The sequence below is a fragment of the Melozone crissalis genome, unplaced genomic scaffold (genome assembly GCF_028551555.1).
Source record: "Melozone crissalis strain CALT ecotype California unplaced genomic scaffold, PUWL_Pcris_2 ptg000008l_1, whole genome shotgun sequence".
NCBI classification, from domain to species: Eukaryota; Metazoa; Chordata; class Aves; order Passeriformes; family Passerellidae; genus Melozone; species Melozone crissalis.
Genome location: NW_026535786.1, coordinates 13,117,249 through 13,229,697, shown reverse-complemented (window position 1 = coordinate 13,229,697; position 112,449 = coordinate 13,117,249). Strand labels below are relative to the sequence as shown.

Sequence of the window (112,449 nt, the reverse complement as noted above, 5' to 3'; positions counted from 1 at the left end):
TAACCTAGTTTTGACTGCTTGTAACTAATGTGGATGGACTTACTCCTGGTGTTTGCCATTCTGCAGCCCTGTAGGCTCTCCAGATCGTACTGAGGCTCGCCATGACTGAGCTAAGGTTTTACCACTTCTGAGAAGGAACCCTGAAGATGCCAGGATTTCTTAGAAGCCTTGCCCTTTTTGTTTTTTCTTTGGTAAAGTAGAGAATTTTAGAGAGAGTAGAGAATTTTACTTACCCAGTTTAATTGAATCTTTTGCCCTAGATCATTTTTTGACCGGAGAGGGGGTATCAAACTCTGAGATAGGCAATTTTTACTTGGGAATTAGCAAGGAAATGGTTCAAACTTTCACTCAATATCCGGTTATTGTCCCAGAATCTGTGTCTCTTCAACACCCAGGTCCCCCTGCCCCCATTTTAAACTATCGTGTGAGAATTCTGTATCCCCAGCATTAGCCAAAGTAACCATTCTGGATTCTGCAAGTCTCCCCTACCACTACAAAAGCTTTTTCTTCTGCTCAGGATACACTTCTCCACTCCCAGCTTTTTACAAAGTCTCCATGGCAAGCTAAGGAAATCTAAATGATCAATTTTCATTATTGTTTTCTTCATCATGCACCCCCCCCCCTATTTTTTTTCCTTATTTAGTTTGAATGGGGTTTTTTTCAAAGAAAAGCATGAGCTTACTTGTTTAGCCCACCGGAAGTGTCTTTACTTTGGTGTCAGACATGGCAGAAAATGACACAGGGAAGTCTCCTGGTTTTGTGGAGAAGACAGCCCTTCCTGTCATGTCCAAGGAGCTGCTCCTGCAGCAGACATATGCCACTGGAACAAGAGGCAGAAAGATACTTGCACGCCGAGGATTTTGGAGTGTACAACCAGAATAAGGTCAAGAACATGTGCTCCTTTTTTGAGAACACCCTACTGTCAATGGAGAATCGAGTCACTCTCTAACAGCCACCTAGGTGAGGGCTGCCCATATGTCAGTGTGACTCTGCATCTACTTCCCGTTAGGGGAAGAGCATTTCAGACTTCGCTCAGCACTCGTCATGAGCCTCGTCTCCTGTTTTGCCAGGAGCAGGAGGGGGCAGGGAGAGCGGCGTGGCCGCGCAGCCGGAGCCGCACCGTGTCAGCCAGACGTGCACGGTGCAGCGGGCAGGGCTGGCGGCACACAACCAGGCGGGGGAGAGACACAGAAGATAGGGGGTTGCTCAGCCCCCTGGAAATCAGAACGGCTGATCTCTATCTCTGTGTGCTGCGCTGGTTTGTTTGCTTTAAAAAACATCACATACTTGGTACTGACACCTATAGCTAAGGTTACTCGATATTTTCCATCACAAGTCTGTTTTCAGTTACTCAGAACTTTGCCAGACATCAGATACTCAGATTCGAATTTTCCATGTTTATTTTCACTTTTTTTCCCCCTGAAGATGGAGGCACTTAGTAAGGCGTAAAAAACAAATGCTATTTTGCAATTATAAAAATTTGACTTTTACACCAGTCTCTTAACATAGAATTCTGTATATAATGAGTAACAAAAGCTGCAAGCAACACACGAAAGTTAAGAATGCTTATTAGTTACCATTTTTAGGTTCTCATTTCCCTAAAGTGCCTTAGAGATGCCTCTTTTCATGAAACAAATAGTTGGATCCAGCCAGGGAAGGAGCCAGCGGTCTCAAAGGGGATGCAACAACACCCCACTGGTTTGAGCTGCCTGGACTGCAGTTCTGCCATACCTATTTTTGCCTCCTGTATCAAAGCTGGTGCGTGCTGGCAAAAAAATCACTAACACCGACTCACATCTCTTGAGCTCATTTAGCAGAAACACTGCAAAAACAGGCTGGGACAGAAGTCTCCTTCATCTCCTACCTCCAGCTGGATCTGGGAGAGGTGTTTCCAGCGCTGCACCCAGCATCAACTGTGCTCCAGGGAACACTGCTAATTAGCCTGGAGGTTGCATTCCCCGTTTGGCTGGGCGAGAACAGCACTGCTGCTGAGCAGAGCTGATGGACTCGGGCTGGCTGGAGAGGAGGGGACTCAAATCTCGATGGTGATACCTACCAAGTCACCATGGGCTCCAAACCGGGCAGGGGTTTGCAGAGCTGCCACAGACACACGTGTCTGGAGGAGGTTTCCTCTCATCTCGGGCAGACCAGGTACTTTGGGGTTGTGCCCCCGGTGCAGAAAGCGAGGATCACATGTGCTCTGGGATGGACCGTGCAGGGACATGTCTTGCTTTGTGCCATCCTTGTGCACGCTTCTCGAACTTAGAGCTTTGTGACACTTGGACTCAGACGGCAACTTTCTTCCTAAAAACGATACGCTTGGGACTAATGCACAAATGAGACGCTGAGATGCTCCACAGCCCCAGTTTGAATGGCTGTGGGTTTCTTCCCTCCCTCAGCTACGCTGGGGTGAGAATTTGCTTGCGAGGGCAAGCAGGAGCCCGCAGCCTCGCCATGCCGGGGACCCGGCCGAGGGTTCCTCGGGAGCCCACGTGCGGCCGGCGGCCAGGAGCCCGCCCGGGTTGTGCCTTGTGCCGTGTGTGGTGTGCCCCGTGCCCGGCGCATCCCCGGGCTCCCATCCTCCCGCCGCGCTGCCCCGGGGGGCGGCGGGGCCCGCGCGGCCCCACCCCGCATCCCATAATAGTTCACAAAGGCGACTCCATCCCATAATAGCCACCCACGGGAAACACACCATGGCAACCACCCCCCCACCCCACCCCCGCGCCATCCCATAATACCCTGCCGGCTTTATTGGTCCCGACTGAGGGGGGCAGGGGGGGCCGGGGCCGGGGCACCGCGGGGAGGTCCCAGCGGGCAGGTCCCGGCGGGCACAGCCAGGAAGCCTGGCTGGGGCTGCAGCCTCCCCCCGGCGTCCCGCAGCGCCCCCTCCTCCTTCCTGCTGCATCCCATAATACTTCCCAGGGAGGCAGCCCCGCCGCAAGGTAGAGCCATCCCATAATAGTGGCCCGGTCACACCGCGCCGGGAATGGTGCCATCCCATAATACTCTCGCCCCACGCCGGGGCTGCGGCGGGCCCTGCCATCCCATAATAGCCGGCCGCTTCCCCCCCCCCCCCCCCCCCCCGCTGCTTCTGGGGCATCCTCCCCATCCCATAATACTCCCCCCGGCGGCACGAGCGCCCGCCATCCCATAATACGCCCTGCCACCCACCTGCCCCCCGCCGGTCGCGGGAGGCCTCGCCATCCCATAATAGTCGCGGCTCGCCCTTCCCCCCCCCCGCAGAAGGGCTCGCCATCCCATAATACTCGCGGCCCGCCATGCCATAAAGCCGCGGCTGAGGCCTGACCCCGGGGGCCAGAGCTCGCCTGCCCCGCCCGGCCCGGCCCGGCCCGGCCCGGTCCAGTCCAGTCCAGTCCAGTCCCCTCCCCTCCCCTGCACCTCCCCGCTCCTGTCTGCCCCCGCTGCCTCGCCCCAGCCTCGCCGCCGTGCTCCTCTTTGGCTTCCCCCTCACCTGGCAGCCCGGCAGCCGCCTTGGCCACGCGCCTTCCCAGCGCCTTGTCCCGGTGCCCCCAACCCGTGCTGGGCCCCTCGCCGCAGTGGTGCCTTCCTCACTCAGCCCTCGGTGTCCGCCCCCAGCCCAGGCACTGCCCGCCGGCCTGGCCACCATCGAGTCAGCAGAAAAGCACAAAGCTGGAGCAAGTGCCGTGCCGTGCCATGACACCCCTGACACGGTGGGTGCATGTCTGGTTCGGATGGAGCCCCTGTGGCCGAGGGGCCCAGGGCCACGCTGGCATGGCCTTTGTGACCGCTGAGCCCTGACCTAGTTTGCCAGGTGCTGTGCTGCTGTTGGAAAGGCCTCCCACTCCTTGCCCACGGCCACTGCGTGCCGCGTTGGGGTCAGCTCCCTATCCACTCACATCCGCATTATCACACGCCTGGTATGGAAGATAACTCCACATCTTGCCATCCGCTCATATTGAGTGTATTTGTTTTATTTCTGAAGGCAGTTTTTACTGCTGTCTTTGGGTTTTGCTTTCAGCCCCATCCCTGTGCCCCAACTGGATTTAGTGTTGTGGGCTGCAGGGAGGGTTTTGGAGCTGCTCTGTTCTTCTCCTGGGTTCTTTCACTACCTGCCATTACAAGTACAGCTCAGCACTCGCAACGTTTACTTCTTGTTAAAGCCAGCACATGTGTCCTGATAGCTAAGAGAAGAAAAGGAAGTGTAAGCCCCAGAAGCTGAAATAATGACATGTTAAAGGCTAATACACAGAAAAGAACCAAAAAACTGTAATTCCCCACACTCTGAACGGCAGCTACAAATTATAGACTTTGTGGATTAAAAGGTGGGCTGGGAAGTAGTAATGCACGGTGACAAGAGAGTGAGGTGTTTCCTTGTTGGATGGGATGCAGTAAAGATGCCTGCATCCCTTCAGTCAGATCCAGGCAGAACATTCCAAGGGATGAGGTCTTAGAGCAGCAGCAGCAGCAGCAGCAAGTTCAGATGCTGCTGCACGGAAAGGCAGGAAGCATTCTCTTTTCCCTGTGAGAAACCCACGGCTGCTGCTGCTTCCATTGGGGAAGGTGCTCCATCGGGCCTCGCCCCGGTGAAACCAGAGAAGGAGTCTGCCAGGAGCACGCCCGTGGCTGCGTGCCCACCGGCGGCCCCAGCGGTGGCCACCGGCACCGGCACTACTGCCGAGGTGTGGTCCCTTTGTCTGTCGGCTTTCAGGCAGCAAATGCAGGAGCCCCCTTTGCAAACTGTGTTTTACAGGGAGTCCCCTGTGGCAGATCTGTTTTACAGGGAAAGCGTCTGGAGCATGAGGCAGTCGAGGATGGAGTCTGCAGATTGCTGCCCGTTTTATTCTGCCTGTCATACGTTTTGTTTGCAGATGATCCTTTGGCATCTGTAAGAAACAACGGAGCAAACACATGCAGCACTCCACTGCGTTGGAGAGGGAGCTCTGGACTCAGAGAATGGAAGCCCTGAGTCCTTCTGACAATTCTTCCCACTCGCTGTTTTTAACATTTCTGTGCACTTGGGCACAGATTAAGCTGGTCTCCAGCCTGCCTCCTTGGGAAGATTCCTGTTTTTTCCTTCTTTTACCTGGAGAGTAGCTGAAGGGCCAAGTGAGGTCATGCCAGTTTGAGTTAACATAGAGCTCTAGTTTGCAGTGTATGGTCCATACCACACCCTTTGCATGTGATGTATTTAAAGCAACTTTACATCTGTTTAGTAAAACATCAGGAATGCCTAATGCAGAGAATAAACTTAAACTGCTCCATGCCTGGCTTTTAATTGGATAAATCTGTGGTTTGGGCACACACTTGCTTAGTGGAAATCCGTCACATTTTGGGTGCTCCCGTCCCCTGGCTGTTCACTACTGACCTCCTGCAGTAGATGTTGCTCCTCTCTTGGCTCTGGAAACAGAGCAGATGTGCCTGCTCAGTGCCTGCTGCAGAGGGAAATCCAGCTTTTCATGGCACAACAGCTGCAGGCTGTTCTGACTGCAGTGGCCGTGTACAGACCCTGCTGGAGCATCCCACTTGTCAGGGCCTGCCTGCCCTGCCAGCAGCCATTTCCTCCTCTCCTCCTGTTCTCCTCAGCCACCATGTCAGGTGCTGTGCCGTGCAGCCTTTCCCGTCTTGCACCTCTCACAGGCAGCCAGGGTGACTGCTGCAGCCTGGCTGCTGCCCCAGGGAGCAGGAGCTGCATTTCTGCAGGAGCCACAGTTGCCACCCAGCGTCTGTGAGCTGCAAGCGGGCACAGGAACGGCATCGGCGTCCCGGGCAGCGAGCCATGCCAGCCTGCAGGCTCTCACTTTGATTGCACTCAGGGAACAGGTGCCTCATCCTTTAAGAATACACCAGATTTAATTATACCACTTCAAAATGTTCTGTCTTAGCTGAGGCTTTGAACGTGTCCACATTAGCTGTTTATGGAGGTGTGACAAGACTGTTTTAAAATGGATTGATTTACACTGGTGACATTGCTAACAGACCAACCACGTTAGGAAAAGCTCCAGCTTTTGCCTTTGACCTTCTCTCTTTCCACAGAAATATTTTAGGCTTTGTGTGTGAATTTGTTTCCAGCTATCAGGCCTCATTTCCCCATCTGCCTCACAATTCAGACAAAGCTTCTGAGAAGCCCTGATCTATGGCAAAGCAAGTCCTGTATTCCTGCCTCATTCTGAAGCTGCTAGGAACAGCAATGTGATTGATCCCCAAGTGGCAAGTTCAAAGTGCAGGTTTTAGCAAGGACAAATTTACCAGCAGAGATGGAATTAGATAGACTGGGCATTCCCACTGTAAACCATTCAGTTGCTTGTAATTTTTATGATTGGAGCTGAAATGTTCCATTCTGGCTGTCTGCCTACATCTGATTTTTTTTATAATTTTTGTTTTCTTTTTAAATATGGCTTCAGCCTGTACATTAAGTCTGCTCAGGGAGAAATAAAAAAAGGCAGAGCAAAACATTTTGGATTTGAGTGTTAAAGTGTATGTTAAAAAGAACAGTCTTTTTGCCCAACTGCTTTGGAGGAGGAGGCTGAAGCCTATGAAGGAGAGCTGTCCTTACGTCAGAGCTACACTACTCACTATCCCCATAAAAATCCATGCCAAATTTTGATCAATGATAAGCCTTTTTAAAAAAAATCCATTTCACACATGCTCTGTAGGGACATTTGAGATTTTCTCTGTGTAGTTCTTCCAAGATCTGCTGTCAACACTGTGTCACAAAGGTGGGATAAGGTTGCGTGAGTGCCAGCCATCTTGTGTAGGGACCCAGCCACTGGTGACTGCTCTAGGGGGAAGGAGGAGCAGCTGAGTGAAAGGAGAACAGCAAGGCCCTAGGGGAAGGGAAACATGGAGAATAGATGAGGGCCAGCAGCTTTATGATACTGTCTGTTGTGAGCATAAAGACAGAAGGAGTTACTGGAAAACAAAGGGATGGAAGTGGGAGAAAAGAACCTTGACTGGCTGAATAATGTGACTAGATGGAAAATTAGAGTACATGGGATTATAAAAGTCACGAGTGATTGCTGTAGTGGAAGCAGGGCCTAGAGAGAGGGAAGACTATTTGAAAAAGCAAGCAGCTAGTCTTGGGAGCTGTGGAGAGAGCAGCAGTGTTGGAGCCAGTGAAACGAGGAGAAAAAGAGGAGCTAAAAATGGTAGGAGGGGTGTAACAACGCTGGATGTGGAGATAGGAAAGAACAAGCTGTGCCAGACTCATTAAGGAACCAAAGAGCAGGAAGAGCATTCAGATAACCGAACAAGGAGACTTGAGGCAGGGGGGTGGGTGAAGAGTGGCCAAACAAGCACTATTGTCCATCTTGTTCCAGGGGCACAAGCAAACCTTTAGGTTCCTGTATCTCCTCATTGTTGAGTCATGATTCAGGAATCCCGGGGCTGGCAGCACTTCTATCCTGAAATGTTAAAGGAGAGAAAGAAAAAGAATAAAAAGACAGAGGGGATTCTACAACAGTTTCCAAGCTGTCATTCTCCACATGAAAAAACCACAAATCAGTTAGTCCTAAAAAAGATCTGATTCCTTCACCAGCCCATACATGACATCCTGAGACCATCTTAGGGCCAAAAGAGCATCCCTCCTGGTCCCCACATCCTCATTTGCTCCCTTTGCAGACTCCTTGGTAATGTCACAGAGATTGGACCAAATGAATGAGGACTGTCTATTTTAAAGTCTGTGCCTAACAAATCCTGGCTTTTTTTTTTTTTTTTTTTTTTTTTTTTGGCAGGGTTGGGGGAGAGGTTGAGTAAGCAGCCCTGATAGAAAGCTCTTTTTATATAAAATGGATAAGGTGCTCCCAGCATCTGTGCTCTACCTTTTCCTAATTCCTATGTGCTCTGCTCACTTCCACCTAAAGTTTCCATACCTGCCCTTCACACTTACTTGCTGCCCAGGCTGCTGGGGGTTTCACCAGGGTTGCTGATGGACAGGAGACAGGGATGCCAGATCTGGATGTGGTCCATCCAAAATTTGTTGAAGGCTTAGTGATTCTTCTCCTTTACCCATCTTTTTCAAAATCTGTGAAGCCACAGAGGGTGAAGTGGGACAGGCTGAGAGTGACTGAGCCCTGTGAGGTGTGCCATTCCCAGAGGTTTGTCTGTCTCTCCAACAACACCTGGTATGTTTGCTGACAGATGCAATCACCTAGACTTGAAGCAGAAATAAAAATGACATTAAGAAACTTCCCAGAGCAGCAGCTAGGGACAATGTCAGATGTTAAAGTTGCTCTTCAAGTCTTGTGCTACCATATTTTTAAAAACAATTCTTTAGTCAACAGCCAAGTATACTCCACCAGATACCCAAAACAAGGACATTGCACCTCACCAACAAAGTTTCCAGTTTACCCTGCCCTAGTTGCATGTGCGGGCAAGTGGAATCTCTCTTTTTGTAATTTGACCCCTTTTATGGATGCTCAAGCTTTTTTCTTCCCCTTTCCCTGTCCCTCCCCTCCTCCCCCCTGCCTTCTCTCCCTCAGAGAAGCTGTGAGAGCAACAAAATATAAGAAAGAGATGCCCACTTTCCTTGACTGGCTTGCTCTTCAAAATTATACCCTGGAAATAATTCCCTAGTCTGTCTGGGAAAGGAACTTGAGATGGATTTGATGCAGGCGTGGTGCAGGACAAGGAGTATCTGCTGCACCCAGGAGCTACACAAGATCAGCAGGCTGTGAGCTCCAAATGGCTGCAGGTTCAGACACAAGCAAGGCCCCATCAGCTTCCAAAAGCATCCATCACTATGGCATGAGTCCAAGGAGATGAGACAAAAGGCCATTCTGGACCTTTGCCGTGGCATCCAAGCACAGAGCCCTTGCTATGAAGATCCTGTGTTCTTGGTAGGGTCACTGTGCTGTCGATTTCTCAAAACACTCCTCTGGTAAAGAGCACAAGCGTTGCTGCTGGCTGATATTTAGAATCGAACGAGACGGGCAGATCTGAACCAGTGACATGAGCGTCCTCTCCAATAGGTCTCAGAGCCTTTCCCATTTCTTTCAGGCTTTGTTGCAGCCTGATGTCTCATAGGCAGCCTTGGCAATTGGAAACATAAAGAAGGACAACTGCCCTCTGCAGTGCTCTGCTGCTTGCAGGAGCTTGGCATGGGGAAGAGCTGTCTGTCAGACTCCGAGATCCACACCCACCACCCTGCTCGCCCTGACAGGCAGGAAAAGCAGCACAAAACTCAGGCAGATCAAACCATCAGCACTGAGGAAGTTGTTTCTCAGGATCACAATACCACCCCTATGCAAAACACAAGCCAGTAGGAAACACTTTATTAAATTATTTTTTATTTTCTTAAGTTGGTGAAGGCTACCCCCTATAGAGGGCTGTGGAAGTCAACCCAAGGACAGAAATAAAAGTGGTGAAAAAGGCAGGCACAATCAGCTTCATGCCGTGTTTTGGTGTCCTTGGGAAATTGCTCTCCCAGCTGAATTACATTTTTGGTGGAGAGTCCCTCAGGTTTTTGCAAGAGTAGTTTTTCTTAGTACTTTCAGATTGCCTGTCCAGAAAATGGCATGAGAAGGACAGCATGGAGGGAACAGAGAGCACAAGGTCAGGTTGGAAGAAAGTGAAACAGAGAATTGTATCTATGACAGGGCCCTCCAAAGCTTCAAAAATAGCTCGAGTGATGAGCCTGACCATTTCCCTTTGAAGCACTGATGTCACCCTGCCTGTGGCAATGATCCACTTACCAGACTGACGATATATTGCTACTGGCAGTTACTCTGAAACTAAAGTCAATAAATACCATTTCTAAATTAAGTAGCCAGAGAATTTTCCTATTGCTTCTCCTATATTTAATTCTTCCTTGTCCAGTAAGTCACGGTGTCTCACCCATTGCCATAATTTTCCCTCACCATTTAGAAAACCAGATGAATACCAGTGACAGGACTTTAGCATCACACAGCGACAATCTAAAAGCGGCATTCTTATAGGAAAGCAGAAATGATCCTGTCCTGGCACATAACTACAACCATGAGAAAGTACAAAGTGCAGAATGACAGAATGGCCTACGCCGCTTTTTGTCTGCCTTACCCCTTTACTTTCTAAATTTCTCAATCACATTACCTCTGACTAAGATGGCATTTTCCCCTTGATTACAGCTCTTTCACTAGGTAATAAACTTCATGTAACCAGCTTCAGATCCACTGATGTTTTTCTCTCACTGTGTTTCTTCCTGAACAATTCCCCACATCACTTCCCCCCTCTGGAGGGAGGTCCTTTTGGAGCACCAAGTGTGCTCCGTGGTGGTTCAGGTTACATTCCAGATGTGCAAATAAGGTGACGTGGTCAAGAAGACAACCTCCACTTCCCAGGCCAACAACAAATGCCTTGCCACCTTTTGCAACATGACCCCAAACAAACTGGTTTGTGGCAGCGCAGGTCCTTTCCCTGCCTACAAATTCTCACCAATAATTTTGGCAAGTGTTGATCAGGCATCGTTACTGCAAAATTTCTCCCACACGTTTTCCAGTTGCAGGTCTCCCTTAGCATGTGTGCCACCCCCTGGCTCTGTATCCTGGGCACACAGTGCTGCTTTCACCAGCTGTACTGCAGGGACTGCTGTCCCTCAGCTGTAGCAGCATGTTTCCCCAACACTTCTCTCTCTCTCTCTCTTTTTTTTTTTTTTTTTAACCTCCCTGTCGCCTCTGAATAGGCTGTAACTGGGGACTCAAGCACGCTGAAATTATGCAAATCGTCCCACCGGGTTTTTTGTAATGCTAATTATATCAAATGCATGCTCATCAATGAGAATGTCTAATTCCCCTTGCTCATTATCTAGATGTCGCACACTGATATAGAAGCATCTGAAAAAATTAATCTCCTCATAACACAGTATTTGTGAACCCCTTGCCACCACCTTCACAGCTCCTGCCTTTGCCCCAGGACCCCCAGGTGATACTGGGCACGAGCACATGCACCAAATGGTCCCCAAAATCACCACTCCTTTGCTCCTTCCTATAGAGGAAGGAAGTCTTATCATGAGGCTTTGGTGTTTGATTCACAGAATTGCTTAGGTCTTGTATTTGTGACTTAAATCAACAGGAGTGACGCGGTGGATATGTGCTATATAGCCCTCCAGAAAGTGGTATCTGAAGTAGTTCAGAACATACATTTTAGCTACTAAGTTTCCTGCCTATAAAATTGTAATAATACCTTATCAGCTAATGGGCCTCCTGAGAATGACATTGATTCAAATTTATAAAGCCATTGGAAGTGGGGAGGGTAAACACTACAGAAAAGCAGGAGAAGATCAGGAGCCCTGTTTGCAGAATGGAGTTCACATATGTGTGGTAGACAGCTGATGGATTTGTATACAGCATAGAAAAAACCAAAAACCAGGGGAAAATGTAAAATGCCATTTTTTTTCTCTCTGTGACTTTTTTCCTGTCTTTTTTTTGCATCTGTCTTGATGTTCTTCCTACATGGTGAACGAAGAAGGGGATTTGAGGGGAAAACAATCTGTCATTGTGTAAGGAAGGACAACGTGGCACCTATGCACAAGGAGTCCGGGAGGGGAAAAGTCAGTCTGGCGTTCCTCGACTCAAAGCGCAGGGCTGCGGCACCTTCTGTGTCACTGTGCTTGCATTTACCGAAGCGCTCCCTAAACGTGGGAGTTCAACATTTGCCTGGTTCTGATCAGGTAAAAACCCTCAGGAAGACCCTGACCCGTGCCACGGGCTAGATGACTTCCAGAAGTTTTTTTCATTCTGCTCTTAACACCTTACGGGGATGTTACTATCCTGACAACAAAATTAAGTCCTTTTCTCCCCTTGCTTCCCAGAGAAGAAGCACTCACACATTTACCTACCTCAGTTTTACAGCTTCTTGCCTTTATTAACATAATTTTTCTTTACAAATTGCTTTTCTTCCGAAAGCTGAGAGGAGCTGCTTTGCCCCGGTGCATCTGGGAGGGGGCCGGTGCTGAGGGAGCGGCGGTGCCGGGTCCGTGTGCCCGGAGCCCCTCGGGGGTCCCGGGTCCCGCCGCTCGGGCCCGAGGCGCCGCCGGGGGCCGCTGTTGGCCGCGGAGAGCGCGGGGCGGGCGGGGAGCGGGGCGGGAGCGGAGCCTCCTCCGGCCGCCTCAGCACCGCCTCCCTTCCCCTCCCCCCTTTTTTTCTTTCTTCTACTTTTTTTCCTCCTTCTTTTCTTAATTTTTCATTTTTTTTATTATTTTTCTTTTTTTTTCTTTTTTTTTCTTTTCTTTTTTTTCCACATAGTGTTAGAAAACCTCTTTTATCATCACCTGGAGGTGAAAAGTTTGATCCTCTCCCTCCACCCCCTGCCCTCCTTGGGGGAAAAGTTTTTCCTCGTTCCTTTGTGTTTCAGGGGTTCAAGTGGAGGGTTGGCTGCTTCGGGGGACAGCGTATGCAGTGCAGGGAGGTTTTACAACCACCTTGTCACTGTCACTGTCTGAAACAGGTAAAAGCAGTGACAGCTATGCCTGACTTTAGTATTTGCAGACTCCCAGATAACCTCAGACAAAATCACCAGCACAGCAGGTTCTTCAGTGACATTACATTGTTTCTTATTTTGCTTGGGAGCCCTCACTGATCGCGATCTCGCTGCTCAAGATGCTGTGCAAACCAATCAAACAAAAAAAACCTCGATCCATGCCTAAAGATCTCTCTGCGTATAAGAGCAGAGACAGTGGAAATGCGGGAAACAATAAGGAAACCCTGAGCCGGTTTTGGTCAGCAGGATGTGCAGCAGCATCGGCGCAGTGGCAGCCTGGCCTCTGCCGAGATGCTGTTAGCACTGCAGAACACACGAGTTTTCAATAAAGGCTTCAAAAGCAACACAAAAAATGTGAGGCTCTCGCTGCACTCAGCCACAGGATCAAGGACTCTGCCGCTGAAAGGCAAGCAGGGTATGCAAAGTGTAATCCGAGCAAGAACAACTCCGGGAGGGAAAGATAATGAAAAAATGCCTGGGATGACAGATCAGCATCTAAAACACAAGGTCAGGGAACCATGCAATTATTTAGGTTGGAAGGACCTCTGGAGGACATCCGTTTCAACTCCCAGCAATAGCGGGGGGAGTGGAAGGCAGGGGGTACCTCCCAAGCTCAAAGCAGCCACAGCTGAAGTTGCTCAGGGCATTTGTAATACAAAATACATGTTTTGTTGTAGGGATACATCTCGTGGTGGGAGGCACACAGCCAGTACACGGTGGAAGGAACAAAAACAGTAATAAAAGCAAAAAACAATTTGAAGATAAGGTCTGGCTTGTTCTGGGACTTCTGAAACATCTTTTCAAGCTGACTCACAGAACTCAGAGTATCAGAGGGTTTCTAGAAAGTATAAAATACATTTTAATATTAATAGTCATGATTAATAGTCATAATAGTCATACAATACTTTTATATATCATCCAAGTAGGGAACCATTTTCAGAAGCACAGGACATATCCATTCTGGAAGTCAAAGGAGTTGAAATCCTAATGTATTTGTCCATTTTTGCAGATGCTGTCTGATCCATACAGAATAAGTGTTCTGTGTGCCTTTGCCATCCCTCTGACCTTTCACTTGTTTAGTCTTACTTGATTGGGAGACATTTGTTTAATGTTCACATCTGCAAATGGCATGAAGTACAGGGAAGTAGTGAATGGCACCTTTTACCTCTGACATACTTGCAAGAATTCAAGAACTATCATAGTAGGATGTAGAGGGTCACCTACACAGGTTGAAAAGACTTTGCCAAGCTTATTCCCAAATATTCCCATTTAACTTTCCCCTCTTGAATACCACTGCTTCATGTAGCTCCTGTTCTAAACACAAGCTTTCAGGTGGTTCTGTTCTGTATTTTTGGACATACCCTAGAACTTTCAGATTTGTTTGTCTGTTTTTTTTTTTTATACACTGACTAAAAAAGAAGCCATAAAGGAAGATAAGGGTGAATGACTCATTTCACTAAAAGACAGCACATACATGTGCTATTCCTTATCGCCATGTGACGGAATAAAAAACTCCTGAAGCTTACAAAGCAAAAATGCGGAAGCAGAAACTTAGCTAACACCAATTCTCTCTGTCAAACATGAAAAATATCCCAAATCCCCTCTAGAATCCAAAGCAAATTCATTTGACTAGAATCCTCAAAACCAAAACAAAACTAATGCAAGCTGAAAAAGACTGAAGACCCAAAGGACAAAACACAGCTATCTATATGTAACAATTAAGCAAAGCCTTCAGAACCCCAAAGTCAGGAACTTTTCTGCTGCATGTAACATGACCAGCAGCCCTCTTTATTGTTAAACTGGTTGATGAGATTCATTAGGAGATCAGCTTTGCAGTTATTTATAATTTAGTCAAAATATTTGAGCTAAAATTTCCTCTGCTGGAGGTGGAATATTTATGAAATGTTCCAGGTAAAAATAGTTCCACTGTTTTCAGGAATGAAGCTACAATTAAAGATCCTGTTTTCTGATGTGCTTTTAGAGAAGTTGTGTGCTGTGGAGGATACTGTAACTTCAGCAGAGGAGCGGCCTCTTCCGAAGGAGTGGCATCTGCCAGCTGACATTTCATTCATACTTGGCAAGCCTGCCAAGAGAAGGCAGAGCCAGACTCTGCTCCTGGTGGCCCTGAGAAAGCACAACAGCCATGACTTGCAACAATCCTGGTGAGCATGAGGAAAAGCCTTTCCCCAGGGCATGTTTCAGCACTGCTGTGGGTACCTCAGCAAGCTGAGGAGTCACCATCCTTGGAGGTGCTCAGAAGACACCTGGACAAGGCTCTGAGAAAACTGAGCTGCCTCGGGGTCCCACATTCTCTCTGCTCCTGGGTTTGGCTGTATGAGCTTGGGGACAGGCCAGAGGCAGTGGAGCTGAGGGCAGCCCCTTCCCTCTGATGACTTTGGGGAGAGTTTCCAGAAATCTCTGCTGGAGCCTCAGCCAGGACTGACCCCTGCCCCAGGAGAATGCTTTTAGGCTGGTGCACTTGCCCTTGGCTCCTGTCTGAGGAGTCTGGCCTGTGCCTGACCACGCAATCTGTGGGTCTAGACCCATGGATAGGCTTCCTGGCCTGACCCAAGACCTGCCCTGTCATGATGGACTTGTCAGACAATCTCTGGACTGTGGCTCACCTTGGTTCCTGCCTCCAGACCCGATCCTGATGCTGACTTGACTTCTTACTTTGACCTTGGACCTGCCTCATCACCACAAGCTTGTGTGATGATCTGGATTCTCAGCTGAACCCGGCTATCTGCCTATACCTGCCTTTGTCCCCTTGCTCAGATGCTTTCCCTTGCTGGCTAAGCCTCTTCCTCTGCCTGCCTTGTTACATGCCTGGATCTCAGCTCTTCTATTCCTTTAGGGAGCTGCCAGCCCTCACCGCCCCCAGCAACCTGCTGTGAGCAAGCAGTCTTGGTAGAGACCTCCAGAGGTCCCTTCCCACTCAAATCTTTCTGTGAACTTATAACAGCACTCTAACCAAGTTAAAAGAAAAGAAACAAGGAACTTCTCTGGGCAGGGAAGAAAATTTAGCTGTGAAGGCATTGTGTTGATGCTTAGGTGCATGGTGCATTAGACTAGGGAAAGGAGAAAGGACCAGAGGGACAGGGACAAGGAAAAGGGTCTAGAAAAGAGGAAGGTGATAGAAGGTTTGAAAATGGACAGCAGTGCATCTGTTGTAATATCACTCCATTATCCCATAAATCCCAGGACAAAAGGGTAGCAGAAGAGATGCACACAGCTCTGTTTCCTCTGCAGCTACACTGTGTCACTGTGTCACATTCATGGCAGTCCCGAGTCTTTAAAATAGGAACATCTACTGCCCTACAAGCCCTCTTCCACCTCTCTCCCTGCATCTCTTGGGCACCATTAAGTGTTCTTCATCTGCAAATGGATTTCAAGGCTGCTCTGCTGGTGATGCATGGGCTGAGCAAGGGGACAGAGCTGGCTCACGCAGGGTGAATGTGTCACAGGCAGGAGGGGCCACAAGGGTGTCTCTGTGGAGAGGCTCATCATCTCCTACAGTCTTCTTGAAGACCTGCTTCTGCAGTCATCTCTCATAAAAGAGAGAGTCTTCAAGGGAGACTGCAAAAATGGATTTAAAACATTGTATCTCCTAACACCAACCTGTGATATATTACAATACATTTATTCCCACAGCAGTCATGAGGTAGGAACTTGAAACCAGATTTATTGCTTATTGAGAAGTCCAAAACCTATAAACCCTAGCACTCTGGACTACATTTCTTGTCACTTTCCCTGGCCTTTCCTTTAACATTAGGAAAAACAAAACCAAACTACTATAATGGATCCACTCCAGAATAGCCTGAGACCTGCTGGAAGCCACAGAGAGGCTGTTTTGCAGTGCAATGGGAAAGGCAACCCTTGGCCATCAGCAGGAGTGAAAAACTGGGGCTTTTGGCACTGCCTGTGTACAGCTGGATCTCGCTTCTGGGGAGATTTATAGGGTTTTCACACACAGTGCAGCCTGAAAAAGCATGTACAAACAGTGCAAGCAAATACATCTCACTGCAGCCTCATTCTGCGACATCATTCCTTTTCAACAGTGAAAATCACTCAGAACCGAAATCAACTGTCCTATTTAGGGGCCAACAACAAAAGAGTGCAAAGCACTAAAATCAGCATGAGCTTCTGACATGATGACAATATTGGTATCCTCTCTTTTTTTCTGGGGCCATTGGGAATGTAGTTTTTAAAAGTATGCTAGTGTTTCCTGAGCCATTTTGCTTTAGGTAAATGTATAGCCATTGTGCCATGTGTGTGTACAGCTGCATATTTGACATACCTCCCTGAAAATTGTTTTGCTAAGGTCTGTGATTTTCTGTATAATTAGGAACCTATTTTCTGCAAGATTACTGAAAACTCAGCTATTCTCCTTGACCTCAACAAAGCTTGCTAAACGCTTCAGTTCTTTTGGAAAATTAAGATACTCATCTAGGTGTCCTGTGCTGGACCTATGACTCACATTGAAACATCTGGTCAAAGGTTTTCCTCAGCCACTGCTAGTAAATTCACTTTCTCAGCAGTGAGTACCGTATCTGTGTTCTGTTGCTCCCCAGAACTGCCTCAGGCTACAGTCCAGCCAGGAGCTACTCAGTCAGGATGGACTTGCTATAGGAATTCATGCTGGCCAGACCTAGACACACTAAGTTTGTTTCAAATCCTTGTTCCCCACTGTGTTTCCTGTACCAAAAGAGTCAGGTATGACCATGTCACGAAGGCACCTCTGTTTATTCAAAACAACCTTTCATCCTTCAGCTTTGCACCATCACATTCACCCACAGACAGTCTGCTGTGCTCCCTCAAGCAGTTTGCTGTATCCCACAGGCTTGCTGTCCTTATTGCATGTGTGACTCTGCAATGGAATGGCTTTCCTGGGCTTAAATTTCCGAGTCCTCAATAGGGCCATTCAGGAACACTGCAGTAGGAAGCGACGGTGAGGATTCATGGGGACGGATAAAGTTTTCAGATGGGAACAGTTTTACTTTACACACAGCGTGGTCCCGGGGCGACTTACTCTCCACAATCCGATGCTTAAGCGTTCCCATCTCCGAGTCCCAGGCTTGTCCCCGCCGCAATTTCTTGAAGGTGTTTCGGAAGCCCTCGGTGCTGAAGTAGTAGATCAGGGGGTCCAGCATGCAGTTCATGCTGGCAAACATCATGGTTATAATTAACGCTTGGCGCACCGAGGCCTGCGTTTGTGCCTCCACCTTCATCACCCGGGCCTTTATCATCCCATAAACCGCCAGGGTGGTGTTGTAGGGCACGAAGCAGATGATGAAGATGACCAGATTGACCAAGAGGAGACGCACGGTCTTCCGCTGTCGCAGGGTCTTCGTCTGGCTGGGCTGGCAGAGCTCCTGAAAGATGCGAATTGAGCAGTACAGCACAGAGCTGAGAGGCAGGAGAAACCCCAAGATTTCAGCCAGGATTACCAGGGGGAAGAGGTTATTCTGCCACATGTTGTCGCTAAAGCTTTCAAAGCATAGATAAATGGTCTGGTTTTTTACTTTACAGTGGTTTTGCTTGTGGACCATGGCTGTGGGGATGGAGCCCATGAAGATCACGACCCAGACGATGAAGCAGAGGATCTTGGCCACCTTGGGGCGCCGCAGATGCCGCCAGCGAAGCGGGTGAACGATGGCAACGTAGCGATCCAGGTTGACGCACATGAGGAAGAGGCAGCTGCCGTACATGTTGATCTGGAAGACTGAGCCAGAGACCTGGCACAGGAAGCTACCAAAGGGCCAGTGGTGGTTGATATAGTAGTAGAGTCGCAGGGGCAGAGAAAGCGTGAAGCTGAGGTCACTTATGGCCAGGTTCAACATGTAGATCATCACTACAGACTTCAGGCGCAGGTATCGGACAAATATCCACAGGGCTACCACATTGAGTATCAAACCTGTGATGAATATCAGGGTGTAGCCAGGCATGAGAAGGTGGTGGTTGAAGGTGTAATCCTTGCATGTCTGAGATGTATTTGACGTATTGGACGCTGACATGCCCAGCATGGGTCAGGGAATGCTCTCGCTGAGATGGCTGAGCCTGGTGAGGGGCTAAGGAGGCACAAAGAAGAGCACTGAGGGAAGTCGTTCCCCTCTGAGGAGCCACAGACAGGTCATTCCTGTCATCTGCTGCTGGGAGGTAGATGGGCAATCTTGGCTGGCACTGCTTTGGATTGCTGGTCTGTGGTCATCTGGCACGGATAGTAATGTGGAGTCTCCTTCTGCTCCCAGTTCAGCAATTCTTTCCACTGGTTATGAGGTGACAAGGTGATGGAGGATCATTGCCAGCTGTCAGTACAATTCCTGGTCAGAGTGAAAGACCAAAGCAAAAGAATTTAAATTAGAGGAGGAAATCTGTTGAAGTGTTAAAATCTCACCATGGCGGCTTCTGCAGCAAGAACTCACAAAGAAACCAAGAGATGAGGGAAAATGGACACTAGAAAAGTGAGTAATTACATGGCAGGAGAAGACAGAGCACAGAGAAAGTGGTTGTTGTACAGAATCATTTATCACTCAGCCCCAGAGAATGCACTTTGCTTTGATCTGTTGAGAGCACATGAATTCAAGAAAGGGACACCACAAGCACACAGGGAAAGTAGTTGAGGCAGCTCCAGAGAAAGAGAAAGAAGAAGAGAGCAGTGTTTTGAAGGAAAAATGCTGACTGGAAGGAACTTAAAATAAAAATGGCACAGTACTGTTTTATATCAGAGAAAAAGGACTTTGTACATCCACTTCAGATAAAAAAAATTACAGTACAGTTAGACCTGACTCCACCCAAGCTCTTTTCCTTACGTAAAACAACACGCACAGACCTCAGTTCCAGTGACTTTGAGTTCCTTATGGTTCTTACATTCATACAGCTCCTTTGGTGTCCTTGCTTGCACAGGACCAGTGGTGCTTATTTGGATTGTATGTCCTCATTTCTGCTGCTTGAAGCAGCCCATATCCCAGAAACCCAGAGCAGCACAGCCATGGAGGGGAACACAAAAAAGGAAGTGCCATGAGATTCATGTGGACAAACATGACTTCAAAGCAGTGTGAGGCCAGTAACCACTCCGGGTACTGACTAGCAGCATTGTCCAAACACTGATCAGCTGGAGTGAGCCCGGTGGAAGGCCACCAAAAGGGTCTGGGAGCTGGAGCTCTTGTGCCCTGAGGAGTTGCTGAGGGAACTGGTCTTGTTCAGCTGGACAACAGAAGGCTGCAGGTGCTATAACAGCAGCACTGGGGTTTGCATGGCAAGGTTTTGGCAGCTGGGAGGGCTATAGGTGTGGTTCTGTGAGAGTGTGCCAGGAATTTCCTCTGTGCCTGATATAGCTAGTGCCAGGAGGGATCTGCCACTGGCCAAGGCTGAGCCCATCAGTGATGGTGGTAGCACCTCTGGGATAATTAAAGGGAAAAAGTTACTGTGAGACAGCAATTGCAGGCAGGGAAGAAGAGTGAGAATATGTGATAGAACAGCCCTGCTGCAGACACCAAGCTCAGTGAAGAAGGAGGGGAATGAGGTGCTCCAGGCACTGCAGCAAAGATTCCCCCGCTGGCCCTGGAGAAGACCATGTGAACCCATGTTGGAGCTCTCTGTTCCTGAAGGACTGCACTCTGTGGAAGGGATTCACACTGGAGCAGGGGTTGGTGTGACACAGTTCCCCACAGTTGTTTGCAGGGCTCAAACAGGGACTCCCTCATAAGAGTCCATGTAGATTGTGATTTACTTCAAAAGGAAAGTAGAGTTTTCTGTCTAGAGAATATCTTTACATGAGCTTGATATTACTCAGCAACTTGACAGGCATGTCAAGCATGTCAGACCTTCTGGATGGCATTGTGTGGCAAAGCACGGATCCAGAGAGAATCTGCTGCAGACAGAAGTGTGTGCTGACCTCAGAGAGGAAGAGAATCATTCTGGTAACAACATGCTAAACAATGGAAGTGGAAACCTAATACAGGAGTGTAGACAGCTACCAACTTGCCCATCCTTTTGTGTGGTTGTGCAGGTCCATCACCAAAACAGGTTTCCTAGAGAAAGTTCTAATGGTTTATCAAACTATATCTGAGTGGATTCTACCCTTCCTGGTGGATGAATACTTTGCATGAATTCTTGTGCAAGTTTGGAGCATAAGATAAGATGACAAGGCAAAAGTGCAAGAATGTTGTTGGTTTCAAAAGAAATGTTTCATGCTTCAAGAATCTCAAGGAGGAGGATCATCAGTGGTCAAAGGAGGTGATTGTCCTGCTCTGCTTTGCAGTGGTGCAGCCTCACCTTGAGTCCTGTGTGCAGTTTTGGGCACTATAAGAAAGACATTGAGCTATTAGAGAGTGTGCAAAGGAGGGCCATGAGGATGGTGAAGGACCTTGAGGGGAAACCATATGAGGAGTGGCTGAGGTCGCTTGGTCTGTTCCACTTGGAGAAGAGGAGACTGAGGGGAGACCTCATTGTGGTCTACAACTTCCTCGAGAGGGGAAGAGGAGGGGCAGGCACTGATGTCTTCTCTGTGCTGACCCGTGACAGGACTCCAGGCAATGGCTGAAGTTGTATCAGGGGAGGTTTAGGTTGGACATTAGAAAAGGTTCTTCACCCACAGGGTGGCTGGGCCCTGGAACAGCTCCCCAGGGCAGTGGTCACAGCACTGAGCCTGACAGAGTTGAAGAAGTGTTTGGACAATGCTCTCAGGCACATGGTGTGACTCTTGGGGTGTCCTGTGCAGGGGCCAGAAGTTGGGCATGATGATCCTTGATGATCCTGATGGGTCCCTTCCAACTCAGTATATTCTGTGAGTCTATAATTCTAGGAGAATATGTCAGCTTTTGCTAAAGCCAAAACCCTGAAATGAATTGCAGACTGAACAGAGTGGTCAGACCTTTATCTTGATGGAAACAAAGTTATTGAGACTGTGACTTAGTGAGTGACCATGACCTGCTGTAACACATGTACTCAGAGCAGCCAGGTGTCAGGTGAAAAGGACTTATCTCTACAGACAATGTGTTTTTTCAAGCTTTCCTGAGGTATTCAATTAACATATCTAGAGATTACAATATGTAAGCACAGTCCCTGCTGTGTCAGGCTTTCTACCACTAATATTCCATCTCAAATTGTGGATGGTGAAGGGATTATGTTAAGAACAGTACAATCATGTAGTTACACTGCCTCAAGTTGTCTTCCTGCTTCCTGCACAAATTGTAGCCCAGGAATTTCTTGAGCCATAGGTGACCTAGTTGTACTCAGTAGTCCTCAGGGAACTTCTATTGCATTGTGGTTTTTTCAGTCCTTTTCTGAGTTGATGTAAAATTTACCATGTACATTATCCAGTGCCAGGAGTGCCAAGGAGTTCCACAGCTTATTTGTGCCTCAGGTGAAGAATCACTTCCATATACCCATCTCTGATTCATCATCTGCTAGATTCAATTCTTAGCTTTAGTGCTGGAACAGGCAGGGCAAAAACCATCCCTATCCACCTTCACTTTGTGGCTGAGAATATTATAAACATCTACCATATTTCCACCCAGCAACTTTTTTTTTGTTGTTGTTGTTTTTAGGCTAAAGGGTCCTTGTCTTCATAGTTTTTCCTGGCAGAGAAGCTGTTCTGTACTTTTGAACATCCCTGTTGCCCTTCTCAGCACTTTTCCCCTTCTGCTGCAGCCTCTGTGAGCCCTGTGCTGGGGTGCTGAAAACACACAGTGCTGATAATGTGGATGCACTGAGCTGCGTAGGTGTAGATCTCATTTGCAAGTGGTAATGGCCAGTTCAGTTTGCTTTTTCCCATCACTTCACTAGATAAAATTTCAGCTGTTAGTTTAAGTCCAGTCACTCACACTTCTCTTAAGCTCTGCAGTTCTTCGCAGCCAAACCTCATATTTTTAAACTTGAATAATTTTATGTCTCCAACAGATTTGTTATTTTATTATTCATCCTTCATGAATAAGTCAAACACCCCAGCACAGGTGTCTGACAACTCCACTGAGAAAAACAACCATCTACCTTCATTCTCTGTCCCTTCTTTTAAGCATTTTTTATCCAGGTAGGAACATTTTCTTTAATTTTTTTTTTTTTTTAAGTGCCATTGGTGAGACTGCCTTTGAAAGCCTTCTGGAAATCCACATGGGCCACTGTTCACATGCTTATTGAGCCCTTTAAGGAAGAACTGTGGGAACAGCATCTCTGTATAAAAGCCATCATGACTTTTCCCCAGTAATTAGATGTGACCGCATGCCAATCGATTTTTTCTTTATTATAGCCTCTACTAATTTGTTCAGTAAAACCATCAAGCTCCCTGGTCTGAAACTCCCCCAAGAGCCTTTTCTTAAATTGAGTCTGCCTTTAAGAGCTGTTTTAAGCAAAGGTTTCTATGGCACAATTAGTCAGGTCTTCCACCCTTCAGTTATTCTCAGACCTCTGGGGTAGGAGCCGTGTGGTTTTAGACACTGTTGAGTTCATCTCGCTGCTCCATGGCTGATCCTGCTACTGCTTGGACCAGAGACAGTCCTTTTACGAACTTCCCATAAAGAAAGTTTCTGCTGTGGAAATCTCCCAGGCTTTCATGACATGAATACCAATGAAAGAAACCTCTTCAATTTTTTGCCCACCATCAGGTTTTCTTTCTTTTCTGAGTGGTCTTTCCTTACACGCTCTAGCCTTTCAGCCTTCAAGATGCTGAGCAGCACAGTTCTGAACTGGCAGCAAAGATTGCTGAGAGTAGAAAATAGATTGGGGTTTTGAGGGGATTTTTTTTCGTGGGTAGATGGAAACACAGAAGAGTCTGCTATGGTGTTGGTATGGAAGCTGAGCTGGTAGTCTCAGACTTGCCAAAACAGATACAGCGACCAAGACACATGAGAAACCAGATGTATGCAGACACAGTCATTGCAAAGATAAAGCTGGGGGTGCAGAGAGTTTCTCCAGTGAGCTTTGGAGGTCCTGCTTTGAGTGTCCCTCTCTAAAAAGGAAAGGTACGGATAGGTAAAGCAGGCTGGCAGCAGGGAGAGCAATTATCCATTCTGGTTAATGTCAGAGATTCAAAAGGCATGTTCCTTGTGGCTGCCTCTAAAAGAAGCCCAAGTACTCATTGCTCTGCACAAAAGCTGCCAAGAGATCTCAAGCCACCAGCTGTGTAAGGAGGCAGTGGTACCACAGCTGAATAATCTCCCTCCTCACAACAAGATGCTCTCTATAAATCCTGAAGAAACTTTCTCTTTGATGACTGACCTTATGTGTTCCAAGAGGTGGAGGAAGCATTTTTTTTCCTCTTCAATTTGGACCCAGAATACCATCAACTTCCAAGACTGTGACTTGCAAAATCCAGGGATTTTGATTTTTTTCTTTTGGGGGGTGAGAAGCCCTAAACATACTTTAGGTCCAGAACAGGCAGGCATGCCCTGAGACGGGATGTGTGCCTGGCATCTTGCTGCCCGGTCTTGGGAATCCTCTCTCTCCTGTCTCACTGTCTCACTAGGAGTCACTGCCTCCAAGCACCACAAAAATGATGAAGAATCTGAGTATGGGGCTGAGAAATGAGGTGGAAAAAGAGAGCTGGAAAAATACTGATGAGGATGCTGCAGGATCAATGTTTCTGTTAGTGGCTTGTCACTAAAACCATGGGGAGTTTTGGGGCTCCAGTGAGAATGCAGAGAACAAATGTGGCATTGGGGTGCAGAACTCAAAACACAAACTGTATGAGCTCGCTTACTTATTCTGAAACCAAAGAGGAAACAACAAAAATGTGTCAAACCTCAGAAAACATACCCGATTTTACTCTAGAAATCGGAGACATGTTTTCTTAAATAAATCTGGGTGCTTTTTACCTGCGGCAGGTGATATTCAAGCCCCACTTTTAATCTTTTTGTCTACTCAAAAAATTAGATTTTTGTGATGATTTGATTAGATTTTGTGAAGACATTCAAGTTTTAGGATGGCTTGTTTTTAAAGAGAGGTACATGATACAAAAGCTGAGACCTCTGTATTTAACTCATGAGGTTTGATCACACAGCTATTGCCTCCTCCTTAGAGATGCTGCTCCTCCTCATCTCCCGAGGGTCCCGTGGGAGAGGGCTCCCATGGCAGGCACCCTGGCAAGTAAGCTCTGCAGGCTGCCCATGCTTTTAGTATCACAGGATCCCAAGGAAAGCCTCAGTTTGAATAAATACAGAGATGTGCCTTGCCCCTCTAGGACCATGGGGCCACTGACGAGGGGCAGATGTCCCCCAGTGCACCGTGGCCAGGCTGGCAGCACACACAGAGAAGCTCACGGTGACCAGTACCCGGGGTGCCAGCGCAGCCAGCCCTCCAGATGTTCCCCTGCCTTACCTCACTGCTGGAGAAGAGCCAAGTGTGGATGCTGGCTGGTTGGAGCTCGGTGATTGCTGCCTCCGCAGAGGTCTCGATCCGGGCCCCAAACCCACAAAGCAGCTTGGATCAAAACAGAACCGGGCAAATCTTCATCCAAATCACAGCTGGCCCCTACTGCGCTGCGGCTGGTTCTGCATCTGGCATGCTGCAGTTTGTCTCTTCTCCTTTCTCACTTCCTGATGCACTTCTGCCTGGCTACAAAGCATGAACTTTGTTATCAAGGGCTGATAAGCTAAACCACATCCTACAAGAGCAAATGCAATCATGAAAGAAGCAGTACCCAGGTGTCCTTGCAACTCAGGAGACCTGCCCTGGGTCATAGTGCCAAATATTTGCTCGTCTTGCTAAGTCAGCCACCCCCAGGACTGACAGAGGGGAAATAAAACATCCCTCTCCCCAAAATACTGCTAAACCGGAGGTAGAAGTGAAATATGGGAAGTGAGAGACAAGCTGATTTAATTGCTAGCCTGCACAAAGACTTGGAATCCTGTCACTCCCATGGGCTAGGGGGCTTTGGGATTGAAGTCCTGCCTGGGGGCCCAGCTGTGCACCACTGGCATGTGGCAGGATCCCAGAAAGAACCAGGCTCCGGAGACGTGTCATTATCTGTGGCAAGCAAAGGCATGTTTGCCACGAACCTCAGTCCCTGGTGTTCAAGGCTACAGGAGGCACAGTGCTATGAAAGTACAAGGGCTGATTTACCAGCACATCTGTGACCCGGCACTGCCACGTGTAGCTGGGAAGGGAGCTGCCCTTGTGCAGAGCCCATCTGGCACTCTGTTGCTTCGAGTCCTATTTCTGCTTTGCCAGTCTCAGCACACCTGGAAGAAGACACAAGTCATGGTGACACTCCTGATCCCACTGTCGTCCTGCCCCAAGAACAGCTGCCCTGGGAAGTTGCTGTGGGCTCCCCTTCTCTGCAGCCCTTGCCTGCTGCTGTTTGATTTTCTCACTCCCTGCCTCCCTTGTTCTGCTGCTACTGACTCCTCATTCAGGGAATGACACACCAAGGGATATATATGCTCCTGCTGCTCATAAATCCTTGGAGGCCACAATAGCACCCGAACCATGGAGCTGCTTCTTTTCAGTGCCTCTCCTTTTTAGCCAGACCCCTTTTCTCACTTGCTCGTTGCTGGGATCTTTGTTCTCGTGGCTTTTTGTGTCTCTTCAGTTCCCGTCAAGGTGTTGCTACTGATAAAGGCTTGCAGATATGCCACGGGGGGTGTCCTTTGCCTAAGGAGTGTCTGACACATTCTGTGGGAACTCCCCCCTCCCCGGCAGCCCTCACCCCTCACACACATGAGCACAGACCTGGCTTTTCCATGTGTGAGCAGACAAGGACACAACGGCACCCAGCCCAGCCCGCGAGCCCCACAGCATCCTCACCCCGCCAGGTTCACTCACCTCCCCGGGTCTCGGTGCCCCAGCCCACGAGCTCTGTGTCCCCTCAGCAGGGTGGGCTCACACATCTGCCCCTGGCTGTCTCCTGGAGCCTCGGCTCGTGGGGCAGAGCAGCTCAACCCCCGGCGTTTCCTCACCGCTGTCTGAGTGAGCAGCAGGTAAGACCAGATTACTGGGGTGTGTGTTGGAGGCTACACCCTAATGCTGCAAATCCCAACACGCCTGCCACCCCGCAGTGCTGGCTCCAGAAAGCAGGAGCAAGGACCCAGCAGGGGGAAGGATGCAGGGAGCTGGGAAGGCAAGGAAGGAGGTGAAATGCACACTACAAGAGAGAGGCTGCTCAGGTCTGAAAGGATGACTGATAACCCACAGTGCTCTTCAGACTTCTTTGTGCAGCAGAATATGGGAGAGCAGAGCAAAGGGGTGAAACCCTTTATGGAAGAAGCACAACACTGCCAGAACAGCCCTGCTTCACTTTCTGAATGATTCAGACAGGAAAAGCAGAAACCTGTGGCTGCAGAGGAGTTTTACCTTCCATGGCAGTGGGAAGAGCTGGCACTTCCCAGGCTGGCTGGGGCAATGGCAGTCTTTTGTCCCGGGCCATTTCAGCTCCCTGGTCACACAGCTCACATTTTCCTGGGCTTCCAGGGGCACTCAGGAAAGGAGTACCCAATGAGAAGGGGGGCAGCCACCCTGCTGTGCCTCCTAGGAGAAAGGCAAGGGCTGATCTTGGAAAAGGACAGTCCATGGGGAAGAAAATGAGGGAGGAGAAGAGAGACTTGCCAGGGAAAGAGTTAAGAGAGGCAGGGAGCAGCTGGGCTGTGTCTGTTTGCTGTAGCTGTGTGGGCTGCAGGGTAGAAAAGAGCAACCTCCAGCCTGGAGGAGGCAGATGAGGGAGTGTCTTCAAGAACAGTGGATGTGGATGAGGGAGGCAGCAGGTCTTCCCCTCTCTGCTCCCAGGAGCTGTCACTGCAGGGGAACTCTCTGTGTCTCCAAAAGGTTTGGTGACAAAGCAGTGACAAGCTGGTGGGTCTGGCAACAGCTGCTTGGTACTTCTGGCTCTTCTTGTGCAGAAGGCTCTGTCTGCTGCTGAGCAGGTCTTGGGCTGCCTCCTGCTGAAGAAGTGACTGGACTGTGGAGGAGGACAACCACCTCATCTCCTGACAGGATGGCACAGGCCACACGTGTGACACAGATGCTGTCCCCACCCATGTGAGCTCCCTGTGATGGATGCCCACCCCAGAGCTCCAGCTCAGAGCTCTCCCACCATGCTGCCCAAGCTGTAGCACAGGTGTGGATGACCTCAGGGCCAACCCAGCAGGATTCTGCAGGCCACAGGGTCTCAGCTGCTGGCAGGCACACCTGGACAGCCCATGGACACTGCCCAGGGCTGGGGCTACCCCGGCTTTGCAGTGCTGGGCTGGGGCTGCTGTGAAAGCCACTGCTGGGCAGAGGCTGTGGAAAGCCACAGGAGGGGATTCAGGAGCTGCAGTGCTGAAGTTGAAGGTGGTGAAGTTTTGGCAGGGACAGGATAGAGCTGGTGTGGCTGTATCTGATGCTGATCCACGTGCAGCACATCGCTTATACTGGCTGTAAGTATGCTTTGTGCTTGGATTGTCTGGGTTGGAAAGCCACCGAGGGAGCTGCTGTCTCCAAAGAAAATAGGGTGAGAACAGGGTGGAAGAAGGAATCTGGGCAACCAAAAAGCAGAAGGGGCATCTCTGGGAGCATGAAGGGAGAGAGATGATAAGGCTGAAGAGGTGCAGACCAGAATGGGCAGCAAGAATGCCCAATTCACAGACAACATGGCTACAGCCCCCTTCCCTGCCCCATTTCTGCTCTAAGATATGGCTAGAGAGGGTTAGTCCTGCAGAGGTGAGGCCCTGGCTCTAGCCCACCTGCAACTGAACCTCTGCCCTGCCCCATAGGTCCCCAGCAGACTTCCCTGCAGGCAGTCCTCTGGGACCCCAGGGGCTGTTGTGGCCTGACGGGACTGGAGGAAGAGCAGGTCTCCATTTGCCAGCAGCAGGTGGAAGCCATGGAGGCGGTGAAGCCATGGAGGCGGTGAAGTGAGGCGTGGATCTGGCTGTCCTCGAGTGCCAGCGCCAGTTTCACTGGAACTGCTCCACCCTGCAGGGGCTGCAGCTCTTTGGCAAGGCCATCATCCAAGGTCAGTGAGGGCAGGCTTGGCATGGTGTCCCTCCAGTATGCCCACTGTCCCCTCGACACATCGGCCTTTCCTGGGCTAGTGTTGCACTGGACCCATCCCCAGAGTGGCCAGTGTCTTCTTCCACATTAGCATTCTGGAGAAACTTCTTCCCATTTGACCAGATTTGCTTTTTGGTCCCATTGGACCATCCTGGTATCAGCTCTGGTAAGTTTACCAGCAGACTGGTAAATTTCTTCCTCACCCTGCCACAGAGGAGCAGCTGCATGGGGTGAACTTCCTGACATATATTTCTCCCGAGCAGTCTCCATCTGAAGGCACCCTTCCTGCATGCAGTGACAGCCTCTTTTCCCACACTCCGCCCATCAGTGCCTTTGCCCTCCGCAGACTGGTGCTATTGCTTGTCCCACTGCAGGCACACGGGAGTCCCCTTACATCCAGCGCTGCCGGCACTGCTTTTGCTGTAAGCCGTGCCTGCAGCCGGGGGGAGCTGCACAGGGATCACATCATCCCCCATGATGGTGTGGCTGCGACCCCAGGGTCCGAGGAGTCAGGCCTGAAGGTGAAGGAAGAAGGGGGTGGCAGAGGGGAAGGTCCATGGGGGAGACAAGCCAGAAAAGAAACACTTTCATTCTCCACACATCTTTGGGAGATCCTCTCAGGGCTTCTCTTTCCTTGTCACAAGGCCACTTTCCCTCTGCAGGTTTCCAGCTCTGATAACCTGTGTGTATGGGACTGCCTTCTCTCAGGCCTTCGTGGGCAGCCCTGAGAGGAGCCGTGGTGTCTCCTCCAGCCGGGCGCTCAACAATGAGGCAGGGGGGAGGTAAGGGCAGGAGCAAGGGCTGGGAGCCAGCCTGGCTGCAGGGGCTTCTCCCTGGCTCGGCACAGCTCAGTGCAGCCCCCACACCTCAGCAGGCACTTCAGGGCAGCCAGAGGAATCTGCATCCTGCTGCCTTTCTTATCCAAACACTGCGCTGATTACCCTGAGCCGGCTCCTGCCTGTGTGGAGGGGTGTCCCAGCCTTCCCTACTCAATTCTGTGCAGTCTCCTTTTCTGCACAGACACCAGCTATGATTCAGGAAATAATTTACTCTGTTCTGTTCTGAAGGGCTTCCCTGCCCCTCCAGCCTCTCTTCAATAAAGACAGACGTGCAGGGGCCACAGACAGATCTGGTCCCTTGAATGTCCTCCACCTCTGGCCACATCTGGTCGCTTGAACATCCTCCGCTTCTGGCCAGATCTGTTCCCCTTCCCACAGCCCCACAGGCCAGAACAGCTCTCCATCCCTCTCTCTGCCTCAGGGATTTATTTTACAGACCCAAACCATCTTGTTTCCCACAGAGTGCATCTCCTTCTGTTCATACGGGCCTGGATTAAAAATACACTTTTGCCCTTTCCCTTCCCCTTCCCGCCCCTGATCTCCAGCCCCATGGGCAGATTGTTGGGGGAACAGCAGCACACTGGGGGTGTTGGGAACGGTGTCCCTGGTCAGGCTGGCAGCTGCCTCCTGCTGCGCAGGCTCTCTGGGCCCTTCATGTGGCTCTCCTCCACATGAAGGTGAAGTGTAATGCCATGGCGTGTGGGGCTCCTGCCAGGTGCCAGCCTGATGGAAGCTCCTGCCTCCCTTCCGCCACGTGGGCAGCGTCCTCAAGGAAAAGCCTGAGGGGACAGCAGAGGTTTTCCCAAAGCGGGTGGGTTCCCGCCAGCTCCTGGTGCCCGGGAGCTCTCGCTTCAAGCCCTGCACCGTTCACGGCCTGCTCCACCTGCGGGCCAGCCCGGACTTGTGCGAGCGGGACCCGGGGCACGGCACCCTCGGCACCTCGGGCCCACAGTGCGAGGGGACATGGCCGGCCAGGGACGGCGGCGAGCAGGGCCGGCCCGGGCCGAGGTGCGGGAGCGCTGCAGCTGCAGTTCCGCTGCTGCTGCCCCGTCAAGTGCAGGCAGGGCCGGCAGCCCGGGGAAGTGCCCCGGTGAGTCCCTCAGGGTCGATGCCCAGGGCTGCCATCAGCTCCCGTGTGCTCCCCCAACAGCCTCCCGCCAGCCGCCGTGGGCTGGTGTGGTTTGAATTATTTTTCCAGGTGGAGGGTTGGAGGACACAGGTCAAATAAACCCCCCACGAAACTTGGGGGAAAAACCCAGCCGAAGTGGAAAGCAAAGTGCACACAAAAGCTTCTTGCTCACATGCTGGGTTTGGGATCTGGGGACTCCCTGTCTCTGGTCCCTCCCCAGTCTCTGGACATGCCTTTTCCTTTGGCTGCAGAAATGTTTCCAGGAGGAGTTCCAGCAGCTGCCACAGTGAGGCTCCCCTCATTCAGTCTGATCTCAGTGCCAGGGAATGTTATGGGACGAGTTATCCTAAGTGCAATCACGCAGCACAGCCAGGGAATCGGCCCTAGCCTGGATGGGTTCATAAAAGGCAGGTCCTGCTTGGCCAAGCTGGTCTCCTTTTATGACCAGGTGACCTGCCTAGGGATGAGGGAAAGGCTGTGCATGCTATCTTCTACCTGGACTTCAGTAAGCCTTTGGCACCACTTCCCACAGCATTCTCCTGGAGAAGCTGGCAGCCCACAGCCTGAGCAGGTGCATTCTGTGCTGGGCCAAAAACTGGCTGTGTGGCCGGGCCCAGAGAGTGGTGCTGGGTGGATTTACATCCAGCTGATCGCGAGTGGGGTTCCCCATGGCTCCATACTGGGGCCAGTCCTGTGTAAAACCTTTATCAGTGGTCTGGATGAAGGGATTGAGGCTAAGTTCCTGGATGACATCAGGGTGGGAGTGTTGCTGTGCTGAGGGGCAGGAAGGCTCTGCAGAGGATCTGTATAGGCTAGATTGATGGGCTGGGGCCAATAGTGTGAGGTTCAATAAGGCCAAGTTCCAGGTTCTGCTTGTCAGTCAGAACAACCGCAGGCAGCAGCACAGGCTGGGGCAGAGTGGCTGGGAAGCTGCCCAGAGGAAAAGGACCTGGGGGTGCTGGTGACAGCAGCTGTACATGAGCCAGCTGTGCTCAGGTGGCCACAAAGGCCAATGGCACCTGGCCTGGATCAGCCATAGTGTGGCCAGGAGGACCAGGGCAGGGACTGTCCTCTTGTATTCTGCACTGGTGAGGCCACACTTGGAGTGCTGTGTCCAGCTCTGGGCTCTTCACTGCCAGAAAGACACTGAGGTGCTGGAGTGTGTCCAGAGAAGGGCAACAAAGCCTGTGAAGGGTCTGGAATGGCAAAAGAAGCTGGGGTTGTTTAGCCTAGAGAAAAGGAGGCTCAGGGGAGCCCTGATCACCCTCTATAACTCCCTGAAAGGAGGCTGCAGCCAGGTGGGAGTTGGTCTCTTCTCCCAGGAAACCAGCGATAGGACAAGAGGAAATAGCTCCAAGCTGCACCAGGGGAGGTTCAGGCAGATATTAGGAAAAAAATTTCTTCATTGAAAGGGTGGTCAGGCATTGGGACAGGCTCCCCAGGGAAGTGGTGGAATCACCAGCCCTGGAAGTGTTCAAAAAACAAGTGGTTGTGGCACTTTGTGATATGGTTTAGAGGGCATGGTGGTATTTGGTCATAGGCCTTGACTATCTTGAAGGTCTTTACAAACTTTAATCATTTTTGTGGTTGCTTCCTGGTGAGGCTTTGGAACCTCTCTTGCCACAGCTGCACCTCCTTTTCTCCCTCCCTGGCACTCAGCACCCGGTAGGCCATGTTACGGCTGCACTTCACACGAACCACCTGGAGAACCAAAGAGAGCCTGGGTTTGTAGGGCTGCTGCCACTGCCCTTCCTTCCCCAGGGAAAGAGATCTCCATGATGGATGGCACCTGGAGGCTGGGATGATGAGGGCACCAGGGGGAAGGGAGGGGGACCAGCTGAACTGACAGCTGCACTGTGTGTTTGCTAGGATACAGGCCAGTCCTCTGTCCTGCTCTGGTGATTTGGGGTTTTGCTACTGCTTAGCAAATGGAGGAGATCCTGCCCTTCAGAGATATAAAGGGATATCATCTCTCACATCACCCGTGCAAATCCCACCCAGCAATGACACCCCAGTTGTGCTGGGCCACTGTTTGTCTCCCCACCTCCCCCAAGCACACCCCATTGTGTCCTCCTAGAAGGAAAAGCGGTGGGCCAGTGAGGCCAGCAGGGGCTTGGGGCTGGCTGTGGAGGGGCCAGCCATGGAGGAGCAGATTGTGCAAAAGGCAGCATAGCTGCTTCTCACCCTCTCGTTGTAGATGCTGTTCAGGAGGCACTGGTAGCTCTTGAACATGCAGAAGTTGGGGTGCTGAACCCCGCTCGAGTCACAGATCTGGTGACAAGGGAATGGTGGTCAGAGAAAGAAGAGGAGGAGAAGGGATGGGAGCATCCACTGATGGTCACCCACCTTTCCTGAGCTATCCATGTCTGGGAAGGTTTCATACTCTGCCTTCAGCCAGAGGGTCACAGCAGGGTCGTTACAGCCATAGATGGCCATCCGGCTGCACCAGTACTCCATCCTCATCCCTCTCAGAAAGTTCATGTTGTCGTCACTCAGGCTCTGCGAGGATGTGGACTGCAAAGGGTGGGATAAAGTGAGCCATGCTTCTTTCTGCCCCTCCCCAGCTCCCACTGCAGGAAGAGAGCAGCAGGAGGCAGAGCTGGCTCGGTACCTGGGCCTGGATGTAGCTGTGCTGGGCGGAGATCTCGGGGTTGATGTAGGGGGAGAAGGCGCCCGAGTCGCAGGGCACGCGGTTCAGGCTCTCGATGTTCTGGCACTGCTCCCTCTTCAGCGAGCAGAAGGCGCAGTCGGGGCACAGGTCCGTGTGGTGCCGCCCAAGGTTGTCACACACCTGGGGAGTCAGGGGGGAAAAGGACACTGAGACCCTCCCCACAGAGGAGGCTGAGGAGTTCCCATGTTCCTGCCGCCCTGGCCAGCCAGGTCAGCTTCTCTCAGGAGGTGGCCTGCGCACAGTGGGGACCAGAGGTGGACACTGGTGTCTTTACCGAGTCTCCGAACCCAAGGACTCTTTTTTCCATCTCCTTCCAGGCCGTGGTGATCATTGATGAGAGGCAATTTCCCTCCAGCACTGCGTAGCACAGGACCAGCACTGCCTCATCATTCCGCAGGGCTAGAAGGCTGACAGAGAAAGGGAAGGAGGGAGTCATTCCTTGCCACAAACAGCAGAGATGCATCTTCAGTTAGAAACTGAAAACAACCCCAAAACAAAGTAAAAAATCCCGTCCCAAAGAAACCTTGGGCTCTTGGCCAAATTGCACAGAGGAATGGGGCTCTGCAGGGTCTGCATGTGCTTGTGTGACACAGAGGCTGCAGGGGGGTTGCTGTGCATTTGAGGGCATGTGAGAGGCACTGGATGAGGGGCACAGCTCAAAGAGCTTTCCCAGGGCCCCTGCAGCAGCTGCTGCGTAATTTCATCCATCTGAGTGCACAGTGAAGAGATGTTTGTTAGATATCTGCTGAGTGTTGAACGTTGGGCAGCCCCACTTGGGTCTGGGGATGTCACATATTATGCCTCCCTCCCAAGTATTTGACAGAAAGGGGGAAAAACTTGTTAACCATGAATTTGCTGTTCATCCAAACTGACATGGGTAGCTAAAAGTAGAAAATGTAAGGACAATGGGATCAGAGCAATGAGAATATTTGGCATCTCTTAGGAACAATGGAATTTGTAAACATGGTACAGAACTGTTAGCAGACAGGGATGGTTGGTTTCAATCATCATCAATGATGCAGAAGAGGTAAACATGCTCATTAGATATTTGCCTCTTGTGTCTGGAGACAAAGCCAGTGATAAATAAACAAACTTTGATCTGACAGGGAATAAAGAAGAGCAGCAACTGCTTATATTAAAATGCTCTTAAAATGCATGCACGGGCTAACATGTATGGACAAGTTTTCCTGAGAATATTTGAAACTTCATGGAGACCTGCAGATTAGCATTAAAAAAAAATTTAAGAAGAGGTAGAGAACGTGAAGGAAGGTCATGAAGACGAGATTTCCTAAGGCCTGGAAAACTTTCACCTAGAGGTAGAAGGTAGGAAAGCATCCCTCAGTTAAGCAAAGACACCAGTGGGTTCCCACTCAGTCAGCCAGCCCTTCTACCGAGGAGGGCTTCAGCTGGAAAGCTCTCCTTGTCAGCAGGTGGAAGAGTGACTGGAATTTGGGGCAAGATCCATTTAAACCAAATGACTTTTGGTGACTGGAATCTAGAGCGTGATCCATTCAAACCAGAAGCAAACTACATCTTCCTGACACCAAGGGTGTTTAGCATGGGAGCAGCTGATGGGTGCTTCCTCCACAGCTCAGAGACTTCAAAAAGATATCTCAAACTTCTATTGGGAGAGGAGCCTGTGGCTCAACCACATAGCACTGTTGTTTTCTTTGGGGCTCACCAGACATGACTTCATGTCCTGTGCTGAGCAGGGCAATTCCTAGACCTGAATGTTAAAAATGATGAGCTTCCCAGAAAACTGAGTTGTGCCACACTGCCTAAGTTTACCAAGAAATTCTGCTGTGCTCTCTGTCACAGTCTTTTCCGCCTCTATCTCTGCTCTCCATCTCTGCTGTGAGGTTTTCTGGCCTCACAGTTGCAAATTTATGAGCTGATTTACCACCTCTGGGTGAGTATAACAGCACTGCTGCTGGTTCTCTCCTCTCGCTGACATGCTGCTGAGCTGTTTGTGGATGCACAGAGGTTTCACCATGCTTCAGGGAAAGGGATGGCGCTATCTAAAGTGAGTTCCTAATGCAAATCTCTCCCCAGATTAGCACCTCTGCATGTTATTGTCCTAACCACGGCCCTGGAAAAAGCCTAGCGGGTACTGTGAGGCAAAGATCCAAAGGGAACATGGAAAAAACCCAAAGCAGGATTAAGAAGAACCTGTGGGCCGAGATCAGAAGTTGATCCAAGGCAAAAGAGAGAACTTCAGGTAGCAGCTTATCATACTTGAGCATCTCAGGATGTGGAAGGACACGCAGAGCCTGCTTCAGTGGTATCTCTGAGGAGTGCTGGTGAGCAGCACCCGCCTCTCCCGCCGCGTAATGACAAGGATTTGGGCCATTAGCTTTTGGCTGCTGAGCCTGCCTGATACTGGCTGGCTGAGGTGCAGGGAGCACCTGAGGCGAACAGAAAAGGAGATAAGGAGAGAACAGCAGCTTTCCAGCACCTGGTAAATTCTGATTTGGGGGGCTTGCTGCAGGAAACTAAAACCAGCTATGAAAAAGCCACTCTTAACAGCTTCAGAAAGAGAAAAAAGATCTTTGACTGCATGCCAGGCCTGGTTATGGGTGATGATAATTGAAAGAGGTTTTTTTTTTTTTTTTTCCTGGGGATGGTATTTTTAATGAAGGGTCTGGCCTTAAAATGAAAGCCTCTGGGGCTGAAGTAGATAAGCACCACAAGGACTGTTTGGAGGAGTACAGCAGCAGGAGGAGGAGGGGAGTCACCAGGAGTGTGTGTATCTCCCACTGCACACAAGTATCTCAAGGATGGGTGTCAAGAGGATGGTGTCAGACTCTCTTCAGTGGTTCCTGGCCACAGGATGAGAAGTGGCCATAAACTAAAACACAAAGAGTTCCACCTCAGCATCAGGAAGAACTTCTTTAAATTGAGGGTGGCAGAACACTGGAACAGGCTGTCCAGGGAGGTGATGGAGTCTCCCTCTCCAGGCAATCAAAACCCACCTGGACAGGGTCCTGTGTCACCTGCTCCAGGTGACCCTTCCTTGGCAAGGGGTTGGACAGAATGATCTCCAGCCCTAACAGTTCTGGGATGCTGAGAGGGCTCGGAGCAGCCTTGTTGGGAAGCTGGGCTCACGTGAACCACAGGTGAGCATCCACCTGTGAATACCAACAGAATAAGATCTGGATCCAGGACAGCTGTGATGCTGAAAGGGGTGCAGGGGTTGTAGCTGACAAATGACACAACTCTGGGAAGCTCTGGGAAAAAGGGAAAATGCAATTCTTCCTGCAAACAGAAAAGCAGGGAAGGGAGGCTGATGTCTTTCCATGTACCCAAATGCTGAATCCCATCACTGGGTAGTGCATCCAGAGCTGGAACATGGGCCTGTTTCAAAGGGACACTGAAAGCTGCTGCAGAAAATGAGAGTTGCATGGGCTTTACAAGAGAGTTGCAGAGCTCTCTTTAGCTTGTTGCAAGACTGAATCACGGTTTAGAGGTAATTCTGAGGAGAGGAAATACTAGGAAATAAGGCAGAAAGCACAATAAGGACTAAAAATAGCGAATAGGTGCCATAATTTTCATTTCCCCTTCCTGCGCAATGAATGATTCACTGCTACCAGAAAGACCACAGGAAAGTGCTGCAGATTCTTCTTGTGTTGTACCCCTGCCCTGTCCCCCTCTAAAGATCACAGTCAGCCTCATCAGGCACTATGAAACTGCAATAGCTGCCAGAGCAGCTGCCACAAGCCACAGGGGATGGATAAGAAGGATGGATGTCCTGCTTGGCATAAGACCCTTGGGAAGACACGCAGCTCTGGGATCAGTGCTCATCACAGCCCTGCCCACCTTGTGTAAAACCAGACGCTTAATGGCACCTGTGCACAACGACCAGTCCCACCCAGCACTGCTCCCCTTGCTGGAATGGAAGTGCCTCCAGGCATTCTGCCCCTTTTTAGGTCATGCTTTGAAGTCCCAGTGAGAGGAGGCGGGATGCGGCGCGCTGCAAAGCTGACAGGCAGGGTCTATCTCGCCTTTTTATCCTTCCGTGGGGCTTTAAGCCTTGCTTAGCATGATTGATGGGGCTCGGCTGCCAGTCACAGACACACAGTCAGCATTAGTGGCTTTGAGAAGCTCTGCAGCAGAGCAGCGAGTGTCATCTGCCATCACAGCAGTCCCCCAGTAATCCCAACAGAGCTCAGTCACAGCAAGGCTCAGTTCCAGAGGCAGGGAGAACGAAATCCTCAATGAAACACCATTGGCAAAATGGTATGAGAGCACATACACCAGGAAAACTTCTTCCAGGCTGTGAAAGCCTCCTATGATATTAGGAGGGAGGATGACACGTGTTAGAGGCTTGCAAGGAGACAGTTATGGCTTTAACAACACGATGCAGTTCATCTGTACATGCAGAAGTGAATCTCTGGCTGCACTGAGGCAGTGGTGTGCAACCTGCTCAAGAGAAACCACAGATGTGCAATGAGGCACGAAATCTGTGCGCTTACAGGAACATCACTGGCCTGCAAGAGCACGAAACCAAAATGACTTCTCCATGAAAACCACATCTAGACACCTTTTTTTTTTCCTCTTAGTAAGCAAAATAATATTTGAATGTCATTCAAAGCAAATGGTCCTCAGCCACAAGGTACCAAAGGATCAAAAAGTGACTTTGAGTGAAAGCATAACATCCTTTTGCAGGTCTTTTCTCTGTCCCCAGCCCCAGGTACCTGAGGACAGAGGTAAACAGATCCTGGCAGACCAGCTGAGAAGAGCTCAATGTGCTCCATGAGCTCCTCACGCATCTGTAGGCCAGAGGAGCTGAGGAGGGTGTGTGAAAGGGCTGCACATGTGAAAAGCTGGCCTGGGGCAGGGCCCTGTGCTGAACTGCCGTGGTGCTGCCTCCAAAACCAGAATGGGGAACCAGGAACACCATCCTAGGAAGAGCTGGGCACACATCCAGAGTGTGCACAGAATAGGGAACCAGGAGCACCCCAGGCAGAGCTGGGCACACATCCAGAGTGCACAGAATGGGGAACCAGGAGCACCCCAGGAAGAGCTGGGCACACATCCAGAGTGCACAGAATGGGGAACCAGGAGCACCCCAGGAAGAGCTGGGCACACATCCAGAGTGCACAGAGGTGCACGTGCTCCAGGAGAAGGAGTGGCCTGGCACAGCTCCTGGCTGTTTCCTGGCCCAGGGCTGCTGTAACTCCCTTGGGTGAGGACAGAGCACTCCTGGGAGGGCTCCTCAGGCCAGGCTGCTTTGAGAAACATCTGCTTTGCCTTGCACACCAAGAGGCAAGGAGCACAGTGAGACACATCCCAAGGACCTGTGTGTGCAAGGACGCTGTTTCTGCACATCACCCAGACTCCTGGGACACATGTTTGGGGGAGGACGAGTGCAGAGGTGATTGCACAGTGCAGGTGGCCACAATGGGGGGAAACAGGCATGGCACAAAGCCCTGCCTGCAGCTCAGGCCCAGACTAAACTCACTCTGCTCAGGATGCAAGGACAGTGCTATTTTCAGGCACTAACAGTGCTGGATCACCCTCTCCCTGCTCACTTTGTGCTGGAGCGAGGGGTGCCTGGGGGCTCCCCAGGAGCATTCCTGCTCTGGATGGGACAGCTTGCTCCAGAACACTTGCCCACCCTCACCAGCGGCTCCGAGCAGGGACATGGATGCCCTGGGGCTGCTGCCCGGTGTGCAGGAGCAGAGCCCTGCACGGGTGGTGTGAGGTACCCAGAAAGGACAGAGTGCCCCTCACCTGCCTCGGGGGGGAGCTCCCTGCTCTGATGTGTATCCTGGGCCTGAGCTGGTGGAGTTCCAAGAGGAGGCCTTGTTGTCCAAGGAGGCATCCAAGGAGAGGGCCGAATGGATCAGCTGCCAGATGCTTTTTCTCAGGTTTTGTTCGTCGGGGGATTCCGTCCTGGAGGGTGAGGTGGCAGCCCAGAGGTTCGGTGTGTGCACGGTCCTGTTCTTCTGCCAGGGCGTGGGCACCTCTGGCATGGCTGTGGGGGGCTTCATGGGCCACGGTTCCTGAGCTAACAGGGCAGGAGAGAACTTGAGAGGGTGCGCCGCGCTGTCCTGCAGCAGGGGCCAGGACAGCCTGCTCCTGAGCGGGGACACAGGGGGATGGAGCGGCCCGGGGCGGCTTTGGAGGCGGGACAGAGAGGTGCAGAGGTGCAGAGCAGCCGCGGGAGCCCAGCAGGGCAGCGGGGGGCCCCGCACAGCTCGGCAGCCGTACCTGGTGTGACAGGGGAGGCTCTGCTCTCCAGCGAGGGCTGCACCGGGCTGGAGGGCTCAGCCGGGGAGGGGCTGGCGAGAGACTCGCTCGCACATGAGACTCGCTGCGTGCAGGGGAGAGGGGAAACACGACTCTCGCCGGTTATCCTCCCTTCCTCCTCACCCTCCCGTTTGCCAGGAGATGCTCCCCCCAGCCGTGCCACAGCCCGCTCCTCACCTTGATGAAGAACTGCTGTTTGAGGCAGCGGTACTGGGCGAACTGGCAGAAGGTCTGGAACTCCGCCACCTCTGGAAACTGAGAGCAGACTGGCCCTAGAGACAGAGATGTGGGATGGAGGCAGGCCTGGGTGCACCAGGAGATGGAGACCCTCTCATCTGGCAGCTGGTGGGTGCAGGGAAAGGTCCAAGCTGTGTGCCCTGAGGTGGAGATCACAGCCCTGGGCTGTTGGAGCTCCCATTCCAGGCACCACATCCCTTCTCCCTCCAGCCCCCTGAGGGTTCCCTTTGTCCTTCTGCCCTTTTTCACACAGGTATCTTCCCTATGACAGAGACACCAACTTCCTTTTTCCAGCATCTGATGCTTCTGTCATTAGTCCTTGCTGGGTTTGAAAAAGAGAAAAAAGGCAAGTAGTGATATAATAGGTTAAAAAGATGAGCAGACCGGGCCTGGGAGCACCAGAGAATCAGAGAATGGTTTGGTTTGGAGGGGTCCTTATAGACCATCAAGTTCCGAGTTCCCTGCCATGGGCAGGTACCCCTTCCACAGGACCAGGTTGCTCAAAGACCCATCCAGCCTGGTCTTGTTGGGTCAGGGATGGGGCTGTGACAGCTCCTCCAGGCAGATGGCTCCAGAGGAGACAAATTCTTCAGGGCAATATAATTTGACATTGATTCCAGCCTTGCAGGGGATGGAGGAAGGTCCACAGGGCCAGGATGCCTGTGCCTGTACACACATAAACTGCAGTCTTGACCAGCACTGCCAGCACGCTGACTGCAGAGCTGCAGCTCTTGCAGCCATTGCAGGAAAGCCAAGGGTGTGCAGAAGAGCAGGAAACCCTGAAGAATTGGGTGGTTTTGTGCTCCCTCTGCTCTAGGAGTGCATGGCCTGTCTGGCACAGCCAGCCCTGTGAGAGCAGGGGAGTGCTGCTGAGAGGGAGGGCATTAGCAGTGAAATTGCTCCCCTGGTTCTGCTCGTGCACCATCCTTCACCCTGTGCTCCCTTCTTGTGCTCAGCAAACAGCTGCACCATCAAAAGCAGAATTTCAGACACACACCAGGATCCCAGCCCAGAAAAACACCCATCTTGTAGGGAAAACTCCAGAACCCCACCCCATGCCGTGTTCAAAGCCCAGGGTATTGCAGGGAGCACTCCAGCTTGTTTAAAGCACAAGGTGACTGCCTCCCTCAGCAGCACACCTGAACGGGCACAGCCAATGCTCATGGATATCTGGGTGTAGGCAGCACTGCCACAGCCCTGTGAGGACAGCAGAGGCTAAACATGAGAGAATATACACTCTGCCACATCTGTTCCACCTCTCAGCCTGGCTGAAGCGTGCCAAAATAGCCCCCAAACTGGGAAAAAAGGTAACACAAAGGGGAATAAATTCTGCTGGATAGGTGTGTGAGGCTGAGGGATGGGAGAAGAGAAGGTAAAGAGGGCAACCTGCAGAACTGTCCCATCTTCTGGCATTTCCAGATGCTTCTGTTCTGGAGAACTGAGTCTCTGAAGGCAGCAGCAGTGGGAGTGTGGCTGGACATGACAAAGAGCAGTGCTGGGGAATTGGGCACCACGAGGAGAGGAACCAGGGACAGAGCCTGGGTGCACAAAGCACCAGGGCACAGTGGATTGCAGGTGCCCAAAAGTGAGTGAGGAGCACAGGGCCCATCCCTGGGTCTGGTGATGTGGGGTGGGACTCGTTCCCCCAACACAGCTGCAGAAACCAGCAAGAAATAGTTGCCCTCAAGCTGCAGTCCAAATAAGCACAGTTGGCTGATCATTCAGCTCATTGACGTTCACATCTAAATATAAAGACATATTTTTTTATGAGAAAATTGCTCCTATTTTTTTTTTCCTCTGAAGAAAAATACAACAGAAGTAGTCCCAAGTTTTTCAGCTGCACAGATATAATTATACCACTTAAATTCTCTGATGCAGGGGTGCAGGGAAAATATGACTGCAGAGATCTGAAGGGTGCTGTTGCTATGGTGCTTTCTGAACTGGGATGTTTCTTGGCTCCTGAAATGTTAAACACTTAAAAAGGCAGCTTATCATCTCAAGTTTTCTTAAAGACCTACGAGAGCCCACGAGCAAAGATTCTGCATTAACCCTCTGATGAAGCTGGGAGGAGCTGGTAGGAGATGAGGAGCTACACTGAGCTTGAGAAAACTGTGGCCACTTTCTCCTCCTGCCACCCCACCAACAGAGGTGGGCAGAAAGGAAGGGCCACCCAAGTGCCTGTGGCTCCCTTGGCTTTGCATGACCTGTAAAGAGAGGCTGGGACTGCTGTGCTTGCTCAGCTGGGTGAAGAGGAGCACTCCCAGCAGCCCACAAGGGCTTGAAGGAAACCTACAGGAGGACAAACCCTTTTTGGTGGTCCCAGACAACATACGGAGCGGGGGGAGGAACCATGAAATTCCTGCTTAGGAGGTTAGGGCTGGCCTTTGGGAAAAGGTGTTTTTCCTCCAGGAAAGCGGTGCAGCACTGAAAGGGACGCTCAGAGCAGCCACAAACCCCGCTGTGCCCTGGTTCTGGAGCAGTTCTGTTCCAAGCTGCTCTTTGGGCCACAGAGCCCAAACCAGGCCATCCCATTCCCAGTGCCTTGTGGTATTTCGGGGCAGAGGGGCATCCAGGCCGCTCCAGCTGCATCCGTGTGCTCCGGGGCGGGCGCTGCCCTTACCTTTGGGGATCTCTCCGTGGTTCTCGGCGCGGTCCAGGCGCAGGATGCTGGGGCTCAGGCAGCCGTACGCCTGCCGCAGCAGGCAGAACATGTTGGCCTGCCAGGGCGGGTGCAGCTTGGCGAAGAACTTCTCGTACTCCCGGTCCGACAGCGGGCTGCCCGGCACCGCCGGCACCGGCGCTGCCACCGCGCCCGCCGCCAGGGCCAGCACCGTGCCTGCGGGACAAACACACCGGGGTGGGATGGGCTGGGATGGGGTGGGCTGGGATGGGATGGGATGGGCTGTCCTCGATGAGGACAAGGGGGTGGAGGTGAAGGAGCAGCTGGCAGGTTGGCCGGCTCCTGCCCGCTGGCACAGAGTGCTGGGACAAGCACTGCAGATGCTGGCCTGAGGTCTGCCTCCATCAGCCTTGCCTACGGGGTGCTGGGGTAACCGGGCCCCCCAGGGAAAAGGGGGGGGGGGGAAAGAGTAAAAAGGAAGAAAAAAAACCCCAAAAGACTTTAAAAGTCAGATTTTATTGTGGGCTTGGTTTGGACGGGGGGGGGGGATGTGGGGGGAAGTGTTTTTATTTTGGTTTTGTTGTTTCCTTTTTCTGTGTATGTGTGTGTTTGGGGTTTTGTTGTTGTTGTTGTTGTTGTTGTTTGTGGTTGTTTTTTTTTTTTTGGAAGGGGTGTTGATGTGCTTTTCTATTTTTCCCCTGAAAAGCCCCCGCCTGCAGAGGCACCCACAGCGGTGGTGGCTCCCCTGCCCCCTGTAGCGCCACGCTAAGGGCACATCCCTGTGCAGGGGGACATCCCTCCATCTCCTCCCTCCCCTCTTCGCCTCCGGCCGGGCCCCCTCTCCTGCTGCCTCCGCACTGTGCTCTGTCCCCACCCCAGTTCCCTGGAAGAGCCTCCAGGGCGGGCGGAGCTGGGGCGGGCATGGCCTGGGGCCCGGGTGGGGCGGTCCTGTGGGGCAGCAGCACATCGGGGGCTCGGAGGTGGCCCGGCAAGGGCGGTCACTTACTCAGCAGCCAGAGGAGCCACTTGGTGTGTGCCACACGCTTCAGCATCATGGAGCTGCTCGGCGGCCAGGCGGGATCACTCACCCCGCGCAGGGCAGGGCCGGGGGCTCCGAGCGCTCGGGTTCTGCCCTTGGCAACGGTGGAACCATTCCCGAGCCGCGGCGCCGCAATCGGAACCGGACACCGGACCCGGGCAGCGCCGGGGCTGGGGAGGGGCTGCGGGCAGCAGCCGGGCTCGGGGACACGGCCACTCGCAGGGAGGGGACGCGCCAGGCTCATGGGGACAGGGAGGAGCGGGAGCCAGGCTGGGAGCTTCTCCCTCTGTCTGGGGACACGGCGGCGGCTGGGAACGACCCGCAACAGAGTCTGAGGCCTGGCCAGGCTAAGCTGAGGCTGAGGGTACCCCAAAAGTGGTACCTAAATGGTTCCTGTGGGGCACCTTAAACCCCAGACTGTTTTATGCGGGGGAAAGGAGGCAGCATCTGTTCCGTCTGCAGGGCTTTGGGAAGCACCCCGTGCCTTCCCAGGAGTGTCCCAGCACCAGCTTGTTCAGAGTGTGGTGGGAAGATGGCTTGATCTCTCCCACTTTCTGAACTCCCGGGAGTCAAGGGAGCACCAGCTGGTCTCCCTCGGCACAGGGGCCCTGAGCCCCTCTCTGAGCGCAGCAAAGCCTTCCCAGGAAAAAGCAGGAAGATTGCCGCCGGCAAAAAGGGTTTAGGCACCACCAGAGCCCCAAGGCCTGGCTCTGAGGCAGACCCACATCCCTGCCCGTTTCCGAATGCCGGGACAGCCGGAGCAGGGCACGGACCCCGCATCCCTGGGCTGGCCCCGCGGGATGCGGAGCGGGGGCGCCTCCTGCGCCACGGGGAGAGAGAGAGAGAGAGACACGGCCGCAGCCGCACGGGTGAGCAGCGGGCAGCAAAACGCCGGGCACGGCAGCTCCGGCAAGTGCCGGCGTCAGCAGAAGTCGGGCTGGCACCGCCTGCCACCTCTGTCACCCTGCCACCCCTGCCAGCCGTGTCGCCCTGCCAGCCCCGTCACCCTGCCACCCCTGTCACCCCTGTCAGCGCTGCCACCCCTGTCACCCCTGTCACCCTGCCACCCCGGCTGTGCGGAGCGGCTCCGGCGGGGCCGAGGAGGAGCTGCGGGCAGAGCGGGCAGAGTTTGCAGCCGCGCTGCGGGGCTGGCACACCGCCTGCCCTGCCCTGCGGCCATTCGGGACAGCAGGGTGACAGCTCCCATGGGATGCTCCGGCTGCGGTGCGGGGCTGGCACACCGCCTGCCCTGCCCTGCCCTGTGGCCGTTCGGGACAGCAGGGTGACAGCTCACATCACTTTTATGCAGTCTGGTAAAGAGGCGTGTGCGATCAGCGGGGCCTGGCAGGAGACGAGCTGGGGTTTGCTCTGAGGTGCCTTGTTGGAAAGCAGCGTTTCTGAGAGCCTTGAAGCCTGACCATTTATAAACAGCACTCTGAATTTTGAATGGTTTCGCAGCTCTTTAGAAAAGCAATGATCAGGAGAGTTTTTCCAGCTAGATCTTGCTACCCATATTAAAACAGGCAACGCTGATGGAGATTGCATATTTTTGGCAGTTCCTAGTCTCCCATTACTTAGCTTGAGACATATATTCTTATTAACTGATTTTAGACAATTGCAGGACCTTCAGCTCCCTAGCGCTGTTAATCACCTCCACTTCTCTGCAATGAAACAGCCAAGGCTGAGCTCTGTCACCCTGTTTGAGAAAGAAGTTCAGTGCTGACCTCAGTGACAGATGGAAATGTGGGACTAAGGGAAGCGCACTGATGGGGCATGTCACAGAATCATAGAATCATGGAATGGTGTGGACTGGAAGGGACCTTAAAGATCATCCCATTCCAACCCCCTGCCGTGGGCGTGGACACCTGCCACTAGAACAGGTTGCTCAGGGCTCCATCCAGCCTGGCCATGAACACTGCCAGGGATGGGGCACCCAAAACTTGTCTGGGCAATGCCGCACAGTGTTATTGATGTCTGGCATGTGCTGGTTACAGTGCCTGTGTCCTCATGTGCCAGCAAGAGATTTATTTTCCTGAGAACAGGAAAGACGAACAAATGCAAAAGAAGGGGGACCTGCCAAAGGAGTGTCCCTTGGCTGCTCTCTGGTAGCAGTGCCTGTGGGGAGCTGCTGTTTGTTTGGAAAGGTGGGCACAGATGTGAGGAATGTTGGCTGCCCAGCACTCTTCATGCACTGTGCCACGTCCTGGACTTGGTTCAGGTTGTCAGAATCCTTCAGAAAGCTCCAAGTCCACAAGTGGACTCTGTAGAAGGCAGCGAGCCTCTGGCATGCGCCCAGCATTGCTGGGACGCTGCGGGAGCAGGAGGCACCACTGTGCTGCTGGATGAGGTGTGTGCCAGCTGGCTGTGGGCACCTGCACTTCACATCTTTGCAAAACCAAAGTCATCTCTGGGGGAGGGAGAGGAGGGGAGGAGCAGCAGCACCTTGTACCCGATGCATCAATGCTGCAGGCTGGGGGAAGCCTACTCCCCACCGCTGCATCGAGCAATTACAGCTGTCAGCAATGCGGGGGTGATGCCAATTCCAGCATTTTCTGATTTCCGAGGGCTCACTTGGCACCTTCAGGGCTGTGCCCTCAGTGATGCATTGCAAGCTGTGTGATTTTTGCAGTGGAGAAGATTTGCACCCTTGTTTCCAGGGCTGCCACAAAGCAGAGTTTCCTGCAGTGGTGTTCCTGTGCCAGCTGGGACCCGGCGGGCTGGGGGACACAGATGTCACCCCCAGGCCCACGGAGGGCCTGAGACAGCACAGGGAGCTGGAACAGCGGGACAAGAACCGCTGGAGGGGTGTTTTCCATGTTGTCATCCAGCTGCATGTCAGCCCTGAGCTTTGTAAGAGCCTGTCTGGCTTGTGAGGGACCCTCCTTCAGCAGAGGAGCTCCTCTTGTTGTTGTCTCAAATACTTTGGCTGTTTCTGAGCATTTTCCGTGCTGCATGTTCCACCACAAGCACCAGCAGCACTACAATGACTGAAAACCTCTTGGAAACTCCAGGACCGTGGCTCACGGGCCTTGTGTCAGCACAGTGAGTTAAACTGGGGGTTTGGGGCAGGGAGAGATGTCTGGCCAGCTCAAAACCACACAGAGATGGAGGCCACAAAGATCACCTGTGAGTTCCAGTGGCTTGTCAGCAGCATCCCCAGAAAGCATGTGTCTTAAATAGCTTGAAACGTGAGCAGAGATGATAGAAAAATGCTCCCAAAGGCCGCTGGTTGTGAATGTGTGCTGCTAGAAGCTGACCAGCAGGCTGCTTGGGGAGGAGGCCACGAGCAGCTCTGCTCGTGTGGGTGTTGGGGTGGTCCAGGACAGAGCCCCAAGACATGCCGGGTTGTGCATTCCGTGCAGTGCACCAAAGGAAGGGAGGAAGGTGTGATCCCTCCATTCCCTGAAACACACACCTAAAGGAGCAGGGAGAGAAGGGGACACTCACTCTGTCCACAGGAGAGTCCTGAGGAGCCTCTCAGCAGAGGGGACAGCCCTGCCCAGAGGCCCCAGAGCCATCACAGAGCGGACAAGCAGAGCCTCTTCCTCTTCAGCACAAACTCTTCCAGACACTGCTCCAAGATCCCAGTGCAGGGCACCTTCACCCTGTGGGAAGGGCTGCAGGTACAGCCCATGCAGAGCAGGGCTCAGATGCCCATCTGCACAGACAAAAGCACTTTTGGGAGCGGTCTGATTCAAACCAAAACTCTCTAAATTGCTGACTTTATTCGCAGGTTAAATCATCTTCATTCTGCATTTGTGCTTTATTTCGGTGGGTTTACTGTCATTGGCTGAGAGCTATGAGAATATGTTGATAAATATAGACTTTACATTAAAATTGGCACTCTTTTTAACCTGGTAGATATGTTAATCTATTCCCATTTGTACAAGCACCGCACAGTTATAACGTGCATTAATTCAAATACTTAATTTACATTTTATTTTGTTAGGAAATAGTGAATGAAGCATTTTTTACTTGACATTTAGAAAATGGAATATTTAATTGATTGCAAAAACAGCATTTAAAAATGGTTTCTTGAATTATTAATACAAACTAAAATGGAGTAGATACATAAAAGCCTGCTTGAACAAACTGCTGTAGCCTTTTAAGGCAGGTTTGTTTCATGCAAGAACAACCTGATCCAACCACAATCTCATCCCTAATGTGAGCAGGGGCTTGGAGTACAAAGCTCCAGAGAGGCTTCTTCCCTCCTCAGTCTTTCTGTGGTGAGTAAATGGGTTCTTCCAGCGACTGCATCATTCAGGCTTTCAGAACGAGGAAATGCCAAGGTCTCACACTTCTTTTCCTTGCCTGTTGTAATGTAAAAAATAATCCCTTTGCTACTCCCAGATGGGGTTTCAGTTTTGAGTGAGTTGTTTCTTCAGTGGCAGCAACCCAGCCCACTGAAACTAAATGGCACACCTGCAAAAACAGACCGAAGGGGACACCTTGCTGAACGTTTCTGTCACACCAAGATGTAGGAGCTCAGTGTTTGTCACAGCTTTGCCTGCCCTTAAGCCTTGGGCACAAATGTGTTTTTCTAAAACTAACACTCCTAGTTTCTTTTATGTATTCAGGAAAATAAACATAAATTAGCATACATTAATCAAGATGTTTGACTATTTTTATAAATGAAATTCATTTTATTAGATAAAAACAGCTTTATTTCTACTGATACTGTAACTAATAGGAAGCAGAGTTGGAGAAACTTCCTTCAGTTGTCTTTGGAAAGAAAGGTAGGACATTTCATTTCCTGCTTTTAGTCTTTAACTCTTTCAGTGCTGCAGTCTCCCTTGCCTACAGCCAGATCTTTAGAGCAGATGTTGCCACTGAGGCTCTCAATGCCTTCACACTGGCAGGGAGGAAGTAGAGCTGTGGTTGATTATAAGAAGCAGAACAGCTCAGAAATTTTCAAACTAGGCATGTCTGGGGGAAGGTGGGCTTATTTTCAGTCTGTAAGAGCAAGCTGTCTCTTGGGAATGGCTTCCACTGCCAGCTTGAGACCTCTGGGCTGATTTGGGCAACATTTGAGTTGCATATATGTGATGGTGAGACAGTGTCCCCCACACAGTCTGGGCGGTGGTTGGGTGAGTAATACCTCAAGAGTGCTTGAAGAAGGGCTGGGTGTTGCTGAGCTGGGGCTGAGTTTATCCACAAGCAGGAGAGGAAGGTGGCCCTGCTGGTGGGAGGTGACAGTCGTGGCTGGGATGGCACCTGTGCCATGGCCATGGTGGTGGCAGAGCCTGAGGGATGGGAATCTGAGGAGCACGTCTGCTCCTTGGAAAGGGGAATACTTTGCTGAACATCCTCGTCAGCACATTTGCCCAGCTACTCAGGAAAGATGCCCACAGATGGGGCAATCAAACTGGGCAAGATAAATTGGTCCTTTGTGTGCAGGACCAATTATTATTAATAAATGGGCTTAACAAGGCTGCAAAATTCTTCTCTCTTGTCACGCTCCGTGGCTCCAGCCTCCTGAAACTCAGACTTGACTCCACTCATCAACTAGGATATTTCCAATCACTCTAAAAGGGCAATTTCTCCAGCACCATTTTAGAAAGTGTTTATGTTGCACTGACAGCTGTTCCAGGAAATCTGCAAGCTAGCCAGTTCTGTAACAGAGTTCATGATTACTTTAACTGAGTATATCCCTTCTTTAAGCACTTCAATTCTTGGAGAAAGTAAACTTCTCAGATCCCATTACCACTACAGTGATCCAGGTAAATATTAACAAGGATCTTTAAAAAAAAAAACAAGTAATTTTTGACAGATTTTTTTGGCTACTTCCTGTCAATCTGATTTTATTTTGTTGACCTGGATTTCTTGCTTGTTTTAGAGAGAAGCAATTTACTTCCCTGCTGTTCCAGTATTTCACATCTGGACTGCTGTGGCAGCCTTCTTGACATCATTAAGGACCAAAAAAGGGCTGGCTCTTTTCCAGCCTCATAGGTTTTCCTCAGCAGTCCAGAGTCTGACAGAGATCAACCCACAGATGCCTCCAGGTGGCTTTCACAGGATGACAAACATCATTTATTGAGGACTGATGATCAAAAAAATCTTTGCCCCAAGAGGTGCCATTTAAAACCCTTCTTTACTGTTTGCCTAGGAAGTACACCATCTCCATATGACACCAGCACCAACACAGAATAAATATTTACAGAACACTTCCCCTCCTCTCATTACAAACAATTCTGCTATCTCCAGTCAGTAATGGACAAGTGCCATGTTCAATTATATCAAAAACAAAAGGCATTCTAAAAAAAGCTGCTCATGTTTCCAGCCTTGTCACTTACAGGCTTTGTTCCCACTGGCTTCAGTTTTGTACTTTGTATTTTCCAGCTTCTGCTGGTTCTTTCCCTCCTCTGGTGATTAAATATCTCACAGCTATTGCCCTTATTCCCTCTCTTCCAAGGTTAGCTTTTAATGTGCTTTCATTTGCATTTATACTTGCAAGCCACTGAAAAATGCCCAGGTTTTATCCAAATTTTGGTCTAAGTTGTCTCATTGTGCAAGTCAGAGCATTCCCTCCGTGGCAGCAGAAGTCCCTGGAATGCTCCTGGCTGCTGGCTGGTGCTTCAAACACCTCTCTGGCCCACAGCTCCTAGAGAGCTTCCTGCTAATGCTGGCCATTAAATCCTGTGTCCCATCCATCCAAACCAAGCTGCTGGGAGCAGTTTCCATCCTTCATCACCCCTGCCCCCTGCCCAAAGCCCATTCTCCAGTTCAGGGCACATCCACCATTTCTTCTGTCAGTGGAGCACCAGGGGATGTCTGAGTAACCCCCAGCTGGAGAGATGAGCTCTCCTGGCACAGCCTGCTCACCCACTGGGTCATGGCAGAGTCTCCCTGTCACTAAACCACACCAGAGACACAGCCAGCACCTTCCAGGATTTGCTTCTCCTCTCTTTAAGAAAGGAAGCCCCTGGAAGTGATGCAATACGGTCTGGGGACTGAGATTCAGACTGTGGCAGGGCTACCACAAACCAGATGAGCCGCAGCCTGGGGAAGAACTTATCCTTTTTACTGTGCAGAATGGACAGAAAAACAGAATGAACATCCCTTCTCGAGGCAAAGGCAAAGACTGACTCAGTGCTAACTCACTTGAACAGAAAACAACGCCAGCTTCTGAGCTGAGGGTTCCTGACCCTTCTGCCAGGGTCCCCGTGCAATGGCAAGGTGGGAGCAGCACTGATCTGAGCTCACACTCTCCTCTGAACCCGAGCAGAGCTTTGGCTTCATAACTAAACCAGCAAAATCCTCCATGGATCCTCATACAAGTAATTTGGGTGAGGAAAACATTCCAGGTGAAAGGCTTAAACCTTCCTGGTGAGCAGACCACAGGGAGGAAGAAGACTTGGTTTGTCAGTCTCCAGCTGTGCCAATGGAATCCATAAAGAGGAGCTCCAGGATGGGCCATCTCCTCACAGTTATCTGCAGACACTGCAGATCTTCAGGAATTGGTTTGGAACTCTATTATGTTATGTTAGTAACAGCAGCCAGAGTTTCTGACAAGGTGACTGTGACCTTCTGGGAAGCAAGCTACCAGTGTGTCTGGAAAACCCATCCACCTTCTTGGAGGCACGTGGTTTGTCCTGATGGCTTCTCAGCTGTGCTGCCCAACAGACAGTGAGGGCTGGCCTTTGCCACCTCCACTCCTCCTCATTTAAGAGAAGGCAACTGATGAAGTAAATGATCAAACAATAGTGGGAATAAATGTTCACCCTGCAGGGGCAGGTATTTTTCACAGCCACCAGAAAGCTCAGTAGCTTTGTGCAAGTACATCAGGTACATTTTCAAGCCTGACTTATGCAGAATGTCACCTTTCAGTGACAGGACTGCTACATGAAAAAGCTGTACCCCATGCACCATTTACAATAAATGCAGAGCTAAGAAAGAAAAACGAGAGAGCGATTGCTGCAGTTTATTTTGGAGGTGACATCAAGGTGACAAAGAGAGCATTGGTTTCAATGAATTTTATTTCATTCTGTATTATACAAGTGGGATCTGAATCCCAAACTTCCCACCATCAATGCCATGGAGAAGCACCATTACACAAGAGGAAGGCAGAATTTTGAGGCCGGAAGACAGACTGGACCAAGCTGTTTCTCCCCACGTGGTCAGAAATTCTTCCTCCTTCACACAGAGTGCTTCCCAGACCAGCAGGTTTACCCCAGGAATAAGAGAGACAAAGCTAGCTCTAAACATCCCTCTGCCTCCTCCTCTCCCCAACAAAAGAGGCTGCCCAATGCCAGCAGTGGAATGGTTAAAGACAGGGAGCACATCAGGTTTTCAGTCTCTCAACCAGCCCACTAGATTAAGAAGTAGCCTGGTTACTCCCTCTCTCCTGAAAAAGATCCAGGAAAATGAATGACCTAAAATGCTGAACTTACCTCCTTTCCTTCCCCCATCCCATAGCCTTGTTCTCTAAGCAGAGAACAGGCAATGAACTCTGAGGAGGCTGAAGGAAAGCCAAGGAAAATCAGGGGCTACCTGAATCCCTGGGAATCTGGTGGCTACCCTGGTGCCCTCATTCATTCCCTTTGAGGTTCAGAGACCTGTTTGGAATAGTACACAGAGAGGGCCTCCCTTAAGGACTCAGAAGCAACCAGGGATACAGAACACACAGGAAGCACCGTCAGGGTACACACCATTCCAGGGACGGCCCAAACCACAAACAGGGCAAGACTTCCCTTCAGCCAAGGCCCCAAGGGCTGGGGGAACTGGACGAGGCCCTGGCAGGGGGAAGAGAGCTCCTGCAGCAGTACTGAGGTCTCCTGTGAATTTACTTCTTCTTCCTCTCCTGGGAACAGCGAGGGCAGAACCTGTTAGAAAAGGAAGAACAAAGCCAACATTTAGGGCATGACATGAGCCTCAAGTGCATGGTCCTTTTCCAAGGTCCCTGACAAAGCCTTAATTCAAATTTTCCTTTTAATGGTATCTTCTAAGTGTGTATATATAGTACTTTTTCCCCTGCCACCAAGGACCTCCCCTTTCCAAAGGTCAAATGGGCCCCCCAGGTTGCTTCACTCACCATTTTCCTCTTGGTTTTGTTGTCAGACCCACACAGGCAAAATGAAACCATTCAATGGAACACTGTTGGGACGAAGAGCAGCCAGTTAAAGAGCAGTTTCCTTTTGAAATTGTTGCTTTTGGGCTACCAGAGTTTCCCAGCATTTAATCACAAACTCCAAAATCCTTGGCAGTGATCAAGGATTGAATGTTCACACCCAACCTACACACTGTTAGCAAGGAGAACTCCCCTTCTCCCTTGATAAGTTTAGGGACAAGAAAACATTTTAAGGAAAACCCTGCAGAGAGAGGCACTTCAGAGGTCCTTGCCAGCCATACCTCTGCCCATCCCAACTCCTGAGGAAAGCCCTCTCCTTGTCACTGCTTGCTGTCCCTGGGCCCACCCAAGCAGGACAGGACTTTCCATGCAGGACTCATCTCCCCTCCATTCCCTCCACTTCCACCATGTGCAGGCTCTTACATCTGGGTTGTCACAGCCAATCATCTCCCCATAGGAGACCTGGTGGCAGAGGCAGTAGGTGGGCTCATTGGGGTCCACAGGCATATCCAGTACATCCGAGGGGTGCACATTCCCAAAGGTGACAGAAGGCATCCCGTACTCTGTGCTACTGCAGGACAGGAATAAAGTAAGTCAGCAAAGTACCTGGCTTTGAGCACCTCTGTGTGTCCCCAGACAGTGCCCTTGCTGGCCAGAGACAGACACCTCTCTTAGTTAAGTACCCACACCCAAGGGGATCTGCTTTCCCCTCCAACCCACACCCCACTGAGAACAGGGGAATAAACAAGTTTCCTTCCTCTTGCCTCCCAAGAAGGGACAGAGGACACACAGTTCCAGTCTGGGGACACCAGGAAAGCCTGGCTAGGCCTGCCTTGGTCTGATTTCCAGTGCTGCTTCTCATTCCCTCAAGTCCCTTCAACACTTACGTGCGGACGAGCTTCAGTTTCTTTTGGGCAGTTTTTGGTGCTTCCTCATCAGAGTTTTTCCCTTTGGAGCGAGCACGGGCAGCTTTTTTCTCTTTCTGGGCTCGGCCCTCTGGTAAGAAGAGAAGAAGGTGTTGCATCTGTCACCCCACCAAAAGAGACACCTGACAGTGACAACCCCTGCAGCACTAAAACACACTCCTGCTTTGGAATGCACACTGGCTTTGGGCCGTGCACCCCATCTCGATTTATCCAGCAGCCTTGAACGAGCTCACACAAGAAGAGCCCAGTGCCATCTCTTTACCTGTCCTTCAGCCTCCAGCACAACAGCCTTTGATCTGCACCACTCCAGTGCCTGCCTTCATCCCCAGCACTTCCACAGTCACCTGGCTGCCTCCTGAGTCAATGTGCAGCCCAGTGTGGTACTCACTCTTCTTGCCCTTGCTGGAAGAACTGTCATAGTCACTCGACTCTATCTGCTTCTCCTTCAGGTCCGCTTCAAAGCGAGCGAGGTCTGTGTCCAGCCGCCGGATGTGCTTGTCCACCTGCAAGGACACCAGGGGCAGGGGTTACCACAGGACAGGGCCCAGGGAGGCAGAGGGAGGACAAACAGGGGACAAAGGGGCAGGGGGCTGGCACTAAAGAGCTGAGGAGCAAGAGTGGGCATGGCCTAAGAATGAGAGCTCAGGGCCTGGCGAGATGGGCGGCTTTAGTTCGGGCGTTCACAGGATAAGCACGAGGCACTTCCCTTCATACCATCTCGTAGGTCTGCATTGCCAGCTGAACCTTGTCGTCCCCAAATTCCTTGCACTTCCCATAGGCCTCCTGGATCTGCTTGAGAAGCCCCAGTTTTTCCTCTGAAGACAAAGTCCGTGCATTGCTGATATACTCCGTGGCCAACTTATCGATCTCTGACTTGAGGTCTGAAAGAAGGGAGCATTAAATACACAAACACCTCACACACCAGAGTGCCCTCCATCAGGAGAGACTCAGTGACTGCAGCAGCTCCAGGCCTCCTCCCCTGCCTGGAGATCCCCATGACAAAGGCAAAGCAAAGCAAAGCTGCTCAAGCTACCTACTCCTTGTCTTGGCAACAAAACCGTCCCCGATCCTCACCTTCTGTCCTCTGATCCAGATCCCGCATGAGCTGGAAGTTTCTCTGTAATTCAAAGGGCAGGTTCTCAATACCTGCAGAGAAAGGACAATACATGGAGAAATCAGATCCTTGTTCCTTGCCAAGGCAGGAACAAAGCTAACCAATAACACACACACACATACCCCTGGTGCACATCAGCTTCCATTGTTGCTGGCCCCAAAGGAGACAGACTATAAAAGTGTGATACATTTAATGCAGAAGCCTCCTTCTAGAATACATATTAGTTAGCAGAAAACTGCTGCCCTGCAGAGAGGGCCACACTAAGAAAGCAGAAACCCAAAATCTGTAATGAGTGTCAGTCTTTATAACACAACATCTCCATCCGTAAATGAAGAAACCACCACAACAGCTGGCAAATAAAGCTATTTAGTTATTTCTCACAAGGATGTAAAAATTAAGTTGATCAAATGCTAATTCACTGAAAAGTGAGTCTGTTTAATGCATTCATTTAACATACAGGGGACAGCAGACACTTTGGGCAGAGCAAAGATCAAGTCTGAGATGGGATGGGGAACAGTCTTAACCCCTTCTGACTTGTAACTTGTGGTGCCGTCTGCACTGTCATCTCAGAGTGGTGTGTCCAACACCTGGAAGGATGCCACACATTGTGAATAATAAACGTTTGTAGGGCTCTGAATGAGCAATGTGAAGTTGATAGTCAATTAATTTTCAATGCACTGTGCTACTCACCCCCCAGGCATCACCAGATGCTCAACTGGCAAAGCTGGTAAAAACAATTCTCATTTTTCCATGCCTGTCTAGTCAAAATGAGATCTAGTGTCACTGCATTAACCGGAAGTCTAAGCCTGATTACTGTCACCTTTATACCTAATGAAAATAATAGATCTCTCCTGAAGGTTTTAAAAAGAAGGTGTTGGGGAAAGCTCTTCACAAACACAGCAGAAGCACGTCTGAGCTTCCTCAACTCACTCTGCAGCTCACATGGAGTGCAGCTGGAAGTGTTGCCATCACCAAAGCTGTCCAACACATCAGTCCAGGCATCAATCTCCATTTTCTCTGCACATATTTCTACATCAATTAATGCCTTTCCACTTCCCTGAAGAGCAATCAGTTGACAGGGAAGGTTCTGTGTGCAAGAGGAAGGTTTTAACAAGTTTTAACAAGTGCTACATAACAGGATGTGAAATTAATTCCTATAAGAGGTAAAACTAACTGTGGGCCTTGCTGAGCACAAATGTTGTTCCTTTTACTTAGACTTCTGCCCATGCAGCATAATCAGAAGTTACATGCACAACACTTAGGAGCAATCCAGCTGCTGATTTAACAGATTTCTGTTGCCATTTCTGATTTAGTTACCTGAGAAATGCTCAGGTAGTAGGTGTCCTTGAGTACCCAGATCCATAATCCGCAGCACATACACATCACCCCGCTGCATTCAAGGACAGTTAGCAGTGCAAATTCAAATTCTGAAAAATTACTGAGCAGCAAAATGAAGTCTGTAGGTACATCCTGAATTTGATACTTCCAGGTTTGTTCAGCATGACAGACCTCACACAAGGTTTAAGCAGCTGACTACCAGATTACATCCCTACGGTTCCAAAAAGCATCTCAGAACACGACGGGGACACAATGCTGAAAATTATTATTGCTTATAGAGGGAGCTTGTGGCAGGGATGAAATTCAGCTTGGGAATCTAGAGACCATGCCTTTTTCCCTCCTGCAATCCCCAGCCTCATCAACTCTAAACCTTTCAATTTATACAGCAAATGAAACATGGGTCATACTGCAGCACGCTGCTTTCATTCCTCTCCAAAGCACCCGCTGCAGAAGACAAGACAGGTATCCTCCAGAGGAAAACAGAAGCTCTTCCTGCACTGCACACAATATGTCAAATTTATATTGAGTTTATTAATCCTGGAAGATCACAGCTTCTAAATTCTGGACTTTGTGGTTTTTAGAAAAGATTAATGTAATTTCTTTTTCTCTTCTGAAAAGGACAGATGGTAAAAGCACAAATTCCACCAGGTACTGTCAGCTTTCCCTCAGCAGGGATAGAAACCTTTAGATAGAGCAAGCTCCTGAGCCAGCACAAAAACCAGTAGGATGCTGCTGTGCGGGCAGAACAGACCCACATGAGGTTAGGGTCACACTGCAGTGACATTCTTGCACCTGGAGAAACCCAAGCAGGAGTTTCATTCTGCTACACAACCTGAAAGGAACTGTGCTCTAGTTTTTACTGCCATCACTGTAAAAATCTGCCACCAATCTGGTGCCAGCACATGCCCTCATCTGGACAACATCTGTCTGTCTGTCTGTCTTTTGCCTCTACTTGTCTGTTCAGCCTGTGCCCCCACCCTTGAAAGCCCCTCTCTCCCCAGAGCCTGATCCCCTCAGTGCCAGCCCTCAGCCAGGCCAGTGGCCCCTTTCCTGCCTCCTTTCCTGCCTCCGGGTGTGCAGAGCCCCTGCTCCTGGGGGCCCTGGCACTGTGGGGAGGGCTGTCACCTGGCTCTGGCACTGTGGGGAGGGCTGTCACCAGGCCCTGGCACTGTGGGGAGGGCTGTCACCTGGCTCTGGCACTGTGGGGAGGGCTGTCACCAGGCCCTGGCACTGTGGGGAGGGCTGTCACCTGGCTCTGGCACTGTGGGGAGGGCTGTCACCAGGCCCTGGCACTGTGGGGAGGGCTGTCACCTGGCTCTGGCACTGTGGGGAGGGCTGTCACCCAGCTCTGGCACTGTGGGGAGGGCTGTCACTAGGCCCTGGCACTGTGGGGAGGGCTGTCACCCGGGTCTGGCACTGTGGGGAGGGCTGTCACCCAGCTCTGGCACTGTGGGGAGGGCTGTCACCAGGCCCTGGCACTGTGGGAAGGGCTGTCACCCGGGTCTGGCACTGTGGGGAGGGCTGTCACCAGGCCCTGGCACTGTGGGGAGGGCTGTCACCCGGCTCTGGCACTGTGGGGAGGGCTGTCACCAGGCCCTGGCACTGTGGGGAGGGCTGTCACCTGGCCCTGGCACTGTGGGGAGGGCTGTCACCCGGCTCTGGCACTGTGGGGAGGGCTGTCCCCTGGCTCTGGCACTGTGGGGAGGGCTGTCACCCAGCTCTGGCAGTGTGGGGAGGGCTGTCACCCAGCTCTGGCAGTGTGGGGAGGGCTGTCCCCTGGCTCTGGCTCTGGCTGAGCAAATGCTCAGCTCAGGCACCACGGGTGGATCATTTATGCACATCTGAGCCATGAGCTTCCAGAGGCTCATTAGCTGGGCAGGCTTCCACTGGGGCTGACGAGACAAACCCCTGCCATTTGAATTCCTTCCCTGCTAAAACCAGCAAAATGATTTCCTAAAACCACAGCAAAACATTGCACTCTGCAAATCTATTCTTGGACAAATGTTCTGCCACTGCTTCGTCAATAAATGGAGAAAATGAAACAAGTGACAGTACAGTGACTTTATAATCAGAACTGCTACAAAGACACTTTATCTGTTCAACTGAACGTGGAGGGAAGCTGAGCAGACCATTACAAATTATGATCCAGAGAGAGTCTGGCAATAACAAAAAGCATAACAAGATAAAGCTGCAGATAAGCAAGTTATAACTGAGCAACAAACTATTTGTATGGTACATAACTTAATCTAGCTGTGGGGATGTTTTCTACTATCTGCAGCTTAACTCCAAAGCTCTTGCATAGCCTTAAACAGAAGTGACTCTCTGCATCACAGAATTTATCACAGGGGACAGAACACTTGCTGAAATTGCTTGACCTGTGCTGTGCTGGCTACAAGACATTATCACTCTCTAAGTGCCATTAAAAAAAAAAAAAATTAGATTTGAGCCTCCATTTCCTCATTCCTACCACCACACTTTCCCTCACTATTTCTAAAAAACTATTCATGCTATTTATGTAATTTCATTTCCTCCTGCTTTTCTCCTTTTTTTCCTCTCAAATGATTTTGCTTTCGTCTTAGTAAGATTCACCTAAAATCATCATGACTACATACTATCTATCATAAAATACCCACGTAATTCTCAGATTATGAAACTGATAATTGTAAAGAAAGAACACCCTAGAGACATCTTTGATCACTAGAGAAGAGTGATGATATGCAACAACAGACAGAAAAATAAGGAAAAGTGAGGCCCTCTTTCCACACAAATAGCACAGCAGGAGGAGAGGAGCAGGAGGATGGTGAAAATGCACAGGGAATGAAGTGCTGGCAAGGCCAGCAGCTTGGGCTGGCAGCAATGCAGCTGTGCCACAGAATCACAGAATGGGTAAGGCTGGAAGGACCACAGCGATCATCTGGCCCCACCTCCCTGCTCAAGCAGGGTCACCCAGAGCACAGGATTGTCCCCAGACAGTCCTGGATATGTCCAGAGAGGGAGACACCACAGCCTTAGTGGGGGAAATCTCTCCTTGGTCACCCACACAATTCTTCCTCATGTTCAGCTGGAGCTCCCTGTGCATCAGTTCCTGCCCACTGCCCCGTGTCCCAGTGCCTGGCACCACGGAGAAGAGCCTGGATCCACCCTCGACACCTCCCTGCAGGTGTTTACAGACACTGATGAGCCCCCTCAGACATTCTGCTAAAGGCCAAACAGGCCCAGCTCCCTCAGCCTTCCCACACAAGAGAGATGCCCAGTCTCCAATCACCCTCATTCCCTCTGCTGCACAGGCCCAGGAGCCCCATGTCTCTGTGTAATGAGGAGCCCAGGAGTGCACACTGCACTCAGAGCAGCCTCTCCAGGGCTGAGAGGATGGGCAGGATTCCTGCCTCGACCTGCTGGCAAGGCTTCTCCCAATGGGCTCACTGCACAGATCCATTCAGAAGCCTGCTGCAGCCCTACTGATTCCTCTCATGGCCTGATCATCCTGAAAATCACTGGTGCAGCCCTCTCCTGCTGAATGCATCTTTTTCATCCCTTCCTTTTCTTACCTTGTTTCCATTTCTGATCACAAGCTGAAGTCTCTCTACCTACCTTCATCTTTTCTCTCCTCACATGTTATCCCTTCACTAAGCCCATTCTTCTTTCATCTCTTTTACTCTCCTCTTTCCTTGTCATTCTTTCCCCTGTTCATTCTTCCACAGGCATCCATGACCATGCTCTCTTCTCCCTTTTGAACCACGCACTCTCTCTCCAAAAGTCAGAATCCAACACCACTTTTTTCCCTCTTCAATAATGATTTTATTTACTTCTTTTTAAAAACAAACGTGGGCTGTCAGGTGCGGGCTGATATTTAAACTTCAGCTCCTCAACTCAGATGTTAACTGTGACACACAAATGCAGAGAGCAAGCCTACACAGCCTGATAACTTCAACTGTGCTTCAGTCCTCTGCAGCACGCCTGTGCTGTGCCAAGCAATGGATCTGTGCTGCCCAAAGTCCCAAAAACAGACCAATAGCACTGAGGACCATCCAAACACACAGTACCTTTCCCAAGACACCTATTCACCCACCATGTTTAGATGCATGTTTAAATTTTATTAAAAAATGGGAAAAGACATTTTGAAACATAACCACAGTTGCTTTATTGAACAGCTTAGATTTCAGCAAACACTTCAGACACCACATTGCTGAAGGCAATTTAAAAAATTCCTGCTTGTGCCAGGGACTGCCACAATGAGAGGGTAAGTTCTTTGCCCCCAGGACTGCAAACTGGCTGGGATCTTGTTGGGGAAGCACACTGGACTTTTTGGTACTCCATGATTCTCACAATTTTGCAGCACTTGAAGTACACTGCAGGACAAGTGGCTTGCAGCAATCTTCAGGAGCTTCCTTGCTCCCTCATTAGGGGGCAGGGTGTCTTTTGTATCCCTCCTTTCAGAGTGTGTCACCCTTTTTAACTATTGCTGCTACTCTCTCCTGCGCTCTCAAGTAATCAGTCACCTTCCTACACAGGTATTTACTGAAACTTTTACATGAGCACCTTTATTGAAATTTGTCTTTGAGCACAATTTCCCTCTGTTCAGAGATGGTCCAGCCCTGCTGCAATAAAAACTCCTAACCTGCACCATTATCCTCACAACACCCTGGGAAGGGATAACCCCACCTACAGTTTTCCAGAGAGGGTGCTTAGGTGGATGGCAGACTGATTTACCACCCAGGAGTTCTGTGGCCACAGCACATATCCCAAGCTTTGGGCAATGCACTGCACACCAGCCCACCCCAGCACATCTGCCTCAGACACTGCCCAGAGAAAGCAGCGACAGCCAGGCACAGAAACCCAACACTCCCCCCAAGTGTGGGGCTGTTTCTTAGGAAGGGAGGGCTCTTTTGGTTGTCTTGTTACAGCAGCTCAATGCTACAGCATCCACAGACGAGACAGCAGGGAATGTTGTTAAGAGTCAGGAAAGGGATCTTTCTTATCAAGGATCAACCTTGAATTTGGAAAGCTTGGAGGGCTTGAAAGACTGACACAATGAATGAGGCTGGCAACACTCCTGGCATTTGCAGCCTGCCACAGCCCTCCAAAGGCAGGGACAACCACCAAAGAGCCCACAGGGCTGTTTGCCAAAACAATGACATCACATTTGCAGTTGGGTAAGTGAAGAACTACAGAGAAAACACAGCAGGCTTTGCCATGTAAAGCTATCTTGTATCAGCTCCAATAAAAATATCAGCCAACAACAAAACCAATTCTAGATGAATTGGTCATTAAATGTATCAGCTCAGCGTGGGCTGTGCCCGTAGCTTTCACACAGAAACAAATGATGCCTATGAATCACCAAATTCCCTCCCCTGCATGAAACCTTTTGTAATTTTCCATAGATCATGTGTGGTGCATCACAGGTGTAACCAATCCAAAGTCTCTGAAAGGTGAAAGGCATCTTTGACTGCACTAGAACAGTGACAAGCAGAGAAATGATTTATTTAGAGCCTTGCATTTCTGCAGATTGGTGTGAGGAGCTGCAGAGGCAGGGCCAGGGGTATGGCTGCATGCTACCCTGGGGAGGGGACAGGAGTAAGGAAGGCAGGGAATGCAAGAGATAAAGGAACTGCTGGGAAACTGGAACACAGCCAGGTCTGGGAAGGAAACAAGGGCTTGCCTACAGCAATCTCCAACATCACACCCAAGCCCTCTGAGAGCCTCAAGATGACAACACTCATCACACCCTCATTTGATGAATGTGTACAGAAGAAAATCCAGACAGATGGGGCCATTCCAAAAGAAAAATCCTATTTTACTAGGTGAGCTAGTGTTATCAAGGAACATTGATAGGACATTCCCATGCTAGTTGTAGGAGAAAGAAGACTTCCATGTGCTGCTTCCATTGCTGTGTGCTGATGCTGGCTGAAGCTTTCCAGCAGTGACAGCCCCTGAGTGGGTGCAGCTCTGTGTGCCTACTGACAAGTGCCAACAGAGGGGCAAAGGGAGCTCAGTGCCTCCCTAACCAGGGGGAAATGGGGGAAAGCCCAAGGCATACTGACTGCACTGCACCCTGTCACCTTCCCAGCTGAGGTCTCCTCACCTCATCTCAGCATCTCCACCACCTCCACAGCAGTACTTCTAACCTCCTTCGAGGGCCAACACCGAGCCAAACACAGGAACTCCAACTCAAGCAAGCACAAATTATTCTCACAAATCTTTATGTACATTCCACCTTTTAATCACAAAACACTGTTCTCTTCCTTCTTCCATTCCTTTGTGCATCTCCAACTCCTTTGCACCCATAGGTTTTCCCTTACTAAAGCTGCACTGTGTTACTGCTTGAGGGAAAGCACTTTTTTATCTTGCTTTCTCCCCTCTGCTTCTGGATTTTTAGAAACCAGAAGGAGAACAATATTTGAAGACATGGAAATCTGTTTATGTTGAAATTCAGCCACTGGAGAGAAACACTCAGGAAGAAAAGTGGAACAAGACACATTCCTCTTCTCCCATTCCCTGAATCCTTTGGCTCAGTAAGTAGGATGAAGGAGTGAAGGTGAGCAGAGTGGACAAGACATGGAGTTCCTCTGTCAGGATGCTCAGCACAGAAGGAAGGTGTGCATTTTTCTGCTGCAAAAGCATCTGCCAAGAGCACAACACATTTCAGACAGATTTGCTTTGTAATTAACAGCTTAAAGCCAAGGAAAGGGCATGCCTAATCCTAGGCCTAAACCCAGTTTCAAATTACAGCAAGACTTGAAAGCTGCTGAAATACCTGACCTAAGAAACCTAAGAAGCTTCTAGACACTTTTTACTAAGAGAACTCTTCTTAACTTGGCTATTCCACCAAAAAAAAAAAAAAAAAAAAAAAAGGAAAAGAACTTCAGATGTCTAAAGTAGAGGGCTGAAAATATATGAACTGACAGCATGACAGCATACAGTTTTTAATTACCTATTCACATGATGTTTCATGCAAGGTGTTTCTCATTCCCAGTGACTGAGCACTGATTCAAAGTTTTATATTATTCTCTTTGCTCAACACAGGGTCACAAGCTCAGACCCAGAGCTCAATCTGAAAACTGACTTTGTAGCCAGCTTTTCAAGGTGTTCACTGCTGTGACAATGAAGTGTTTTCACAATGCTGCAGTGGAGTGGCCCATTGTCCTCACCAACAGCAGGAAGGCCATCAGATTTACTGGGGCCAAGAGATTAAAGCCAAAAGGCCAGCTAATTACAAACTCTCCTCTTGAAGTGTGCAAAAATGCTTCATTGCACGACTTTTCAGAATTATCTGTTCAAAGCACACTCCAGCTGCAGCTCTGAGCATTCTGCACATCTGCTCCCCTGACTAAAAATTTCCACTCATAATCTGAGGGAAGCACAATCCAAGCAAGGAAAACCTGTACAAAGTGGGACTCACAACATAAAAATCCCCACCAAACTCACTTTGGCAGAGTGATATTCACTTGCTTCAAACAGGAGGCACCTTTATTCTTCCTACAATTTTCACTTAATTCCTTACACACCTTCCTTTATTCAAAGATATGAAGAGGTCCTACAAATAACTGCCCTCTTTCATCACACATTCCTCACTCACTCCCTGAGCAGATCCAGACAGAAAACCACAGGAAAGAGAAGCTCTGTGGGAAGAAAAAAGATATTCAACTGAAAACTGTGTCTGCAAGAGCATTATGCTAGTAAAAGAATCCTGTTCCAAGACACAGATGTAAATTAAGAACTAGATACTTTAATTCAGAACTAGACACTTTTTATAAGAGATACTCCAAAGTTCTGGACTGTTTATTTCTATCAAATTTCAGGAATTTTTAGGATATTAGTGAACTGCTTTAAAACAGAACTGAATGTTTTTGAAACACTGAAATAATGTGGGGGGAAAAAGTGGAGCAGCAAGTAAGAAACTGAATGCTGTCAATCAGTGAGCATCAAGAGGAAGACTCGTGTCTAGAACACTGGATGCATTTCCACAGAGTCAGGAGCTCAGGCAGAAGCCAGGAGAGGAGAGCAGGCTTAGGAAAGAGCAATATGGATAATCAGAAATGAATGCCATTACCTATCAGCAGCCTAACCTACTGAAGATGTGATGGGTGCTCTTTGATGCCAAGTGTCACAACACATTCATGCTTTCCTGAAAGAAATCCAGAATCAGCCCAGCAAGTGTCTCATGAGTGGATAATAGCAGCAAGTAATGCTGCACCACACAAACCTGAAACAGGCTGCAGAGATCTAAGGGTAAGCAAAAAAGGCTAAACCATCACAGGAATTGATGTTTTGTTCTTCCTAAAATCTGTGTAAGCAGATGGTTTAAGGACTTTTAGATTGTGCACATCACTTTCATAATTTGTTAAGCAAGACACCTCAACCACAACAGTGACTCTCCTGCATTAATATCCACCTTCACCAGGGTGAGAATCTCTAACCCAGTCTCAGGATCCAAACCTCAGCTGAGAGAGAGGACTTTGGCATTTCCTCTGCATGCCTGTGCAGGAGAGGAAGAGTTCCCAGGCTGGCTGATTTTAGCTGACTGTGATGACGTGATCCCGAGGTGTTTGACTCTGGCAGGAGCACTCTCCAGCCACCAACCTTCCCTCTCTGCAGCTGTGCACCTGCAGCACCCCTGCCCACTGAGGGCAGCATCCTGAGTGCAGATCCCAGGCTCTTGCTCCTTTAGCTCTGCCCTGCAGCTCTTACCCAAACACAGCCCTGCCCTCCCAGCAGGAAAACCCTGCATCCCCCTCCTGTGCACTTATTCCTTGTCCATCTGCTTCTTCTCCTCCTTCCCAGCCCTTTTCCTCCCAGCTGAGGAGCCTCAGTCAGCTGCAGCCTTCTGCAACGCAGTGAGAACTGCACAAGAACACAAATCTGCTCCTCTCCAACCTGCCTCCTCATTCCACTCCTCTCCCTGGCTTTGGCCTCCTTCCTTGCACCTCAGAGATCCTTGCCTGTCCAACTGCAGCTTCTTTTCAGCCTCCACTGAAATTTAGTCTGGTTCTTGAACATTCTCAGAGACATTTCCTTTCCTAAAGACAAAAGGAGCACTGAAGATGCAAGGAACGAGACACTCTGTGTCCATACCAGCACCTCATCTTTTCTGTGCTGGAAGAAACGCGGTGTAGCAGGAAATGTGAAGAGCCAAACTCCATTATTTCCCATGCATATGCAAGCAGACAGTGAGAGATGTCACTGGCTGGGTGCAGTGAAGCACAAGACACATCACCACAGCTTTAAAGACACCATCCCGTGAACATCCTCCCCTGTCTCCAGTGCCAGCACCAGACCAGCAGGAAACCATGAGAACGGCATTCCTCAAAGAACAGGTTATTCAATCTGAACTCATTAGCCCACTCATTGAGAAACAACTCCTCCGATGGATCTGCTCGGCTATTTTAAGCACGCGTGGGTAAAGCATGCACTGAAAGTCTCATCCCCCAAGGGCAGAGTTTGAAGTTTTAAGCACCTTAAGGCAGGACGGTAAAATAGGAGGTACCATAGGAGGGCTCTGATAACGTTGCCAACTCCATTGGCATTTACAGAGCTCCTGTTCGGCCAGAAAAGTGGGGCTGCATTTGGAAACTGACAGCGTAGAAAACCACCATAACTACCGCCCCACGGATCCCAAAGTTATCTGTGCTCGATGTCTATCCCGGGAAATCACCGACAGCCAAGCTCCCGCTCCCGAGGGGCGCCTGGAGCTGCACCGGGCTCCTCTCTCACGGGCCAAAGCAGCCGCGGGGCCGCGCTGTCAGGGCTCCCGCAGCCGAGCCTTGCCCCACGGACGGGGCCTCTCCGCACGGCCCGGGCACCGGGCAGCGCCCGAGAGGCGGGGAGAACCCGCGGGCGCCCTGGGCAGCGCTCGGCCCCCGCGGGGCCCCGCCCCTCGGCCCGTCCGTGCCCCCCGGGCCGGCTCAGCCGCGGCCTCGGCCCCGCCCCGGCGGCTCTTACTGTCCAGGTAGTGCTCCAGGTACATCCCCGCCGCCATCTTGCGCCCCACACACCGCCGCTTCCGGCGGCGAGCGGACGCGCGCGGGGCCCGGAAGCGGCGCTGCCCGGCTGCGAAGCCGCTTCCGCCCGCCTGCCCCGGCGCTTCCGCCCCGCTCCCGCCGCCATTTCGGGCTGCGCGGGGCTGCCCCGGGCGGTCCCCCCGGGGGGCGGAGGGGGTGACCGGGGCACCGCTCCTACGGGGAAAGGCTGAGGGAGCTGGGCCTCTTCAGCCCGAGAGGCTCAGACGACTGAGAGGGGACCCCATCCACGTCTCTCAGTATCTGAAAGGAGCGTGTGAGACTCCTCGGTGGTGCCAAGCACTAGGGCAGAAACTGATGCACCGCAAGTTCCACCGGAACGTGAGGAGGAACTTCTTCACCGCGGGTGACTGAGCACTGGGACAGGCTGCCCAGAGGTGGTGCAGTCTCCCTCAGCGGAGAACCCTCTGGAGGCAATCCTGTGCCGTGTGCTGTGGGAGGAACGAGCCTGCTCGAGCGGGGAGGTTGGAGCAGTGACACCCTGGGGTCCCTTTCTGGGGTCCCTTTCTGGGGTCCCTTCCAGCCCGGCCCATCCTGGGATCAGGCCGAGGAAGTGCTGCTGCCTCGTCACCGTGGTTTTCCATTCACTTCGAATCCGCCAGTGCGGGGCAGCTGCTGCTGTCACGAGTGGAGATGGATGGAGGGTCTCTGCTGTGCGGGACTGGGACAACCTAACACTTGTGACAGACTAACAAAGGCAATTAAGCTAAACGTGTGACCGTGCTCTCTTTCTCTTCATCACGCCAGAACCACTCTTGTGACCATACACAGGAGCCACTTGTAGAGCCCCTCCCCAGCCGTCCTTTGCTACACGCACGGTGTGGTGCTGTGAAGTCACGTGTGATTATGGAGGAACTGAGACAAAATTATCTAACTTCTGTTGATCCTTATGTTCCAAGATACGCAGGATTGTTTTTTTCAAGAGGTCAGCGCTCATTTAGCGTCCTATACAGTTTAGGGGGAACTGGGTTTGGCTAATACTCCATTTCATCCACCTTTCTTCTGCCTACCCATCTACACTATCCTGTTTTTTTCTTGACAGTCTGTGCAATGACAGCCATCGCTCAGGACTGAATGCTCCCAGATTCTGGCCCCAGGGAGAAGTGATTAGATTTATTTTTCTCTCTTTTCCTCACAAAGATCTTCCAAGACACCATGCCTCTATCTATATGGATATAGTAGGATTAAGTCTTTGAGCAGCCTGCACTGCAAGACTGAGGAGCTGTTACATAAAGGAACTGCAGCTGTTTGAACTCTGAACCATCTTGCTGTTAAACTACTGGGTTAATTCAGAGAGCCTCTCTGTTCTGATGATGGAGTTTTCCATTCCTCTTCCTACAGTCATTTAAGTTATTTATGACATATTTTTAATTATTCAAAACACATTTCTTAGTCTTTTCAGTTCCCATGTGGAGCAGCTGGCTTCAGTTAGCTGAACATTATTGTTAAGCCTCTTTAAAGTACTTCAAAATTCTCATATAAATTGCCTTATACTCTTAATTAAGGGGAAGGATGTGGCTGTTACATAAAAAAAAAAAAAAAAAAAAAAAAAAAAAAAAAAAAAAAAAAAATCTGCTCCCTATACCATGTCACAGTCCTAAATCAGAATCTCCCAAACACATCTGCTTGGGGCTACCAAGTTGAATGGAGCTGATGTTAAAAATTACATATTCTTAGACATCACTAGTTTGTTTAGGAGACCACCTGGGAACCCCATCCTATCCTCCAAGCCAAGGCTAGGAGGATGCCAGAAAGACAATTTCCCTCTGGACTTCTTGCCACTGCAGATACAAAAGATAGGGCAAAGAGGCACTTGCCTAAAATCTAATTGGCAAATCTCAGTAAAGTGTACAAATGTGTCTCTAACTGCAGGAACTGCCACTGTGAATTTGCAAAATAAAGGGGAGAGGCAGTTTTGTGTGCCTGTGTGGTCTCACAGCAGTAGAAACTCTACCATTCCAGCAAAAACTAGTTCCTGAGCTCTGGGTGCCAGAAAGCTTGTTTTGCTTTCTTTACAAAGCCAAAGAAAGGGTTTGCATCGCTCAGGGCTCCAGAGGCAGCCTCACCCACAGAGGAAGTGTCAGCAGGGCAGTCATTTGTCGAGGAGGAATATTTTTCAAACACTATACCCGCTGCAGTCGGAGCACGGGTGCAGATGGCTGTCCAGGAAGGTGCTTTCCCAGCTGAAACAAGCTCTGGAGACCAGCACCATTGATGTCTAACCCTCACCCAGCCTCACACGCTAACCCCTGTGGTTATGACACTCCCCCCTCAGCCCAGGCTGCTGCTACAGCTCCCTCCTGCAGTTATTCCTGTAGGTAGCTCCTGGTCCCACACACGACCTGTAGGATGAGCGGTGCTGCCCAGGCCTCGGCACGTCCCACAGGGAAGCTGCACGGCCTATGGAAGCAGTCTGCAGGAGTGGTTCTCAACCTTTATTGATCTACAGATGCCTGTGTGTTTTCCCTTGGAAATGTAAACATCTGCAAACCAAATTCAAGCCTCCAGATTTTAGTTACCTTATAGACTCCTTAAATGTTGTCCAAGGACTGTGAGGTGAAGGCCAGTGCTTGGGAGGGATCCTCATGCAGAACCCAGCAGGACAGCTGTAACTTCCAACCCGTGTTCAGTTACCTTTTTGCTGTTGAGGTACCTTCAGCTCTTCTCACTCTTTAATATTCTCAGTTCAGAGGCCCCTGAACTTTCAATTTCCTGTCTTCAGGAAGCACGAGAGGTACCCACACTTTGTTCTCACAAAGGGCAAAAGATTGGTGTGCAGCACTTGGCCCCGAGGGGGTTAATTAGCTTTACAAATGAAAGAGGATGCCAAAGGCCACAAATTATAACTGTGTCCATGTTTCAGAAACATACCCTACTTCAGCAGCAAAACTAGGCGTAGACTCTAGTTCTTTGGTGTCACGATTTCTTTTCTTGCAGTTTTTTTTCCATTCATTACACAGACACTACATGAAATCGAAATGTTTGTTGGACCAAGTTACTACATCTCTCTAGTACTTTGGTGTTCTACTATACAGAAACAAGAAACCATGCACACAAATTTAATCTGTTGTACCTGAAAGGACGATTGAACAGGTACCTATCTTGTAGTTAAGGAAGTGTACAGAGCAATTTCATTCTATGTTCTGAAACTGCACTAGTAAACTTGGGCAGCTTTCAGGTACATTACCTGCAAAATATCAGAAGAAAATCCTAAACATGATATATATCCTTTAGTTGATATAAAGATGATAAAATAATCAATAAAAATATAGAAGACAGACAGAATCTCATAATTATATTCTATATTAGGAAGAAAGTTGGATGATGTAGACACATCCATGAGGTAATGAAATATTACCTATTGCCAATGAGATTTTGGAAGATGTTTAGTTCTACCCATTAAATAAAACATCCTAGAAGTTGCATAGCTAGAAACTGACAATCAGTAATTTGAAAAGAATTATCTGGTAAGCAGATGGAAGCAATGGGCTTTCTTTTCCAAACAACTTTGAAGTTCTGAATGTGTTCCAGACCAGCCAATACTTTTGCTTAAAAAGTATTTGCAAAGCAAGTGGGCTCATCCAGGTTGCTGTAAGGCAGTTAACCTAACACTGATGTGGCAAAATCACAGTGGCATTGACTGACAGAGGCTGCACTCAGCTAAGGAAAGAAACACACTGCTGTTTGTTTTCATTTGAAGGAAAAGACCTAATTAGAAGAACTGGCTATCTTTGTATGGCAGTCCAAGCTTGGTGGCTGAAGATAGCCATCTAGGCCTAATGCAGCAAGACTTTAACTGAACACCACACAGCCAGGTCGCTGAAAGGGAAAAGAAAGGCAACAGATAAGAACTACATGATGGAGCCAAGCCTTACTGTGAGACACCTCAGCCAGCTCAATTTGATTCAGCTGTTTGGAAAGATGAATACAGTGACTTGATGATGGTCTGTAATTCATTACACAAGAAGAAAGACTTCTTATAGCAGAAGACTTTAATGTACTCAACAAAGGCATAGCAAGACCCTATGGATTAAAATAAAAAAAAAGTAGTAATATAGAGTGGCAGTTTCAATGGCAGTGATAACTAACAAAAGAACTATAATAAGGGACATGGTTGATTAACCATAAGGCTTTAAATTATAAAAGTCTTAAATCTTTCTTGAAGATTTAACTGAATTATAGACCAGCAATACTATCATTAGTCACGGCTGAGATTCTGTTACTGTTTGTGGGTGACTTTTCTAAATGATTCCAGCCTACATGATGTTTCCTTTTAAAGCAATGATAATTTGTAAAATCCAACTAAGAACAGAAAATCAGCTTGGAAAAGGACAAGAAGAAAAAGTGCTATTGCCTTTCAGCAAAGATAGAAGATGCAACCTAATACAGAACTCCAGAGTCATTGTCAAGTCTCAAGTCTTCTTGGGTACAAACATCCAGAAACAAATGGACTGGCAGCACAATGAAAATGCAGGGTCAAACAATTCATGGAGCTGAAGAAGGACCATGGGATCTTGTTAAGACAATATTCCACTCTTGTGAGTGGGAGATAAATAATTGAACTGTTGTTGGCATGAGTGCACAAAGCTGCAGACTGCAGAACCTCAGACTTCATCTCAAGAGGGAAGAATTTTGCACAAGTTGATACATTTTGTGTCTCACAGGTAGCTACTGCACTTTTTAAACCATCTGGAGCACTTTGAATATGTTAAACAACCATGGGAATCCAAAGAGGAAGACCTAATCCAAACTCAAGTAAGTGACAGAGATAATGAGGGTAAGGTATCTTCAATTATTTCCACATCAGCAACAGGACTGGGTAAACAGAGAAATTCTCATTGATAAGGGAAAAAAGGAGGCCCAGAATAAAGTGGCATTTCTGAAGCTCAATGGGAAAGTCCCTTGGTAAGAAATAATTAGTTTCTTCCTGGGCAACAGTAAAAGCTACAGGCTCAGCAGCAAACTGCACAAACACGAACAGTAACACCTTTGAAATGACTGGTAACAGGAATTGTACAGCCCCAAATACAAATGGATGCCCATGCTAGGTATCAGATTCCAAGAAGGGAAAGGGTAGCAGACATCAGAAAACAACACCTCAAACCAGGGACCAGGAAAGGCAGTTTCAAGCACCTTTAACATATAAAATGAAAAATCATTGCAAAGAATTTTAACTTGTGAGCCATTCCCTGGGGAATTCAACCAGTCAGCAAAGGTATTACTCTGACTTTTAAAGCCTTCCCAGCTTAATTCAAGACACTGCACCCAAACCATTTTTGAGACTTCAAGATGATGCATTCAAGAGAGAACACCTAGAGTGCAGCTGGCAGTTTCGTCCTGTCCATGTGGAACACAGACAGGCAGAGGAGAGCCACAAGTAGAAATAAACCTGTGCTGGGTCTGATAACTTCCAAGGGGAACAAAACTATCAACAGAGCTCTCCATGGGAAAAAAAGAAAGAAAGCAGAGGAATATGAATTAAACTCTCCTGTAAGAAGAAACATAACAGATGGAAAAGGTGTAGGCCAGACAGCAACTAACATAAATTAGAGACAATAAAAATAGAGAAAATTCTTAAGAAAAGCTTTGTGACTAGAAAAACTGGTGGTAAAAGGAAATGAATATTTTGCTCTTTCATTCCTTTCAATCACAAAATAAAGAAAGAAATCTTACTAATAGTACTGATCTATGCTAGATAAAAATGGTGAAAATGCTACTGACATAGGACAGGAGAAACCAGTCAATAAATACTTCAAATTCCATCTAAAGAAAGGAATATAATGTAGGAGTCATATGAAAATAGCAACTGCAATCTAGTACCATAGTATCAAAGTAGGAGATGAGACAACACCTACAATGTATTATTTTGAAATCAACCAAGAAACAGGAGGCCTGAAAGAGTTTAGTAACTAGCTCTCTAGCCCAGGGATTCTGATCTTTAAATTAAACTTGAAATATTAAACAAATACCTTAAGACACTAATGACAGTACTCCCAAAAGGCAAATGAAAGGACTCAATGACAAAATTATGGAAAAACTGTAGAGATGAAGAATTAGGGAACGAAAAAATAAAACCTATAACACAAAGGTTTTACAAAATACAGATTTTGTAGTTAAAAAAAAAAAAAAAAGAAAAAACCCAAACCCTAATTTCATTCTTAGATGACATCATTATACATTTGGTTTAACAAAGGGGACTGCATAGGTGCGACATACTTAAATTTTTATAAGGCATTGACCTAGCACCATAAGTCAGAAAGATAAACTGTACATAATCAAATACTAAGAGGATTAAGAAATGCTCAGCCTGCAAGTCTCAAAAAAAAGCTACTGAGAAGTTGCACTCAATGCTTTTCAAGTTAGCAAGATGCAATATTGCATTTCAACCTGGATCTGAAAGTAAAAATAAGAACTGGTACAGTCTGGGGGTGACAGAGCAGTGAAAGCTGTGAGTAACCTGGCCCATCAGCCAGCCAGGCCCGTTCACACAGGCTGGACTCGGACACGGCCCCACGTGAAGCACCCAGGAAACAAAACCCAGAGCATTCCTGCAGAGAAGGGAAAACACTGTCAAGGAAAGTCAAGACTTTGGATGAGCAGCCTTGACCAGACAAGCAGTCACTGTGAGCTCCTCTATCCTGCTGTGAGAAGAGGGAAAACACAGTCCTCTACAGACTTAAGGCAAAGAGCCAGGGGGACCTCATCCATGGCACTGGGGCTTCAACACTCAATTACAAAATGAATTTGTTCATAAGATAATGAAAAATTTGACAAGATGTAGAAAGAAAAGATAAGAATAATTCATGGACTGGAAGAAATCCCTTACACTGGAAGATTTACAGAGTTCTGTTTACCTTGTGAAAAAGTGGATTGAGAAGAGACATTAGAGTGTTTAAATGCAAGTGTGCGGGGGGAAAGTCCCATTCAGGCTCTCTGAATCAGAGAGATGAATGTTTCCAGAACTAGGAACCAGAAGCCAAAGCAAGGAGAAATCTGGCTTAAATATTTAAACAGTGAAAGCATGAAGCCCTTGCAGCAGGCTACCAATGGATTTTGTGTCCCAGTGCCTCAAAATCAAGCCAATGCATTTTGTCAACACAGTTCGAATACTCATCAGTTCTTGGCTACTCTCAGTACAGATTAAATGGATTGAAATGTCACCTGTGAAATGCAGGAGTCAAACCAGACAGATCCTTCTAGCCTAGCCTATGCACCTACCAAGCACTCCACCTGTTTGCAGCCAACCCTGGTGACTAAAGCAGAGAAAAGGTTTCTGCCACAGGCTCCCCGGGTGCAGAGCTCCTCGCTGTCCTCGTGCAAAGCGCAAAGTGCCAAAGGCAGGGATGTGCTCCCTCGTGCCTGCCCACGCGGCCCCTCCAGAGCCAGGGCAGCCAGAGGCTCCTGCAGGGCTCGGCTGCAGGGGGAAGGAACACACGTCACAGGGGGAGGCTGCTCGCAGCAGCACCTTCAAGCAGCCTTTTACACCAATTTATTTCTATACAGGGTGGTTAAAAAAAATAAAATAGAAGCCCCTATTGGTTGTTCATACAGAAGTCTGGGATTCTATAGGCTTTGGGTGGGTGACTGATTTTAAAACCCAACAACACATGCTTTTTCCCTTGCCTTCTCATTCTCTTCCAAGTCAGCCTCCATGATCCAAAGAAACTAATAAGTAACACACAAGACTAGCAGTCATGTGGACCAATTAAAAAAAAAAAAAAAAAGAGGAAGGAGAATTGAAGACGAAGAGAAAGGGAAAAACAAACGAAGATTGAAAATAAAAATTCGCCAGGATAATGCGTTTTATAAACACAGAGATAGAAACAGTTACAGCAAGGACAGAGCGGGCCAGGGGTGGGAATAGATATTTATATATATATATATATATAAATTCAAGGGGCCTTCAGTTTATTCTTGTTGGCTCCCCCTTCTCATTAGATTGGTCTCTCTGTGGGGATCTTCATCCCCTTCTCTCCACTGTCCACCTTTTGGGGATTCTCTCCCATGACCAGGGTCCAGAAGAGGCCACCACTGCCATGTGAGTCCAGCCCGTCTTGGCAAGAGGGAGCCTGGGAGAGCACTCTGGCAAGAGATGAGCAGGAGAAGCTAGCTTTCCCTGCTTCCTGCCAGCCCCTTGAAAAGACTGGTCTATTCCTCCTCCTCCTCCTCCTCTTTCCCTTTGGGAAACTGGGGGCAGGACAGGTATGTGAGTGTCAGAACTGCTGTCATTCCGCCTTTCAGGAAAGGGAGTAGAGAGAAGGGTGATGATTATTTTGGCAGTCTCTTACCCTCCCTCCAGTTGCTTTTTGGTTTGTTGTTGATGCCTGTAGGCTTTTCTGAGGAGGGGAAAAGCAGGAGGGAGAGGAGGAGGAGTACAAGCTGCTAGGATATCATCCACAACAGGCAGGAAGGGCAATGAGCAGGAACCCACATTCCTATGGGGCCATTGTGCTGCTCAGACAGCTGTGAGAGAGAGGCAGCAGCCAGTTCAGACAGACTCCTCTCTACTGCTCTCCACTAGGGGAGGAGAAAGAATGCAATACTCCACAGCCCTTAGGCAGTGTAGGCACCTGTCCATCCCAGAGAACATGCCTCACCTCTCCCCCCTCCACTGGTCTCACCTTCCACTCGGGAGAAGGTTTCTCCCATCCAGTCCTTGGGGCAGGACGAGCGACCCCTCCTCCCTTTCACAAGCAGGAGGGACAGGAATGGATATTTCTCTCTTAGACACTCAAGGCAATCCTCAAAGAACCCCATCCAGCTGTGAACCCTGCCACATTCTTCTGTGGCCTGCTAAAAACACGTGTCCAAGCCCCCGCATATACAAGGGCCGTCTCTCCATCCCATCCACCACGCGTGTCACAACACGCAACCCCGCTTCGGACGCATCCTACAGTGAGAGAGAAGGCAAAACAGGGGCCTTTCTTTGGGTTTCAAAGGAGGGGCTCTTGCATGAGGAAGTGATCCCAGCACAGGAAAGGGGCTCTTGCACAAGGAAGCATCCTCCTACCAGGCAGGCTGTTGCACAGAAGGAGCACCCCCTTGAGACAGGCTGTTGTGCAAGGGGCTGCCATGAACAGGGTTACACAGCCAGGAGAGGCTGCTGCAGGAGGAGAGGCCGGAAACTGTTGCACGAGGAGGGCCGCTGCACAAGCGGTGCCCCTGGCACAGGCTATGCACAAGAGGCGTTCTGCTCCCTGGGTTGAGGTCTCTCTAGGAGCTGGAGAGGTGCTCCACTTGGATGGCGCTGGTGCTGACAGTGAGGCAGATGTCCTTGTGATGCTCTGAAGTCTTGTAAGGAGTCAGGTCAAAGGAGCACTGGGGGGGAGGGTTGGGTTGGTTAGTGTCTCCAGAAGGGCCCCCTGCTGCCCCCCCGCCCTGCGGCTGGAAGTGCTGCTGCTGCTGCGAGGCCTGGGCTTGTGCCTGAACCACCTGCTGCTGTGGGTCAGGGATGTTGTGTTTCCGCATGTGCTTCATCAGGTACGTCTCCTGCAACGGGAAAGAGTGCGTCAGAGAGAGGAGGGAACGATGCTCACAAGAGCCAAAGCCAATAGGGAGGGACACGGCAACTCGGGGACCGCTCCCATTGGATCTACAGGAGCTGCTCCCTGGGAAGCCGAGCACTTCCGTGCACTCACCGAGGTGTAGGCCCGGCTGCAGATGGAGCAGGTGTAGACCTTGGCGTGTTTCACCGTGTGCGTGGCCAGGTGCACCTCCAGCGAGGCAGCATCCGTGTACGCACGGTGGCAGTTGTGGCACTTGAAAGGTTTGTCTTTGTTGTGCTGCCGTCTGTGGGACTGGCGGGTGGCAGCAGCAGGCAGGAAAGAGAAAGCAAGCGTGAGGAAGGAAGCAAGTATTAGTACTGGAGATGGCTTCACCTCAAACACCCCCTTACAGCCAGGCCACAAGCTCCTGGCTGCTCAGGAAGGTAAACCTGGCTCCTAGCATAGGGACAGAACTTCTCCCTCCAGCCCACCACACCCCACACATGCCCTTCCCTCTCATGCATATTAGGCATTTGAAGAGCAGAGACTCTTAATGCTCCACAACCCCCATCTTCCCAGTTTCCATGCAACTCTCAGTCTTTTCCTGGTCTCTCCTTTTCTGTCCCTCTATCTGCTCCCTGCATTTATTACCTTCAGGGCAGGATTTGCTTTAACTGCTTGCAGGTGTTTACAGCTCTTTGCTCTTTGGCACACTCTACAGTCCCCCTCCTCCAGGGTACTGCAACAGGACACACCACCTCTGCTTCCTATATCCCCACCCTTATGCCCTCCATTTCATTGTAAAACAAACAAAAAACCCACCCAGATACCCAGACTTTATTGGGTGTAACATTTCAAAAAAGTCTCGCCCCAGCTAAGTTAGAAAACTGCAAAACAGATGGGAGGAACTTCACTTAAGTCTCACCACTTTCGAGTCAAGTCAATTTTACAGGATGTGACCATTTATGCTACTTTTGGCCACTACTGCTACAAGTCAGGAATCTCTTCCCTGCCCAGGGCTTCAATAGCTTTCTGCATTCTTTTACTCTCCTCCCAGCTGCCCCACTTCCTCCACCTCCTCTACCACTGGAACCCGTGGTAACCCCTGCCAAGGAGCAGGACACACCCAGCCCCTTACCTGCAAGTTGGAAAGCTGGGTGAAAGCCTTTTCACACCCAGGGTGAGCACATTTGTAGGGTCGGTCCCCGGTGTGGATACTGTTGAGGAGGAAGAGCACAAATGGGAGGCAGTGAGCAGGCAGACAGGGCAGACTGCCAGGGCCTGCTGCTGTGTGAAGGGGATGATGTTGCCTCCAGATGCTGTTCTAGCTGGACAAAGAGAGCTCTGCACAGCTCCCATGTCCAGTTAGAAGCTGAAGACAGGCAGTCAAGCAGATTTCAGAGTCACAAGGATTGGGGAGCAAGAGCTTAGGAACACCTGGACAGCTCAGCATGTGAGCTACCTAAAAATGTATTGGGAAGGGGTCTGGAGGTCCAGGCTCCCTGCTCCAAACTCAGGAGTCCTAAATGACCAAAAGAAATCTGTTCTGTTGCTTCAACAGTATCAAGAAAACAGCTCTGTTCCCTCCAGGACAGACAAACCAACACTTTTCCTTTTAAGTAACAGGCTGAGTTTACCTACAGTGTTAACCTGTCCCTGTCCCCCTGCAATGCCAGGAGCAGCTTCCACACACTCAGTCCAACCCCCGTGGTGCCAGGCCGGGATCCCCTACAGCCAATGCCTCTCTCTCTATCGCTCTCTCTCTGTGCCGCCCGCGGTGCAAGACCAAGGATCCCCAGGGACAGCACGTGCCCACCTCAGCCCTGCCGTGGTCAGTGTCTCCTGCGCAGCCTCCACTCCGTCCACTCAGGTGGCTCACCTCCTTCTGGGGTGCAGCCGGCCGCATTCCCCGCCCGCCCCCCGCATGCTTGGCGCGCGTGCTCCAGAGGTGCATGCCGGCAGCGCGGGGGGACCAGGGCCAGGCCCCCAGCCTCCTCTGGCCCTTACCGTGTGTGCTGCTGCAGGTGGGAGAGCTGGCGGAAGGCCTTCTGGCAGTAGCGGCAGGTGTAGGGCTTGGCCCCCGAGTGGATGCGGAGGTGCTGGGCCAGGTAGGATGTGTTGGCGAAGCTCTTGGAGCAGTGAGGACACTTGTGCGGCTTGACAATCGCCGTGTGGAGCTTGGAGTGGATCCTGCCGAAGAGGAGGAGGAGCAGCAGCAGTTGGACATGACCGCCATCTGGCTAGTGCTGATGGAATGAGGGCACAAAGGGGGTGGGACAGCACCACGCTATCTGCTACGTGAAGGAACTCCGAACACAGCGTGAGCTCTCTTGGTCTCAAACTGTGCTCCCCTTGGATTCAAGGGACCATGGTCTGTCTGCACCGGGGGAGGATCCAGAGAGAGCAACTATAGAGCTTGGACTGAGGGGCATTGGCAGAGCTGTGTGTGGGAAGCCTGTGGCTGAAACAGCAGGGGGGGCTGCAAGCCTGGACTTGAGATGTTTGGCACAACTACGCTGGGGCGACAGGGAACAGTCCTCCTATGCCCGTTCTACTCTCACACCGGCACAACCAGCCCTGGCTCCTGTCAGAAAGCGTCGCTCCGCTGCCGGCGCCTCTCCGGCGGAGCAGCGCTGACCCGAGCACATCCAGCCCCTCACAGCCGGGCACCGGGCTCACGCGTCCGGCACCGCCACCGCCGCTCTGCCGCGCGTACGCCCTGAGCAGCCTGCCACAACCAGCCAGGTCTGCCCAGGCAGCTGCCCACGGAGGTGCTCACAGCATGCTGGGATGACGGCAACATGCAGTGCAGAGGGCCCCAGCCTCCTCCGGCCCTTACCGTGTGTGCTGCTGCAGGTGGGAGAGCTGGCGGAAGGCCTTCTGGCAGTAGCTGCACGTGTAGGGCTTGGCCCCTGAGTGGATACGAATGTGCTGGGCCAGGTAGGAGCTGTTGGCGAAGCTCTTGGAGCAGTGAGGACACTTGTGTGGCTTTGTCTCCGTATGGGACTTGGAGTGGATCTGCATCTCCGACTTGGAGTAGAAGGTCAGCGAACACATCCGGCACCTGGGACCGGGGCGAGGGGAAGAGACAGGGTCACGTGGGGGTAAGCCCCAATATGGATCAACTCTAACTGGATGGGATCCTCCACACTGAGTGAAGAAGGGGCGTTTTCCCACTATGTGGTACTGGGGAGGTTTCTCCTGGGACACTGCTTGGCTGTGAGTGGTTCAGTCCCAGGGGAACAAATTTAAGCTGGGAACTGGTGTAAGAGAACAAACAATACTTCACAGCCAGACAAGTGAAGGTGTTGGAAGAAACCAACTAGCTTGCAAGAGAGGCAGGGCAGCACTCTGAAAATTTTCCAACGGCAATCCTAAGGCGATAGGAATAATTCCCAGACAAAACCACCACTTTGTTAATCTATGATTTATTTCAGGCAAAAAAAACTTGGAAAACCTGGAAATCCCAGGTTATAGTTTGTATTAGAAGTTAATTCCATGTACTGTGAAGTCTGTGAGAGCAGAAATGCCCAAATCCACTTAACTCTGCCCCCATTTCTGGAGAAGACACTCAAATATTTAGGATACAAAATGCTGAGAATAACAGCAGTGCTGCTTTCCTAGTGGGTCTCACAAAGATACTCTGGATATCAAATGTGGTATTTCATTGGTCTAGTGGGCTTTCATCATTTCAGTCTTACTGATGTGATGCAAAATGTTTTGTCTGGGCGTTTGGATCCATCTGTTCCCATAATGATCAGAAATGTATTTGTGAACACACAGACTCTCTGAACAAGAAGAAGCAGTTGGCATCGCTCTGCTACGGATGCTGCTGTTAAAAACTGTTCCTCCACTACAACACCAGGCTGTTAAGAGAAGCTCGTACTGTTTTACAGTTCAAGATGGTAAAAGCTTTCGTGGTTGTTAATTTGACAGAGAGATAGAAGCTGCATCCAAGTTCTTTCTTCCATTTCTTCCCCACCCCCCGTGTGTGTCAAACAAGGGACAGAGTAAAGGTTTATCTGAATTTAGGTTTTTCATTTACATTAAAGACAAAATAGAATCTCCACATGCAACTTCCAGGGTCACATTTGAGAGAAGAGATGCCAGCCAGAGGAAGGCTGGTTAACATGAATTCAGTGTTCACAGTGGTTTTGTCTGGGAATTTCTTGAGTTTTATAGTGTTTACAAAACTGCTCAGCAACAAAATTCTCTGCAGGTATTACAAGCCACAGAGCTGATCCTGCTCTTCCCCATATCCATCTCCTCTCAGGAGGATACTTCATTACATCTACTGTTGTGACTCTGTTGGAGCCAGAAGCTTTATGATGTGTGCAGTCTGATTAGCGTATGTCATGTAAGCAGTGTTTATCCAGCACCTACCTTCACTTCCACAGCCCTTCCGAGCCACAGCTTGATTCCCAGCCATTTAGCTGGAAGCCATGCCTCCCTAGCAAGCACTCCAACACACACCTGTCATAACATTTCCCTCCTCTCCACCTTTGCTCTTTTACATTCATTATCATCTCTAACAGTTGTTCCCACGTGTCCTACCTTCATCTTTCTCTTAATCCATTTTAATTGCAAGCCCTAACAGAACATGCAAACTAAGTACATCCTTACATAAATGCCTCCTCAATACACACACACACACACCAATCCCTGCTGGAATCAACAAATAGAAGCAATTTGACTGTTTATCCCTACATCAATTAAAGATATAAGGAGTAAAAAGGTACATCAGCATCATCTTTTTTTTTTAAAAAGTAGCTCTTGGTTTGTAATCCAAACTATCTCAAGTCACACAGTTTGTTCCAGACTTCCTGGAATGCTAGACTTGAATAGGGCATATGTATTCTGCAGTAATCAAGTCATACTTGCATGATGAGGACTGTGTGTCCTTGAAAGCACCAACGTTAGGAATAACTGAGGTGAACACTGAACTGAAAAATACCTTTGAGCCACCAAGTCCAGTTCCCTGCTACTGCAAGCAATTACAGCATAATCCCAAGCTTGACTTTTAGCAAGCTCCTTCTCAGCAGATGCTGACTTCCATTACTCTCAATTGAACCCCGTTCCACAGCACTGGCCCTCTGATAAGGAACCATTCAATTGAGAACAAGCTCCCAGTGTGATGCTGTGCTAATATGGCTCACCAAAACAAAGGGGAATAGCAGGTATCCTTTTTGTATACAGGAGGGGAGCGACTGTTCTTGCCAACAGCATGTCTAACTCTGTAGTCAATGTCCTCAGCCATTACTGAAAAACTCACATGGGCTCAGCAAACTTAAAGAGTGATGGCATGTGGAAAATTGGCTTTGCAGGAAAGATTCACTGACTCCAGTTGATCTAGGTTTGGAGTAAAGCTTAAAAGATAACCTGGTCAACAGCCAAATAAATCTATGAAGGGAGAAAAATATCAATTACTAGGGGGCTTATTTTATGAACAAGTCAGACATAACGAGGAACAACACTGACACCAAAAGTGGAAAAAAGAGGGAACTTTTCCAAACATGAGAATAATGTATCTTTGGAACAAGGCTTGGGGCTACAATATGGTCTCAATCACTTGGCCCCTAAAATCAGCATTCTGAGAACCCAGGTACCTTTCTGAGAGAAATACCCTTCTAAGGGTTTTGCTTTAGTTTAAAGAGAATGCTGGGCACTAATCTCTTCTGTGCTGTACACAGGACTCTATATTTTAAATAGTCTATTCTGTTCTGAAAAATTAATGAACTTCACTGTGCCATCAAGTCCAAGCAGTCCCATGCATTAAATCTATAGTACCATAAAGCCATCAACTTTATCTTCCATAACTCTTGTGCACCCTTTCCTTTACTTATTTGCTTTGCCAGGTATCAGCCTTCAGGTCAGAAATTCTCTAAAATAAACTTTATTGAAGAGAAACAGACTGCATGTCCTTTTCTATTTTCAAAATAAAATTATAAAGAAGTTTTCAAAACATCACTGGCACTTGCATGACAATGATAAATCTGATTATTAGGCCTCAACAACAATAACAGAACCCCCCAAAACCCTAACCTCCCCCAAACCCCCAAAATCAAAACAGAACCCTCAAACAAACAACCTCTGTTGTCTGAATTGAGCAGCTATAGACATTCTGATATTGTTTTTCAAACAACATTTAGAATTAAAATATTGCAAGAACTCATTTTCTAATCATCTAATTAGCATCAACCCTGAGAGAGCAAGAATGTTATGCAGCATTAACAAATTCATGAGCCTTATGAGTTAAAAAAAGCCCTGGAATATAACAGAAAGCTGCATTTCAGAATTTTATATTGTGTGGTATCAGGCTTTTTCACGGGAACAAATGATCCATTTAATTAAGGGCTTTGCATTCTGCTTCAGACAACATCAAATATTAAAGGGGAAGATGCAATCAGCCCTCTAGTGGGCAAATATGGATTAAAAAAAAGTTAAATCTATATGGATAATGAGAATATCGCATCTGACACTAGCAGCATTTCAGTGTTCTACTTCAGTGAAATTCTGGCTGGGGAGAGGAAAATAGGGAGTGCTCCTTAGTAAGCATGAATGAAAGTAAGAATGAAACACTATATGAAATAATTGATTTCTACCCCCCCTCTGTTTAATATCCATTTTTAATAGTCTCCCCACTGTGCTTCTAAACTACCCCTCCTTTGGCTGCATTCTTTCTGACAGCAAGAAACAGAAATGACTGCAGCATTCCCATTGATGGTGTGACACAACATCCCCTGCAGCTCCTTGTTATGGCTCTGCAAATTCAGACAGCCTCGGAGAAAATATCCTTAATAAAACAGAGGTTCATATCAACAGTTAAATTAGCACTCAGCCATATGCCAGAGATCAAAAGTAACCCCTTCCAATGTTTACAATGCTTTCTTTTTTATAGGAAATAAAGACATTCAAAAAAATGTTCATGTTAGACAAAGACACTCAAAAATCATGAAATGCCAGCAAAAGGGGGATGTACAATTCTAATTCTATTCCCATATGAAAGTCATCACAATGAGTCATAAAGAAAATGATCCTATAGCAACTAGACTACAACTCTGTGGCACACAGTGCTGTATTTTTTTCCACTTTTCATGGAATGTTCCGCCTCATTCATCAGATGCTGTTAGGAGATAAAATGCCATCTGAAATACCAGCTCATAGTAAAATTTGCCCAACATGGATTAACAGCCTTTTACAATCAAGTGCTTAATTAATCAGTATCACAGTTGTGAAAACTATGTAAGCTTTATATGGCTCTGAGAATTCGAATTCCTAGTATCTACTGAGAGTAGTCTTACAAGTTAATTGAGTCCTTACTCCTTCTGTGAGGCTACACATACAAGTTAGACCATCAGTAAAACTAAAACTCCAACCAGGAAAGTCTGAAGTTAGACTAGATGATAAGTTTAGGCTGTCAGAGTCAGCAGTTCATTTAAAAAGGAAGGAAATGTCCTGCCTTTGCAATGCAGAGTTAATGAAGTAACTAATGCAAGCATAGCATAATAAGGGGTGCACAGTTCATGATAAATGCTTGACCCTCACATTCCCCCATTTTTTAAGCTGAAGTTAAACGCTTTCTTGTTAATGTTTTGTAAGAGGAGGGGAAAGGAGACAAAACTAACATCCAAGATACACAGGTACGCTTGGGCAACACCCAAATAAAGCCAGTGAGTACCAAGATGCCAAATGAAGGCACAGGAATTGTATCTCTGCTTCCACACTGGCACACCCAGCATCAGCTCCTATTCCAAAGCCAACACTGTGCTTCCACTGAACAGTTCACACCACTGGAGTGTGCAACAAATCTATCAGCTATGCTCAGAGATCATGGTCAACTTCCACAGTCCTTCTGTCACCTGGTGGCTCAGTAAGGTTGCTAAAAAGCATACTCCCATATACTGGCAAGGCAAAGAGCAGTTCAAAATGCTCTCATTCCCAGTTCCCAGATTTGAGGGTATTCCTGCATTTTGTCCATTTTTCCAAATGACCCTAAAAATACCTGACCCAGAATTTTGTGGTATTTCAGCATACTTCACAAATTCCCTGTGTTCTTTTAATGACTCAATCATTTATGCTTTCAACAGCTGCACCTTAAACCTTTTCTGTCGCGCTCTTGCCCTGGGAGCTTTCATGATGTCACTTAATTCCTGGAAGTCTTTTTCACAATCATTGCTTTCCAGGATACTGCTCCTCCATACTCCTTATCTTTAGGCCAGAGACATTCAATAGTCCAACAAAACACTTCTGTCTGATAATGTTTGCCATTGTGTCCCAACATCTGGACCTCAGTCCCTGGCTGCTGGAGACATCATGCTGTCCCAAAAGGCTAAGTCTTCCATGGGACTGTATTAAAATATATTTTGTCTGAACAATTAACAACCACATAAAGATCCCACTGCTTTATAGCTACCCACCAGCATTGCTTTTATCTTTAGGTTATCAGCCATGACTTTCTGTTGACCTCCAAATCATCGAACATCAGGCCTAAGACACTGTCCACCAATTTTTGAAATCAGTCACCATTAGCATAAAATACCAACAAAACAATAAAACACAATAATGTGCTTCCCACTATAGTGATAACATGCAAGAGCTAAAATTAAAAGAATACAAAAGGCCCATTAGAAAGCACTAGGAAATTTGGAAACATCAGGATTAAGGTCATCCACGTCACCATAATTTGGCTCTGCAATGCAGGTGCCTTCTGATACAGCTTTATTGACTGTTTCCACAGAACTGCACTCTTATTATGTTGCACAGACAGACACTTAACAAGCAAGCATTCAGCTTTTTATATCACCACTCTGGACAACCTTAAGCCTTGTCCAATTCCAACATGCAATTCCAACCTCATGAAGCAGATCACTCATCTCCTGTACCCACCACAGAAATATCAGTGCTCCATAAGCACTCATCTACCTCCACAATGTCCCTGGTTTATGCTTTGTAAGGGAAGGGAATCACAAAAGACCCAGTGAAACACAGTAAGAGAGACGTACCCACTAATTCCAAGCAGCTAAACTGGTATCTGTGACCTCTTTTTTTCCTTTAAAGGAAAATTCCTATTACATACATTCATATCACTGCTCCTATAAATTTCTGTGCTACTCCTATGAGCTACAACATTTCTGCAAAGCAGAACAGGGTCTGACCTGTAACAGAGGAGTGTTCAATGATACTTGAGATTATAGTTTTGGGAACACTGAATGTTAATTATTTCAGGGTAACTCTCTATGGTCATTTGTAGCCTAAGACAAATGCAAATCCACTGAAGATTCAACCTAACTCATACTTGCACACACTTCAAGGCAAGATTATCTGTAGGGCTGTAGGATACCACAGCAATCTGTGGCAGAGGCAAATGTAATCAACAGTTCTTCATACTAGCAAATGCCTTCCCCAGATCATCCCCCTCAATTCCACAATCCCATGTCAATGCATTTTATTTTCTTTTCGCAGAATTCCTTTCAGGTTGAGCAAACATGCAGGTCTCTGACAGGCTATCATGCACCAATAACTAATCAAGGATGGTATCAAAGTGTCTTGACTCAGTAGGGCCAAATTAAGGTGTAATCAGACAAGGCACAAAATACAGTTTTAAAGTTCCCTCCCTCCCAAGCTGAAACTGTGACTGTTCTCCTCATTTCCCTGCACATACTCATTCCATTGACAAGTAACATGCCAAAATCAGAATTTGTGACTGCAGAACTTCTCTTGTCAATCCCTTCTGTTTGGCACTATGAGGAACTGCCAAGGGAAAGCACATGCATGCACAAACTCACAGTTACATCTCAGCAGAAGGGAGAGAACTTACCATAACACAAAGTTTTACCTCATTATACTCCCAGGCATGTGGCCAGTCAAAGTGTCATTTTCTAAGCTCCAAACACTACATTTATGTACAAAGCAAGGATTATGTGTACAAACTGCATGTGCATATGTAAATGTGCATGTGCAACAGTATTCCTTGGAGCTCTGAGACCATAAGACAATGCCAGCCAATCTGGAAAAGGGGTAAGGATCTTAAAAATCAAGACAAGTCTCAAAAATATGCAGCTGAGGAAAGAAGAGAGACTCTCTTGGAGTCCTCTGCTGAGGGAAAGGCTAATAAGCTCACCCTTGATTAGACATCAGAGAATCCACACAGGAGAGAGCCGCTGGAAACCAGGCATCATTAGTTCCGCTGCTCACGGAACCACTTGTTAAAAAAAGCAAACAGAAATTCCAACGTGTGGCATCACACTGACACCCACGGTGGTCATCAGCAATCTTAAAATCCACTGCACAGACCTCTGCCACTGCAGCTAAGATGATAAATGACAGCAACAATACTTTCTCACCTTTTTCTAGCCTAAGAGGGAGATGAGGTTCTTCGCCAGAGGAGGTCACATTCTTATGCTGACATCAAAGCCATGGCAAAATTTAGAAACACTGGGTTTAGTATTTCTAGGCTTTGGAGGGAATGTGGTCAACCTTTCTGCCTGACACTTCAAACTTAATTCCCCTTTTGCCCTTAGCCTTCCAGCCCAGAGCAATCCCCTCTCCTGCAGCAAGGCCCAGACCCAAGCTCTTTACCCACATGCCCCAGCCTCTTGATCCTCTACTGCAAGGGCACTTTGCTACTTCATTCCCTCAGTTACCTAACACTTATCTCCTCTTGCTCATGTTTCTGTGTCTGTCCACATCCCATACTCTTGTCTCTCTCTGTTCTGCCAGTTCTAGGTACCTCATTTTCCAGCACCTAGCAGGTCTGGTTCTCTCCACCACCCCTCAGTCTTGGCTGCTTATAGCTTATTCTTGTGCTAGCCCTCCCCTCTCTCCCTTGCATAGAGGCTCCCCATCACATTCTCTGCTGCATTCCCTAGTTTATAGGCTCTTGTCTTTTCTCTCCTCCTTCCTGATTCCCATCTCTACTGAGTTTCCAGATCTCCTCAGCACAAACAGCTCCAGTCCCTGCCCATACCTCATTCTCATCCCTACCACGTTTGAACCAAGCAGTGTCTTCTCACGCCTTGCTCTTGTGTCCATCAGAGATGGAGGTTACTGTCCACACTGGGCACTAGAAGCAGGAGGAGCAGCTGTGCCTGAAGGAAAAGCATGTTTGGCCCTACAGTGCAACTCTAGAAGATGCATAGAGTTGCAGAAAGAGTAGATATATAGTCCAGCCTCACTTCTCCAGAAACTGAGAGAAGTTAGGCTGTATTTGTCTCCTCTGTGGAGATGGACTGTCTGCTGAGTGCCTGGAGTGGTGCAAGCCTCAAGAAGCCTCAAAGAGAATATTTCCTTCACATATATCCACCTGCAAACTATAAGTCATCTCAGAGCATGCTTAACAGATTTTTTCCAAGCTTAAAACCGGCCAAATTCGACAACATTGTCACAGACATGTGTAACTTACTAAACTCATAGCCACCACATTACAAATTGATTCAAAACTATGGGAAGTTCACTAAACAGTAATGCTCAATCCAAACAGGCTTAAAACAAGACATGTCTGAGAAGATACCCACCTGCTGTATTCAAACCACCAGTTCCCCTTGTGCACATAATTTGCCCTCTAATGAGGGTCTCCATCCAGCTTCCTCACCTTCTGCAGCTCAGTTCACTAAGGATTCTGTCCACTTTTGCACCTTGGACTCATCTCTGAATTTTCCTATGTCCCTCAGCTGCTTATTGTCTCCCAGCCTCCCTGCTGTTCCCCAGTGAAAGTAAGGAAAACCCAACACAAGAAGTGGAGAAGACAGAGCTTGTTGATTACACTATGACATGAGGCCCTTCTCAGGCCAACAACCTTTCTGCTGGTATCCGAGGCTCCAGAGCACAGCCTGTAAAACATTCCAGATTATAAACTGGTATTCATCCTGGCTTTTACTTAGTATCAGAGCCTAGCAGTGCCTATACAGAGCTCTCTTCCTCTTACAAAGAAACTGCTTAGAGAACTGTCAAGAGAAGAGAATTGATGATCTGGCCCAGAGCAGCTAAATCACCTTATCAGTCTTGTCCACTGATCACATCACACCACAGACTTCTAGAAGTGCACAGGTACAGGCACCACACCAGGACTAAAAAACAATCCTACTGTATCCAGGATCTGTTTGCTGCCTTTTCCTCAGCACCTTTTAAAGCACTGGGAAGAAGCCATGTGCTCCATAGTGCCAGCATCTTTCTAGAAAGATGCTGATTGCATTTTCCAAAGAAAAAGTAAATTATACAAAGATGACAGGGAAGGCTAACAAAGAGCTGACGATGAATCCAGACAAGACTGAAGTGACATTACTCATGAAAGAAAATGCTTCACAGGACTGGGTTAGAAGCTGTCCCCTGCAGGTGCAAGCATTCTTCCAGCAGCACAATGCAAAGCACCAAGAACTCTGCCAGACAATTCCTAAGGACAGACACTGAAGATCTGCAAGCATTGCCATCATTAGTAAAAGCCTCACAGCTTTTCTTACAAAAAAAACCCCTAGTCATAGGGATTCTTCCACCACTTTCACAGCAGCCTACTAATTCACTTCTAGAGATGATAACAGCAGTAAAACAGTTGCTATTTGCTGGAGTGGGCATCTCTACATTTAGTAGAGAATGGGATGAGCTGCAGTACATGTATCAAGGTTTATGCTCCAACACCTCCCACATCTGCCCGGCCGTGCTCCTCATTCAAGGCCTTACTCTGTCTTTATCACCACACTAGGAGTCAGGAATTACAAATATAAGGCACCTGCCCAGACACTCATGACAAGAGAGCTCACAGAGCTCAAAATCAAAGTTAAAAAAAAAATTAAATTTGACAAAATAATCCCAGGCTTTAGGAATTGGGTATTAAACAAAAATAAAATAAAAACCACACTGATCAATGTAGTACAACTCCTTCCAGGAATGTGAGTACACGATTCTTAGTGTCTCATCATGGGAATCAGTGAAATCATACAAATGTAGTCATATGAATGCCAAAACCAACTCCTCCTCCAGCCTGAGAAAGAAGCAGGAGTAGAGGAACCTCACCCACAGTCTTAATTTAGCTAGCATATGTCTGCACACTGTAGTGACGGGAACTACTGAAATCATCCTCTAGAATACAGAGGGATCCCAGCATTCCTCAAAGTTTGAACTTGGGAGTCTATTCATATGCATATTATAAATGATTTTACTATGCTGCACAAAGCTCTCCTCTCCCACAGCTCCAAGAGAAGACAGCGCTTTCCTTGATTTTTCCAACAATCATTTTTAGTTCCAAACTTGCACATGGGATGCATCCTCCAAGAAGCAGATCTCAAGGAGGGCAGAAGTACTCCCTCCTGAAGCACCACTATTGGGGGTCTCCAATTTAGCTCTCTCCCACCTAAGCACTGCTCAGAGGAAGGCCTACTTAGGGTGGGAGCTGGTGGAAAAGGTACCACACTCAGATTAAACATAAAGAAATCCTAAACATTAAGAAATTACACATTCCCACATATATACTCATCTGTTTTTTCCCTGCAAAGGCTTTTTCATGAGCTGTTACGCAGACTATGCGTGTTCATAAAGTTTCTGCTGAGTCACTCCACCTGGTCTTGGGCATTTTTTTCCAAACTTACAAGTAAACAAGGAGCTATAATTAAAGCCCTGGTTCAGCTTTAATTCTAGTGTTCACTGCCAATTGTGTCCCCTGTAAATACATATTTAACAACCTAATTAGCAACCCAGACTGTAAGCAGCTTGAGTAGTGTGGATCTGTGGCTATGGCCCAAAATAAATGGTGGGATTACAAATAGCAAGCTACCTAACACTCCCACCCTTCCTCACCATACGCTGATTATATTTTCAAAGTGGAAGAACTGGGACATTGGCTAAGATAAAAAGGCTGATCCAAGCTCTGCTTTTGTACCCATTTAACTGTGTTGATTAAAAAAATGTAAACATTAAAAAAAGCTATAGTTAAAAGTGAAAAAATGCCTGGGGTGGGCACACAGATTCTATGTAGATGCCTCCATATTCCAAAAACCTAATTCCAGAAAGATAACTAAATCTGAACCAAAACAAAGAACATCTAGGATGATAAATGGAAAGCTGTTTGATATGGGATCCTGGGCACATTATAGGCAAATGAGAAGACCTAGGGACCATCTCCTATTCCTGTTTCAATTTGGCTACTACTTTGCCTCTTATTTATCCTAATCATCCACCAGAAACACCTATCACTGAATCACCCAAAAGTGCTCCTGCTTCAGACAGACCATCACATTTACTGCCTACCACTTTCTGCTCTGTCTGGTTCCCACCTTTTCTAAACACCCACCCTGCTTATCCTCTGGTTCAAGTATTCCCTCCTATCTTATCTCTCCCCTCCCCATCACTCGTAAACTCAAGCCACATCCCTCCAAGCTCAGAAACCCAACCTCAGGGCTCAGAACTCTCCTCCCTCTTATCTGACACACTTAGGGCTCAGAAACACCCTTAATATGTAATTCAGAATTACATTTTTTCCCTTGTTTTGTTTGGAGTGCTGAGACAGAAGATCACATGGGACAATACACACAGGAGCAGACACTACCACCACAGTTCACTTCCTGCTCTGTGTGTCTCCAGTTTGCAGTCTTTACACTGCAGAGACTGGAGTTGTACCTGAGGAGCCCCCAGGTATAGCAGGGCTCTCAGATACACCAGCAGCGCTCCAGCTGCACCAGCCAGCACTGCACTCTGCACTACACCAGCCATACCAGCTGGCTGTGCCATCAAGGATGTAGTTTAGTCTCCATAACATCCTGGTCATTAACTGATCTAGTAACATTAACAACTATATATTCAGGACATCAAGACTGTCCACTGAAAGGAAATTCTCAGTTTTGGTTCAACCCATCAGCCTGTAAATTATTCCTGACCAGAAAGAAAACTCAACTCTTCCTGCAGCTCAAAGATTCTCTACTCAGAGACTCTCTAGGTACAAGGCAGAGATCTCTCCTTCCCCATGTAACCCTCTGAAGGGTTACACCCCCATGCCCATGCAATGTTACAGTCAAGGTTTCAGCCCACTCCCCACCTGTATGTCTTGCCATCCTTGTGCTGGTCCTCATCATCCTCGTTTGTCAGCACAAAGGGGTCGCTCATCTCCGGCAGCCCCGACTCCTGCAATCGTTTCTTCTTGCGGCCCCGGGGCGGTTTGGGGGCGACTCCCCCAGCCCCGGCTCCTTCAGCGAGGGTGGCTGTCCCTTTCTTGGACAGGTCTGGCACCACCTGCAGGGCTGCCTGGGAGCCAGGGGGGAGCGCAGAGACAATCATGGGAGCCGAGATGGGAAAGGTCTGGGCAGAGGCGGCTGTGGTCACCAGAGAACCTGACGGGGAGGTTATCACCAGACCAGGACCTGCAAACAAAGGAAGGTGCAGGAAGTCAGTTATTACTTCTCCAATTATGCCCAACCTCCTTATCCCACAGAAACATCTACTTTTGTCTACAACACAAACAGAAGGGTAGCTTCCCCTCCCAAAGCACTCCCAGTCTCTACTGCTGGAAGCTGAACTTCCATAAAGAGGGTGGATATATGGAGTGCCTAGAGATTCACAGTGAAACCACACCAAAGCAAGCCACACCATCAGTAAGGCTAGGAATAATCTACAGGCCAGTAAGGACTCTCCAGGACCTCGTGTTTCCCCATGCCACAGTCCCCTTTGCAGCTGCCAAAGCCTTTGGAGTGCCCTACCTGCTGTCATGAGCCCAGCAGACTGCACTGGTACCACGGTGATGTTCTGAGTCACGGGGGCTTGGCTGTGTGGTGTCAGCTGCTCCGGCTTGGTGTCCGAGTCCATGGAGATCCCAGAGGGCAGCGCCACGGAGGTGGGCACTGTCAGCAGTGCAGGGTAGTGGGGGGGAGCCAGGCTGCAGCCCTTCTCTGTGGGCAATAGCTGCTCCTTCATCTTGTTAATGAACATGGTGTTCTCAATCTAAACGGGGGGAGGACAGCTCTTAGCACACCCTGGCACAGCTTTGCCCAGCATTTGGCTGAGCGAGAAATGCAACAGAAACACTCATCATAAACTCCTGAACATAACAGGCTGGGAGATCTCACCTGTCCCGAGACGGTGGGCACTGCTGGCCAGAAGTACGGGGAGGAGTTGAAATGAGATTCTTCCATCCTAGCTGGGCACAGGGGGCAAGAAGAAGGGGGAAGGGAGGAGGAATGGAGGATAAGGAAGACAGACACACAAACACACACAAAAAAACCATTAAACTCAAAGAGATTCCAACGTGGAACTGACTCAGTCTAATGCTGTGACAGTTCCTTAATCTCCCCTGTCTTTCTTGAGCAACTTCTCCCCCCTTTTGAGCTATCTGCCCAAATAAAAAAATTATTTTCAGGGGGAAAAAGTGCCTCTTATTCCCATGGGCTTGGGTCCATCTGAAATGCCCCTTGCCCAGTAGTCCTCCATGCAAAAAACAGGACTGACTAGAAACCCAGAAAAGATCCAAATTTTCCCAATTATAATCCACCCAAGTACATGGCATAAATGAAGTCTGTGCATCTGCAAGCAGGCAAATACAGATGAAAACTGTTTTTCACCATCACAGACAGTCTAACCCCACAGGCAGTGAAGATGTTGGACCTTGCCTGTCCCTCCACCCCAGCTCAACACTAAGGACCCAGATGCAGCAAAGGGACATTAGCATTATGTTACACAGGAAGAAAGACAGGCAGAGAGAGGGAAACAGACTTGCCCAAGATAACAGACAGCCACAGCAGACCAAGAAGTCAAACTCAGGGCTCCTAACTTCCTGCTGCCACACCAGCCCCACGCTTGAAAGCAACACAGAAGCATCATTCTATATTCCTGCTCTCCTCCAATGAGACTAGCAGTAGGAGAATAACCTGATTCCCCTGCTCCTGAGATACCCTATTTCCAAGCAAGATCATGTCATGGCTCTCCATTGCCCATTTTCTTCCCATCTTTGGGACAAAATTCTGTAGAAATCTGTCCCCAGCCAAGTGTCCACTGCTCCATCTCAACTCTCCCTGCATTCAGAGGACGAGTTAGACACCAAAAGAGAGTCTCCTGAGCACAAAGGTATTATCTCTTTGGGAACACCTGACTGAAGAAGCCCTTTCCTTTCTAATCCTTACATTCCTTTGTGCAATGCCATTAGTGGACAAAGTTTGTTACACTTGCAAAAACACTACTCAAAACCTAAAGAAATTAACAAAACAATATTTTCTGAAAACAGATACATCTATTCCTAAACAAATATGGCAAAAGTGGTAGGTAAAAACTGTGCTCAGAATACATTTGGCAGAGAGCACAACCACTGTAGGTTTTTCATGCAGCTACCTGCAAACTGTCCTGCTCAAATTTCTGTTATGGTCCGTCAGTGGTCTCATAATTGAACAATATTGCTTCTGAAGGGTCTATCTCAATCCTCCAGGGAGCTCAGAGGGATGCCCCCAGTAGCATGAAACACATTACAGAAGTATATCAAGATGGAATAATACATGTGGAATTGCTGTGTGTGAGCCAAAATGCAAAGATAATTTTCCTCTATGTGGAGAAGCAGTATTTAAATGAACCAAATTATCCGATAATTTTGTTTTTATGAATTGCTCATGCAACAGCAAGGCCAAGTACTCCTGCCTCACTCACTCACTGCAAATCAACCAATAAACACACTTAAGGATAAATTATTTACCTTTCGTTGGTGGCATGCAGTCAGACTGCTCGCTGCCTGACTGAATTACTCTGGATTTGCACCGCTGTGATTCAATCAGAGGCTGATGGGGCAACACTCTTACCTTCCTTCCTCTGCTTTCTTTTCAGCCAAATTAATTATTGAGTACACTGCCCACAGCACAGCCCTTTGCATGTAATGCTTAATTACATGACTTTTTTCTTCCACAGGATGGGCACACATGAGGAGATAACACATCCTTGGCAACTGAGCACCACCTGAATCAAGAGCGGCATTTTGTTTGGAATTTCCAAGTTTGAGGTTTTTCGCTTGGTTTTTGTTTTGTTTTTAAAATAAATAAGCAGTTATTTGCTTAGCTTCCACATCAAAACCACCAAAGTGAACCTGACTGTCCAAAACCACAAAGTCTCATATAATAATAATAATAATAATAATAATAATATGCATTTTCCAGAGAAACTTTGTAGTTGCCCAAGACTGCCTTGGATGCAACTGCAAACTTCAGGAGTTACACAGAAACACGCCAATTTAAGCAAAAAGAACTCACAACAGCTTTCTTATTTAAAGAGAACAAGTAATAAAAGGCAAGTCCATTTCCAGATTCCAAAATCCAGACTAGCAGAGGCCAGGGCACTCAGTGGCTGCTTGTCTCCATCTTGTCTTGCACCAGAACTTAGGAAAGAATCTAACTTTTGTTTGCTCAGCTTACAGTGTGTGCAAGTCAAACACGGCTCGTACCGATCCTTCAAAGCATGGCTACACTGATTTCATTAGACTCCCTTAGTATTGGAATAAAATCCACCTCCCCATCCAAAAATCTCAATGCTTGAGCACATTGTCTACCAGGCCTCAAACTTCTGGCTTGAAAGGCTGAAGTGTGATGGAGTTATAAGAATGTGGAGGAGAAGGAGAAATGGTGTAAAAGTTGAAGCTTTCATGCAATTTCACTAGCAAGCCAGTCTTCCAAAGGCAGAAAACAAAGGTAAGATTCCTCCACCAACCTACTGGCCTAGTACCCAGAGCTGTCCCTCCCCTACCCCACTTTTAGGCTAAAAGGGTATTTTGAAAACATGCACCCCTATTGGCAGCCCCCACTGAGCCGCTGCTCACACTTACTTTACCAGAACTCTGCTCGTAACCCTTCCAATTGCTCTATAACTACCAGACATGGGCTGGAGCTTCAACCCTGCACCACAGCACGCTCCCACTGCAGGGCCTTCATCATCCCAGCTTCCACAAACACGCCAGAGATGGGACCTTCTTCCTATTCACCAGTCTAGTACCAGACAGATGCCAACGTACCCTCCTGATGTAAACCAAAAACACTTTCTGTGTACACACCACAAATGCACATACACCAAATAAACAACCGAGTGCACCAGAGAACTCACAAGGGACAAGGGATCTGGAGTTTACATCTCACAGAATCACATACTTAACGCGCTGCATTTATAGTTCTTGGCAGCCCAGCACTTTAATCATAAACAGACAGGTAAAAGCACGTGCAAGCACACGGTGAGATACGGGCTGTGTTTCTGGAAGGCACAACCAAGGTTGGATGGGCAGGTATTTGTTCAGAGGTTGACTTTTAACACGCGTTTCTTTATTCTCCAGATGCCTGGCTTTTATTTCCCATTCGACACGGAGTTTGCAGTCAACAAAAAGCCCCGAGAGCAATGCTTGGGAACAATTTAGACTGTTGTTTTATGTCCGCCCAAGATCTTTGTTCAATGACAAGGAGCTTTTAGGCTTAATTGCTGCAAAATACTAAGGATGCTAGAAGCCACACAGGCTGTTACAACAAAAGCAAAAATGCTTCCCTGGTAACTATAAGCACCAGAAAGTTCAAACGGTGTTACACCTTTAGAACAAGCGCATTTGAACACGCATCAGGAATATCCCAAATGTACCGGACAAAGTCCTGGATCCCAAACCCGCAGTCTACAGACACACTTTGGTGCCGTTCCCCGACACTTGCGCAGCCTCCACCCCGAGCGGGCGAGCCTCAGTTGGAACAGGTGCCTGGCAGCGGCATCCCCTGCGCCCCGGCTCCTTCCCGGCGCTCAATCCCTGCTCCCGCTCCCTGCAGCCCAAGCGCCCTCCCGTTCCCAGCTCCGGGACCCGCGGCCCGTCCCGTCTCCCACCTCCCGTCTCCTCCCGGCCCGCGGCAGCCCCGGCTGAAGGGCGGGGGTCACTCACGCAGCTCCGGGAGCTCCTTACCCCTCTCACTCTCCCTCCTCTTGCATTTCTCCTCCTTCCAGGGCCGGCTCTGCAAACAAACCGCCTGGGTTACCGGGGCTCCCGGGGCCCCGCATGGCAGCGGCGGGCACTCCGCGGGGCCCGCGGCCCGGGGCACCCCGGCCATAGCGGGGCAGGCGCTCCCCGTGGGGCCCGGACGCGCCTCCCGCCGCGGCGGCCGAGGGCGGGGCCGGCCCGGAGCGCGGCTCCCCCGTGGCGGAGCCCCCGACTCCGGGACAGACGGGCGGGCGGACAGACAGACAGACAGCCCGCCCTCCTCCATTTCCGCTTCCAGATCGCCCCGGCCCCGGAAGTCCCGCTGCCCGGCCCCCCGCCCGCGGTCCCGCCGCCCCGCACATTACCGGGCTCCCCCCCAGCGGCGGCCCCGGCCCGGCTCCGGCGGCGGCGGCCTCCTCACCGGAAAGACAGCGGGAAGGAGCTTCCGGGTCAGGGGGCGGGCCGCGCCTCGGCGCTTCCGGGTCGCCGAGAGGAGCGGAACGGCGTCATCAGCGGTTTCGCTTGAAAACGGGGCGGCGGAGCGGCGGCTGCGGCCCGGGGGAGGCTGCTCGGGCCGGGGGCACCGGCGAGGCGGCCGCGGCCGGAGGTCGGGGCGGGGGTCGGCCGCGCGCGCGCGCTTACCGGAAGCGCGGAGGGCGCCGGCGCGCGGGGCAGCCCGGGCTGGCGGAAGGGCGGAAGTGCCTGTGGCGGGCGGGGGGCGGGCGGGCGCGCGGCGTCCCCGAGTCCGGCCAGCAGGGCCGCTTCCGGCCTCGCGGCGTCACGTGACGGGCGGGCGGAGGGGGGAGAGGCGGTCGCTCTCATGAATATTCATGAGGCACCGTGAATGGGGAATTCGGCCGCTGGCTTGGCTCGGCTCGGGACGGGGCTGCTCCAGAGGAGTTTTCGTGAGCGCTGTGCCTGCCAGCGCCTCGGACGGTCCCGGCCCGCCGCGATGATCCAGGGGAGTTGTCCCAAAGTTTGGCTGCCAGTGCCTGGGATGGTCCCAGCCCGCGCTGGCTCGAGCTTTTCCTGGCACGCTGCTAAACGTGTTTGTCCTGCTGAGCCAACAGAACGGACTTCCCGCCAGCTGGCCTTGTGCCAGAACGGGCAAACCGGACCGTCTCGCTGCCTGCCGGGAGCAGGAGGGCAGCAGGGCAGCCCTGTCCCGCGGCTCCGTGTGACCTCCCCCACACACCAGCTGTCCTTGCGGGTGTAACCGTGCACACCTGGCCCGGGCGGGGGCTGCAGCTCGCCCTCGTTCCAGGCTCTGAGCACTCCCTCAGAGCCTCAGCCCACCCAAGCTCCGTCTGGCAGCCTCCCGTGCGCTGCCGCTGCCGCGGGAGGAGCAGCGGGCGCTCGGTGCCCCGCGCCCCGGTACGGCCCGGCTGCTCCTGCGGGACACGGCTCGGAGCGGCTCCAGCACTCCGCTATCCCGGCCGGCTGGGCGGCCCCACAGCGCACTGCAGACACCCCAACAAATAAATCACCGAGCCGCGCTGGAGCTGCTCTCCTCCGCTCCGGACACTCTGGGATAAGATAGGCTTCACCCCGCTACTCGCAGCGGGGTTAACTCTGGCGCTGGGCCCACCTCCAGGTCAGGCTGGGTTACCTCCCTCACCTGTGGGGCTGCGCCTTTGGCTGAGCTGCTCCCAGTGCTCTGACTTGACAGAAACCTCCGCTTTTAATTGTTGCGTGAGTTTTCTGCCAGCTTGGCATGCTGGAACAGCTTTTCCGAGCCAGCATGAGTAAGAGGGTGGGACCGGGGAGAGCACAAGCACAGCAGCCAGCGGTTAGATCGGCTCGGGCCATCGTGGAACCGCAGCATCCGGAGCAGGGGCACAGGGAAAGCTGCCCGCGGCTCCGGCCGCAGCCTGCCCGGCCCCAGAACCTGCTGGGCTGCTGGTCATCGCACCAAACTCCCCACCGGGAGGAGTCAGGGTTAGCTCCGCGTTCTTCAGCGGGAGTCACGCCAAGGCAATTGTTGATTTATTTAAATAAAAGGAGTTGGCAGCCTAATCAGTTTGGAAATTAATTTCCTTGTTAATTTGGGGGTTTTGACTTGCTCATGAATATTCACAAATGCTCGTCTTGTTGTGGTTTTTTTTTTTTCCTCTCCTCTGTGTAATTTATTTTTGTGATTGTCAGATCACCTCTGAAGGTGACATTTCCCTCCTCGTTCTGCAACGCAGCAAATGTATTCAATCTTACGCCTTGGAAGAGGAGCTCCATCCTGGCACTGACATCTCTTTTACTTCTCTCTTCTTTGCCAGTGTCCTTCCTCCCTGCATGATGCCTAGGAAGAAACAGGAGTGAATCTCCTCCAAGAGGGCTGGCCTGGACTTGATAACCGGGAGCACTCGTCAGAATGCCCCATACCTGGCAAGGGAAAGTGTCACTTGAGGATTGGGACAAAGTGGTTAATTTTTCTTAAGGTGCCTGGAGCTTTCTGCTCCCCCTCCCACCCCGCACTGCCGAGCACCCTTCACCAGCACGTGAGGCAGCGTGACTAACATCTGCCACAGACACTTGATTTGTCTTATCTCCTTTCCTTCGCAGGAGGCAAAGTCAGAGAAACACGGGTGTGTGTCTCTGGAGAGTACAGCTGATCTCTTTACCTTCTTTCCCAGCTCTCTGTTCCCTCCCTTTACTTATGCTGGCAGCTCTTGCTCCTTCCCACACCAGGGAAGAGCATCCTGGCTGCCACCGCAGGTTTCTCCTGGTGAGACATGCCCATGTCCCACGTGTGTATGTTTAGGACTTCTAGGATATCATAACTCGCAGGCTGGGCTCAGCTGAGGAGCGTGGTGAATAAAAGCCTGTGTAAAACCGCTGGTGCTGGGGGCAGGAGGAGCAGTGTGGGGTGAAGAGGTGACCTCCTTACGCTGTGCTCATGCACAGAGACAGGCTTGGTGGAGATCTGGCCCCACAGCAAGTAACGTGATGTGCGTAGTGGAGACTCCTGGGCCAGTCTCCAGACCAGCTCATTTCTTTAGAAAGGCCACATTTGGTACAGTCTCCCTCTATCCAACTTGCTGGGAGCTGTGTGAGGAGGCCTGGGCGGGGGCTGACACAGAGGTTCACAACTCTGCAGCAAGGAAATAAGGCAGCAGCCACGCCAAGTGACTGCAGGAGGTAGCAGAGCCCCGGAGCAGGTGGTAGGTGGAGGTTAGTGGGGCCTCCCTCCTGGGAGCAGAATCATGTGAATAACACAGCCGGGTTCCCACCTCCTGCTGAGGGCACCAGCTCCTGACAAGCTCAGAAAAGAAAATGTGTGGAGAAAGCCAGCCGGTTACCACGACAATTGCTCTCTCACAACCTTTGTAACAACTTTTGCTGTGCAGCTTTGGCCCGGGAGGGTGGCAAACACACACCTCCACGCTGGCTGCCTGATCCATCTCCCATCCTTGTTGCCTCCTCCACAATCACATCTGACTGTCACGTTCCCACCTCAGCACTTTCCTTCTTTATCTACTCTCCTGATTTCTCCAGTTCTCTCGTTTTTCACCACCCCAACGCAAAGCACACACCCCTGGCCCTTCAGTTGTGGTTACAGACCACCCTCCTGTGGTGCCACTCTACTCTCTTGTGTTGAGCACCTTTTGTTTGATGTCTGTGTGTAAACTGCACTGCTCACCGTGGCTGTCCTGGTAACATAGGTGGTATTTTGTGTCATAGGATCCTGCTGGGCTGGTAAACCTGGCCTAATGAGGCCTCGTGGCATCATTAAGCTGGCTCAAGTGGTACCTGAATTTGTGCGGGGTACTGACCAGTAGGCAGAGATGGACAGATAGACTTGGAAGGCGTGATGATGTAGTGACACACATTTTAAGGATGGCGGCTGTTCCTTCTCACCCAAATTTGTAGCTGATTGTAGGACAATATTTGGTTATTCTGCAGCTGGTATTTTAATCTTGAGAGTACATTTCTCAGCAAGGCATGTTGTCCTCACTCTTTTCAGGGAACTGACATCTCTTTGGCAATCGGCTGATTAAATCCCCTGGCAGCACACAGCAGAGAGCATTTCAGCGCGTCATTCTTGGTCGGGGTTTTTTTTGTTGGTTTGTTGTTTTTTTTTTTTTCTCCTGCTGCATGGAAATAGATTCCATTTTCCCCTGCTTGGTAACTTTTCTGCTTAGCGTTGCTTAAGCTTTTAGAAATACGCAGTAATGGAGAGTTACAGATGCGTGTTATCCTGCACATGCTCGGTTGCCTGAATCATTTCATTATAGTGGCATCTTGCTCTGTTAAGGGCAAGGAGCAGAAACCACACACCTGGGATACACTCTGGAATTTGAAGCACATGCGCAGCAACAATGCAAACCTTTTTTCAGTGAAAAAAATAAGTTTCTCTGGAAATGGGAGAAACTGGGAGGACTGGGAACTTGGAGGTGTGTCCCTGTTGGGCAGGAATGTAACAACCTGTGATTGGATCAGCCTTGGCTCCAGGCTGAGTTCATTTGGCCACTGTCGTGTAGTAAGGGCAGTTAGTTACTGAAACTTCTGGCCAATGTGCCCTGAACACAAATCCCATAATTTTGAAGGAGGAAAAATATTACTAATTAGATGTGTCAGGACAGCAAGAGTGGCTGAGGACCTTGAGCACAGGGCAAAAATCACGGTTACATCAGAACTGAGAGGATCCCTCTTGAGTGGGCACAGGCAAAGCCTGCTCCAGTAGGGGGATAAGTTCTCTGTGGCAATAAGCCCTGTATTTTATTAGATCCCCACAAATGTTATCAAGAAGCATTTTAAACATGATTCAGCAGTGAGCCTTCAAGCAATGAAGGTCCCCTAGGCTGCGTTAGCAAAGGTGTAGTCAGCAGATCAAGGGAAATTATTATTCCCATCCACCTGAGAGGTGTGAGGCGCCACCTGAAGATCACACCCCAGCTGCAGCATGGCCAAAAAAAGGCCCCCACGGTGGAGGGCAGAGCACACGATGCACAAGGAGAAGCCTGGGGGAGCTGGGTTTGTTAAACAGGGAAGACCAAGGGGGTGTCTAGTAGCTGTCTGCTCCTCACTAAAGGAAAGCTGTAGAGAAGGGGAAGCCAGACTCTGAGAAGGCAGCAAACAAGGATCAAGAAACAAGGGACAAATGTTGAAACAAAGAAATTCTGAACATGGGTAAGAAAAAATTTCTTCCCCTTGAGAGCAATTCAGTAGGGGAAGATGTGCCTTAAAAGACTGGGATATCTCCATCCTTGGAGATGTTCAGAAGATGTGTGAGCAAGGCACTAAGCAAGCTGATCTAGCTTTGGAGTTACCCTGCTATAAGCAGGGAATTAGACTAGAGACTTCTAGAAATCCCTTCTCACCTGACTTTTTGTGTGGGTCAGTGTTTTTGTGCTGCTGATCTGCCAAGAGGCACTGTTCAGTGTCTTCACAACGCTGGGAGCCAGAAGGTCAGTATGCTTGTTTGGCCCCGTGGAAATGCATCTGTGCTGACAGCAGCATTAGCATCTGTAAAGCCTTTCTGCACGAATGTCTCTTCTCCAGCTGGCTCACCACCCTCTCTAGCACAACTTGTCCCATTTTATACCACAGATGAATCTCCTAACAGCAAGATCTGGTTGGTTTGGGGGTGACTCCTTAAGCTGTGACACCCGTGTTTTTCTGAACAGCAGCAATCACTGAAATGTCATTTAAAACTATAGTGCAGCATGTAAGAGTTCCCTCCCTACACAAAACCCTCACCCCTTCAGAACCAGAGAGGCTTTAATAACTGCTTTAAATGCTTGGTTTAGGTGTCTGCATGTTGCTTTGCCGTCAGAGAATCTGTGATGGGTTTCAGGGGATTTCTGTTCCCTTTCAGAAGTTAAACAGCCACGTCTCAGCCCCCCTCTTTTTGAGAAACATGCCTCTGTGATAGCCTAAGCTGTGGCTTTCAGCTCACCAGGAGAGCAGAGGGGTGGGTGCTCAGATGATGCTCTCCTCACACCACCTTCAGTGCTCACCACAGTGCTGCTAAAACACCTCTGGGTCTTTGCAGCTGCCTCCTGTCATTTCTCAATAAGAAGGATGATGCTGAAAAAGGTGGGAGAAGAGAATAGAAGAAAGGGTGGAGAACAGTAACTTGATGTATCAAGGCAAAAGCAAACCTTGAGAAGCTCTGTAAAAAGCAAGATTTGAGCTTGCCACCTTACCTTGATATTTGTGGCGGTTTTTTGGGTTTTTTTCCAAAGCTGTCTGAGGAAGCAGCAGTTTTGGGAGCAAAGATTTGCAGCATATCCATCAACTTCAGAGTAAGCATGTCAGGCCTGGGAAAAAGGAGCTATATTTCAGGAAGAGAGAAAACAAAGTACTCTGGGCAGCTGCAAACCCATTAGTCTAGTCTCAACAGAGTATAAGGTTAAGAACAAATTACAGAAGGAAAACAGAATTAAAGCTACAGCAGTAAGTGGGAAATGGAATCAAATACAAAATGGGTTTATCAACAAAAGCACAGTGTGCCCTTAACTTGATCCTTTTCTTTACCTCCTTTCCCTTACCTGGGTGAAAAAAGAAATTGGTAAATCTAATCTAGTTGGATTTCAGTAGGGCATTTGTTGCAGTAAGGGCTGGAAGGCAGCGAGATAAGCTGAAGTGAAAGGAATTAGTAGGAGAATTTTAGGTGGGTAAAATGCCGGGGAGAGGCAGATGATGTGTGGAGTCAAAAGGGAACTGCCACCATGGAGGAATGTCACTGGCCTTGGGAATAATTCTCCTTGCAGTAATGGCTCTAGCTCAGCAAAAAAGCAGCATGAAAAGGAAGTTTGCCGATTAAATGCATTTAGGAGAATTACTCACAGTCTGAAGCAGAGAAGTGCGAGGTCCTGTTCTTTGCTCCTGCTAACAGGGATGTCTTTTACACACAGAGATTCACTGGTTAGAAATGACAGAGGAAGAGACAGATCTGGGTGCATTCATCATTCACGAGGTGATTATGAAGCCCCGATGTGACGTGATCACAAAGACAACAGCCTTAAAGAGATCATTACGTTAATCTTATTTAGGATGCTGTATACAATTTGTCACTCATACTCAGAAGGGGGCTCGGGGCTGGCAGCAGTGTGGGGGAGCTGGAATAACAGAGTCTGTCTCTGTGCCTACCCTTGTTCTCCATAGGAGCAGACATGGAACCTTCCTTAGCTTAGCAAAAGGCTGGAATGGATGAACTTCTCTCAAAAAACCCATTTTATACACAGGGATGTGGGCAGAGAAATGAGCCATTATAGAAGGGAAGGTGCTCAGCCATGATTTAGTTGGGCAGTCCTTTTCTCTTCTGAGCTTGGCTCTTTTTAAGGCTGCACAGATTTACCTCTCCCAGCAATTTGCTGTGCTTCCTTGGCAGGCAGAGCAGGTTAGCACGACAAGCACAGCATTATAAGAAAAGATGTGCTGAACACAGACCCACAAGCCCACATTTTTCTGCTCAGTCCCCAAAAGAGTTTTTCCTTCAAGGGTAAGAGATCAGTCCAAAGTCTTGTGCTCTTTATGCAGGTGACTTCTTGGTGCTTCTCCCACACAATGCCTGCTCCCATAAGCTCTCTCAGAAAGGAAGTCTAAAACCCAGCATCTCAGAAAAGGCTCGGTTCTTTGGAGAAATACACAAAAGCCAGTCTGAAGTAAATGTGCCACATGCCCCTGCAGCAGAACTGAAAGGGTTTCATTGTGCTGGTTTTCACGTTGGAGAGAGAGTGGTAGGTCTTGAACCTGGTTTACACCTGGATGGGATTAGTGCTGATCTAACACTTGACTGAGGGTGGGGGGGTTGCAGTAAGTATAGCTTGCTGCAGCTTGCTTCTGACAATGATTTCTGAGGTTTATTTAATTTAATTGGGGGAAATGAAATTGGGACGAGACCTCAGGCAATCATGTAATTCAGCCTCCTGACCCGACGACAAGATTAAGTAAGCACAACTCATTCCTGACAGATATTTGTTGAACCTGTTCTCAGCAGCCTACAATGACAAGGCTCCCTGGCCAATCTAGTCCAGCGTTTTATTGCTCGATAGTTAAAAAGCTTTTTCTACCACACAGCTTAAGCTCTCAGTGATGAAAATGAATCTACCGATTTCCACAGCCCCGTTGAAAAATGCCTTTCCACCCTGACACTGCAATCTCCCCAAACCAGCTGTATATACTTTTTGGCAATTGTGTGCATCTTTTTGGAAATTCCAACTGTGTTTTTTTCCCCCACTGTTTGTGCTTTTCACTCTATCAAAAGCTTTGGAGTCAAGACGTATCACATCTACTGCACCCCCCCAGCCCGCCAGTGCAGTTACCCTGTCAGACAGCGAGATTAGATGGGCTTAATGTGATCTTCCTGATGAATTGAAGTTGGAGGGTTTTTTCAGGTTTGAAGTGCCCATCGGAGGGGAAGCCAATTCATACGTGCAGCTGCTGCCTGACAGGGATGAGAAAGAGGCTGGGGTGGAGGGGCTGGGGGCTGTGGCCAGCTGAAGGGGAAGGAGGCAATTCCAGCCAGGACAAGCAGTCTGCTGTTTGGTTTCTAGGGATGACAGAGTCTGCCAGGAGCCCCTTGGGTGAGCACCGCAAAGTGTGGAAGGACGGTCTGCTACAAATGTTTTCACAGAGTGTAACATCAGAGATGCACCAAGTCTGTGCACCGTGAACCCCTCTGGAATTCATTATGGACTAAAACATGCTGAGAGGTTTTCAGAGTTAACAGGCTTGGGCTGCGTCACTCTGGGTGGCTTTTCAGGTTTCAGCAGCGCTTGCGCCTTTATTGTATCCCAGAGTTTTCACAGCATCTGGAGCAGATCCCTCTGGGCAAGTCTCCCAAGCTTCAGGTAAACATCATGTTCAGGGAAGTACTTTTTTAGATGTGTTTACAACATCAGCAGGGATAACTCACCAGCTGCCTTGCTTCCTCTCACTGTCGTGCAGACAGCTTATCTCCCAGGGTTACTTCATCGTCCTCCTTGTGCTGTAGTTCACAAAGAGCTAAGCTCAGCAGCAGTGGTGTTAGCTAGTGACAGCACATCTTGCAAGCTTGCCACTGTTTCTCCCCTATATCACACACCTGGACACTCCTTTTTCCCCAGCAGGCAAGGCGCACAACCATGTGGCAGGAGGGAACGGCTCCTGATGAGAAGCAGAGCCAGTTGCTGAGAGTTTCCCTGTCCATCGTGTCCCTTTCTCCCATACCAGCTTCATCCTTCCCTCATTCCACCTCTCCCTGGGATGGGGAAGTCATTCTGTCCCTGTTAGAGGCTAAGCCTGCCATCTGCTGAAGCCATGACTGTATTTGTGCCAGAGTTCTCAGCCATGGGACACAGGGCAGGTTGGAGAGCTGCAGTTCTGTCACACAGCTGCTGCAGTTTTACCCGGATTCAGCTACTGCTGCCTGAGGCAAAGCCATGCACAGCTTGGGGTGGCACTCATCAGAAACCATTCCATTAAGTGGTTTCACAGAATCAGTGAGTGGCTGAGGTTGGAAGGGAGCTCTGGAGGTCATCTGGTCCAGCCTGCCCCTGCTGAGGAATCACCCAGAGGGTCTCCATGAGCAGCAGTCAATGCTGGGGATGAGCCTCCGGCTAGACTTGGTGCCCCTGCTCACCCTCTGTGCCCGGCCGTTCAGCCAGGATTCAGCCACCTCACTGTCTGCTCATCCAGCCCATACATCAGCAACCTGTCTGTGAGCACTTTGTGGGAGTGTCAAAGGCCCTGTTGAAGGTGAGGCATTTTATCATAGAAGGTTATCAAGCTGGTCAAGCATGACTTCCTCTGCATGAATCCATGCTGGCTATTCCTGATGATTTTCTTGTCACTCACATGCCTGGAAATGATTTCCAGGATTACCTGTTCCATCATCTTCTCAGGGATCAAGGTGAAGCTGACTGACCCTGGATCCCCCTTCTTGCCCTTCTTGAAGACAGGAGAGATGTTTCCTTTCCCCAGGTGTCAGGTACTTCTCCCAGGTGCTATGACCAATCAAGAGCTATCGAGAGTGGCCTTGCAATGACTTCTGCTGGCTCACTCAGCACTTGTGGGTGCACCCCATCAGGATTTGATGCATTTCTTCTGTTTCAGAGGCAAGCAGATCCAACTGCCTGTATCTATAAGCGTGTTCTGCCTGTTTGACAGAGCACTGTCCTTTTCTCATTTTGTACTCTCCATCCTTATGTTCCTCACACTCCACAGAGCTGTCTGCTTTCTGGGTACTTTTCCACTATTCAAGCTGAGTGCACAGGAGTTGCAAACTTGTTCCTGGGCCCTCTTACTAAACCCAAAAGCTCCTGGATTATTTATTGATTCTCCACGTGGAAGCTTCTCTAGACAGAGCTTTAGGGATTCCAGCTGTGCCCAGGTGTTCTGCCTGGAGGAATGTGGGACCCAAGGGCACACGTTTCCTGCCCAGTGCCTCACTGGAAGCAGCAAGTCCTTGTATCAGGGCAGGTGAGTCCAGAGATGCAGCAAGTAGTGTTCTGCAGGTTCAAGTGCTTCCTTCCCCCTCAGCTGGCTGAGCTCCTCCTCCCAGACAGGCTGGCATAATGATCTCCACATCCTCAGGGCAGTTCTCAGTCTCACCTAGATACTCAAGAGTTCCTAGAAAATCTTTTGCATCATTGCTGGGCCTCGTTTTAGCAAGGATGCTTGTGTTTTCCAGGAACTCTCTCAGCACCACGGTCACCTGGGGCTTCGTTTCCTCCAGCCTTGCAGGCACAGTGAGCATCTGTCACAGAAGCCTTGGCTCTGTCTGAGGAGCAGCTGCCACCTGAGAAATCACTCTTTGCTCCTTCCCTGTCTCCTTTTCCTGGAGTGGAGCCCTCCAGGCCTGCCAGCTGACAGCCCTTTGCTTCCCCCAGATCAGCTCCCATTGTCTGCACATCCTTGCTATGGCAAGTGTGGCCAGCTGCCCTTTTGGGTCAGCAAGAAGGCAGGTACTGCACACACTACAGATACAAAAAACTTCAGAAAGTAGAGAATACATTTCAGAAATGCTACTTGCTCCCCCAAAACTTCTGGAGATAGGAGCCCAGCACAAAGCCTGGCTGCACAGAAGGATGCTGAGCAGCCTGTCTAGGGCAGGATTTGTGGCTGTCCTTCATGTGGAACTTCCTAAAAGTAACTCTTTAGAAAATGCATACCCAGCAGCAAACACTGTAAGAAAATTTGTTTTAAACATTAGCAGTTTCTAAAGCACTCATGTTTTAATGCAGTGAGAAGGGTGAGCTGGAAATGGCAGCAGCATGGGTAACAGGGCAGTGGTGTTCAGGGGAGTCCCTCTGGCCATTCTTTGCTTCTGTGCTTAAAACTTATGCAATCACCATGTATTAAAATTTCCAAGATTTTCAGCCCCGGCTCTTGTACACTGTACATCTCTATAGCTGTGCTGGCAATCCTGGTCTGAATTCCCTTAATGTGGAGCCTGGGATGGGGCTGAAGCTTGTGGCAGCCTCCTATCATCCTTCACCTTAGACACAGCAGCCTCTGTGGCAGAAACAGCATGACTGCAACTGCACAAAAGGGCAAACAGCCCCAAACATCACGGGAGCCCTCCCCAGCTGTGGTTGTGCCAGACCTGCTGGGCTAGCTCAGCTTGCTGCTGGAGATGGCTTTCCCCACCGCAGAGACTCTGCAGTGCAGTGGGTCAGGCCCTCAGTGAGCGCTGCTGTGCTCTTCCCAAAGCACTGGTGCCACACAGCTGCATTTTTATGAGCTGACACTTGCCAGAAAGTTGCTGCCTTCGGAGTTGATGCAGAGTGGAGTGCCTGGTGAAATCTTTACCCCAGGACATCCTAATCACATGTAATCTCCTTCTGTCCTTGAAAGCGGTGCACAGAAAGAAGCCGGTATCCCACGGGCAGAAGCACTTTGCCTTTCATCCCAGAGCTGGCAGCCAAAATCCCCACCCTGCCTGCCCCCAAAGGGGCTGGCTCTCCCCTCCTTGCCCACCCCCCCTGGCCCCAGGTAACGCGCCCAGTGATCATCACAGAACACTTTCTACCTGACGCAGTGAATGCAGACAGAGAGCTTGCAGTCCCTCTGGCAGCTGCCAGCTCAGAAGGTGCACAAGTAAGGTTGCCTGGGCATGTACTTTAGCTCTAAATGCCCTGTTTTTCCACAAGTTTGCGTTTTGATGAGCATAATGTTCTGGGAATGAATGAGCTATCACCAAGCAACATTAACTCTGTGTTTACAAAGGGTTTTGACATTGAATTTAAGCCTGAGGACAATGCTGGCACAAGAATGAGTTATCACAGCCTGGGCCATGGGTACGCTGAGGATGGAAATTAGAAGGAGCTTCCCACCTGCCAGTGCAAGGATCTGGAACAGCCTTTCAACAGCAGCAGCGAGGCCAGGAGATGACTTGTTGTGGGACTGGAAGTCTCTGAGCAAGAGGATGCTGTGGGGCTGCCTGCCTCAGGCCAGGATCTCTGTGCCAGTCCTCTCTTCTTACGCAATTGCGGGACATTTTCATAACGACTTTGCCCTCGAAGCAGCTCAAGCCAAGCTGGGTGCCTGGGGCTCGCCTGGAAGTGGGGCTGTGGGATGGTGTCCTGGGATACTGCAGAGTGCTGTAGGGCTGTAATTACCCAGGGAGTGAGGATGTGCATCCTCCTGCCTCCAGCGTGCAGAGGGCTAAGCACGGAAATTGGAGGGGACAGTCTGTGACAGGCAGGCCCAAGACCGATTGCTTCAGGTGATGGCTGGGTGTCTCACAGATCTGAGGGGATTTCTGATGAGCAGAAGAGGGCTGCTCCACACTGCAGCCCAGGGGAGAGTGAGCTGGGCACTCAGGGGCTTTGAGGCCAGCTCCTCCACTGGCTCAGTGCCCAGCCAGGCTACTGATTACTGGGCAGGGTCCATCCATCACCCTTTCAGGGTGTGCAGTCACTTGAATGAGACCACCTTGGCACAGGATGGGGAAAGGGGACGAGAGAAGGGGGTGCCCCAGGAGCATCTGTGAAGGGGAAAGCTGACAGCAGCTCTCCCAGGGCAGCTGCAGGCTGGGTGCTGCAGTGGAGCAGCTGCACCTGCGTGGGAGCACCGCCTGCCTCGCTCCTCTCTGCTGCCAGCCCTGGACACCAGCAGCCCTGCGATATGGCCCACACTCCAGCCACCCCTGCCTCCCAGAACCACCTGCACTCAACTGCCCAGTGCAGAAATCCTTGCATGAAACACTCCAGATTCCAGTGGATTATATGAGCTGGGATAAAACAGGAGTTATGGGAAACTCAGTGGTTGACTGTCTCTGTTCTGTTCTTTAACAGATGATTAAGGCCTTGCCAGAGTGAGGTCTACATCATTCCTCAGCGATGAAGGTTAGGGGTTTCAAGCCTAGCTGCTGACTCATAACCAAGAAGAGGAGAAAAGGGAAAATTAGCATGAAGAATGTTGCTGAGATGGCTTGAATGTTGTTCAGAGATTAGCGTAGAAAATATATTGCTGCCTGTGTTATGGCTGGTGTGTTTAGTAGATGTTCTTAATGGAATCTGATCTTTTTAAAAACATGGAACACCTGTGTGTAGAGCATTTGCCTTATATCTGCAGACCCACTGCCAGAAGGGGCAGATTGTTAACAAGCTTCTCCAGAAAGCACCTTTAATTCCTGATGTAACACCGGTGCTTTGCTCTAAGCCTAGATGCATTTGGATATCTTGGTGAGATGTTGAACCACTGGATGACTTGTCCAGAGTCTAGCCTGGCTCTGCAGAGATTAAAATTTGCTCCCCATGAGTGCATCTCTGCAGACTTTTCTGAGACATGAGTTTGATGCTCCAGCTTCCCCATGAAATACTCAGTTTCTGGCTGCACTAACTGGCAAACTCAGCAGAGGCCTGGAACATGACCTTCATCTAAGCTGTGTCACCTCCAGTGCACGTTGCTTCTGGATCAAGGCTGAGGCAGGCGGGGGAGGCTCAGGCTGCTGCTCCTGAGATAACTGGAAGGATCAGGGGAGCTGGGTGAGTGCTCAGTCTAAACAATGGCTTCAGAGCCAGGGCTGTGATCATACTCAAATTAATTTCAAATATGCACAGTAACACAAGAAGCAATTTGCATAAGACGTCACATGGAGTTGCATACAATTTCGCATATTTAAACAAAGTACAATAAAGCACAGCTCGGGCGGGTGTGTGAAATCATCTGTGCAGTGAACCGTGCACAGAAACGACGTACAATTATCACCAAAGAAGAAAACAAATGGCAGCAACCACCCAGGATGCGAAGTGAGCTCAGAAGTTGTGAAACACCACCGCTTATTCCTTCATCCACCATCCTGATAGATGCTTGGAGTTGGGCTATCATGCACTTCTTTTCCAGCCGGCCCTGCTGGTGCAGAGGATGGTGCTCACTGTTTCATACCACTACTCACTCCTTCCTTCACATCTGAGTCCTTGGCTTCAGCTTTGCTAAGCACTTTCTTCTTGCACCATTCTTTCTGGGCTTTCCAGTGCATAGATTTCCAAGTGTGAAGGACTCCCCCCTCACCAGGCACTACTCCAGGTGGTACTGTCCTTGCCCTTTAGTGGTAAAGGCCAGAAGCCAAAAGACTGGCTCTGGGAGCACAAGGGCAGACTCTGACAGCCTCATTTTTGGTGGTTTCAGAGCTGTGGTTATTCAGAGCACGATTCCTATGGCTTAGTTCTTGGTACCTGTGTAGGTCACATGAAGTGGACTCCATCTCAGCTCGTGGAAAATGATGGCCAGAAAACTAACATGGATAAGGAAGCAAGAAAAGGGAACAGCATCCCTTAAGTGGGAATGTATCATCCTTTAGAGCAAACATCAGAGGGCTGAGACCTTTAAACCTGCAAAAGACTTTTCAGCCCCTGACGTACATTTTGTGATAGTCCTGCATCTCTCATGCATGGGTTGGGCCAGCACTGTAGCAGTGAGGCTGAGCTCTGAGGGCTGACCCATGAGCATGTGCTTTGCCTTCCCTCCCCAGGAGGCAGGGGAGGATTCAACTGCTGCTCCTGAAACAGCTGGGAGGATCAGGAGAGCTGCTCAGGCTAAATTCGGGCTTCAGTGTTGCCAGCACCCTGGTCCCTGTGAGCTCCCAGAGCCCTGCTTCACCCACCTTGTCTTCATTTCCCCAATGCTTTCAGTGCCCCCTAGCTCTAAATTTCTATTCTGATCCCTGCTTTGACCCTACTTCTCCTTCCAGCCCCATCATTTAATCCTAGCCACAATTTCTTCTTCTGCCCACTCTCTCCTCACCCTGCCTTTTCCTGTCCTCCTTCATATTCCTGCTCCCTCATACCTCTCTTTAGGCCTTTGCTTGACAGCCTCAGCGCCCTATATTTTAGTTAGGCAATTTGTTCCTCTCTGCAGGACTGCCTGAGCAGGAACAAAGAACTGTCACCAAAACCCTGGAAGAGGCAGTGTTATGCTTAGTCACCCTTTTGTCCCAGCTCTCCTCTAACTTGCAGGTACAAGGGGAAAAATCTGTCTCCTCCCCATATCCTGCACTCAGCATTACTGCACTGGATAGGGAGCTACAGGTAAGCTGGCCAATGTGAGTAGATACAAGAAACCCACACTTATCCAGGACAGTATTTCTGGTCTTCAGTTTTATCATGGAGGACCTGATGCTGGATATAAGAGAAATCTCATTATAAAGGAACCTCTTAGGGTTCCTGCTGTGTATCCAGCCAACGCAGGGTGCACAGAGCGTTGGATCTCATTTGTGTGATGTTTGTGTGATTTGTATAATATGTCACATAAGAATTGGCAAAGCAGAAAAAAAGAAACCACTTCAGGCTTAGATAACTCATCCTGGTATTGCCAAATGTGTCTGAATCCACATAATAAGACCAACACAAGCATCCACTGTAGGTGTATTTAACCACTGCATTCATGTTTTGGTTAATGAACTCATTCAGGCAAAAATGTGTCCTAACGTGGCTAGACTGAGTTCCCTGACCCTAGCAGAGAACACCCACCAATGACAGCCCCTTGGTTTGGGAAGAGCTCAGAAAGCTTCTGCAGTCTGTGTCACTTTACCGAGGCTTAGAGAGCACCCAAGAGAATTACAATGCCTGTGGTTCTGGTGCATCCTTTCACAGTTAAACTAACAAGGAAACCAACTGGCTCCCTAGCCAGGCCAGGCTGTAACTCAGAATTGACCAGTGCATGCTGTAGGCATCACACCATGTTCCTCTGATAGAAAACAAGTCACCCCAGGCTTGTTTACTTGCTTGTTTGTTGAACCCTTGTGGTATGTCCAGCTGTCGACAAAGTCTGAGCTTCAAACTCGACTGGCTGCCCTGGAGCATCTGCTCTCCTGCCACTGGAGCGCTAACTAGGAGCCACAGAGAGGCAGGACAGGGCCCTGGAGCAGGAACTGGCATTTGCTTCCCTGCCAGATCCCTTGTGAGGATTGATCTGAGGCTGAAGATGGTTTTGCTTGCATTCTGGTCACTCCCAGAGAAAGCTGGGCTCTGGATCAATGTGGAATGCGTCACTGAATGGCCTATTATTCACTGAGCGCAATGTGCACTCTGAGACACAGCAGCCCTCAATAAAGATTCAATTCTGCCTCCGAGGATCAAAGCAGGAATGAACCAAGGGAGCTACTCAACTCTTTTACATGATGCTGAAATGAGTGGTTGCTTGTTTCGGGGCTACTCTTTATGGCAGTTTCAAGTTGTGCATTTCTCCTAATTAAATGGCCATCCACACAGGCAGGTCCCTTTAGTAGAGTGCTGAGGTACCTGTGGCTGAAGCTCTCCATTCCCCCTGCACAAAGGCTCACATTTGAGTTAGCACAGCTTGTCCACGCTGCCTTCCCTGCTCCACATCCTCCTCGAGGAGCACAGGGATGCCCACAGCTCCACAGGGGTGTCCCCAGCACTCCCCTCATGCCCACGCAGTGTTGGGGTGGCTCTCTCACAAGGGGTGCTGCAGAGGAGCACTAAGGAGTGACATCCAGCGGCACAGGCCTGGAGAGGAGGGCAGAACCAGAGCACATGGGGTCCTAACTTCCAGCCACAACTCTGGAGAAGGTCCTTCAGCACGGGAGGTAAGCGAGTGTTGTTGGTTGCTGCCACATCCCTGCAATACAGACTCTTCCAGCTGACAGATGCCTGATTTTTTTTCCCCCATAATGGGATAATTTATAGCAGGTTATAGAAGGCATTCAGCTGGAGGGAATCCCAGATTTTGGAAATGATTTCAAAATGTTTTTCTGAACTACTGTCTTTCCCAGGAAATCACAGCAGTCAGCAACACCTCATGCTTCCTTTTTGGCCACTCATTAGGGTGATTTTTATGTGTCTTGAAGTCATTGTACAGGTTTTGTATGTTCTTCTTTGATTTAAATGATGGCATTCATTCCTCCCATCTCTGCTGTCCTCATTCAGAATGCAACTCCCAGTGCTAGCTCCCTGCTGGAGAACAGGATGTGGGGGAGATGTAGGGAAGGAGGCAAGGCTGCAGACAGGAGAGGAATGGAGATGCTGGAAAAGGAGTCAGGGCTGG

The 112,449-nt window shown here is 49.5% G+C and overlaps 5 protein-coding genes across 8 annotated transcripts; 1 reads left to right on the top strand and 4 right to left on the bottom strand.

Moving 5' to 3' along the window:
- Positions 1-17,324: 17,324 nt before the first annotated feature.
- On the bottom strand, positions 17,325-18,455 carry LPAR5 (lysophosphatidic acid receptor 5). Its single transcript, XM_054269836.1, has one exon. The coding sequence runs from the start codon at positions 18,453-18,455 to the stop codon at positions 17,325-17,327; it is 1,131 nt and encodes a 376-aa protein (XP_054125811.1).
- A 9,287-nt stretch (positions 18,456-27,742) lies between these two features.
- Positions 27,743-30,328, top strand: LOC128933236 (protein Wnt-4-like). The gene is given in 11 exon segments (XM_054270160.1): positions 27,743-27,779; positions 28,116-28,258; positions 28,261-28,357; positions 28,609-28,874; positions 28,877-28,935; positions 29,066-29,081; positions 29,083-29,178; positions 29,891-29,918; positions 29,921-30,220; positions 30,223-30,261; positions 30,264-30,328. Coding segments are annotated over 11 exon segments (1,146 nt in total).
- A 1,610-nt stretch (positions 30,329-31,938) lies between these two features.
- On the bottom strand, positions 31,939-42,548 carry ACRBP (acrosin binding protein). Its single transcript, XM_054270159.1, is given in 11 exon segments — positions 31,939-32,064; positions 32,548-32,634; positions 32,710-32,877; positions 32,975-33,154; positions 33,309-33,441; positions 38,768-39,044; positions 39,248-39,350; positions 39,464-39,558; positions 42,144-42,374; positions 42,412-42,497; positions 42,499-42,548. Coding segments are annotated over 11 exon segments (1,536 nt in total).
- Positions 42,549-51,140: 8,592 nt separating this feature from the next.
- Positions 51,141-65,644, bottom strand: ING4 (inhibitor of growth family member 4). The gene is made up of 8 exons (XM_054270036.1): positions 65,567-65,644; positions 54,250-54,321; positions 53,890-54,056; positions 53,564-53,678; positions 53,137-53,245; positions 52,673-52,820; positions 52,214-52,275; positions 51,141-52,004 (listed from the first exon to the last, which is right to left on the bottom strand). The coding sequence occupies exons 1-8, from the start codon at positions 65,601-65,603 to the stop codon at positions 51,965-51,967; spliced, it is 750 nt and encodes a 249-aa protein (XP_054126011.1). The 5' UTR covers positions 65,604-65,644; the 3' UTR covers positions 51,141-51,964.
- Positions 65,645-73,414: 7,770 nt separating this feature from the next.
- Positions 73,415-95,443, bottom strand: ZNF384 (zinc finger protein 384). 4 transcript variants are annotated; one of them, XM_054269795.1, is made up of 11 exons: positions 95,382-95,443; positions 95,002-95,050; positions 93,898-94,087; positions 91,172-91,238; positions 90,806-91,046; positions 90,148-90,469; positions 77,968-78,192; positions 77,136-77,318; positions 76,267-76,345; positions 75,282-75,440; positions 73,415-75,132 (listed from the first exon to the last, which is right to left on the bottom strand). In XM_054269795.1, exons 3-11 carry the CDS (start codon positions 93,948-93,950, stop codon positions 74,857-74,859), a joined length of 1,605 nt encoding a protein of 534 aa, XP_054125770.1. In that variant the 5' UTR covers positions 93,951-94,087; positions 95,002-95,050; positions 95,382-95,443; the 3' UTR covers positions 73,415-74,856. The 4 variants fall into 4 exon arrangements, with proteins under 4 accessions (XP_054125770.1, XP_054125772.1, XP_054125773.1 ...); XM_054269797.1 differs by lacking the exon at positions 93,898-94,087 and having other exon boundaries at positions 91,172-91,242; XM_054269798.1 differs by lacking the exon at positions 93,898-94,087.
- Between the last annotated feature and the right edge of the window lie 17,006 nt (positions 95,444-112,449).

Coding starts and splice junctions, on each gene's coding strand:
- LPAR5 (XM_054269836.1), bottom strand. CDS start 18,455: ATGCTGGGCATGTCAGCGTCCAATACGTCAAATACATCTCAGACATGC.
- ING4 (XM_054270036.1), bottom strand. CDS start 65,603: ATGGCGGCGGGGATGTACCTGGAGCACTACCTGGACA. Junction 54,322..65,566: donor CCTGGAGCACTACCTGGACA/GTAAGAGCCGCC, acceptor CTTTCTCTGCAG/GTATTGAGAACCTGCCCTTT. Junction 53,679..53,889: donor CAATGCAGACCTACGAGATG/GTATGAAGGGAA, acceptor GTGTCCTTGCAG/GTGGACAAGCACATCCGGCG.
- ZNF384 (XM_054269795.1), bottom strand. CDS start 93,950: ATGTCTGGTAGTTATAGAGCAATTGGAAGGGTTACGAGCAGAGTTCTG. Junction 76,346..77,135: donor CACCTGCAGCAGCACACACG/GTAAGGGCCAGA, acceptor CCTCCTCAACAG/TATCCACACCGGGGACCGAC. Junction 75,133..75,281: donor GCAGCCGGGCCTACACCTCG/GTGAGTGCACGG, acceptor TTCCCGTTGCAG/GAGACGTACCTGATGAAGCA.